Source organism: Nannobrachium achirus (genome assembly GCF_963921795.1).
Source record: "Nannobrachium achirus genome assembly, chromosome: 11".
Classification (NCBI taxonomy): domain Eukaryota; kingdom Metazoa; phylum Chordata; class Actinopteri; order Myctophiformes; family Myctophidae; genus Nannobrachium; species Nannobrachium achirus.
In genome coordinates this window covers 24,490,546-24,618,723 of record NC_137820.1, presented here as the reverse complement: position 1 = coordinate 24,618,723, position 128,178 = coordinate 24,490,546, and the positions used below count along the sequence as shown (strand labels likewise).

General features: G+C 42.0%; 4 protein-coding genes across 7 annotated transcripts in view; 3 read left to right on the top strand and 1 right to left on the bottom strand.

Annotated features, from left to right (window-relative positions):
* Positions 1 to 11,518, bottom strand: part of nudt4a (nudix (nucleoside diphosphate linked moiety X)-type motif 4a) — a gene marked incomplete at its 3' end in the record, with an annotated part of 20,755 nt that extends 9,237 nt beyond the window's left edge. Inside the window, exons 1-2 of the mRNA XM_080736723.1 lie at positions 11,417 to 11,518; positions 2,429 to 2,539 (exon numbers count right to left, since the gene is read on the bottom strand). Coding sequence (XP_080592849.1) covers positions 2,429 to 2,539; positions 11,417 to 11,515 — 210 coding nt within the window. The 5' untranslated portion in view covers positions 11,516 to 11,518. The remainder of the gene's footprint in view (positions 1 to 2,428; positions 2,540 to 11,416) is intronic.
* An 8,711-nt stretch (positions 11,519 to 20,229) lies between these two features.
* LOC308294769 (cocaine esterase-like) lies at positions 20,230 to 72,535 on the top strand. Of its 4 annotated transcripts, none has more exons than XM_080737615.1 (25): positions 20,230 to 20,507; positions 21,977 to 22,166; positions 22,285 to 22,423; positions 22,632 to 22,765; positions 22,850 to 22,997; positions 24,617 to 24,721; positions 25,176 to 25,277; positions 25,928 to 26,071; positions 26,319 to 26,399; positions 27,909 to 27,927; positions 28,184 to 28,333; positions 28,411 to 28,483; positions 29,193 to 29,366; positions 29,456 to 29,656; positions 29,772 to 29,919; positions 30,006 to 30,139; positions 30,219 to 30,372; positions 30,497 to 30,604; positions 30,698 to 30,796; positions 30,963 to 31,106; positions 31,668 to 31,745; positions 31,974 to 32,121; positions 32,231 to 32,380; positions 32,490 to 32,562; positions 32,946 to 33,427. In XM_080737615.1, exons 1-25 carry the CDS (start codon positions 20,429 to 20,431, stop codon positions 33,127 to 33,129), a joined length of 3,159 nt encoding a protein of 1,052 aa, XP_080593741.1. In that variant the 5' UTR covers positions 20,230 to 20,428; the 3' UTR covers positions 33,130 to 33,427. The 4 variants fall into 4 exon arrangements, 2 of the variants coding, with proteins under 2 accessions (XP_080593741.1, XP_080593740.1); XM_080737614.1 differs by having other exon boundaries at positions 27,780 to 27,927; XR_013962537.1 differs by lacking the exons at positions 32,231 to 32,380; positions 32,490 to 32,562; positions 32,946 to 33,427 and adding an exon at positions 72,454 to 72,535 and having other exon boundaries at positions 27,780 to 27,927; positions 30,963 to 31,110.
* Positions 47,199 to 71,918, top strand: LOC308294237 (cocaine esterase-like; the record flags this gene model as incomplete). The annotated part of the gene is made up of 18 exons (XM_080736964.1): positions 47,199 to 47,297; positions 57,248 to 57,389; positions 62,113 to 62,302; positions 62,424 to 62,562; positions 62,773 to 62,906; positions 62,997 to 63,150; positions 63,401 to 63,505; positions 63,727 to 63,828; positions 64,902 to 64,982; positions 66,328 to 66,475; positions 67,195 to 67,268; positions 68,110 to 68,201; positions 69,635 to 69,835; positions 69,929 to 70,076; positions 70,159 to 70,292; positions 70,372 to 70,525; positions 70,635 to 70,742; positions 71,883 to 71,918. The coding sequence occupies 18 exons, from the start codon at positions 47,199 to 47,201 to the stop codon at positions 71,916 to 71,918; spliced, it is 2,241 nt and encodes a 746-aa protein (XP_080593090.1).
* A 3,568-nt stretch (positions 72,536 to 76,103) lies between the features above and the next one.
* Positions 76,104 to 95,280, top strand: LOC308294236 (uncharacterized protein; the record flags this gene model as incomplete). The annotated part of the gene is made up of 31 exons (XM_080736963.1): positions 76,104 to 76,182; positions 77,572 to 77,761; positions 77,879 to 78,008; positions 79,125 to 79,258; positions 79,360 to 79,513; positions 79,687 to 79,791; positions 79,954 to 80,055; positions 80,177 to 80,320; positions 80,567 to 80,647; positions 81,485 to 81,632; positions 82,050 to 82,199; positions 82,296 to 82,368; positions 85,210 to 85,351; positions 87,098 to 87,196; positions 89,185 to 89,283; positions 90,173 to 90,311; positions 90,680 to 90,829; positions 90,940 to 91,012; positions 91,794 to 91,973; positions 92,074 to 92,274; positions 92,358 to 92,505; positions 92,594 to 92,727; positions 92,834 to 92,987; positions 93,078 to 93,182; positions 93,512 to 93,613; positions 93,793 to 93,939; positions 94,109 to 94,186; positions 94,281 to 94,428; positions 94,529 to 94,678; positions 94,843 to 94,915; positions 95,037 to 95,280. 31 exons carry the CDS (start codon positions 76,104 to 76,106, stop codon positions 95,218 to 95,220), a joined length of 3,996 nt encoding a protein of 1,331 aa, XP_080593089.1. The 3' UTR covers positions 95,221 to 95,280.
* Positions 95,281 to 128,178: the final 32,898 nt, after the last annotated feature.

The window sequence follows — 128,178 nt, the reverse complement described above, 5'->3', positions numbered from 1 at the left end:
CATGAACACTGCATGTGATATTTTGCACGCACATTCCAACTAGACAGGGGAAGAAAAGCCACTTGTTTTTTTTTCCCTTCAAATCAGCCTCATGGTGGCACAGACGGATTCGTGTTTTTACCTATAACTCCACCGATCAGTGTAAAACTTAGTAAGCGCACTCCCTAGAAGCCAAGGAGAAACCCTTGCCCTGCATTTTTCACATCTGACTTTTATAGTGCCACCAGAGGGCGACTTATGTAAAACAGATTTTTTGATATTACTCCATCAGATTTTATCCAAATTTCACACGAACCGGTACACATGATCTCTATAGTCATGTGATCAAGATTCAAGATGGATCTGTTTGATTTTTCATATTCCATCCTGATTGGCTAAGATTGACACTGAAGTTTGCAGGAGTGGCCCATTTGCAAATCATGAACGCAGCGTCCAATTTGCAGGCACATTCACACTACACTGAGGAACAAATGACACCCTTTTAAAATGTCCCTATTATAGCACCACCAGGAGGCAATTTTTGCATATTTATTTTTTATATTACTCCCACAAAATGTGTCAAAACATCACGCAAATTGGTCAGAGGATCACCTTTTCTAGTTCAGTCATATTTTCTAAAGCAGGTATTTCTTTTTTTACAGTTACAAAATTAGACGTGAATAGGTCACATTATGTTATCATGTTGCTACGGTAACATTCCATTCACTATTTATTTCTCTCTCTCTCTCAACGCAGACATGAATACCTCCTATCCTTAAAAGGCCTTGATCAAGAATCAAGAGGGTTTTATAATTGTCACTCACTAATACAGGTACCGTACAAGCAGTGACATGTTGGTGCGGCATGTCTGCAAGACAACAATTAGTATATAATATACCCAAGATAATATTGTATTTTAATTAAACAAAAAGAACAAGATAAGTTATTAAAACAAAAACATACAGGCACGACGCACACTATAAACCTTCTGTAAAAAGAAACTTTGCAGCAGGGGGAATGTGCAGTAGGGAATGTTTAGTGGGGATAATTTAGTGTCAGATATATAGAATTTCCAATAGATAATATACATTTACATCATCAGCATTAGCAGCAAAATACAACAACACCTTAGTATAAATGGATTGGGGGGGGGGGGGCTGTACAATGGGGAAATGTTCAGAATTAGGAGGGTAATTTTGTATCAGATATAAAGATTGTGCAGTTAAGGCATGTACATCTATTATTCAGCATTTGGTGTTTGGTTTGTAGTCTGTGTAATGCAGTGCACACGACTGACGTGAATTCCCTCGGGAGTCGTGAAATAAAAGGGACAGCCGTAGGTACTCCATAATATCAGCCTAAAACAAATGCATGAAACGAAACATTTCCCAAAAAGGGCGAGCTCCAAAAGTGGCATTTGTCATGTGCCACGGCTTGTGCCGTTCCGCGGCGGCATGTGATTTTATGAAAGCACACACCACTCCTCTTTTTTATTTTGGTTTCGCCACCAGCCTGTCAATATGAGAACATAGAGGACTGATTTGGCTTTGGTGGTTTCCAGGTCCATCTTGGTAGAAGTTAGTCTCATGTCTCGGTCAGATAAGATTACAATCTCTCAATCTGGGACCGGCTTCGTATTTCATCACCCTCAACTTAGTAGCAATGGTTCCTTTTAATCTTCGGTTGGACACTGATTGGGTTGGGAATGGGGATCAATTTGGTTTTGACGTAAGCCATTGTTACTTGTCCGTTCTCGTATTTCTCTAGGTGAGTCCGACATAATTCTATATTGATTGTGTTCTACAGTAATAATATATAATCATTAATCGATGCTGAAATGCTTAACAAAAGAAGGTATAACAACTAAACCAGTAAGACTGCCTAATTGGGAGATAAGCGACCATCACGTCGCATACCCAAACTTTAGAAGGCAGCCAATCAGGAGGGAATATGGGAAATGGGACATATCCATGATGACATGACTTTAGGGATACTGTGTACCGCTTTGCGTGATTTTAGGGCAAAATCTGTAGGAGCAGTGCCCAAAAATGTGTTTTGCAAAAATCTGCCTGATGGTGGCGCTAGAAGAGGGCCATGTGAGAAATCAGGGGCGGAGGTTGTGATTTGCCATCCAAGGAGTGTGTGTGCAAAGTGTGGCATTGATAGAGCCAACAGTGGCAGAGATAAGAGTAGGGGCAAAAGTGTGACGTGATGTGACGGACAGATTGACTGACTGACTGACAGACACACAGCCGGTGGAGCTTTTCATAGTATCTTGCGACCTGACGATCGCAATAAAAAGCAGCAGAGGCATTGTGCAATTTCCCATAAGAGAATTGTTAGTATATGTGTGTGTGTGTGTGTGTGTGTGCGTGCGTGCGTGCGTGCGTGCGTGCGTGCGTTAGTGATTCTCTCAGATATTTCTCCTGTGGATGGATAAGAAGCTCACCTCCTCATACACCTCCCTTACAGCAGCACTACAGGGCTCCTCCTCTGGCTCCATTCCTCCGCCTGGCACAATCCACTGGTCAGGGTGTCGACTGCTGCTTACCAGCAGCACCTGCCAGACAGACAGCACAAAGATCTGTTGCCAGCGGGAGTACCTCACCACCACCACCATCAGCACCCCATCCCATCCCATCCCCTTCTCCCTCTCCCTCCGGTGCTTAGGGGTGCCAGAAGCATGCCCGAGTTCAGAATCCTGGAATGGCTGAGTAGAGTATGTCACTATTCATCCAGCATGCTAGATAGATACTCTAGTACAGTGTTTCTCAAACACTGTGCCTGGGGACCTTTGGTGTGCCCCCGAGAAGGGTCAAGTGTGCCCCTTGAAACTGCTTGAAAGCCAGTATTGTATTTATCATTTTAAAAATGATTTAAAATGATTTAAAACAGCCGATCTACAAGCACACAACGCCTCGCGGTGCGAGGCGTTGTGTGCTTGTAGATCTGCTGTTTTCACTACTGTTGTGCGACAGCCTTGTATGATGAAGCAGGGCTTTACTTTGCGAAGAAACCTACACATTTGAAACTTGGAGATACAAGGTTTCTTCCTGACAGTGACGATATTTACACCTCCGTATTATGTTGGTGTGCCCATGGTTTCTTGGGACATGAAAAGTGTGCCCATGCAAAAAAAGGTAGATCTGAAGGTCTGCACACAATCATCAGCACCTAATTTCTGTATTCCAACATGAACAGCGGTGGAAGAAGTACTCCTACCTCCAGTAAAAAGTAACAATACCATTGTAATGAAACTAGAGGGTTGCGGTCCTTCGGGCCGCTCCCATCTAGTTACAAAAAAAAAAAAAAAAAAGTTAAAAAAAAAAAAAAGTTTAAAAAAAAAAGTAAAAAAAAAAAAAAAAAAAAAGTAAAAAAAAAAAATAATTGTGGCGGAACTATTGTGCCGCAGCGCACGTTTCCGGTCGGACATATTTGACCGCCGGACGCACTGGAGAGAAGTGACTGTTATGCCTCTGCTATTTCTCTGCACTCACAGTGTGGAGGCAGCAGCAGCAGCACGCACATGCAAACACAGTGGTGTCAAATTTCACTCTCTCTCTCTCTCTCTCGCTTGCCCGCCCCCCCTCCCCTGTTGCCTCCTCTCTCTCGTGCTTAGCGAATGAGCGGACGGCATAGAGGTGGGCGGTATTATTCCCTACGTCCTTCTCCCTACCGTTGAGTTGAAGTAGAGTTGGAGTGGATGCAGAGTGGGCGTGCCATGGGCTTGGAAGTGGGATGCGGCTTTAAGCCAATTGTAAATATAAGATACTCTGTATTGTCTCCATATAAAGTAAAGTTCCTGCATTATAAATGTCTACATAAGTATTCAGATCAAACTAGCTGTAGGCACTCAAGCTGAAAGCAGAATGGCCCTTTTCAGAATAATAAATATAAATTTATTGAATTATAGTTATTAATTTATTTAATGTGAATTTGTGCATGAATTTGGCAGCTGATCAGCTCAGTAGCCTTGTGATTAGACTCTAACCGTTAGAGTGTCCCCCCTGAGGTCAGGGGTTCAATCCCTGGCAGAGCCATACCAAAGGCTATATAAAAACTCATTGCCTCCCTGCTTGGCACTCAGCATCAAGGGTTGGATTGGGGGTCCTGGGTTCGATTCCCGCTGGGGACGCTGTGGGCGCTGAGGGCTTTTTCTCTCCCTCGCGTCATTTAGTGCCCAGAGTTTGCATGTTCTCCCCGTATCTCCTAGGGTAGGTATCCTCACAAAAAACATGCAGTAATCATGGTCTCTATACTGTCTCCCCCTGACCTGATGGAGGGGAAAGGAACTGGTTGGAATAACGTGTTCCATCCACGCACTACCTGTACGTCCAGCCGGGGAATCTCTCCCCTGTCAGGTGAAAAGAAGCGGCTTGGACTACTCATGCATAGAAGGAAGCATGAGGTCAGTCCGTTGCTCTCTCCAGGTTGGCAGAGGGAGTGTAGCGCCCAGGATTACATTAGATAATTGGCACTGGGAAATGAAAAATGTGTTGCAAAATCATGGGATAAAAAACATCAATGTCTGTCGCTGTACCCCAACCCCTGATCCTTTCAAAACCCAAAAGATATTGATACACACCAGCCAGGGATGCTCAGGTGGCGCAGTGGTAAAGTGCCTGCCTACCACCGCGGAGGACACAACTGGCCCATGTTTGAAGAAGGGAAGCACATGGTCCTGCGTGCTGCGGCGGCACAGCAGTGAAAGCACACAAATGTGTGTGGAATCATTTGGCAAAATAACTACTAAATTGGGGAGAAAAGGGTGGCGGCTAGGGCTGTCTTCGACACAGGATTTATGAAGTCGATTCGAGTCGCGGGGGTTAATCCGACGCGTCGACGAATCGTTTTATAGTCTACTTTGTGTAAAAAAAAAAAAAAAGAAAAAGTGTTGCTTTAAACCACGTCAACATAATAGAATAATACATTAAGAGATGAATTGAATACACAGTGTTTTCGGTGATATCGGTGCGCGAGCACAAATGTTATCTGCATAGCAGTGTACAATCATAGAGTTATAACACACCGTTAAAACAAATAAAACATCTCCGCTGTTTCAACTCTGCCCCGTCTCTCTGCACTGTCTGCAGCGTGCAGTAGAGATGAGACATTCGCGAACGATTCCGCTCTCTTGAACGGCTCTTTTAAATGAACGATGGGATCCAGTCCGCAGTCGCGGGACACAGAGCACTGACAGAGTAATGAGTCAGTGTCGAGAACGGATTCCTTTCAGAAACTGATCATAAAAAGGTGGAGGCACAGCTCCCGCTTGAGCCAGGAGTGTGGACATGTCATGGACGCAAACACAGCGAAACACAATCATTCATCATGGATTACAACACTGGAACAATTCAGAAGCACTTTAATTAGAAAATGTAACTTGTAGCCTACACTTGTGTATGTTAATTTGACTTCAGAAGATTGTTTACTACTTCGTGGACGCGCGTTTGTGCTGTGGCAGGTTATTTAATATGGGATTTTGACAGCGTGCTTCCTCCTCTTAACGGAACACTGTCCCGGCTCTGAATGTTTTAACGAAGCGGCGGTTCTGAACCGTTCTGGCCGTTCCGTCTCACTTTCAACCCGACGCTGGTGCGAGACAATAAATAACTGTTCGCCAATTGCTGCTTCTCATTGGAAGTACATGACACCACACCAGTCCAGCAGTGCACCGCAGTACTGGCAGTAGTAGGCTATAACTGGTGATATAAAAAAATATATATTTTCGCTTCGACTCAAACAATTGGCGTCGATTCCCGGGGCTTAAAACGACGCGTCGATTCGTCGATTTTTAGAAGACACCCCTAGTGGCGGCACCTGTCAGCAGCAAAAATGTTAGGCGGGAGGAGTAGAAGGCTCTGGGGATCATCAGTAGGATACAGCGTGAAAACACACAATCGTGTGTGGGGAGGAATCAATTGGCTTAACAACTAAATTGGGGTCTCCCCAATTTAGTTGTTATGCCAATAACAACTATGCCAAATGAGGTAAAAAGCACAAAAGAAGACAAAAACCAGTCTGAAGTGAGCTGTGCATACTGCATAGGGAATATTAGGGATGGGTAGTTATAGTGCTCAGTGTGAATGGCCCTGTAGGCTGCTCAAAAGCACCACTTGAAGGTACCGTAGTTCACCCAGCGAGCGGCATTGCAGCTGTTGGTACTGCATACATAGGGACATAGCGACGTAGGGACCTACACACACACTCAGTCAAACGTGGTAGAGGTTTGCACCGCTCAAAAAAAATAGACACATCAGCCAAAATCTGATTGATTAAAGCAGCAGCCAGAGTCTATGTTTAACTGACCTGAAACAAGAAGTTTGGGCTTTCAGGGCAGTATGCCCCTATGGAGTTGCAGTCACTTCACCTTAAAGGCTGTTGGGTGTCACATTGACCCACATTAAGGCCACGTGTAGGTAAAACATTTACAAATACCCTTCTTGTCTGATGACAGCTTCCTGTTCTCAACTTTTGCTGAACAGAATTGCAGACTCTGTTGCATTCAAAGATTGTGGCAGCGATAGTCTGGCTTGAGAGACTAGATTGAACCCTCTTTTGACATCGAGAGTTGATTAAAGAGGCAGCCTTTATTATATTCTACTGTACATTACAGACTCAGGGAGTAACATAACCCACAGTCACCCTTGCACAGTTTTCAATTAGCATAATGTCCCTGGCCCTGCAGGAAAGAACAGTGAAGCTTGACAGATCTATGAATCCGTAATCCGATCTGTAATGAAAATGTCTCCTTGACCACCGGTAAAGATAGACAACTCTCTGTTGCCGCAAAAGTATATTGTGTGGTGAGTCTGAACTTTCTTTGAAACTTCACGCCTCTCCTGATAGCCTGTAACTCATTCACTAATCAGGTCAGGAGGAATATTCATAATCCAGCTACATTCTAATAGTTGTATTGGTTTACAGAGTGCACTGCAATTCATACCATTAAGTAATGAAATCAACTTCACTCTCAGAATTAGCTGGGGTTATCAAGTCTGAAAATAGGCCTGGAAAAGAATTAGCAAACTATTAAATTACAACTAAGAGGATCACAAAAACGTTCCTGTTTACTGCTTTGGATAACTGAAAAACATTCTTAGCATGCATGAGGGTGAGTGTGTGTGACACACCTTTGAGTACTGGCACACATTTGGCATCTAAAGCCTGAGTTATAGTTGTGTGCGGGAGTCGTGAACCAAAAATAACCGAATTACAAGCTAACAAGATTCTTCTGGCTATTTGCAGTGTGCAACACCCGCGTGCAACTAAGTATAAATCAGCCTTAACCCACTACTACTCAATTGACCCAGGCAGGTTACTATACTGTACAAGAATGAGCAGAAATAGGGAAAGAAGGGGGGGTCACCTATACTTTCTTTTACCTACCTATTCAAAATGTACACTCCAGCAGCTCAGAAGACTGGTGAACAACAGGCAATGAACGTTAATAACTCAGTCAATATTTGGGTAAGAATAACAGACCAAATAAAATCCTTATTGCGACCGTAGGTCGCACTTACTACAGAAAGCTCCACCAGGTGTCCGTGCGTCCGTCAGTCAGTCCGTCACACGTCACACGTCACACTTTTGCCCTGCTCATATCTCCGCAACCGTTGCCCCGATCCATGCCAGATTTTGCACACACACTCCTTGCCTGCCAAACTACAACCTCCAAGGACCCCCGGAGCCCCAGGGACCCCCAGGTCCCTGGGGGACCCCCAGATGTAAAAAATGACCAAATATACAAAAATGACCAAATGACCACCCCAACGGGGCTGCTCACGGGGAATTCCCGGGGACCACCGACTCCTTGTGCTCCAGAACGGATGCAAAAGTGGTGGCGCCCCCAGTGGAGGACCCCCTGCCACTGCAGCGCACATAAAATGCCCTAACTTGGCCTAGGAGCCACCGGGAGAGCCGGGGCCGGTACCTATTCGTCCGCCTCGGCGGCGCGGAGACCCCACCCCTCATTTCTCACATGGCCCTCTTCTAGCGCCACCATGAGGCCGATTCTTGCAAAACACATTTTTGGACACTGCTCCTCCAATTTTTGCCCTAAAATCACTCAACTCGGTACACAGTATGTCTACACTCATGTCATCAACATGGATCCGTCCACATTTTTTGGGGACACTGCTCCCTACTCTTTGTGTATACATGTGACCTACGGTCGCTTATCTCCCGATTAGGGAGTCTTACTGGTCACATGATGTTTAATCTGTGCTACATGTTCAGAAGAGTGATTCTGTTATATCCATGCATACTGGCAATGACAACCCAGTTAACTAAAGTTAACCGTGCAATGTTAAATTAGGCAGACCTACACAGAACCCATTCACAGATAAACAAAGGACTATTGACAGATTCAGTGTCTATGGCCTGATTATGAATCATTGACATGACCATTGACTAAACTAACAAACTCAATTAAAACAGTCGTTCAGGAAAATGTAGCCAACTGATTTGAAATGTATACCTGTAAAGGTCACCATGCAGCCAGTCATGTCGCCCCTTCCCATTTTTCATCTTGAGTAAATCAACCGAGTAGGTGGAAAAGCTTAAAATACAAACCTAACTCAGAATAACAATTCTCAAACTGGAGTTTAGTCTAGCATAGGTGAATGGCACTGCATGTAATGTGAACATGGTGCATGTGCCCATGGCAATGAGTGCAAGGGGTTAGTAAATAAAAGCATTAGGAGGTGGGGATAATTTTAGCCTCTGTCCCACAGAATGGGTCTGTGTGGAGAGCCCTGAGGTTACAGAAACACTGGCGACAATTGTACACACATATGCATTCATGCATGGACACACACATAATGTGTAACACACACACTCTCACGGAGCGACGTGCGCACAGCCACATACACTCACAGCCTGAGCCAAGCAGGCTTTACAAAAAGCACTGGTTCAGCAGTTGCCATTCTGAATGAAACCAAAACAGCTTAGTAGAGCAGGCCAAAGCATGATTTATACTTCATTGTAGGACGGACTCCACCATGCATTGTGACAACACTGTCGCACAACAGAGTATAAATCAGGATTTCATGTTCCCAGTAGACACCGACACTTTCTCAGGAAGAGCTGTGAGGGGGGGCCTGACTAAATATTTCTCTATGACTATGGCCTTTTACCATGTGTAACATTAGAATGATACCACCACATCACTCACAGGAAGAACAATCCCCAATAGTTAAAGGGGATGTCCCAGTACCAGTACTGGTATTGAATATTGTGACAGACATAACCAGACCAGAATTGGGTATTATTATGCTAAGATGTGAGTAAAATATGTTGCGTTTAACTTTGCTAAAAAGCAAATAAAATGTCATCCTTTTATATACAAGGAACATATTATAAATAAGGTGATGATTTGAAAATAAAACAAAAGATCAATAAAGCTGCTCTTTCAGCGGAAGAAGGAAATAGCCACTATTGAGAAGCAATGTCCTATTTTCACATCTCCTCTCACAGTGCTGTTATTGTGTTGTTGTAAGCTTACGAGAGCTTCAGCCACATAAAATGTGTCATCCTGCCAACTGGCAAATGCCCCCCCCCCCTTTCATAGTGTTGTAAAGGGAAAAGGGACAGAATTAGATGGCTCCGTACTGTTGTTTCTGAGTGGAAATAACAGTAACTTCCTCGTCCTGTCCAGCATGTATCTGCAGACCTGTTCCTGTCCACCTGGCCACCACAGCGCCGGTCTACGAAGTTAACTGGCATGTTGGAGAAGTAATTGTACACTGGACACGTGGTGGACTGATAGTCTATTACAGCATGTGTGAAACATGGACTCCTAAAGCCACCAAGACTCTTGAATGAAACTCAAGAGTAAAAGTAGTACGCCATGCATGCCCAAGAGGCTTGATATCCATAATTACACATTTTGTAATGAGAGAGGTTTCCGGGTATGTGAGTAGCATTCAATCACAGTCCTATTGAGACTAGGATTTAGACTCAAGGCTACTAATGAAGTGGTTAGAACAGTGAAGACAAAGTGAGAGTGGTGGTAAGGAAGGAGGGTTGGAGCAAGAGCGGGATGGGAATCTGTCAGGGGATAGCTAGTGCCTGCACCTTGTTTCTATAAATTGCAGCTAATAGGTCACTTGTGTGTGTGTGTGTGTGTGTGTGTGTGTGTGTGTGTGTGTGTGTGTGTGTGTGTGTGTGTGTGTGTGTGTGTGTGTGTGTGTGTGTGTGTGTGGCAGGCACATAGTGTAGGCAAGTGGTGAGAAATGAGACATTTGCTGGGACCCAAACTAGTGAAAACAGCAGATCTACAAGCACAAAACACTTCACTCTTTTGTGCTTCGAGCTTGTATATCGAGTTGTTTTCACTACTTCTTAAACACTTGTTTTTAATTTATGGAATTTCTTTGATTTTTTTTTTTTTATTCATAAAAGAAAAACCTTTTTTGGGGAATGTTTTTGAAAATGTTTTGAAATAGGCCAAATAATTAAAAACAAAATGTTGGAAACCAAAAATGTAGGGACCCATAAAAATGTGTCCACAACCCACAAATGTGTCCCGACCCAGTGTTTGGTAAACCATCCCCTGTAGATAGTTTACATTCTGGTTGAGCTTCACTGGCATGGTGCCAGTCATTTTGTTGTCATCAAGTTTGATTAAGTTAATGGGGTTATTTATTAGCATAATAACCCCATTATACTAATAAAAAGATAACTTAATATGTGTCTAATTTCACTACAACACCCATATAGTTGTTGTGATATGCAACATTTCATAATAATGTCCACTTTGCAGGCTTACCTAACTTGTCATAAGGGGATCACTAAAGGTAGCCAAGCTCTACAAATGTAATTTATGTTTATTTTATGTATAATTTTCAGTGCACTGGGTCTCTTCTCATTCATTCACTGACTGTCGAATGACATGCACTGAAAGTCCTGTCTTACGAACTGGTATACAGTTTGTAGACACTTCATTCGGTCTGTAGCCTATCTTGATTCTTGAGCAAAAATAGAGGGGATTTATACTACTAGAAAAATTCTGTATTAAAAGACTGAGGGTTGTGGAACTTGTGGTCTTGTGCTCGATCGGTTACCGTGCCAACAAAACGGTTCGTGTTTTAATAGGTCAAATAATTGGCCCTTATAAGAAGATAGTTTTCGCCAAGAAGGCACAGTCAGACATCATGGGATAGAGATGCAAGAAGAGAGAGACAGACAGAGTGACAGACAAAAAGCATAGTTTGGTACAATTCTCCTTCCATGCCACCGAGCGGAATAACTGAATATCGCAATGCCTAAAAAGTCTTGGCTATGGGTCAATGGTGTTCCTTTCTAAAACGGCATGTGAGCAAAACAAGTTTAAATGTATACCTTTTGTAGCCTAGAATTTCCAATTTAGCACACATACTGCCGGGTCAGGTTGTAAATTCGACTTGGATGCATGCACTTTCTACAGACAACCTACCTCGTCCTCTTTTTCATTCTTGAAGCATAAACACGCCGCTCGTCTCTTGAAGCCTTCCCCGTCATAAGTCCGTATCTGGTTGGGCTTAAACTTCATCATATATTCCAAATCTTCGAGGACCAGCCCAGGGATGCGTCAAAGGTGATTTCTACTTGGTAGAAATCAAATCAGGATCCTACCCGAACAGATCGACGTGCCTTTTGCCTGTGCCTGCCCTGCCCTGTCCCAAGTGTAGGACAGCACTGGATGGATCCCAGTCCCTACAATAAATATCCACAAGCACTTCTTCAGACAATCTCCGCGGTTTAAATGTGCTCTCTCTTTATTCATTCCTGGTCGTAAATAACACTACTAGACTGTGTTAGATCGCAAATCATATTCTAGTAGCCTACACCTACCTACCATGCCCATGCTTAGTGCCGCTGTCAACATTGAGCAGTCCCACTCCCAACGCTGTCACATGTGGTCAAATGAGCGAAGCAGCAACATGCAACCAGCTGACCTTAGAGCCAGGGGCGTCACAAGGGGGGGGGGACTGAGTTGGAGGGGCCTGTCGAAAAATTGCAGATATACAAGCTCACACAGCTTGTAGATCTGCTATTTTTGAAAAGTCGTGAAAATGTGTGCAAATCTTTGAATATAATTATGTACTTTTTAAGCAAACTTTTGTAACTCAAATTTTGCTTCTGGGGGGTCCCTGGAACTAAATATTTTGAGATGGGGGTCCGTGGCCAAATACATATAATTTTGGGGGTCCTTCACATGAAAACGTTTGAGCATCACTGACAGGTTTTTCAAAAAACCTCAGAAACCTCAGAAACCTCAAAAATAGCAGATCTATCAGCGCGGCACTCGGTGCTGCGCTGTGAGCTTGTAAATCTGCTATTTTTCAATAGTTAACGCACAAAATAATGCGTAATAATGCGTTCCCAACTTCCCAGTCTAAATGGGTTAAACCCCCTTCCCCTATGAAGAACATTCATGGGGGGCCCGCAGTGAATCCTTGTACCCAGGGCCCAGAATTTGGTGCGACACCCCTGCTCAGAGCTGTGTGTGTGTGTGTGTGTGTGTGTGTGTGTGTGTGTGTGTGTGTGTGTGTGTGTGTGTGTGTGTGAGAGAGAGAGAGAGAGAGAGAGAGTGTGTGTGTGTGTGTGTGTGTGTGTGTGTGTGTGTGTGTGTGTGTGTGTGTGTGTGTGTGTGTGTGTGTGCGCGCAGACCACCGCCTCAACACCACTAGCCAACTGCAGCTCCGCTCCACGATGCGAGTATACGGTAAACTGTTCAGGCGAGGCGTTTCCCGGGCCAATCCAAGTAAGCACTCAACACGGCCGTAGGCGGCGCTCTTGTTCGAATGTAGGCTAGGCCTACAAAGGTTATTATTTCTCTCTCGGAATGACCAACTCGTTTGGGGAAATTAAGGTAATAACAGGAAATAAACAAGCTAGACTATGTCTTTTTGGAGCTGTGTGCAGCTCCCTATAGGTGGCTGTGTGGGTCTGTCTGTGTGTCTGTCTGTCTGTGTGTCTGTCTGTCTGTGTGTGTGTATGTGGGTCAGTGACGTGACGCCCCAAAAAATGTGTTTTTAAAAAAACTTTAAATTGCAGGCATAAAAGTTATTTACTTTTGTTCTACTCACTCTCAACCTTATGGAAATACATTTTGTTTTTAGATATTTTATTGGAATCAGACTTTATTCAGCAGTTTGTTGTACTTGTGCCTAAAATCGTCATATGGTGTGACATGAAAATAATTGTTCATAAAATGAAAATGGAGTACATCTTTCTTAAGTTACTCACTTTATCAAAGTCCTTTATCATAACTAACCAGTGATCCACTATAGTTTTTTGAAAATTAATTATATCTGTATATTTTTTTCATAATCGACACTCTGTGTGAGGCCCATGTTCATGATCTTACAACATATTTTAAATGTATTCTGTCAAAACTTTCTCTAAAATTACACAAATATTTGTGACTCTTCCTGATAATATTCTCTATGTAATCCATAAACATTTTTTTGGTTTAATCATTAATAAAGGTATGATTTCTCACTATTTGGAATGTCACACCAAATGATTTAGTGTCACACCGTATGATCATATCTTCATGTGTCAAAGCAAACTGTGTTTTAACCTACCTATTAGTGAGTACTGAACTTTACTGATTGATTAAACAATTACCCAGGATAACATGGCCTTAATATTTCTGAACAGGATATTATTGTAGGGCTTTAACATGGGATAAGAAAGAATTGTAGTAGTAGATGGATGATGAGGATGTGCACAGGAATGCTACGCACACCTAAGTCTTCTGCCGGCCCACGGCAGAAGGATCCTAAAGGGACAATAAGGCGCATAGCCACACTTGGAGCCAAGGCATTGAAGGCAACATTTTATTAACACCAATTAGTGGAAACAGAACTCAGCATTCAGGTAAATTGCTTTTTTCCGAAGTCTCCTGAACTTGAACACAGCATTCTTTTGTGTTGAACAAATGTAATTAGGAATCATGACATTACACCACATCTCCACTAGCTAAAGAGTGCTGGGTTGCGCAACTCCGAAAATAGCTGATCTACAAGCTCTCGCAGCACAACGTGTTGAGAGCTTGTAGATCAGCTATTTTCGCTAGTTTTGTCTCGGGTCCTACCTTAACACTGTCCACTGTCCAGTCCAGTGAGTGAAAGTACAAAAGTATTAGATCAGATTAGATTATACATTTAGACTGTATTGTACATCAGCCAGTCGTATTTGGTGAGGGTAGCAAACCGGCTGCCTTGTTGCGGTTCTGCTATGCCACAGACAACCTCCTGCTCTTCGTAGAAAATGCAGTCTCGCCCCTTTGGCTCCTCTCTCCTTGCTGGGTCATTGTTTAGTTTCTCCCTGTACTTTCTCGTTCTCTCAGCACTTGTCATTTTCCAGCTGACAAAAGAAAATGGAATGTATAGTTTAAGACAAAGAGAAAATATTGTTTAGATTGAAACAATATGTTAAGGTTTCTGTGAAGGGGTTTCTGCTCTGTCTGATGAATTTGAAGTATCACTGAATGAAGCTAAATTACATTTTATGTAAAAATGTTTAAAACAAATGTTTAAATGTACAAAAGAAACATGGAACTTTGTTATTTGTTGTTATATCTGTAGTTAAATACAGTATAAATCATATGGTGTGACAGTCAAGTCATATGGTGTGACAAGCAGACATGTCACACCATATGATTAAGTGTCACACCATATTACTGTTTTCTCCATTTAGGTTTACCTTGAGGCTACTATGTACACATTAGCATGCTAACAGCATGCTAGCTATAACAAAGCAGCCTAGATCTACATGGAAATATGACCAAAACTTCAAATAACTTAAGCTTTTTTTAAAGAAAAGGTGTCACACCAAAAGACATCCAGAATGGTGAGTTTGTCAACGTTTCAACAAGATGGCATTTCATGAAAATGTTAAAATCATAACTCACCTCAGACACCTGTCTTGCAGTTGTGCTGGGAGTGCTGAATAGCCTTACAGAAGAAGGACCTCTCTAGCCAATAGGTGTCCAAATAATTGCCTGTTTAATTTTTCCAAACTAGTGTCACACCAAATGATTTTGGGTTGGGGGACAAAATGTTTTTGATCAGAAATGACTGAAAACATTATGCTTTGACTTTGAAAAGATATAGGCTCAAAATAGACATTTATTTTAGCCTAAATTCATTTTCAAATGATTTTTAGCAATTCTTTTTCTTAGTTTTATTCAAGTTCCCACTTTGAGAAACAAGGTCAGGACAGTCACACCATATGAGTTTTGCCATGTTTGGTTGAAGATTCTGAAGAAATGAGGAATGAAATGTTTTAATCTTGAGTAAGTTCACATAAAGCTTAAGGTCCTGCACAATATTCAGAAGGTTTTTGACAAATATATTTTTTATTTATACATGTTTGACACCGAGGACAGCAAAAACGTTACGTCACGTCACCCACCCATGTATGTAGCCTGAACTTCCTAAACTTCGGCACGCCACTTGTCCCACAGTTTTGCCACCACACACTCGCGCCATATGTCAAATCGACCGGCTTACTCGGGAATCGTGGGCTATTACTTTTCTAAGAGAAAGGTTCTATAGTTTAATTGATATTAATTTATTAGTGAATTAATTTTCTCCATTGACTTATAATGGGAATCGCAAAAACTCACATTCAATTATTTGTCTCTCGCAAACCATAGGGGCTAGAGTTTCAAGACATGGAGAGGAGGTTCATAATGATTTCAAGGATTAAATAAAAAATAATTGTGTCATTTGGCCGCATGGTGGCGCCATAACACCCCACTTTACGTTTTGGCCTGTAACTCTTGAACCGTAGGTCGGAAAATTAAAAATATTTTTTCCCTGGATTCCTTGGGTCATGACGCATCTCCCCATATAGGCCACGCCCATTTGCGCCATGATAGATTTTCCGCCATCTTGAATTTTCTCCAAAACACACTTTTTGCTCCTTTTCCTACATATTTTCTCCAAATGTCACAAAAATCGGTACACATGATCTATGGACTCATGCGATAAACATATTCAAACGATATTTTGATAGTCCATACCGTTCTTCCGTGACAAGCTTCCAAAGTTAGCGGGAGGAACCCATTTTATAAGAAGTAGCCATAAATCACAAACGAAACATCCAGTCAACACAAAATTTTAAACACAAGTGGCGGGCGCTATACTGAACATATACCCAAAAGCATTTCCACTTCGACCCATAGGGGGCGCCACAAACGCGCAAAACGTAACCGTTTCATGCCAAAACGTGTTTTTCAGGGGGAACGACCCTCTCAAAACGAAACACAAACGATCTCTGGAGCGACGCGACAACGTAATCGCCTTGCGGAACTTGTGGGAGGAGCCTATTTCTTAAAAACAAGAAACCATATCCTTACTTCAGGAACGCAGGAAACGCAAAACACACTTTTTGCTCCTTTTCCTACATATTTTCTTCAAATGTCACAAAAATCGATACACATGATCTACACACACACACACACACACACACACACACACACACACACACACACACACACACACACACACACAGCTCCACTTCACACGGGTGTGATTTTTTATCTACTGTAGGCCTATAAATAATAGGTAGGCCTATTGTTTGCACTGTTATTTAGTTTTTCTTTTTTCTGACAATATCTACTGCATAGTAGTCTACTGTGTTCTATCCGTCTGTCATTCAATATGAGATTCTTAAGGTTTCCTAAGCAAATAAGATGAAACGTTAGGATCTCCTTTTAGTTGACCTTGTACCAGTGAACTGTACCGTCATGAAACTGTACCTTTTCCTAAGCAAACTTCTAACAAAGTCTTCAATCAATCAATAATATAGCCTAATAGCCTAAATAAGATGGAACAAATCACGCCCGTGTGAAGTGAGGGGTACGAGTCCGACGACGATGATGATGATGATGATGATGATTATAGACCCATATAGGCCTACAGTGTGCTTGTAACATAGTCATAGCAGTAATCATCATAGCTTTTAGCAGAGTTTTGTCCTTACACCAGTAGAGGGAGTGCTACTGTTGCACAATGCATCCTGCTTGCATGGGGTCCCATTGGCCAAGCTATGCAAGAGGACTCTCACTTCCTCTCTAGTAGTGTAGATCATCAGGCTGATGATAATGGAGTAGGCTAAATGGAGTTTGAGATGTGCATACAGTTGTGAGTGAGCACACATCCTTGGGGGATTACTAATTAAGTGTCAGTGAAGATGAGGAGCTGGTGCCAGTTTGCACCACCTGGGGTCTGTCTGTCTGTCTGGAAGTCCAGGATCCAGTTTAACAGCCAGGGTGGTGTTTTAGTGCTAGGTGTCTGAGCTTGGTGATGAGCTAGAGGGAACAATGGTGTTCAATGCTGAAATGTGTTCCTCAGTTCCCGTCCCCATGATTCTAACATTTACTGATGTAAAACTAGAAACGTGCTCCTCGGAGCATAGGTCTCTGTCAGGTCAGGTAGGTTATTGTTTTGTTGCGGCCAAGCCAACAGTGTTGTAGATTAACTGGTCACACACACACACACACACACACACACACACACACACACACACACACACACACACACACACACACACACACACACACACACACACACAGACTGACTGACGGACAGGGTGCAAAACATATTCTGCCACGCCTTCAGCCTGTCGAAGACAATTATTATATCCGTGCCATACTCTGTAGTGCTTTGCCACCAATGAATGAGTCAGATTGAGACTTTCTGCACAGGATGCAGCGAGCACACAAAGCCCTGCCTATAGAGTCTTCCTACAATGTGAGTGAGGAGAAGGGGGGAAAAAAGAAAAGATACACATTTTCATTAAACATTATTTATAATATCATGCTTGATACGATGTTTGGGGCCAATGACTAAGAACTTGAAGGCACGGCACGGACCTTCTCCACTGTGACTCTTCCTTGTCCTCCTGCTGTCCACCATCAGCTCATGGTCTTGTTGATGCTGAGAGTGAGGTTGCTCTCCTGACACCTATTGTTTCAACGTCATCACTGACGATGATCAGACAGGACCATCACCGTTGTTTTGTCAGCATACATGCATACAATGACAATATCGGAGTTGAGCGTGGTGCATGTACAGAGGACTCATCATGTAGCCCGGAGGGGCTCCTGTGTTGAGGGTCTGATGTAATGTTGGTTGTTGTTGGTTCAACTGGTCTCTCTGGTTTCAGCAACAAATTCACTTCAGTCCCAGCTGCACCTGTGAAGCTTCTCTGGAAGCTGGCCAACTTCAAAAACTGTATTATGAGTTCTATGGACAGCTGAAATAGATTGTGGGTACAGGGCTGTAGACAGACCTTTGTGTGAAAATCCCCTTAAATTTGATTTATTTCACTCACTTTTGACCGGGCTCAAGTTAATAATAAAGTTGTGTGTTGAACTACTTACGGCTTGGTCATTTTGTAGCTTCGTAGCTGCCAGTGTGAATGCACCATTACAAATATGGATGGTAGTAGTAATTAAAATGTTAACACATTAAACAGCCTATCAACAGTTAGCAAGTTCATGCCATGCAAGGGATAGACATACAGACAGTATACCTCATATCTAAAACCTGACCGATCAGGAAACAACTGCCAACAAAGGCCCATAGTGTACTCTTGAGAGAAATGATAACATTGGGCAAAAAAAGGTCAAGGCAAACAGGTGATCAGGCACTGTTATGCTGCAGAATGAACATGCACATGCCACAAAAACACCATGGACCTGATCCAGAGCTAAACTGAGGAGTTGTTTTCAACTTAACTAAGACATATCTTTGTTTTGAACAAAGGACCCACGTTTGTGCCTACTACTATGTTTTCATGATCTGTTTAGTTTTTCTGAAGTATTAGATTCAATTATTATTGTAATTATTTTCAAAATATAAAAAGTCAAAATATAATTTGGACATATATATTTTCTTATTTCCAAAGGACTTATTTTAACCTTCATTTGCAAACTTCAACCTTCACCTTTATTTAAAGATTTTGAAGAAATATATGATGTTGGAAGAGATACTGTATCTGGATAAATGATTTTGTATGTTCAGAGGCAACATTGAAGAACTAAATTAATTGTACAGATTACTTAAAATTCACTGCTTGCTTCTGATAGAATACGTTTGGGAGATTATTTGTGACAGTACTGTCCAGTCCACAGATCTTCTGTAAGAATCCTACAACTTGTAATACATTCTAGAGAGGATGATTTTTAGAGTGTTCTTTGAAGGGATTACAAAGAAAAAGTCACTGACTATGTGCCTGGATTCCAAGGCTATACTGACCATGCTATTAAAAAATAGAGCTCATTCAAGTTGTTTTTCTTTTCTTTTTTACAATTTGTTTTTGGCCTTTATTGTGAGGACATTAGACTGACCGGAAATGGGGGGAGAGATGGGAAGTGACATGCGGCAAAGGTCGTCCGGATCGGGAATCGAATCGGCGACGCCAACAGGCCTCTATGCCAATGTGGCAACGCCTAAGTGGTATGCGCCTGGACCAGTAGGCCAGCAGGCGCCCCAGCCCATTCAAGTTTATTTAAAAGGAACACACGAACACTGATATATTTTAGAATCTGACCCCACACTTCAATGACCTTGCTTAACTGTTTAGGGAAACTGAGAGGAAACTGAGGAATCATCTAGCCAAATCATATCAGTTAATTAATTATTTTGGCATATATTTAACCATGTCCCCAACATCACAGCAGATATTCTCTAAAAGGGTGAAAACATATTTTTAATGTGGTCTTTCTAATGTCTGTGTAAGCCAATTATTAAAAAAAAAAACCTTTTAGATCGATAGATACCTTTATTATCCCAAGCGGGAAAATCAGTCTCCCAGAGGCAGCACAGTAGTTAAGGTTACAAGTTACAGAGAAGTATGAAAAGAAAAAAGTACAGCGAAAAAAAAAGAAGACGAAAGATAAAAATAAAGTGTCACAAAAATTCAATGCTACCTACCGGTAAGTGTCACGTCATAACACAAATGGTAATACTTAAAGTAAAACTTGCAGTGCCAAAACAAGAAAAAGTCTCCTTAGCCCAAAAAGATTCCATAACAATGCTACATAATCTAACCGTTATGACAAACACAGGTCCTACTACTACTTTTTTAATAATAGTGCAGAGCCAAACAGAAGTGTCCAAAGGTCAGTGCAATAGTGCAGAGCCAAACAAAAAGTGTCCAATGGTCAGTGCAAAAGTGACACAGCAAAAAAGCTGCACAGGGAAGGAAACCCTCCCTTTTCATATTAGCTTTATAAATTGTGTATGAAATGTAGACCACAGTCGGCATGACTCCACACACCTAGCCCAACCCATATCATTCGGGAGAACTAAATTTAGGAACAAAGGATGGCTTCTTTACTGTTCAAAGCTGCAACACCTGTGAGCAGTTCACTGCTCCCATCATTTGAGTCGGCTCTCTCTGTCTGGTCAGCCGGGTGTCACAGTAGACCTAGAAGTGAAGCATGAGGTCTCCTGCAAAGGCAGCGCTGCTCCTCTTGACAACATGCACATGGTTACTGTGTGTCACTGCAGACCTGGAAGGTAAGTGGACAATATTAATATTTTTTGCTGTGATTTTCTTTGAAACCTTGAACGTTTGAGCCATCACTTTATTAATCACTTAAACCCTGTATTAAAACTAACCTGAGTTACAACTGCACTTTTCCTGCAGATCTCTTTGCCACAAATAGCCCATCTACAAGTTCACAACACATCCGATGTTTGTAGATCTCCTTCTTTTGCCAAATTTGCCCCCAGAAGGATTATGGGGTTCAAGTGGTTGACCTAACCCACTGTTGCCTATCACATTACTTAACTATTAGTTCTGGTAACCTTCTTATCTCTTAGGAGAAAAACCTGGAAAATAACTACAGCCCAGAAGTAGGGTGGTATTTAAGTTGTACAGTATATGTAGGCCAACTTCCCCCAGAAGCACAACAGGTAAAAACAGATCTGCACTGCATGAACATGATTTCAACATGGACGGTACTTCCTGTACTTCCACGTAAAGACACTTTACAGTAGAAGTTTTTGTCCAGCCTCTAGTTCTGCAGGGTTGCTGGTTTGAGTTCACAATGCGATCATTCAACCACATTTACGACCCTTTACCTCAATAGCAGAACTCATAGCCTATATGTTTTCTAAGGGCCAGAGATTAGATTGTTGTTGAAGAGTAGGGCTATAATAACATTAATTATACAACTGCTACTTTCAACTGTGAATTATGGTCAAGACAAGAGGCATTCGGAGCCATGCCAATAATCACAAACAGTTCCCCCAGGAGGAAACCTTTGAGTGTACACTGTATTGATCGTGTAGTACCTACATGTAGAAAGTATATAGTAATTGTTTTGTTTCTGAAAAGCAGAAGTCGTAGAGAATGTTATAAATGCTGAATATACATTTATTATCAAAACAAAAGACGCTTGAATTAACCGACAATTAACAAACAATTACAGCATACAGCAGCCCTTCATAAACATATCAATAAATGTCAGTTATGCCCTCATTATCACATAAAAGAAAAACATGTATGCTAGTCTGGTTCTCTTTCACCTAGAAAATACCAACTTGTTCATTTTCTTGCCCCTGACCTTGTGTTATTCTTATTCTCCCTGCAGCTCACTGTAGTAGCCTACAGGCCCCCTGGTGGCCATAATCTGGATCAATGATGGGCTGTTTATGCAGCTGCAGACATCAGTGATATCACTAACCCCTGGGGAGCCTGGGTTCGAACCAGAACCCTTCCAATTGCCAAGTTATACCTTCCCGAGCCCCCACGGCCCCAGTCAAATTTGTGCCTGTTTGTGCACTTGTATTGTACTGACATTTACCCGTACATCAGTCTGTCCTTACCTACATTAGGTAATAGTGACTAAGTAATGTCTTATAATGACTAAAGAAGAGATGGAAAATGCAAGTAGGGATATAAAAACATAATACATAATACAGTATATAAGTGTCTGAACTCTTTGTCCTGTTCTCACATGTTTCTAAATGTGTGCTAATAGCTCCAGTAGTCCACACAAAACTAGGGAGTGTGAGAGGCACATATGTGGGCGTGAAGGGGAAAGATACACAAGTCCATGCCTACCTGGGAGTACCCTTTGCAAAGCCTCCTGTTGGACCTCTGAGACTGACCCCACCCCAGCCTGCAGAGAGATGGGAAGGAGTGAGGGATGCCACCCAACAACCATTCATGTAAGAGGCAAAACATGGATGTAAATTACACTTTGTCTGTTTGAGCTGTGTGTAAAGAAAAAAATCAATGTGGCATTAAGAACTCATCCTTAATTGAACATAAATGCATATATTACAGGTGTGTTCAAGTCACTGATTCTTTAAATATGATGGCGGTCAATCTATCCATGGAAGTCAAATTCCCGAACATATCAGAGGATTGCCTTTATCTCAACATTTACACCCCTTCCAAACCATCTGAGAATCGAAAACTGCCTGTAAGTATATTCACAACTCAGATGAAGAAACATTTGTTTTTAAGTTTATATTGCCATTACCATACAGATTGTTTTACAAAAAGAAGAAGCTTTAATGCTTGCAAACCAGTAGTGCTTATATCCTTATCAGGTTTCATCTAGGATGTGTATGGACTTGTTGTGTGAAATGTTATACGTTTTACATTATGTTATTCTTTCTGTCATCAAGGTCATGGTGTGGATCCATGGAGGAGGATTTATCATGGGTTCTGCATCAGGATACGATGGTTCTGCTCTGGCTGCTTACCAGGATGTGGTCGTTGTTCTGATACAATATCGCATTGGAATACTGGGGTTCATTAGGTAATACTGGGTCCTCCCCTGAACCATGAAATACTGTGTCAAACGGGATGTATTTATGTTTGGCAAATGTCTCTGTTCACAAAGCACAGGAGACGAACATGTACCAGGAAACTATGGATTCCTGGACGAGGTTGAAGCCCTGCGATGGGTCCAAGATCACATCCACAACTTTGGTGGAGATCCAGGTTCTGTCACCATATCTGGGGATTCCTCTGGTGCAGTGAGCGTATTAGTAAGAACACACATACTGAGAACATGATGCTATCTAATCATTTATAAATAACTAGCCCTTACCCGTTCAAAGATATGAGCTCCGAAATGATGTGCAGTGTGTGGGTTATGGGATGTGCACTGTGCACACAGTATATGAGGGATGGAAAGTAACTTTAACTGGTGCTTGCATACTAATATGTAGGAGCATCAATGTAAGAAATACCCGTTCCATTTAACGGCTACAGAGATACTGTGTACCGATCTGCATGATTTTTGGACAACATCTGTAACAGGGCCAGAACCCCCCCCCCCCCCCCCGCCCGCCCGCCTGCCTGCACACCCCCCCCCCCCCCCCCCCCCCCCCCCCCGTGTGTGTGTGTGTGTGTGTGTGTGTGTGGGTTTGTGTGTGATTGTGCATGGCCTGAACAACAGCGCCCCTCCCTTAACATGTGTGGTCACAAAAGGTACTGTAGGCTAAATAGATATAGATACACCATAAAAATGCTAATATACAGCATACGATTTGTGAAAGTGACAAACGGGCTTCACAGTTATGTCAGGTGTGTTCATATGCTGATGGTGATGCGATTTCAGATCAATTGCTCCAGCCACTGAGGAGAAACGCTGTGACAGACAGACAGACAGACACTCACTCACTCACTCACTCACTCACTCACTCAGACATTTGCAAAATTATAGTATAGATGTGAATCTTCTTTCATTATGTAAAAACAGACATTCAACAGCTATGCATTTCAGACAACATGTAAAATGCCTGTTTATGATTTTATATGTTTGTTCATAAGATTGTCATGGGCCTTATTTTTGTCTCTGTTTTTCACTGATATCACTGGTAACATGCCATTAATGTTCAGCCCACAGCAAATAATACAAATCCAATGTGCCAATATCTTGACATAATATGTTGAATATATATATATATATATATATATATATATATATATATATATATATGTTACAGGGTAAATGGGTAACTCAGGGAGACCTCGGTAAGAGCGCTCGTTTTGTAGTTCACCACACACTAATCACCACCAGATGGCGACGTCAGCCACTGGATAAGAGAGTTACGTCACGCTTTGAACTCGCCGCAGACCGGAAGTGTTTACTCTTTATTTACTAGCCTAGCCTAGCCTAGCCTAGCCTAGCCTAGCCTAGCCATTAGCTCCATTGTAGTCACTTGGACAGGGCGTTTAACGTGCGCTTGCCCAGGCCTTACGGCCTGGGCATAAATATAACGATTGCATTCACCACGGCTTCGTAACTCGCGCGGCGCTCCGCCGGCCGCGCGGCCCTGGCCCGCTCTTCGCGGCCACTCGCGCCTGCGGCGCTCGGGGGCGAAGAGCAGGACCAAGGTCCGCTGGCCTTCGCGCCGCTTGGGGCTTCGTGGACCCAGGGGGGCCTCGTAACTCGTTTGGGCTTCGTGGATACAGGGGGGCTTCGGTAGCCGCTCGCAGTGTCGTGGACAATAGAGCGGCGCACCGCCTGGAGTACGTTGTATTGGCGACCGCTTGCTCCGCCCCGTGCCGCACCACGAGTGCTCCGCGTCTCGAATGCCCTGGTTCTCTTTAAAACCGTGACATATATATATATATATATATTCCTCTCTTTTATTGCCAGCTCCTGTCTCCATTGTCTGCTGGCTTGTTTCATGGTGCAATAGCACAGAGTGGCTCTGCAGCAAATTATCATCTATATTCCTTCAACCCTTTTCCTGTTGCCCAGGTTAGTTTTGCAATCTCAAACAGTTAGATGAGTGACATGATATCGTTTGCTATTTGTCATTTCTCTCTGTGGGTTTGACAAAATATTCAACCAACGAAAAGTATTAGAGCGTGTGACTAAATCTCATGACTCCATTAGATCCATTGGAACATGTTTTGTTTCCACTTGACAACGATTGATTGCTTGATTGCTTGATTGCTTGATTGATTGATTGAATACTTTATTAGACAGAAATGTAAACAGCAGGAGACACAGTCAGACATTTGAGCTAAAAGGATAACACAAAAAACTTCCTGGGGACTTGTTTCCATTGTGTTCCTATGTATTCAATTCATCAACATAGCATAAAATAACACCAAAATACAATATTGTCAACAAATATAAAACACTATTAATGTACAGTAGAACAATGATTTACAATATTCATAATGAGACTCATTATTGTGTTTGTTAGACTGTAGCAAACATTTCGGGCTGTGACAGTTCTACCACAGTGAAGGTTGCTAAATGTGTGAAGAAGCTAACCCTAGATGACATAGTGAAGATTCAGAAAGAGGTGAGATTTCCTGGATCTTGGGGATAATAAAAAAACGAAGAAGACCTTTTAATAAGTCATACAATGCAAACAAACAATATTTCTTCTCATAGAGTCTAGAGTCATAGAGTTTTTTTTTCTCTTTTTTTTTTAATTCTTTTTTTGCTAGTTGTTTTTATCGCTCTGACCTTTGGACACTGCACTATTAGGTTGTGTTAGTAGTTTTCTTTTAGTATTTCTGCTTGTGTTTGACATGATGTAGAGATACTTGTTGCACTAACTAGCATTGACTGTTATGGTCACTTTGATTTGGGCACTGTATTATATTTTGATAGTCGTGCTTTAAGACACTGTACTGTACTGTTACTGTACTCTGTACTCTGTTCTTGTTTTTTTCTTTTTATCTTTTTCATACTTCTCTGTAACTTTGTAAATAACCTTATACTGCTGTGCTGCCTCTGGGCAACACATTTTCCCCCTTGGGATAATAAAGGTATCTATCTATCTATCAAACCATTATTGATAATAACTGTATACTGTATCTATTCTAAACACATTACACAGATCAATGTATCTTGACATTTCATATGATGGGATGCACATGCCCCCCCCCCCCCCCCTGCATCTTACAAACAGTAATTTCTGCTCAATTTGCAATTTGTCTGTTACAGAACGAAATGCTACAATTTGGAATAACTGTTGATGGACAGTTTCTTCTCAAGTTTGGAATGGAGGCTTTACAAAATCATGAGATGCACAAAGTACCTCTCTTGACTGGGTTCAATAATAATGAAGGAGGTTGGCTCATCGCAAACGTAAGTTAATGTATAACCTAATAACAAATTTGGAAGAACACACACACACACACACACACACACACACACACACACACACACACACACACACACACACACACACACACAAACATGCGGCGCAGACAATGATTATCAATGTGATATACATTGATTATTAAATATTGCTCCATTTATCATCTATAAATCCACAGAGATAAAACCATTCTATATATCTATGTAATAGGCTGTGTGTTAATTGTCATCACAGATAATGGCTCCTGCAGGTTGGGTGGATGGAATGGACCGTCAAGTAGCTACAGGGATAATGAGCATGTTTACATCCCCCACTGTAAGTAATAACATGCCCAAATGTTCAGAAATGAGGAAAACAATTTTTTTTTACCTGCCCTATATTTGATCCCATAAGTTTGCAAAATACTTTCTTGTGGGCTACAGTATGAGGCATATGCCTTTCTATTCTTGAAGCCAGTTCTGTTATTGTACCAAACTATTATTAAAGGATAAGAAACTAATAACTTCACGCTGGAAAAACAACAAAAACACACAATCAGTTCATCAGCAGCGTTGCCAAATGTTGCGAGGGAAACAAGCAACCAGGTCTATGAAAACAAGCCCAAAAAGCAAGTGCTTAATAAGCAGACTTGGCAATGCTGCAAAACCAGGCCCTGGGAACGGACCAAACCATTGTACATGAGGGCACGATGGCGCAGTCGGTATCGCTGTCGTCTCACAGCTAGAAGGTCCTGGATTCGATTCCCGCTGGGGACACTGTGGGCGTTGGAGGCATGTTCTCTCCTCTCGGCGTCAGTGCCCATAGCCTATAGGTGGGGTTGGCAAAAGGGTCTTTCTGTGTGGAGTTTGCATGTTCTCTCTGTATCTCCTAGGTTAGGTACCCTCAAGAAAACATGCAGTAATCTTGGTCTCTATACTGCCTCCCCCTGGCCAGCCGGTGCGCCTGATGGAGGGGATAGGAACTGGTTGTATTAACGCGTGTTCCTTCCACGCTCTATGTATAGCTGGAGAAACTCCCCCTGTCAGGTGAAAAGAAGCAGCTTGGACTCCTCATGCATACTGTAGTAGAAGGAAGCATGAGGACAGTCCGTTGCTCTCCCCCGGTTAGCAGAGGGAGTGTAGCGCCCAGGATTACATTAGACAATTGTCACCGGGTGAAAAAAATGTGTTACAAAAATAGTGGGATCGCACCTGCAAATGCCAGATCACCTATGTCCCCCCCCCCAGGGATTGGCACGCCTGGTTATTTCCAATAATATAATGGCTGGTAGTTAGGTCAAACCTATAATGTAATGTTCTCAATTTACCATACAAAATCAAATATGTATCAAAATAAAATCATCAGATCACTTCTGTTGATGTGTTATGACAACTGGCATCACAGCTGTGCTGTTATCCACCTCTACTCCCTATCATCGTCTCTTGCATGAATATGCAGCCGTGTAGATTAGAAGGTGGAAAGTCCTGTATGGTAGCCTACTGTTTCTTCTACATAGCTAGGGGAAAACAGATGAGAGTTGGTCCGGAACAACTAAACGATGAAATGCTTGTGTGGCATACAGTGGATTAGTAGGAGGCTGGAAGTTCACCAAACCAGCCATACAGTGAGTGACTCAATTTGGACCACATCCTCCCCCATTCACCACTTCCAATGTGTCATGTCAAGGCCTTACTGAATGCTCTGTCTATGATCTAGCCTGAAGATCGGTGGATAACAGAGCTGTTGGCGGATGAGTACATGGGAACGTCAGGGGATCGTGTGAAAGTTAGAGATGGGTTTACTGAGGTGATTGGAGATGTGATGTTTAACATTCCTGCCATCAAGTCTGCAAACTTCCACAGAGGTAAGATTTCATGAATCATGGTGAGAATTATCAGCAGGCTGTCCAGATGACATGATTAACCTTTGGGTTGAAATGGTTAATGTCACTCCATCCCAAATGTTTTGAAATGTCATGGTATACCAGCCTGCTTTACGTTTTGTTCTCTTGAACCGTAGGTCTTACAATCAAGCACTAGGTCATTAAGAAGAAGAAGACACCAAAGACTAGATGTTGCATGACATGATTGAACCTCCCTTTTCTTTAATCCTCCAAACAGATGCAGGAGTTCCAGTGTACTTCTATGAGTTAGAGGAGACACCCAGCATGCTCAAGAAGAAGAGGCCCAGCTTTGTTGGCTCTGATCATGGGGATGAAGTTATTTTTGTTTTGGGAATGTGTTTCACACAAGATCAAGTCATATTGCAAGGTAAAACAAAACACGCTTTGCAGTTCATCATAATGTGGTCTATTAGACATTTGTGTCTATAATATTTTCTCTCCCAGAGTCATGTACAGAGGAAGATGAACAGCTAAGCCGAATTATGATGAAATACTGGAGCAACTTTGCTCGTACAAGGTAAGAGTTTACTCTGTTTTTATCAATCCTTTCTGTGTGGCTTCATATGCCGTAACTGTCAATATAACCTTCTTAATTTAACTTAATTAATTTTTCTGTTTGGTAATACATCAAGGAAACTGAACTGAATAATTGATTTTTGATTTTATCAGTGAATGAACATACAACACATTCAGCTTATTTCTCACCCAAAGGCAAAGCACATGCATGAATCAGTGACCAGTTGACTGTTGCAGTGAATATGAATCACACACTCTATTAGTATTATTTGAAAAATTGGGAGAAGGCATCTTTCTTTAATAATGTCTACATTTGTGTTCTAGTTTCAGTTACAGGTACTGTAAGTTTGACTGACAGTATTTCCAAGACAACCAAAATACAGTATGACCATGGCATGACTATGAGAGACACGTGTTGCAACTGGATGTAAACTCTAATCTATTTAATCTTCTCAGAAGGTTATTTGCAGTCAGATGTCCATCTTCTCTCCCAAATGATTTTAATTTAGATTCTTTTAGCTGCTTGACAATACGTTATCTTCCTTTGAAAACCTGTACTCTGTTCACTTGCCTTGCAACTGCTGTATCGTTAATATGTTTTATTGAAAGCTAGAAAATAGAAGATTTCCACCTGAGGAGAATGAAGAATTCTCAAGCTTCTGAGTTATATCACAACCCTTCCCTCCTGTACTGTTTGTGTGTGTTTGTAGGTCACCTAATGGAGCCGGCCTGGTACACTGGCCACAGTATGGAGCAGAGGGAGACTACCTCTCTATTGGGATGGAGCAGAAGCCTGGTCAGCACCTGAAGAAGGACCGTTACACCTTCATGACTGAAACCCTTCCTGAGAAGGTCAGACAACATATAGAAAAGATGGAGAACAGGTATGATCCCATTTACTTATACCTATAAAACTCTTGTTGTCTGGATAATACTATACATGTAGCATCACTGTATGATACTTGTGCCACAGACCAAAGACAGGGCCTGTAGTCCACACAAAACTGGGAAGTCTGAGAGGAGAGTATGTGAGCGTAAAGGGGAAGGATACAGGAGTCCATGCCTACCTGGGAGTGCCGTTTGCAAAGCCTCCTGTTGGTCCTTTGAGACTGACCCCACCCCAGCCTGCAGAGGGATGGGAAGGAGTGAGGGATGCCACACAACTACCATTCATGTAAGTCAGTCGTGCAGTCCAGTAGGCTTTATTAGATTGAGTTTTTCTCCATACCTACGGTATATCAGCTGTAAAAAGCTGTATTGTATATCAGCTTTTTGTTTTGTTTTCACAGCTGTGTCCAACATAAACCGTTTCTTCTGCATGTGATGAGTATGTTATTTAAGATGACTGATATCTCTGATATCCCTGACATCTCAGAAGACTGTCTTTACCTTAACATTTACACTCCAGCAATAGCAGCTCAAGATCTCAAACTCCCAGTAAGATCCCTGTTGTTCCTCATAGAATTGATGAGTGCAATTAGTCAACTTAAAAACATAAAAATAATCAATGTTCCACTTCCTAGGTCATGGTCTGGATCCATGGTGGAGGGCTAGAACATGGCTCAGCCTCATTTTATGATGGTTCTGCTCTGGCTGCTTACCAGGACGTAGTTGTGGTTCTGGTCCAGTATCGCTTAGGAGGACTGGGATTTCTCAGGTGAGGAAGGTGTAGTATGATGTGCACATGATGATGTTCGGACTTGTTTTAGCGATTCCTGATTGTGTTCTCTTTTCAGTACCGGAGATGAACAGATGTCAGGAAACTTTGGTTTACTGGACCAGGTGGCAGCTCTGCGATGGGTCCAGGAGCACATCCATAACTTTGGAGGAGATCCAGGTTCAGTCACCATATTTGGGGAGTCCGCTGGTGGAGTGAGCGTGTCCCTCCTGGTACAGTATCCTATAATCCACACAAAACATTTATCTGAAACTCAAAATGACTAAGAATGAATACGAATATTTTTTGAACTAATTTGAATACACATTGCATGTTTTGTGTTGCTTGATTTATCAGGCTCTGTCTCCATTGTCTGATGGCCTATTTCACCGTGGAATCGCTCAAAGTGGCACTGCTGCGATGGACTCGCTATACTTGCCGCAAGATCCTTTACCCATAGCACAGGTTATTTAATATATGTACTTTTGTGTAATAAATGAGCAAATACAAAATATGTAGTACATACATATGCCAACAATAGTTATTTTTTTCGACCAGCTTTTAGCCAATGTATCAGGCTGTGACATCGCAAGCACAAAAATGATTGCTGACTGCCTGAGATCCATGGACATTGGTGCAATGCTGACTATTGAAAAGGTTAGACATGTATAACTGATGTATTAGATATCATCTGATGATATGATATGACAAGTTGATCATATAGAACTTCTTTGATTAGATATCAGTGAAATATTTTGTTGTGCTGAATGTTTGACAATCATAATCATCTTTTATCATCATAATTCTATACTTTTCTCTCAAGGACAACAAGATAAGATATCCTGTCAATGTTGATGCACACTTCCTGACAAAACCTGTGGATGAACTGTACCAAAACCATGAACTTCTTAATATACCTTTCATAACAGGCATTAATAATCATGAAGGGGGCTGGCTACTCCCTTGGGTAAGTGAGGATGATATGGTTTCTTACGGTGTTGGTGTGTGAATGTGTGCATTAATGTGTGAAATTGTAAATGGTAAATGGTGCATTTATATAGCGCTTTTAATCCAAAGCGCTTTACATAGATTGTGCATTACATTCACCCATTCACACACACATTCATACACCGGTGGCGGAGGAAACCATGCAAGGCACCAACCAGCTCACCGGGAGCAATGTGGGGTTCAGAGTCTTGCCCAAGGACCCTTCGACATTAACTCAGGGGGAGCCCGGATTCGAACTGGGAACCCTTCGGGATTTATACCCTTTGTGCTCTAATACCAGTTTCTCTACCCCTGAGCTATGCTGCCCCAAATTGTGAATGTAATGCACGTTGTAAAGCGGTTTGGATAAAGGCACTACAGTATATGAAAGCAGCATTCACAATATCGCTGATATTGTTGCATCAGAACATTCACTGTATTCATTTGAATATTCTTACTTTACTCATCATTTATAAGATAGTGTTTTGTTTCTGTTGTTGTTCTACAAAACAAACCCAAACCTGATTGCTTTTCTCTATAGTTCTATGCTCCTCCAAACTGGGCAGAGGGAATGGACAGCGAACATGTCATGGATGTTCTAGCCATGTTCTATCCCAATGTAAGAGAAACAATTGTCTCGCATTCATTTCATGGCCTGATACTATATTTTGTTATGTATATCTGCTGCCTTAACCACTTAAATTCTACTTTGTTGGATAGTAGATCTACAAGCTCACAACACAACGCATTGGCGAGCTTGTAGATCTAATATTTTATTTTTTATTAATGACATGCCCAAAATAGGGATGTCAGGTTGGAAATGGTTAATGTTTTCTCTTTCCCCAAGCTGAAAGATGGCCCAGTGAAAGAGCTGGTTTCAGATGAATATCTCGGAACCTCTGGAGATCGAATGAAAATTAGAGATGGATTTACAGAGCTGCTTGGGGACATTCTATTTACCATTCCAGCCATTAAGACTGCAAATTCCCACAGAGGTAACTGTAAAATAATTTATGTAATCAATCTTATGAATGGTAATTCTTATCATTTTTTGTCTTAAACATTGGTGTTGAACATTATAAATCACATTTTGTCTTCAACCAGATGCAGGCGCCCCTGTATACCTGTATGAGTACCATCATCCACCCAAATTCCTGCAGGAGAGAAGACCAAGCTTTGTTAGAACTCACCATACTGATGAAATCTTCACTGTATTGGGATCCTGCTTCATCACTTCCCATGCCAAATTAGGGAGTAAGTGTTTATTCAAAAAATACAATAAATGTAACATCAGATAAATGCCTGTACACCTTTAAAGTGTACATCATACGCTTCACTAAACCATTTTTCTTCATCACTACAGTATCATGCACAGAAGAAGAGGAACAGCTTAGCAGAACCATGATGAGATATTGGGGCAACTTTGCTCGGACAGGGTAGGATTAAACTCAATACAGTATCTTATAGATGATGTGGGTGTAAAGGCTCATTCTCCTAACTTTTTTAGATGATGGGGTGAAGGGGTGGAAAGTAAAAGCAGGGAGATGTCTCTGGGTTTGCGGTGAAGCACTCTTCACCGCGGCTAATGACATAATGTACGGTAGTTTTCTGACTTTAGAAAACTACACCACGGTGAACTGCTCTTCACCTTCTCTGGAGTATGAATGAGCCTTAAGTCTCCATACTCTCATTAATCCATCCATCTTATTAATGTCTTTCATTAATCTTGATAATTAACCATTTAATTTTACTTATGACATACTGTACCCAAAATGTTCAAAGTGTAAAACAAATAACCCAACAACCACTGTGTATGTAGGTCCCCTAATGGAGCCGGCCTGGTACATTGGCACCAGTACGGTGCAGATGAACACTACCTGTCCATTGGGCTGGAACAGAAGTCTGCTCAGCACCTGAAGAAGGACCGCTACACCTTCCTGACTCAAACCGTTCCTGAGAAGATTCAGCAGAGTCAAGAGAATGTAGAGCACAATGAACTGTAGGATGGACAGCACTCCTCGCTCCCTTCCATTCGATACAAGCAAACTTGTATCTATAGAATCAGAATATGTGCACAGGTAGGGGTGGGCGATATGGTGATAATTATCGTTGAGACGATACAATGTCTCCACGATATGCCTTTTCAGAGGTATCGTGTATATCGTGATATAATTGAGGGAGACTTCTAAAAATCCTGTTTAATCGTTAATACAGAGATTCATTGCAGAATTCAATTTAAACCTGCATTTTGGTCTAAATCAGTAGTTCTCAAACTTTAAAATGTCAAGGTCTCCCCTTAACTCTGACAGTATACAAATGAAACCAAATGGACCCGTAAGGGTCCATTTGGTTTCATTTGTATACTGTCAGAGTTACATACTTGTAAAGTTCCATTTAGACCTCCCAAAAGGAACCCAGAGAGTCTAGTTTTTGTCAAGTAACTTGGGAACTAACCATAAAAACCAAAGTGAAAAAAGAATCGTGATAAAATTGTGTATCATGATTAGGGCTGTCACAATTATTACATAATCGTCTAATCGTAATTATTTGACATAATCGCAAATATTTGTTCATAATCGTCATAATCGTGAATGTTGAAAAATGTTCATACATTGATAAACATTTTCAGAAATAGTGAAATAGCAGATCTACAAGCTCACAACGCGTCGCGATGCTACGCGTTGTCGCGACGCGTTGTGAGCTTGTAGATCGGCTATTTCCACTACCAATGTTATTATTTAAGTCGAAAGTTGTCAAATATGTCAGTCATTTCTTTGTATATTTAGGTTATGTGTCATATCTGCCATGTGCAACTTCAAAGCCTAAAAGCTGAACAGAAATGTAATTATCAAAAATTACAAAAACACAATTAAATCTTTAATCGCAATTATTTGAGTGACAATTAATCGTCATGTAAAATGTCATATCGTGACAGCCCTAATCGTGATACAGCTTGGGAAAATATCATGATATTGTATTTTTCCATATCGCCCACCCCTATGCACAGGCTAAAGTTGTGCGCAAGCAGATGCAAACGCACACTGAACATAGAACATGAATGAACATAGCCCTTGGAGATGTAGTTATTATTCAGTATGTTAATCCAACTGATGAATAGGTTGCATTTATTTTTCAATGATGCTGGGTTTGCTGGATACATTTTAAAACTGAGAATATGTGTAATATTTCATTTGAAAAAGTATAACATTAACAAACCATTTTTAGAATGTAGAATGTAATGTATTCATTATTTACATCAACAGAGGGCAGATATTGAACAAAAAATACTGAATGAAGACTAAGGACAGTGATTTAGATGATCTATGGCGCAATGTGCCATATGGTGCCAACTGTAATTTACCTCTCTTCCCTCACATCTCTCCCCGTCTGAGCTGGCGCTGTGCATCTTTGCATGGAAACAACCTGTCTCTAGACGCAGAGCAGCGCGTAACAGCTGATAACAAAATATAGCTGTGACTCAGTAAGGGTTATCATGCCAAAATATTATCTACAGGCATAGATCTTTAATAAATGTAACCTTTGCCACCTTGAAGGCGGACATCGGGTCTGGCCCATGGTAAATCCTGGAGCATGCTCAGAGGAACCACGCTGGTTTCTGATGCCACAGTTTTCTGGAATACAGAATAACCAGTAAGACTCTAATCGGGAGATAAGTGACCGTCATATCAGGAGGGAATATGGGAAATGGGACAGATGTTGATGACATGACTTAAGAGATACTGTATACCGTTTTGGGTGATTTTAGGGCAAAATCTGTAGGAGCAGTGTCCAAAAATGTGTTTTGCAAGATTCGGCCTCATGGTGGCACTAGAAGAGGGCCATGTGAGAAATGAGGGATGGGGGTTGTGGTTTGGCAGCCATGGGGTGTGTGTGCAAAGTTTGGCATGGATGGGGCTGTTAAGTATGACATCATTTTGTAGGCAGAGGAGAATTTCTGCCCCCAGTTTCCGTGAACATTTTTACTATTTTTACTATTTACAAAATGTTCTTCTCTTTGTTGTTGAAAGGAAAGTGTTAGAATTATACTTTAGTCGTTATTTTTGTCTCGGATCTGTTGAAATAGCGAGGGACAGAAAATGCTCTGGGGGCAGAGTTCTCCGCCTACAAAATGATGTCACGGCTTAAAAGCCCCATAGGGGCAACGGTGGCGGAGATATGAGTAGAATAATAAAACAAATGTTGTGTCAGATAATACAATATGGCTTCTTCTCATTTGTCTTGTTCACATTGATTAAGTACAAAACCTTAATTAACCTAATAATCTATGTTATTATACTCTTTAAAGCAGTGCATAACAACAATAATCAAGCAGCTGGGTCTCGAGTCGACCCATGGGTGGGTCGCGATTATAGCATAGTAAATTGATTGATTGAATAATTTATTGGACAGAAATGCAACAGTCAAGTACATTGGTGTAGCCTACTTTATTATTCTTTGATATGCTAAAGACAACGAAAAGTGCACACAACTTAATATTGACTCTGTCAATTCTAGTTTTCTTTCTTTCTTTCTTTCTTTCTTTCTTTCTTTCCTAGTTACACACCTTCTCCAGCAGTGTCTCTGTCTCTGGCTCCATCTCCTTTACTACGCATGCGTGAAACACTTTAACCCGGCCGGAAGTGAGTGCGAGTGCAGCGTGCACAGCATACAGCATAGAGTTGCATGTATCAAAACAACATCACGCGAGTTATAAGAGAAGGTGCACACGCTGTAGCGTTATTTTTAATTTAGATATCAGGCTGCAGGGGTTACTGTTTTTTTTTTTTATTGTTATCAGCTTCTCTCATTTTCTATGGTAGTTTTTGTTCATGGCGGTGAGAAACTATACGTGTGGTGAAAACTCACAATGGCGTTTAGCCTATAAATCACTCTGTGCACAAAGGAGGTAAACTGCGTCAAGTGGACATGGAGTCCCTGCGGCGGTCGATAAATGAACACATGACGTCGGTGGGAGAGGAGATATTATGTGTTTTGGAAAAACGGCAGCATGGTGCTGATGTTTGTAGTGTGAAGCTTACTGTCAGAGTGTTTGTGTTGGAGCGCCTCAGTGAGGCCGCAGAGCTCATGTGCAACCTCTTCCAGAGAGAGATGGAGACACTAGAAACGCTGGTGGCGGCTAGACAGAACAAACTGCTGGATGTGATGCTGCTACAGCCACAAAACAAACGACATCGAACAGGTTTGTCCTGCATGCTTTTTTTTTTGGCTATTGTAACACTGATGTCACACCCTGGCAGTGGAACCTCAACCCCCACAGATTCGGATAGCACGAACTACAGAACTACAGATACGCATTCCCTAAACATAGGATCGGTTCTATTTCTATACTGGGATTCAATTCGACTGGTGGCGGGGATCTGTTTTGGAAAATCCAATCGGAGCATTTGTTTCCTGATGAACATTCAGTGTGTACGATTACAAATCAAGCGTTGCAGACTCTCAGTTGTGTGCTGATGCTACTTCTTCTCTTCTCCTGCTGTTAGAGGTTTATCCTGAACATGAAGATTGGAGCCCCAGTCTGGTCCCGGAGGAACCACAACCTCCAAAACATGAGGAGAGGAGCCCCAGTCTGGTTCAGGAGGAACCTCAACTGCCACAGATTAAAGAAGAACAAAAAGAGGAAGCAGTGGCAACATTGACATTACTACATAGGAGGACCAGGCGTGACACTCTCTCAGGTAAACAAACAAAAAAGCCAAATAACACCATTGCTGTTAATCTAAAAGTGTTTCTCCACCAAACAGACTACTTTAGACTACAGATTGGCAGTCGGGTCGACGTCGGATGTTGAATGCAAAAGTTCTGCACAAAACTGTCGGCCGACGACTAGGGATGGCCAAATGTAGACATTTTCTTAACCGGTAACCGTAAGGCCTTATTGGTTAAATAAGCGTTACCGTTAAAGAAATGTGTTAAAAAATTGCCATTTTACAGATTTAAAAAAAGGAAAATACACCTGTTTTCCCCCATAATAAAGTGCCATATTTACACATTAAAAACAATACAACTATGAGAAACAAGAATACAAATGTTTTCTATAAGAAATGTGTTTTTGCAATGGTAACGGTAAGATTAAAATAATCAGTCTGTATTGTGACGCGGCTGTGTAGCAGCAGCGATGGCTCGCACATTGCTTCAAGTAGCTTGACTCTTTACCCCCGCCTCCATCCCCGCTCCTCTGAGTTTGTTATGTAGAGCAATAACTTCTAATCATATGACTTTTGGAAAGGTTGAAACATCGGCTAAGAAACAAGGTGTCCATTTCATTCATTTTCTTCTCTCTTGCCTGTGTTTTGTGTGTGCTGATGAAGCGATCATTGCTACTCTGTGAGCTCTGTGTTATTTTTGCATAGCCTACTCTGTAACCAAGACGGCTGATTTAACGTTCATCAACATTAGAAAGTTGTGTTTTAAGCTCTGGAATTCAATTCGACGGGTGACAGAAGTCTGTTATGGAAAATCCAATCGGAGCATTTGTTTCCTGATGAACAAGTCGGAAGTGTCGCAGATTTGCAGTTGTGTGCTGATGCTACTTCTTCTCTTCTCCTGCTGTGGTTAAAGAGGTTTATCCTGAACATGAAGATTGGAGCCCCAGTCTGGTCCCGGAGGAACCACAACCTCCACAACATGAGGAGAAGAGCCCCAGTCTGGTCCAGGAGGAACCTCAACCCCCACAGATTAAAGAAGAACAAAAAGAGGAAGCAGTGGCAACATTGACATTACTACATAGGAGGACCAGGCGTGACACTCTCTCAGGTAAACAAACAAAAAAGCCAAATAACACCATTGCTACTAATCTAAAAGTGGCTCTCCACCAAACCGACTACTTTAGACTACAGATTGGCAGTCGGGTCGACGTTGGATGTTGAATGCAAAAGCTCTGCACAAAACTGTCGGCCGACGACTAGGGATGGCCAAATGGAGACGTTTTCTTAACCGATAACCGTAAGGCCTTATCGGTTAAATAAGCGTTACTGTTAAAGAAATGTGTTAAAAAATTTGCCATTTTACAGATTTAAGAAAATGAAAATTCACCTGTTTTTCCCCATAATAAAGTGCCATATTTACACATTAAAAACAATACAACTAGGAGAAACAAGAATACAAATGTTTTCTATAAGAAATGTGTTTTCGCAATGGTACGGTAAGATTAAAATAATCAGTCTGTAATGTGACGCGGCTGTGTGTGTAGCAGCAGCGATGGCTTGACATTGCTTCAAGTAGCTTGACTCTTTACCCCCGCCTCCATCCCCGCTCCTCTGAGTTTGTTGTGTGGAGCAATAACTTCTAATCGTATGACTTCTGGAAAGGTTGAAACATCGGCTAAGAAACAAGGTGTCCATTTCATTCATTTTCTTCTCTCTCGCCCGTGTTTTGTGTGTGCTGATGAAGCGATCATTGCTACTCTGTGAGCTCTGTGTTATTTTTGCATAGCCTACTCTGTAACCAAGACGGCTGATTTAACGTTCATCAACATTAGAAAGTTGTGTTTTAAGCTCTGGGATTCAATTCGATGGGTGACACGTGACAGAAGTCTGTTTTAGAAAATCCAATCAGAGCATTTGTTTCCTGATGAACAAGTCGGCATGCACGATTACAAATCAAGCGTCGCAGACTCGCAGTTGTGTGCTGATGCTACTTCTTCTCTTCTCCTGCTGTGGTTAAAGAGGTTTATCCTGAACATGAAGATTCGAGCCCCAGTCTGGTCCCGGAGGAACCACAACCTCCACAACATGAGGAGAGAAGCCCCAGTCTGGTCCCGGAGGAACCTCAACCTCCACAACATGAGGAGAGGAGCCCCAGTCTGGTCCAGGAGGAACCTCAACCCCCACAGATTAAAGAAGAACAAAAAGAGGGGGCAGTGGCAACATTGACATTACTACATAGGAGGACCAGGCGTGACACTTTCTCAGGTAGGGTCCATGCTCAAGTTCACTATGCCTAACCCTAACCCTAACCCAAACCCTAACCTTAACCCTTTCCAAGCCACGGGGAGCCCCTTAATATTAAAACCGGAATATACCGGACATCTGAGCAAGGGTGTCTCAGCCGCACCGTCTTTTACCGTACTGGGTCATTAAAAACGAAATCAATGATTTTATCCGAAAATCGGCGATCGTTTAACCTTCCCTAGTCACCACGCTTCCATCGATAGCGCATGGCTGCTCTGACATGAAGCAGAGGTGACGTCATGGCCTTTCCTTCTTCATACTTCCTTGGCTGCCGTCCGTTTACTGTTTGGAGGATAACATTAGCATAGCTGGAGTGCTAAGGGCTAAGCTAGCCAAAATGGTCACATCGACTGTTCAGTCATTCTTGGATTATATGCTTGGATTATTATGCGCACGGATCGCGCACGCGAAACGCACGGGGAGATCGATGCTCGGCCAAAACTACCACTCTATCCCAACGGAGATCCAGATAATCACGGTGAGCTAATGACCTGGGGGGGGGGGGGAAAAGAAAAAACAACGGTGCGGTCCAAGAAGGAGTGTTGGCGGGCTCATGTTTATAAACATAATATTATGTCTCAGATCACAATACAATAATAGAAATGTCACGGCTAATCTACCAACAACCATTCTATTTTGGCTGGCAAACTGTTAACCTCAGTGAGGGAACATAGGGTCGAGGGAACATAGGCATGACCTCCTCAGGTAAACAAACAAAAAAGCCAAATAACACCATTGCTATTAATCTAGAAGTGTCTCTCCACAAAACCGACTACTTTAGACTAGGGCATTCACCGAATATTCGAATATCAAAACACTATTCGATTACTGTAATCACTATTCGAAAATTTGCCGAAATTAATTTTAATATTATTTTCGTGTTTTTTTTTTTATTTTATTTTTTTAGCCGTGACAATATTTCTACAGCAGACATGCAGCTGTGAGCTCTGGTGTTAGTATTTCTCCTAATCCATTCATGTTTGATTGTTGTCAAATCCAACCACACTGTAGTGGCTAGCCTATGTGATTGATGTGCCGACTGCCGACATACACGGCTGGCCCGTCACTATAGATGACACAGTCACTCAGTGTAGGAGCCTAGGAGGGGAGGGGCGCTCTAGAACAAGCAAGCTCAATGCTCGTTGCTGACAATTGTGTAATACTTTAGGCTACTTTACTTTATTGCTGCGGAGTTTCGTTCCTCTGGCCGAGTATATCCAGTTTAGAGGACACCCTTCTCTTTACAGTAGCTCTTTCGGACCGCGCTTCACCGCAACCGCGTCATGCTTCATATTCAAATGTATCTCCTCTTTAAACCATAAAGGTACAAGCGTCCGGCGTTTTATTTATGATAACGGGTCGAGAGTTTCGCGACACGGATTGGAGTGGAATTGATGATCTTGTAAAGCTTGTGTTACATACTGTATACTTCTATACTATAGCATGCAATCATAACCCATCATAAGGCTGTTGTACTGACTCGAGACTCGAGTCACACCAGCCTTCATTAACATTGGAATGAATCTCGGTACATATTAATGGCCTGCTAAGTAGCGTGTTAACGACATGCGTGTGAAGTCATTAACATAGCGTGCATCCCATCAAACAATCACTATAATGCCTGAATCCCGAGGCTAAACAATTACAACACTGCTTGTAACGAACAAAGGATGGACAGTAGGCTATAAATGTGGTTGTTGTTGAACATAGATAGGATAGGCTTGTACAGTTATTTTCAGAGTTTTCAAGTTTCATCAGCATGTTTATGCTATGTTCAGTCGTAAGACAGTGCAGCGTGTCAAAAATAGCAGACCTACAAGCTCACAACGCGTCTATCCGCGACGCATTGTGCATTGTAGGTCTGTTCTCTCTCTGCTGCTTGAGGTCCGCATCCACCAGTGAAAACCTCTCACAGCCAATCGATGGCTGTTATTTCACGAACCACGCATTTTGTCCCGCCTACAAAGTTTAACCCGTAAATTGCTGGTTGTTTTTAAGGCTCGCAAAGGAGCGTTTTAATGATTTATTAGATTACAAAAATATGATATTTCACCCGTCGAATTCCGAATATTCGAATACTTTGAGGTCGAATAATTCGAATTCTAAAAATCACTATTCGTGAATGCCCTACTTTAGACTACATATTGGCAGTCGGGTCGACGTTGGATGTTGAAAGCAAAAGCTCTGCACAAAACTTTCGGGCGACGACTAGGGATGGCCAAATGGAGACGTTTTCTTAATCGGTAACCGGAAGGCCTTATCGGTTAAATAAGCGTTACCGTCAAAGAAATGTGTTAAAAAATGTGCCATTTTACAGATTTAAAAAAAGGAAAATACAACTGTTTTTCCCCATAATAAAGTGCCATATTAACACATTAAAAACAATACAACTAGGAGAAACAAGAATACAAATGTTTTCTATAAAATGTGTTTTTTGCAATGGTAACGGTAAGATTGAAATAATCAGTCTGTAATGTGACCCGGCTGTGCAGCAGCAGCGATGGCTCGCACATTGCTTCAAGTAGCTTGACTCTTTACCCCCGCCTCCATCCCCGCTCCTCTGAGTTTGTTGTGTAGAGCAATAACTTCTAATCGTATGACTTTTGGAAAGGTTGAAACATCGGCTAAGTCAGCGTGTACGATTCCAAATCAAGTGTCGCAGACTCGCAGTTGTATGCATGCATGGATGTTACACAGACATTGGTGTCCAGAGTTTACACAAAAATGTGTGACTGCAGTGTGTATAGTTGCATCGTTGATGTAACACATTTTGGCACATCCACATGTGCCAATTTCCCCCACAATGCACCTGGATTAGCTACTTCTGCATGCTTCAAAACGCCACTGAGCAACTTGCATTGAAATGAATAGCTGGGGGCGGGGCTATCCGCTCTCTATTACCGTATTTATACTCTATGGCTACAACGAGCGCTCAGCACAGCAGAAGCACAACAGATCAGCGTGAACACTGAAAGAAACCACTGAAGCAGCATGTCAGTTTTTTGTGTTCGCAAAGCCAGCAGACCCAACAGACTTGCAAAGACACGACCACACACTGTCTCTCGAGCCCAACAACCAACGTTTGAAAAGCGTGAAAGACTTTATCTGTAGCTTCATTCATGCAGAGTTAAGCCCTTTGCACACAGGCGCGTTTAACCGCATGGATAAAACGGACAATATAATTTTTTGAAAAGAAAACAATGATTCTCTATGACCTCATGCACACCGGCTCCGAATTAGCCGTGCGACGAGTGGCTGCCGCCGTGCGTTTTTTTCTCGATCGAACCCAGTTCGATTCGTGCGTCTTGTCGCATGCGGTAAAAAACTCATCACTCCTTTTATGACTCCTTTTTGGATCCGCAGCGCCGATTCCGCACAGCCTTGCACACCAAATCCAATGCGTTTTATTCATGCCGCAAACGAAAAAAAACGCAACTGTCCTGTGTGCAAAGGGCTTTAGTGTTAGCAGCTAGCTAGCCACCGACTAACTGGAGTGTTGTGTGTGTGTGTGTGTGTGTGTGTGTGTGTGTGTGTGTGTGCGTGTGCGAGCGTGCGTGCGTGCGTGCGTGCGTGCAGTCTGTGCTTAGCAGGGGGCAGAGAAAAAACAACATAAGGAAAAGGAAGCAGATTTGTTGTGCAAGGTGTTGTGGGCTTGTAGATCGGCTATTTTCATAAATGGAAAAACTAGTGGAAAAACGATTTAAAAATATCACTTGATCAATCCTTTTTTAACATTCCAGTCTACAAAATCTGAAATAAATAGTTAAGTTATAAAAGTGTGCTGCCTGCCAAAAGTAAAAGTTCTCAGTATACACAACAGTTTCCAAATGTATAGAAATCCTTTGAAAATAGCAGATCTACAAGCTCACAACACGTCGCTTTGTGAGCTTGTAGATCTTCTATTTTCAAATAGCTATCATGGCTGAAGTGGTTAATTTATACTTTCCAAAGTACCAATTGTCATATAAATGTAGTGGAGTAAAAGTATTTAAAATTGGCTTGTTTTCCTTTAAAGTTGCTTCTTGTTAATATTCATAGTTGCCGGTTGCTTTAGCTTGGCCTTGTTTCTGAAGTGTAGTTACTCTTGTTCTTTCAAGATTATTTTTGAAAACAGCTGTAATATATTGTAATAAATGGTAAAAGTGGTCACTTCTTTTGGGCTTCTTTTCATAGACCACAAACTGCTGGACGTGAAGCTACTACTACAGCCACAAATCAAACTACACCGAACAGGTTTGTTCTGCATGTTTGCTACACTGATGTCACATCGTGACATCATGTACATATACGTAAACCTGTGGATCGTTTTAAACTCTATACAGGAACTACATTTTGTATCCTTAGATCGACAACAAGGGTTTTCCACAACTACTCCCATCGACTACTTTGATGGTTTTTGGAACGAGGTTTAACAACAACATGAGTTCTCTCTCACACACGCGACCATAACAAAACCTTGCCAGCGCATGTATAATAAATCATTGATCGGATCGGTGAATTAACCGTTTGATCAGAAACACCAATATTATAAATTACACCCATATCGATCCGATCCAATCCAGGCTGATTATCGGCAGCATCTCTAATAGCTACCAACAATATAGTGGTATCGTTGTTGTCCTTGTGTGCCTTTTTATCAACGATAAATTGGTCTTAAACATGCAGATACCCTATTACATTTTTCAGAATAGATCAAATTATTATAATTTTTTAATACAGAATGAGATCATATTGACATCGGTTTATATCGGTTAACGGCAATTAATTATATCGGACAAAATGTATCATTGGTGCATCCCTAATTTGTTCAGTCCAGCGATCATTTATGGCACCGTTGCTGACAGAGACTGTTGTCCGTGTAAAGCCTGTAAATAAGAGGAGATATTTTACTAAACACACATTTTCTGGCAGGACATTCAAACGGATATTATGAAACTAGAGGACAATATTTGAATCCATGTCGCTCAGTACAAGTAATGACTAATTCATATACATGACTCTTTAGAAAAGTTTAGTGTGACAGAAATTTCAGGATTTCAACGGAATAAAGTCAACATAAAAAAACACTGGTGATCATGACGAAACAAATCAAAAAGTAGGAGAATAAATATCCACTGAGAATAGCATTTTGTGTTGATGCTACTTCTTCTCTTCTCGTTCGGTCTGTGTGTATAGAGTTTCATCCTGTACATGAGAGGAGTCCTAGTCTGGTCCAGCAGGAACCACAACCTCCACAACATGAGGAGAGGAGCCCCAGTCTGGTCCAGGAGGAACCACATCCTCCACAACATGAGGAGAGTTGCCCCAGTCTGGTCCAGGAGGAACCACATCCTCCACAGATTAAAGAACAACAAGAAGAGGCAGATACAACTTTGAGATTACCACATAGGAGGACCAGGTGTGACACTATCTCAGGTAAAAAAACAAACAAACAAATCAGACTAGAACAGACTGGCAGTGATGCCGAATGTAGAGATGTTCCGATTATGATTTTTGGGACTGATCAACTGGAATAAGCATCTGCCGATCCCGATATTCCCGATCACAGCGTCAAATCCATAAATTCTTCTATTTATTGTGTAACTGTAGCAGCATTTATATAATTAATGATTCCTCTTGCACAACATTGACATTAAAGGACGACTTTTGCCACTTTTCGACCTATCTTTATATAATAGATCCTCACTAATGTTCATAATAAAATAGCAAAAAAAAAATCTACTCGGTCCAAATCTCTTTGGAGAGCTCATCTTGTGACATCGTTTCACAGATCTTTTTTTTTTTATAATATCTTTGAAAATATTATTATTGCGAGAACAATGGCTTCCACTTTAACATTGCAACTTATCAGGAATAGAAAGCCTACATTTTCTATTGGCTTGGATTCCCCATTGATGATGTTACAAGATGATGGGTTTCTGAACTTCCCACAGCACTCCTCTGAGACACAGACCAAGTAGAAATTAGAAAATGTGCAATTTGTGAAATTGCTAGTGTGGTTGCCCGCCCGTCCCGGCGCGAGTCGCGGGGTTGTGCCGCCAAGACCCCGAGGAAAACGTTGGGGCCCGAGGGAGACGACGTCGGGACGGATACCATCGGACCATTTGAAAAGGTGCCGTTCGGATCCTGTGTTCGTGATGTAAGGATATGGTTTCTTGTTTTAAAAAAATAGGCTCCTCCCACAAGTTTCACCAGGCGATTATGTTGTCACGTCACTCCCGAGATCGTTTGTGTTTCGTTTTGAGAGGGTTGTTCCCCCTGAAAAACGCGATTTGGCACGAAACGGTTACGTTTTGCACGTTAGTGGTGCCCCCTATGGGGGTAAACAGAACACAGCCCATTTCTCAGTGAGAAATGCAATTCGGGGGTTTAACAGTAGGCTGCTGCGTCACTTGGAACTATAAATAGACCATTCATGAATAAATAAGTAACTTTGGAACGGTCAAAATTAGCGCCTTTGTCTGTGCTACATTTAGCCGCATTTTAGCTGTGAGGACTCTGAGAAGGGGTCGCGAGATCTCCGAAGAGGGGGGGCATCAATAACAGAAATCCACCAAACCAAGGCAAATTAAGGAGGGAATATGTTTTAGCTGGAATTGTCCTTTAATGTGTCACCATGGCATCAGGCACACATAAATCACTCTGCTCCATATGGCCATATTCTAATGACATCGGGGATCTCAAGTTATGCCCACAAAAGGGACAAAGCCTGATAGATACACATTTTTCCATATGGCCATATCAGTTGGATTGGTCATGCAACATAGTTGTGTGCGGCGCAATTTTGAAAGAAAGCAGTGTTACACATCCTTAAATTGATGTTGTCAGAGTATTCCATGTCTTGGTGGCAGTGCAGTAGAATGAGAACCTTTCCATGTTTGTTCTAACTTTGAGTTGTACCAGATCATGATATAGCCTAGATATATAGACTCACAATGCACTGCTTCATTCGTCAGTGTGAGCTTATTTATTTATTTGAAATTTCAATAGAGGATCAACCATTTAGTTGCAACAACTCGTTTTTGAGGGTGTCCTCAGCTTGCAGATTTTCATTCATTTTTGCTAGCAAGTCACATCATAGAGGCTTTAGCTGAGCTGCCACACAAATGCCACGCTGCAGCCATAAATTAATGCAGTATTTAACGTTATTAATCAGTTAAAGAGATTGAGACATTTAGAGTACAGTCTTTTGGAATAATATCACAGAACTGGCAGGACCTCAAACGCTTCGCCAAAGCGACAGGAGCCACCCTCTGTCCTTCACTGACCAACCTGGAGGGAGAGGAGACATTTGATTATTATTATTTGATTAGGACTGGCTTACACACTAGGGTGCATCAAAATGCAATGCAAAATATTTAATGTCAAAATTGAGAACTGTTACATGTTGCATTTTATTCCAATGTCTGAACAAATGATTTTAGTTTGGGGAAATTCATTTATATTTAGAGGTGGAATATTTAATGTCAAATTTAAGAAAGTGTCATTTCAGCTAAATGTGTTTATTAAAGAAAAAAATACTTTTCATTAAACTTTCATTTGAACTTTTCATTGAACAAAATGTTTGACAATTGAGTCCTAGTCCTCCACTTTGCAGGAACACAGATTGGGCTGTTAACAGTGGTCATGCTCAACTGCTTGCAGCACATTCTGCAGATATTGCTCACTTTTGGCACGCACATTCACCACACCTGCATGGAATGATGCACTAGTAGGCCAATCCTCTACATTGAGTGAAAGAAATGCTGGGTCGATGTGCAGCTGATGCATACCGAACCAGCAGTCTAGGTTGGCGAGGTCGGCCATCCTGGTGGTCCGTGAGAGGACTGGAAACTTTGGCTTTTCGAAACCTGTGCCAAATCGTTGATGTGGGGCTTGCATGGGAAGACTATCTGGTTTATGCTCCAAGATGCCATCCTCAAGCACATGCTGCTCAGCAGCTGGCACCTTGTTGCTGAGGAGTGCCAGGGGCAGCATCTTACCATTCAGGTACTAGAGGTGCCTCTCCTGCGCTTTCATGGCTGATGTTGCAATGCCCTCGTCAACAGACTTGTACTCCTACAGGTTGTGGTAGCCACTATGTTGCGTCGATGTGCATAATGAAGTTGGCAAATGCCTGTATCTTCGGCACCTGCTGCCGAGTGGTGATGGTGCCCTGGGGAAGCAAGATGTGCTGCTCCATCAAAGCCAGCTTGAGAGTGAGTAGAGGAGTTTGGCCATCCAGCGCGCCTTGTGCTCAATCCAGGCCGTTGGAAGTTTACTGGAGTCTGCATCATCTGCACCCAGATAGACAAGACACAGCTGCACAAACTCATGGTAGTCGGCAGCACACATGGGTGAGTTCAGCACGTGACTTGCCCAGGAACAGTTGTCCTGTAGACACCTAAACAACCAGGCCAGTGAAGATGTGGCTGAGGAGCACCTCACCAATGTGATGCCAGCACCCGGACCAGAGCAGTGGTCTATTAAGTAAGAGCTGGACAGCAATGCAGGCTGCTGTGAGATGGCCTGTGTTTGATGCAGTGGTGTCGAATACCATGTTGACAACCTGGTTGGCATTAGATCTGTGAGACCACCCACAGAGTTTGAGACCAGAAACTTGTTGGGAACTGGAGTTATGGCTGTTTAAAGCCCAGCCAATAGGAAGACAGAGGGGGCGGGGCTTATGCAATTACAGATCATTCCTATTGGCCGTCTAAGTACACACCTAGTTTCAAGACAGTACCTTGCTGCGAACTGGAGTTATAGCTGTTTAAAGCTCAGCCAATAGGAAGACAGTGTGGGGCTTAAGAGGGGGTGGGGCTTAAATAATAAGTCCTTATTGGTCGTCTATGTACACCCACCGAGTTTCGAGACGGTACCATGCTGTGAACTGGAGTTATTGCTGTTTAAAGCTCAGCCAATAGGAAGAGAGGAGGCAGGGCTTCAGTAATTACAGCTCATTCCTATTGGCTGTCTAAGTACTAAGTCCCTATTGGCCATTTAAGGCCAGACACCAAGTTTCAAGACGGTACCATGCTATGAACTGGAGTTATGGCAGTTTAACTCATTGACTGCCACCATTAAAAGTGAACTATCAAGCTAGGTTGCCAAGCATTTCTTGATTTCTTACCATGTTTACCATTTTTTTTTAAATTCTGTCTAATGATGACTATGTCATGCCATGGCCCAGATGAAAGAGGATAACTTCTAGTTTCCACAGAAAAAATAATTATGTTTTTATCATGTACACTTCTTTAGTTATAGCCATTTGAAAACCCTTGTTTCACCAAAACCAAGCCCTCTCAGAATAACAACTGGAGAAAAATACGTTTTTGTGAATGGTCTCTTTTCAAGCAAACAACTAATTTTTTTTACTCACAGCTCTTTATTTATTACATGAGATGCTTACTTTATGATCTGAAACAAAACAATATTTTCTTACAGTGTAATGGGCACATTGTCTGTCCGTCCGTCACACGTCACACTTTTGCACGTCACATCGTATCTCCGCAACCGTTGCCCAGATCCATGCCAAATTTTGCACACACACTCCTTGCCTGCCAAACTACAACCTCCACCCATCAATTCTCACATGCCCCTCTTCTAGCGCCACCTTGAGGCCGATTCTTGCAAAACACATTTTTGGACACTGCTCCTACAAATTTTGCCCTAAAATCACGCAAATCGGTACATACTTGCTCTACACTGATGTCATCAACATGGAGCTCTCATTTAGCGCCACCTTCAGGCCAATTTTTCAAAACACATTTTTGGACACTACTCCTACAGATTTTGCCCTAAAATCACGCAAATCGCTACACAGTATGTCTACACTCATGTCATCAAAATGGATCTGTCCCATATAGCGCCACCATCAGGCCGATTTTTTCAAACACATTTTTGGACAATGCTCCTACAGAATTTGCCCTAAAATCACGCAAATCGGTACACAGTATGTCTACACTCATGTCATCAAAATGTGTCTGTCTATCATCGACGTCGAGCACCGCTTGCATGCTCATAGTCAATCTCTGCGTGGTACCGTTCGAAACAAAGCCTCCTGTGCAAAGGCACAAGACACAGATGGCAGTAGAATGAGGTCTCACTCCTTTTCTTGTGTATTTTGCTGCAGATGTAGCAGACCCTTGTAGGGTTTCTCCTTCGTGGTCTGGGCGGTATCTTTTCAGGGACATGGGCTGACCTCCTCACAGTCCGAGAATCGGGCCAGAGGGGTTGGGTGGGTCGCGGGGTGCACCAGGCTTCGACAATGGCTTCGGTGAAGCTCAAGCCAACACAAACACATCAACAACACAGCAACACCTCCCAGATGAAAGCATTGACAAATCAACACTCAAAATGTTATAAAAGTTTCAACATGAACTTACCTCAGTGTGATGAGGAGAGCGTTGGTGTAACACACACACAGAGAGAGAGAGAGACAGATAATTCCAGTGCCGTTTAGTGTCAGTAGATCAGTAATCCTATAGTTTCATTCGTGTAGTTTTCTTTTTCTTTTTTCGTTGTTTGTGAGCGGGTTTCATGCCCTCACCGCGGAAGCCTAAGGCCCCGGCCGGGCACAGCAAGCGCCCGACGGCTAGCCATGGTTCACCGGTCGCCTCTAGTTCTGGTTCCCGTCGCGAACCAGCCCGATCCTGCCCTGGACGCGGGCGAGGTAGAGGGGCTAGAGGGCCTCCATCGAACCCCGGTCCTGGTCAGACCACCATGGATGCCTTTCTAATCGCCAATTTGCCCCGTCCGGAGACGGATACGGAGTACGAGACGGAGGAAGAAGAGGCGGCACCAAAATCAAATGATGTGTACAGGTCCGTGTCCGAGGACTTCTCCGATGTAATACAGTATCTGGCTTAAAGTCCTGTTCGCAATTTGGTGTTAGGGGAGTTTCTCACCTGAACTGAGTCAGTGGGTCCCTAGACATGAAAAATCACAGAGGTGCTCGTCCGCCATAGTGCCAGGAATGGCGCAATGGCCAAATCAAATATGGCTGCCATCGGCTATGATGAAAATCCAACTTTTCTGTTTCTGGGTGTATATGCACATGTAATACCTCTATTTGGACTAATTGTGGTGTGGGGAATTCATTTCTGATATTGTTTTGACCATTTTGGGCGATTTGGACCTCAAAAGGTCATGGTCAAGGTCATTTTGCTATTCCAAAGACCGTGGGCCATAACTTGGCCATTGTTAGGAGTAAAAACAGGTGCAGTAGGTCTAAATCAACTAATGCTGACATGTATAATTCATTTCTGACATTGTTTTGACCATTAAGGATCATCTTGTCTTTGAAATATCAATGTCAATGCCATTTTCTAAAAACGATTTTGTTCATTACTTGCACTTTTATAGTATTTTGTGTAAGTTTGTTACTATTTTATAGTAAGTTTGTTTTGTTTATAACAAAAGACATACTAGTGGGAAATACAACAAGTAAACATCCACATTTAACTTTAAAGGGGGGTTTTAAATGGGTGTTTAAATGAGCAAATAAGACTATTTACGAATAAAAGTGACAAATAAAATCACACAACAAAAGCACACACAAAATTAAATAACAATTTCCAAAGTGCACCATATTGGGATTGTGTGCATCCAAGTTAGTATGATGTGTTTTTACAGGATGTATTCAGCAAGGCAGCCATATCCTCGAGAGTCGAAGTGTTCCTTGCATCCGTCCATGTTCCATTGGTTCTAGTCTTTCCTCAGGTTCCTTGGCTGTTGCAAGCAGGTGGCAAGACATGCAGTGATGTTACTAGGTTTTCAATGTAATGGGTCCCGGGACCCACAGGTGGTCATTCAAATGGGTCCCAGAAAAGTTTTATGAGTCCTCAATACAATGTTTTCGAGCGCTGTGAGCTTGTAGATTGGCTATTTTCAAAATGTTTGCCTATTTCTTATATTTATTTTACAATTTGGCTAATGTTTGAACTTAGAACTACTAAAACTACTAAAACGTGTGCCCCTAATGAATTCGGGCTCGCAAAATGGCGTCGGACGTCGGTGGAATCAAAACATTGACGTTTCTATCGCCTGTTTAAGACTTTCTACGTGGATTTTATTTGTGTTAACGTAGGGTAAAGTAGGATGCTTTCACCCATGAACAATGGTGGTGTCTGTGGAATTTAAAAATGTTTTTCTTTTACCGCGACCCAGTAAATTATTTTAACATGGACTCCAATGGAGGCGCATCCCCGGGACCCCAGGACCATGACATGAATGAGTCCCTGGGCAACTTGAATGAGTTTTTGATGCGGGATGCGCACGTAATGACATCACTGGACATGCACTAGAAAGGTGCCTTGTTGGTCTCAGGCAGCAGTTGTACTTCTCTGCTACCAATACTGTCTTGTTCTGTCAAGGTCTTTGCCTCTCCAAAGTTTGTTAGATATTGTATTCGGTCAGAAGCCATAGCTGCATGCTTAGTCCCCACCTGGCCCATGCAGTCATCTCCAGTTTCCAAGGCATATGTCCCCTGATCACTGTCTTGGCTAGTGGTGCTCCAAGATGAGAGACTGCTTGATGCTGTAGAAGCATGTGCCGCTGCACACCTAGTGCCATACTGCTACCAGATCTACTTAATCCCCAGTGCTTGGAAGTATCACTACGACAACTCTCTGGGGTCCACTCATAATCCTGGCGACCCATTATTCCCTCCATTAGGTTAGGGTTATGGGTAGGTTTAGTTATAACTAGCCCTTACCCGTTCAAAGATATGAGCTCCAAAATGATGTGCAGTGTGTGGGTTATGGGATGTGCACTGTGCATACAGTATATGAGGGATGGAAAGTAACTTTAACTGGTGCTTGCATGATAATATGTAGGAGCATCAATGTAAGAAATACCCGTTTCGTTTAATGGCTAACCCCCCCCCCCCCCCCCCCGCCCGCCCGCCTGCCCGCCCGCCTGCCCGCCTGCACACACACACACACTCCCCCCCCCCCCCGTGTGTGTGTGTGTGTGTGTGTGTGTGTGGGTTTGTGTGTGATTGTGCATGGCCTGAACAACAGCGCCCCTCCCTTAACATGTGTGGTCACAAAAGGTACTGTAGGCTAAATAGATATAGATACACCATAAAAATGCGATTATACAGCATACGATTTGTGAAAGTGACAAACGGGCTTCACAGTTATGTCAGGTGTGTTCATATGCTGATGGTGATGCGATTTCAGATCAATTGCTCCAGCCACCGAGGAGAAACGCTGTTTCATACAAACAGACAGACAGACACTCACTCACTCACTCAGACAGACATTCGCAAAGTTATAGCATAGATAGGGCCAGTTGACTCCACATGTACCAGCAGCTTGGTGACAGCCTCCTCAATCTAGTTCAATCTTTGGGATCTCTTCACCTCCAGCCCCTTTTGCAGGGAGCCACTCATCATCATCAGAGATAACAGAGTCGATAGACGCACCCATCCCTCATCAACTTTACACATTCTGGGTGTCTGAGGTGAACAAACAGCTCTCCAGCTGTGTGTTCGGAATATGGTGGCCATTCAAGCTTGTGGCGATGTAGGTAGAACGGCTGCCTTGGAATCTGAAGGTTCCAGGGTCGATTTATGTCTCCTCCTGCTTATTTGTCGAAGTGTGCTTAAGCAAGACACTGAACCCCTAACTGCTCCCGATGAGCACCTTGCATGGTTTCTTGGTGTGAATGTATGTGTGAATGTGTGTGTTAATGGGTGAATGTGAAATACATTGTACAGCGCTTTGGAGAAGAGCGCTATATACTGTAAATGCAGTCCATTTACCATTATCAGCTCTGTTGTCTCTGTTGATGATGTCGCTAGTGGAGAAGAGATCCCAGACATCTTGAATAGGATTAAGGAGGCTGTCACCTGGTGCATGTACAGCCTCCATTATAACTAAGCCTATCCCTAACCTTCACTAACCTAATGGTCAGAATAATGGGATGTCGGAACTATGAGCGGACCCCAGAGAGTTGTTGTCTCCTTCACATTACTGCTATACTACACCCCATATTTCCAAGCACTGGGGATGAAGGAGATCTGGCAGCAGTATGGCACTGGTGAGACTCACTTGCACTGCATCAAGCAGTCTCATCTTGGAGCACCACTAGCCAAGACAGTGATCAAGGCACATATGCCTTGGAGACAGGAGATGACTGCATGGGCCAGGTGAGGATTAAACATGTAGTTATGGCTTCTGACCGAGTACAATGTCTAACAAACTTTGGAGAGGCAAAGACCTTGACAGAACAAGACACAGTATTGGTAGCAGAGAAGTACAACTGCTGAGACCAACAAGGCACCTTTCTAGCGCATTTCTTGCCACCTGCTTGAACAGCCAAGGAACCTGAGGAAAGACTAGAACCAATGGAACATGGAACAGGGCATGACATAAAGGCTTGTCCTGTTGTCCGGGACAAGTGCCCATACTATGGAGTGGAGGGAGCAAGGGGGGTCATTAGCCGTCCTTTTGTTATTATTTCAATGTATGAAATTTTTATCCGGACAAGTGACTTTTGTCTCCGGACAAGTGAATGGGAAATATACTTGTCCAAAGGACAACTGCCTCAAAAAGTCAATGTCAAGCTCTGATGGATGGAAGGAGCACTTTGACTTTAGTACACTCCTGCCATGTCTGAAGCAAGACACTCGACACTGATGGAGTTCTGTGCATCATATTTTGCCATGGAACAATGCCAAATCAATCCTGTAAAAACACCTCATACTAACTTGCATGCACACAATCCCAATATGGTGCACTTTGAGGGAAATTGTTATTTAATTGTGTGTGTGATTTTGTTGTGTAATTTTATTTGTCACTTTTATTCGTAAATAGTCTTATTTGCTCATTTAAACACCCATTTTAAACCCCAATTTAAAGTTAAATGTGGATGCTTACTTGTTGTATTTCTCACTAGTATGTATTTTATTATAAACAAAACAAACTTACTATAAAATAGTAACAAACTTACACAAAATACTATAAAAGTGCAAGTAATGAACAAAATCGTTTTTGAAAAATGGCATTGACATTGATATTTCAAAGACAAGATGATCCTTAATGGTCAAAACAATGTCAGAAATGAATTATACATGTCAGCATTAGTTGATTTAGACCTACTGCACCTGTTTTTACTCCTAACAATGGCCAAGTTATGGCCCACGGTCTTCGGAATAGCAAAATGACCTTGACCATGACCTTTTGAGGTCCAAATCGCCCAAAATGGTCAAAACAATATCAGAAATGAATTCCCCACACCACAATTAGTCCAAATAGAGGTATTACATGTGCATATACACCCAGAAACAGAAAAGTTGGATTTTCATCATAGCCGATGGCAGCCATATTTGATTTGGCCATTGCGCCATTCCTGGCACTATGGCGGACGAGCACCTCTGTGATTTTTAATGTCTAGGGACCCACTGACTCAGTTCAGGTGAGAAACTCCCCTAACACCAAATTGCGAACAGGACTTTAAGCCAGATACTGGATTAATGCAGATGATGTCATCGGCAGCACTGGTGATGGAAGTGCTTCCATCACCAGTGCTTCTCTGTCAGGCACTGGGACACAGAGACCTTCAAGCAAAGGAACAGGCAAAGGTAAGATAAAAATAATGATATTTTATATATATGTGTATATATATATATATATATATATATATATATATATATATATATACATATAATATATATATATATATATATATATATATATATATATATATATATACATATACACACATATATATATATATACACACATATATATATATAAAATATCATTATTTTTATCTTACCTTTGCCTGTTCCTTTGCTTGAAGGTCTCTGTGTCCCAGTGCCTGACAGAGAAGCACTTCCTTGATCAGCTTCTGAAAACGCATACCAAAATAAAATAAATGATTTACTCCTCAAATTGAATGAAAAGTTCTGTTTCCATGTGTGTGTGTGTGTGTGTGTGTGTGTGTGTGTGTGTGTGTGTGCACGCGCGCAATGTGTGCTGCATGTGCACAACTTACGCGCAAAGAAAGAGTCATCTTTGCTCTCCGGGGGGTGCCACTCAAAATCACCAGTGCTGCCGATGACATCATCTGCATCGGAGAGGAGAAGTCCTCGGACACGGACCTTGAATTTGATTGAGTGAATAATTTAGCGAAAGTTAGCTCAGGAAAGTAGGCTACGAAGTGATGCGCTGTGAACTTGCACTGACTGCTATCTGCTGTTTTTGAATGGATCAATGATATGGATTAGGATAATACATACATCTCACTCTGGGACTGGGAGAGATAGTGAGTCTCGATATTATCTCTCGGCGACATGGGCATGGCAGAGCGTTCTTCGCGTGGCCTCAATCCGGTGTTTGGGACGGCGAGCCACCGATTCCGGCGTGAGGAGTGCGGGCAGTGGAGCCGTGTCTGCCCGCGGTGTGTGTTGTTGGGACGGCGACGCCGCCTCTTCTTCCTCCGTCTCGTACTCCGTATCCGTCTCCGGACGGGGCAAATTGGCGATTAGAAAGGAATCCATGGTGGTCTGACCAGGACCGGGGTTCGATGGAGGCCCTCTAGCCCCTCTACCTCGCCCGCGTTCAGTGCAGGATCGGGCTGGTTCGCGACGGGAACCAGAACCAGAGGCGACCGGCGAACCATGGCTAGCCGTCGGGCGCTTGCTGCGCCCGGCCGGGGCCTTAGGCTTCCGCGGTGTGGGCATGAAACCCGCTCACAAACAACGAAAAAAGAAAACTACACGAATGAAACTATAGGATTACTGATCTACTGGACACTAAACGGCACTGGAATTATCTGTCTGTCTCTCTCTCTGTATGTGTGTGTTACACCAACGCTCTCCTCCTCACACTGAGGTAAGATCATGTTGAAACTTTTATAACATTTTGAGTGTTGATTTGTGAATGCTTTCATCGGGGAGGTGTTGCTGTGTTGTTGATGTGTTTGTGTTGGCTTGTTTTGGTATAGAGAGGCCTGAGAGGCCGGGCGGTTGCTACGAGGCTCTGATGTAGCCATTGTTGTCTTGCTGTTTTGGTAAACTTTTGTTGTAGAGACTTTGAACTTTTTTGCGTGTATATGGAGCTGTGTGTGGGTTAGGGTGACTCAGTGCAGCAGGTCACAGCTTTTCAAGTGAAAATGTTTTTGATTCATGCAGAATGGTCTGCTTGAAGATCTGCTTGTTTTGTTTTCATTGTCTGACACCACCACTGCTGCGGCCGCGCCGCACTGTGTCGGCGGAGCCGTGTCCTGATAAATGAGTTCACTTTGGGTTCATGGGGAGGTCGATTTCTCCTTTGTTTTCAAACAAGCTGACTTTGATGTGTGATTTTTAACCACCCTTTTATCATAGCAACATGACATTTTGTCACAGGCTAGGGGAAAGTGTACTTTTGCATAAACCTTGAAAACAGCCCCAACTCGTGAAACTCGGGCGTCGCAGCCTCAGACAATGGAAAAAACTCGGGGAACTCGTGGCGGCGCAGTCAATGAGTTAAAGTCCAGCCAATAGGAATACAGAGGGGGTGGGGCTTAATCAATTACAGCTCGTCCCTATTGGCCAGAAAAAGTCCAAAGTCGTGTGAGCGTTTTAAAGTTTAAATCACTTTGCTAGGCAAAATTATGCCAGAGTAATGTGGCACCAAGTTTCTTTTTTTTTTTCAAGTCAATGTTTTAGTTTTTTTGTGAATTACGTCGCAGTGGTAATGTGGATTGGGAAGAAATGTAATAGCACTCCATTCCCGGCCGAGGGTGGCGTAAATCGTGCAGCTGTTATTACGTGCCGAAATTTGCGGGAAGATGATAAGTATATAGTTAAGTATGGCGGATTACAATAAGTGTTTTGCCATTGCATGGCAGGTACACTTAAACTAAATTAAGGTAAAACATGCATATGTGTGCTGGTTACTCCCTTTAGCCAAAATAGCTGATGGATATTCCACCTCTAAATCACCATTTAATGCAAAAATATTTTGCATATCATATGTTGTAACAACATGAATCTTTAGTTCTCAATCGATCTCACAGGGACCGGGATGAAAACTACAACAATTCTCTGTCATTCTGCATGTTTTCTACATGCAGACGCAAAATCCGTGGACAGCCGAGAAATCTGTATTGTATTTTATTTTTGGAGTATCTGTACTTCACTCATGCTCTTCTTGTTTTATCTTTTCCCTAGACATCCAACAACTCTCTGTTTGTAAAGGGGTTTCCCATGAACTGCAGGAGAGGAGCCTCGGTCTGGTCCAGGAGGAACCAGGCTCTTCACAGATTAATGAGGAACAGGAGGAGCTACCTCAAAGACCAGAGGGGGCGGATGGGTCAACGTCATTACTAGCAGTAAAAACTAATAATGATGAAAACCCAAAGATAGAGCCTCTAGCCAGCACTTCAGCGGAACCCATGAAAACACTAGCTTCTGTAGAGGACTGTGGAACATCAAAATCAACTAGTGATGACCAGCTCCTCTATTCACACTGTTCTGAATCTGACACCGAAGACAGTGATGAGTTTGAGGAGACCAGGGACACCGAAGACAGTGATGAGTTTGAGGAGACCAGGGAAGATCAGTCGGCAACAATGAAATCGCACAAGACACAAAATGTGAAAGTACAGAGAAAATCATCAGAGCAAACTCACTCCACGAGGAGTCGCTCAGGAATGAAAAGGTTTAGTTGTACAGAGTGTGGCAAAATGTTTAATCTTAAAACAGATCTAAAAGGACACATGATGACTCATAGAGGGGAACAGCCCTTTACTTGTGAAGTGTGTGGCAAGAATTTTCATCACGCAAGTCATTTAAAAAGACACACAATGACTCATACAGAGGAAATGCCCTTTACTTGTGAAGTTTGTGGCAAAGGCTTTTGCCAAAAAAGTAATCTAAAAACACACATGAGGATTCATACAGGGGAAAGGCCATTTATTTGTAAAGTTTGCAGCAAAGTCTTTGTTAACTCAAATTCTCTAAACACACACATGGGCACTCATTCAGGTGAAAAGCCCTTTACCTGTACAGTTTGTGGCAAAGGATTGAGCAGGACGATCTGTCTAAAAAGACACATGATGACTCATACAGAGGAAATGCCCTTTACTTGTGAAGTTTGTGGCAAAGGCTGTCGCCAAAAGAGTAATCTAAAAACACACATGAGGACTCATACAGAGGAAAGGCCATTTATTTGTAAAGTTTGCGGCAAAGTTTTTGTTAACTCAAGTTCTCTAAATACACACATGGGCACTCATTCAGGTGAAAAGCCCTTTACCTGTACAGTTTGTGGCAAAGGATTGAGTAGCAGGAGGTGTCTAAAAAAACACATGCGGATTCATACAGGAGAAAACCTTGTTTCTTGTGAAGTATGTGGCAAGAATTGTCATGACGCGGGTCATTTAAAAATACACATGATGACTCATACAGGAGAAATGCCCTTTACTTGTGAAGTTTGTGGCAAAGGCTGTCGCGTAAAGAGTAGTCTAAAAATACACATGAGGACTCATACAGGGGAGAGGCCATTTATTTGTAAAGTTTGCAGCAAACGCTTTGTTATCTCAAGTGCTCTAAACACACACATGGGCACTCATTCAGGTGAAAGGCCCTCTACCTGTACAGTTTGTGGCAAAGGATTGAGCAGCACAAGTGCTCTAAAAATACACATGAGGATTCATACTGGAGAAAAGCCCTTTACTTGTAAAGTGTGTGCCAAAGGCTGTATTAGTAAGGGTCAACTAAACGAACATATTAGAACTCATACAGGTGAAAAGCCCTTTACTTGTACCGTTTGTGGCAAAGGCTGTAGTCGAAAGGGTTCTCTAATAGGACACATGAGGACTCATACAGGGGAGAGGCCTTTCGCTTGTACAGTTTGTGGTGAAGGCTATTCTCGGAAGAGTTATCTAGAAATACATATGCGGACTCATACAAGAGAAAAGCCCTTCACTTGTACAGTCTGTGGTAAAGGCTGTGGGCAAAAGAGTAATCTAAACAAACACATGAAGACTCATGAAGATATAAAGCCCCTTACCTGCACAGTTTGTGGCAAAGGATTGAGTAACACAAGTAGTCTAAAAACACATATGAGGACTCATACAGAGGAAAAGCCCTTTACTTGTACTATTTGAGGTAAAGAATATATGGACACATGCATTCTGAGCTGTCAGTTGGACAGTAACAAATATGTCTGAATTGACACATGATATCACACTCACAAGCAAATACATCCATGCTAATCCAGGAAGTCATACTAACGTAGTTATCGCACAACATCACATCTTCAACACCAACAAAGGACATTTAAATGAACGGAGCACTTCATACAATCCCCCAATATCTACGTCATTGGGGGAAGTATTGAAGAATGACTTCGCTTTACACAGTTAAAAGTACCATTGTAGAAGCAGAAGTAAAACTGCTGTATTCAAAATTTTACTAGATAAAGTACTAGTTAAAGAATTGGCATCACAAAATACTTGAGGTACCAAAATTAAAAGTACAAAAGAATTGGCATCACAAAAAACTTGAAGTACCAAAAGTAAAAGTACTCATTATGCAAAACATCCCAGTTCAGAATTTCCCACTTAAAAATATCAAGTCAAAATCTTTAGAAACGTAAAATCTACGAGCTCACACCACATTGTGACGTGTATAATGTTGTGACATAGATGTTTGTGAATAGATGACATTTAATTTGTTAATGTATACTTACACAAATGTAACTAATGTTTTCAAATAATTGAAAACATTAGTTACAAAAATTAAAAGTACAAAAGAATTGGCATCACAAAAAACTTGAAGTACCAAAAGTAAAAGTACTCATTATGCAAAACATCCCAGTTCAGAATTTCCCACTTAAAAATATCAAGTCAAAATCTTTAGAAACGTAAAATCTACGAGCTCACACCACATTGTGACGTGTATAATGTTGTGACATAGATGTTTGTGAATAGATGACATTTAATTTGTTAATGTATACTTACACAAATGTAACTAATGTTTTCAAATAATTGTAGAGGAGTAAAAGGCCTCTGGGATGTACCGGTAAAACTACTCAAGAACCAGAGCCTTAGTTGTGTCATCTTATAAAATAGTTTTTGTAAATGCAAGTATACATAATTCTGTACCTGGAAAAAATAAATAACTAGTTTACAGTCTGCATTCCTTGTATTTAAACTAATACTTAACAGCAGGGTTCCCACGGTCATGAAATTCCTGGAAATATTTTGAAATTTGAAAAATATTTTTCCAGTACTGGAAAAGTTTTGGAATTGATCAAGGGTCCTGGAAGGTCCTGGAAATATTAGCTGTGCATTGTCTTTGGTTATTGATTGTGTTAATACCTCTGAAATGACAAATTAAACATTGGCCAAATTGTCAAATATTAGAAATTAGCCGATCTACATGCTCATAACGCCTCGTGTTGCGAGGCGTTGTGAGCATGTAGATCTGCTATTTTCACAATAGAAACGTCTTATACAAAATTCCTCAACTCTTAGTGCTCGTCTGGGTGCCGGGTCCCCAGTTAGAATATGATTATTTGAGGGGTCACAGCCTGAAAAGGTTGAGAACCACAGGCATACACTACCTGTCTTTGGGCATTGCGCATAGGAGTAAGTGACTTGTTATTGAGCTGAATTATTGTTATATAGTTCTGGAAATTCGGTTAAATATTCTGGAAATGTTTTGGAAAGGTTTTGGAAATTAATTGGTAAAAATGTGTGGGAACCCTGTAACAGGGAACAGGATGGGAGTAACTTCATTTGTGTTTTGCTACTGTCGATGGATATAAATGCATGTGTTCTCCATGATTGATGAACAAATGCTTATGTTGATTTGATTTTTATTGCTTTTCATGTCTTACTCACTGTTACCTGGCCATCTGTTCACTGTGTTGAGATGTGTCGTGTTTGGATTGGAAAATTATCTGTATATTGTCTTAGTATCATCATAAAAAATAAACCTCATAAACAATCTTTACAGTCCAGATCTCCACAGTGCACACTATAATAAAACATGTTCCCCATGCCTGGGAGAGCACGCACGTGCCACTGCTGAAATCAGCCTGATCTGAAAACAACTGCCAACAAAGGGCCCATGGTGCAGTACTCCACACCTAGCCCTACCCATATCCTTCGGGAGAACTACGTTTACAGTACGACTACGAACAAAGGATAACTGTCCAAAGGTGAAACACCTGAGAGCAGTTCACTTCCGTCATTTCCACTCTCACAGTGAGCGGTATAGTTAGCGGGGTGTTGCAGACCCGCAGTACAAAAGTAAACAATGAAGTCACCTACAAATGCAGCCCTCCTCCTCTTGGCAACATGCAAATGGTTTCTATGTGCCACTGCAGACCTGGACGGTAAGTAGATATTTAATAGTTCTTTCTGTCATTTTGTTTGCAGACATGAAAGTCTAATTATCTACATAATTAATATCCCACTGCTTTGGCTACATAGGCTACATGGTCTCTATTAGGTCTGACATCAGTGCATGAAGAAAACCTCCATCCATCCATACAGTATGTGTGCACATGTGACATGGTTTCTGTTGTGTATGACATCAGTGCATGTTGATCTCCGTACATTTGATGAGGGCTATATGCAGATTTGACTCCATATGACGTTTCATGGCGGGATTTCACGTGATCTAGGGTTGTTAGATCGCCATGGTTGCTCAAGATGTTAGGAAGAATGCACTCCATATTCGGACATACTGGTCAACCAGGAATTCCTCCATATGGTCATGTGGTAGAGCTCCTATGGACACTATATAGCAATGAATTGACTACTAAGTGAATATAGAGCTATTTAACACATATTTTAACCAAGAAAATCACTTACTCTTCTTTTAATATAAAAGGATGTAAGATAATGTTTCTTTTATAATTTGTTTTCTAAGGACAAGAGAGATTGTTAACAAAAAAGGGCTACAAAAGTGCTGTAAAACATTATCAATTAAAAAGACTGAGCAGCTTGTATAAGTGAACTTTGGTGTAACCTCCTGTTTGTCTAGTCTCACATGCATCTTTATCTGTATCAATGTGTTAATAGCTCCAGTAGTCCACACTAAACTAGGGAGTGTGAGAGGCAAGTGTGTGGGCGTAAAGGGGAAAGACACACAAGTCCATGCCTACCTGGGTGTGCCTTTTGCCAAGCCACCTGTTGGACCTCTGAGACTGACTCCACCCCAGCCTGCAGAGAGATGGGAAGGAGTGAGGGATGCCACCCAACAACCATTCATGTAAGAGGCAAAACATTAAAAATGTACATTTAAACTGTTTAGAAAAAGATAATCAATGTGGCATTAAGAACTCATCCTTAATTATATGCAACCTAAATGCATATTACATACTGTATTACAGGTGTATTCAAGTCCACGATATTACAAATATGATGGCGGCCAATCTAGCCATGGAAGTCAAATTCCCAAACATATCAGAGGATTGCCTTTATCTCAACATTTACACCCCTTCCAAACCATCTGCCAATCGAAAACTGCCTGTAAGTATTGTACTCACAACATAACTCATGACATACGTACAGACAAAGCCAGGTGTAGGAGCGGTTAGCACCGCTCCAAAAGTTAGGATTTCTGCTTTAACTTTTGCAAACCAGTAGTGTTTATATCCTTATCCGGTTCCATAGGATGTGTATGGACTTCAGCAGATGAAATGTTATATTTACATTACAAAAATACATCCTGTCATCAAGGTCATGGTGTGGATCCATGGAGGAGGATTTATCATGGGTTCTGCATCAGGATACGATGGATCTGCTCTGGCTGCTTACCAGGATGTGGTCGTCGTTCTGATACAATATCGCATTGGAATACTGGGGTTCATTAGGTAATACTGGGTCCTCCCCTGAGCCATGCAATGCTGTGTCAAACCGGATGTACCAGTATTTATGTTTTGCAAATGTCTCTGTTCACAAAGCACAGGAGACAAACATGTACCAGGAAACTATGGATTACTGGACCAGGTGGAAGCTCTGCGATGGGTCCAGGAGCACATCCGCAACTTTGGAGGAGATCCAGGTTCTGTCACCATATTTGGGGAGTCTGCTGGTGGAGCGAGTGTATCTGCATTAGTAAGAACACATATACAGTACACAGAACCTGAACAAATGATATCTAATGATTTATAAATAAAATCTTTAAAAGTATTAGTAACACATAGTGTCTTCAGTTTTATGATTTTAATAATTTGTGTTGTTTGTTTTTGTACCTCTGTTTTCACCTCCTCTTATTGATTTGACAATTAATCCACAGCAAATATTGTTATCATCATGGGCCCAAGGTGCAAATATATTGAATTATTTCCCTCTCCTGTATTGGCAGCTTCTCTCTCCACTGTCTGCTGGCTTGTTTCATGGTGCAATAGCACAGAGTGGCTCTGCAGCAATGGATCTTCTCTATTCCTCCAATCCCCTGCCTCTAGCCCAGGTTAGTTTTGCTAAAGCAAACGGGTACAGTAGGAAGATGAATGAGTGAATATCGTCATGTATAAGAGCTTGTGAATACATCTCATAACGTCATTGGATACATTGGATACATATCTTTCTATTTCATGAAAATGTATGGTTTTGGACATACAAGGTCTCCTTACCAAACAATATACAAATGCTTGAAATGTCCATAATAAGACACATTATTGTGCTTGGTAGACTGTAGCAAACATGTCTGGCTGTGACAGTTCTACCACAGAGAAGGTTGCCAAATGTTTGATGAAGCTGACCATAGATGACATAGTGAAGATTCAGAAAGAGGTGAGATTTCTTGGATCTTGAGTGTAAAAGCAAATCGAGAAGGCCTTACTGTAGATCGTACAGTCATACTGTACGACAAGCAATATTTGTTCTCATACAGTTGTCACTAGTCATTAAACCGTTAATTGATAATGAGTGCAAACAGTATGTAAACAGATTACATGGATGAATCTATTTAGACATTCCATGATGGAATGCCACTGCATTACTTTAAAAAAAAAGTAAAGAAAGCATTGTGTTCTGCAAACAGTAATTACTGTTTCTAATTGTCTTTCTGTTTGCCTTTTAGTTGGCAGCATTATTTGAATCCTTCAAGAAGTAATCAATTTGTCTTTTATAGAATGAATTCCTACAATTTGGACAACTAATTGTTGATGGGCAGTTTCTTCTCAAGTGTGGAATGGAGGTTTTACAAAATCATGAGATGCACAATGTGCCTCTCATGATTGGGTTCAATAATGATGAAGGCGGTTGGCTCATGACAAACGTAAGTTTATATGACCTATCAAATTTGGAACACAGTAGTGTGAACAATAACAACAAGCCAAAGGCTTAGTGACCATATATGGGGAGACACCACACAAACCACACAGTACAGTAGGCAGAAGTACAAAATCTATTAGCTATTAGCATCATGACATCACGCGCACGCGAGCGCGCGCACACGCACGCACGCACGCACACACACACACACACACACACACACACACACACACACACACACACACACACTAATGATTAATTTGATGGATTCTCCTGGTTTAGGGTTCGTGAAGGAGTCCTGTTTGTGTTGTTGTAAATAACACGTTTATGCCTCCTCACTGCCACACATGACTGAATCTATACTGCTATTACACTACAGTATTACCCATGTTATCTCAAAGCAAGTGTAAATACAAGGCAACAAATCCTTTCAAATATTGGAAATTCTAATAATTAAAAAATGTGTGTGCTATAATTTGTAATTCTAAACGAACCAAACTTATGTTTTATATATTTGGGAAATCAGTGTTAAAACCATGTTCTATAATATACAGTGTATCTCTGTATGATTCTGTGTTTTGTCTTCACAGTTAATGGCTCCTACAGGTTGGGTGGATGGAATGGACAGGCAAGAAGCTAGAACCATAATGAGCATGTTTACATACCCCACTGTAAGTATGTTCAGAAATTAAAACATACCTGCCCGATGTTTGATTTAACATGTTCTTTTTTGTCTTTGATTATATCCGCCAGGCTGAAAGGCACACTCAGTGTGTGTGTGTGTGTGTGTGTGTGTGTGTGTGTGTGTGTGTGTGTGTGTGTGTGTGTGTGTGTGTGTGTGTGTGTGTGTGTGTGTGTGTGTGTCTATGTGTGCGGCTAATCTCATAAGCTGCTTGACTAAAGGGCCGTTTATAGTTACGTATGCTTGTTTTTGGGTGAGAGAGTACGTGCGGTAGATCCATCGAGATGCATAGTTCCTCTCTACGTTATTTACGTGCCGACCCGCTCTCCGCTCCAATTCTGTTCCCGTTGGGGCCGTGCCACATGGAGGTGGTTCTGCACAGCACACACGTGTAATTAACCGAAGCATTTTTAGCCAAAATATGTAGAACCACAGAATTTCTTGACCCGACGACCGACGTGATGTTTGGTAACAGTCTGGACTGGTTCTGCAGCTGCTGTCTGTCGGCAACGTTATCGTGGTAAATGCAACTCTGCGAGGGTACAGATTTAACCACCCGGACTGAGTAATAATAACAAAACACAGTGCACTGCACCCGTCTCGCTGTTGGAGGAGAGGCGGAGGAGTGTGTGTGTGCGCGCGTTTGTGTGTATGTTTTCTCATGCCAATAAAGCCGTTTCAGCCTGTGAGGAGTCGAGACATCCTCTTCACCAGTGGTTGCATTGACGTTCCTTTTTTCCCGTTTCTTGCTAAAATATATTTCTTGTTGGGACACATTGTTTCAGAACCACTGTCTTATAAGTAATTTTCCTCACTACTGCCACGGTTGACAAAAGTTCGACATGGGTAGTTCATGTGTACGTAAGTTTTTATTGGTTTTAATCCGTCGGGTTGAGTGTTGTCCGTAAGGTTTCGTACAGAGACAAAAACGGACAGACCTACGGAGCTAACGGATTAAATCACTCTCCCCTTCCGTTTCTAGTGTAGACTTGCGGTCCTTATGTATTAATATGCATGGTACTTAACTTGCGTCAAACATTTTGTGCACACTAGTTCACGGAAGACACTTCACCTGATCATTTTCAAATGGCGCTACCATAGGTTGTTCAGATTACAACACAACTACACATCTAACTATATTTTCCGTCTGTGGGGTAGGAATGTGTGGAGTTGACTTGATGCACAACAGGCGTGTAGTCACACAAGCTCCAATGAGTTTGGATTCAGGTTCACCAAACCAGCCAAACTGTAGCTACAGCTTCAGAAACAGTGAGCAGCATTGTCCATGATGTATGTATGTCAAGGCCTTACTGAATGTTCTGTTTATGATCTAGCCTGAAGACCGGTGGATAACCGAGCTGTTGGCAGATGAATACATGGGAACGTCAGGGGACCGTGTGAAAGTTAGAGATGGGTTTACTGAGTTGTTTGGAGACGTGATGTTTAACATTCCTGCCATTAAGGCTGCAAACTTCCACAGAGGTAAATCTGTAGGTCTTCATGTTAATCAATAGAATTTAAAGCTACAAACTGTAACTTCTATGTCCTGCCCGGGGTTCCAACAGCTGGTATCCCACACAAGCGCCAAGCTTTCTATTGCTGAGCAGAAGGTATTGCATGAAGAAGGCTTCATGCAATACCGCTTATCAATTGTATTATATTATATATTATATATATATTATATTAGTCAAAATAACATTTATTCACTAAAAAGTGTCATGGATTGCAGCTTTATAAAACAAATGAGTTTTATATGATAAATCATTAATTGTTCAAACTACAGATTGTTCAAAAATAAAATTGTGATTCTACAGTAGGATGCCATGGGGTCATTGGAAAATAATAGTCCTTTGTCTAGTGATGCATAAATGCAAGTGTCATGACAATCTTCCCATTACATTTTGACATTATTTCATCACTTCTGAAACAAGCTCTGCAGACACTTAATCCTGATGAGGATGGTACCATGTATGGTTGCCTCTACGTTGGTGTAGATAAATACGGGCCATTTAGGCATTTACCATGTTAGACCAATTATCTTATGTTGGCCATTATCAACTCTTGTCAATTGGCTACCCACTTGCCAAGCTTCCTGCCTGAATTCAACATTCAACTCGATGCCTTTGATAAACACAAGTAGAGACCAGATGTTGTATGACATGACATGAATGAACCTGACATTTCTTTCACCCTCCAAACAGATGCAGGAGTCCTAGTGTACTTCTATGAGTTTGAAGAGACACCCAGCATGCTCAAGAAGAAGAGGCCCAGCTTTGTTGGCTCTGATCATGGGGATGAAATCATTTTTGTTTTGGGAATATGTTTCACACAAGATCAAGTCATATTGCAAGGTAAAACAAGACCACGTTTTGCAGCTCATCATAATGTGGTCTATTAGACATTTGTGTCTATAATTCTTTCTCTCCCAGAGCCATGTACAGAGGAAGATGAACAGCTAAGCAGAATTCTGATGAAATACTGGAGCAACTTTGCTCGTACAAGGTACATTTTTAATGATTGATTCTGTGTGACCGTAACTCTTAACTGTCAATATCACCTTATTTGTTTGCTGTTTGGTGATACAATAAGGAATATCAACGGAGAAATCGTTTTTTCAAACAGTAAATGAACATATTCATTTTTTTCATTTCAGCCAAAATACATGCATGAATAAGGAGATCGGCTGTTGCAGTGCCTCATATGAAGCACATTATAAATAAATTCACAACCATTATTAGCCTATATATTTGAACAATTGGTAGAAGGCATATTTATTTAATACAGTTAAAATTCTGGTTCTAATCAGTTAGTTACAGATATGTTTGACATTTCTCACTAAATGAACATGCGGCATGACCATGAGTGACATGTGTTGCAAGTGGATGTAAGCTCTTAAATATTATTAAGGTTATTTGCCGTCAGAGCCCATCTTCTCTATCACTACGAAGAGTATTTTATCTTTGATTAGCTGTGAAAGTTCAGTTTTCAAAAATGAATGTCATCAGAGGAGAATGAAGAATTATTGAATTTTTTTTAGATCTCCTAATGGAGCCGGCCTGGTACACTGGCCACAGTATGGAGCAGAGGGAGACTATCTCTCAATTGGGATGGAGCAGGAACCTGGTCAGCACCTGAAGAAGGACCGTTACACCTTCATGACTGAAACCCTTCCTGAGAAGATCAGACATAGAGAGAAGATGGAGAACAGGTATGATCCTATACTTATACCTACCAGTAAGACTCCCTAATCGGGAGATAAGCGACCGTCAGGTCACATGTACCGGTATACACCGCTTTGAGTGATTTTAGGGAAAAATCTGTAGGAGCAGTGTCCAAAAATGTGTTTGAAAAAGACAACCTGATGGTGGCGCTAAGTGGGACAGATCCATGTTTATGACTGGAGTCTAGACATACTGTGTACCGCTTTGCGTGATTTTAGGGCAAAATCTGTAGCAGCCGTGTCCAAAAATGTGTTTTGCAAGAATCGGCCTCATGGTGGCGCTAGAAGAGGGATAATGAGGGGTGGAGGTTGTGGTTTGGCAGCCAAGGAGTGTGTGTGTGTGTGTGCAAAGTTTGGCATGGATAGGGGCAACGGTGGCGGAGATATGAGCAGGGGAAAAGTGTGACGTGTGACGTGACTGACAGACAGACTGACAGACAGACAGACTGACAGCCGGTGGAGGTTTTGATAGTAACTGCAGTCTAAGACAAGTTACTAAACACCAGTAAGACTCCCTAATCGGGAGATAAGCGACCGTAGGTGGCTTATCTCCACAAATAGGGCGAAAATTTGTTTTTCCAAAATCTTCCTGATCCATGTTGATGACATGAGTGTAGACATGCTGTGTAGTGATATTCGTGATTTTAGGGCAAAAACTGTAGGAGCAGTGTCCAAAAATGTGTTTTAAAAATCGGCCTGAAGGTGGCGCTACAATAGGGCCATGTGAGAAATGAGGGGTGGGGTCTCCGCGTTGCCTTGGCGGACGAATAGGTACCGGCCCCGGCTCTCCCGGACGCTCCTAGCCCGAGTTACGGCATTTTATGTGCGCTGCAGTGGCAGGGGGTCCTCCACTGGGGGTGCCACCACTTTTGCATCCGTTCTGGAGCACCAGGAGTCGGTGGTCCCCGGGAATTCCCCGTGAGCAGCCCCGTTGGGGTGGTCATTTGGTCATTTTTGCACATTTGGTCATTTTTTACATCTGGGGGTCCCCCAGGGACCTGGGGGTCCGGGTCCTTGGAGGTTGTAGTTTGGCAGGCAAGGAGTGTGTGTGTAAAATCTGGCATGGATCGGGTCAACGGGTGCGGAGATCTAAGCAGGGAAAAAGTGTGACGTGTGACGTGTGAGCACATTTGGTCATTTTTTACATCTGGGGGTCCCCCAGGGACCGCTCCGGGGGTCCTTGGAGGTTGTAGTTTGGCAGTCAAGGAGTGTGTGTGCAAAATTGGGCATGGATGGGGGCAACGGTTGTGGAGATATGAGCAGGGCAAAAGTGTGACTGACTGACTCACTGACTCAGCCACGGACAGCTGGTGGAGGTTTCTACAGTAAGTAGCTCCCTACGGTCGCAATAACTCTTTTAAAAACTAGGCTTTGTTTGGATAAAACTCACTACAGCATCACTGCATGATACTTGTCCACAGACCAAAGACAGGGCCTGTAGTCCACACAAAACTGGGAAGTCTGAGAGGAAAGCATGTGAGCATAGAGGGGAAGGATACAGGAGTCCATGTCTACCTGGGAGTGCCTTTTGCAAAGCCTCCTGTTGGACCTCTGAGACTGACCCCACCCCAGCCTGCAGAGAGATGGGAAGGAGTGAGGGATGCCACCCAACAACCATTCATGTAAGTCATTAATGCAGTCCAGTAGGTGTTTATTTATTGGATAGTTTTATATCACTATATCAGCTGTAATTCTTTTTTGGTTTGTTTTCACAGCTGTGTCCAAAATAAACCTTTTCTTCTGCATGTGATGAATATGTTATTCATGATGACTGATATCTCTGATATCCCTGACATCTCAGAAGACTGTCTTTACCTCAACATTTACACGCCAGCAATAGAGGCTCAAGATCTCAAACTCCCAGTAAAGATCCATATTTTCCCACATAGAATTGTGTGAGTACAATTACTAATAGATACAACATAATCTGTATTTTGTTTCCTAGGTCATGGTCTGGATCCATGGTGGAGGGCTAGAACATGGCTCAGCCTCATTTTATGATGGTTCTGCTCTGGCTGCTTACCAGGATGTAGTTGTGGTTCTGATCCAGTATCGCTTAGGAGGACTGGGATTTCTCAGGTGAGGAAGGTGTAGTGTGATGTGCACATGATGATGTTCTGACTTGTTTTAGCGATTCCTGATTGTGTTCTCTTTTCAGTACCGGAGATGAACAGATGTCAGGAAACTTTGGTTTACTGGACCAAGTGGCAGCTCTGCAATGGATCCAGGAGCACATCCATAACTTTGGAGGAGATCCAGGTTCAGTCACCATATTTGGGGAGTCCGCTGGTGGAGTGAGCGTGTCCCTCCTGGTACAGTACAATCCACACAAAAATATTCTCTGAAACTAAAAATTTAATATTTTAATCTTTTAATTAGTTTGAAGCTATATCCCGTGTTTTGTGTTGCTTGAATTATCAGGCTCTGTCTCCATTGTCTGATGGCCTATTTCACCGTGGAATCGCTCAAAGTGGCACTGCCGCGATGGATTCGCTATACTTGCCACAAGATCCTTTGCCCATAGCCCAGGTTATTTACCAGGATACTGTACTTATTTTTTGTATAAACAATTCGAAAATACACAATATATAGCACATTATGCCAACAAGAGTCTTATTCTTTCTTCTTTAAAATAATATATTTCTGTGATCTTTATTGCCAGCTAGTAGCCAATGTATCAGGCTGTGACATCACAAGCACAACAATGATTGCTGACTGCCTGAGATCCATAGAGATTGATGCAATGCTGACTATTGAAAAGGTTTGTACTGATGTATTAGATATAATCTGCTGACATGATACCAGGGGTGAGATGCCATGTATTCTGATTCTGATATAACTGATATATTTGATTAAGTCTGTGAAATATACATGTGTTTTTATTGAATTTTTATTTTATTTTCTCTCAAGGACAACAAGATAAGATATCCTGTCAATGTTGATGGACACTTCTTGACAAAACCTGTGGATGAACTGTACCAAAACCATGAACTTCTTAAAATACCTTTCATAACAGGCATTAATAATCATGAAGGGGGCTGGCTACTCCCTTGGGTAAGTACCAATTTGATGGACGGCAGTGGCTCAGGAGAAAGAGTGGCCATTTGTGTGGATGGGAAGATTCCGGGTCGACCTCCAGCTCCCCCTGGATTAATGTGTTGTAGTGTCCTTGACCAAGACACTGAACCCTTACCTGCTCTCGTTGAGCAGGATGATACCTTGCATGGTGTCCTCTGCTGTCGGTGTGTGAATGTGTGCGTTAATGTTTGAATTTAATGCATGTTGTAAAGCTTAAATGCACCATTTACATTATCGGTGATATTGTTGCATTAGAACATTCTATGTTTTCTTACTTTACTCATGATTTTAGTTTCTCTTCAGTCGTTTGTTTTCCAAAACAAATAAAAAGTAAACCTGATTGCTCTTCTCTATAGTTCTATGCTCCTCCAAACTGGGCAGAGGGAATGTGTGAATGTCTGAATTTAATGCATGTTGTAAAGCTTAAATGCACCATTTACGTTATCGCTGATATTGTTGCATTAGAACATTCTATGTTTTCTTACTTTACTCGTAATTTTAGTTTTTCTTCAGTCGTTTGTTTTCCAAAACAAATAAAAAGTAAACCCGATTGCTTTTCTCTATAGTTCTATGCTCCTCCAAACTGGGCAGAGGGAATGGACCGGGAACATGTCATGGATGTTCTAGCCTTGTTCTATCCCAATGTAAGAGAAACACTGCCTCGCATTCATTTCATGGTCTGATTCTGCCATAACCACTTTACCATAACCGCTACTGTATATACTTTGTTGTAAGAGAATAGCAAAAATAGCTGATCTACAAACTCACATTGAATCACAACACAATGCCTTTTGTGTGCTTATCTGAATAAAATAAACGTTTTTTTCGTATTTTTTCTTTTACCTACAGCATGATGTGGCAAAAATATTGATGCCAGGTTGAAAGTGGTTAATGATCTCTCTTTCCTTTCCTCCAGCTGAAAGATGGCCCATTGAAAGAGCTTGTGGCAGATGAATATCTTAAAACCTCTGGAGATCGACTGAAAATTAGAGACGGATTTACAGAACTGCTTGGGGACATTCTTTTTACCATTCCAGCCATTAAGACGGCAAATTCCCACAGAGGTAACTGTAGAATAAAATAATGTAATCTTGACTGATTTTCCTGTTTTGCCTCGCACATTGCAGTTTAAACGCACACACTTCATTTTGTCTTCAACCAGATGCAGGTGCCCCTGTATACCTGTATGAGTACCATCATCCACCCAAATTCCTGCAGGAGAGAAGACCAAGCTTTGTTAGAACTCACCATACTGATGAAATCGTCACTGTATTGGGATCCTGCTTCATCACTTCCCATGCCAAATTAGGAAGTAAATGTTAATTAATGGAACAGATAAATACCTGTATACCGTGAAAGTGTACATCAGAAGCTTCACTAAACCATGTTTCTTCCTCACTATACAGTATCATGTACAGAAGAAGAGGAACAGCTTAGCAGAACCATGATGAGCTATTGGGGAAACTTTGCTCGGACAGGGTAGGATTAATATCACAATACACAGTATCTTACATTTAGATGATGTGATGTTTAAGTCTATAGTGTCATTACTCTCATTACTGTTCTCAATTAACAACTTAAACCCACTTTTGTCAGAATGTTTGGTCCTGTTTCAAAGTGGTTAACTTATGTGCTGTAGGTCACCTAATGGAGCCGGCCTGGTACATTGGCACCAGTACGGTGCTGATGAACACTACCTGTCCATTGGGCTGGAACAGATGTCTGCTCAGCACCTGAAGAAGGACCGCTACACCTTCCTGACTCAAACCATTCAGGATGAGATTCACCAGGGGCAAGATAATATGGATCACAGTGAACTGTAGGATGGAAAAGCACTCGCTTGTAAAAAGCCCTATAGAATCGCAATAAACATGCTGCACAGACCCACACACACACACACACACACACACACACACACACACACACACACTGATCTAGGACATGAATGAACATATAAAACCCAATTGATGGAAAATCTGTTTTTCAATGATACTGGGTTTGCTGGACTTTAAAACTGAACACATGTTAATCTAGCTACCACATATGAAGAACGACCAAAACCAATTCCAGCGTCCTATTCCAGCACAACCATATGGCAGGCAACCGCACATTATGCAGAAATACATAGTGCATGCTATGCTGAACGTAATCCACTTAGTGTCATCTTTTAAAAATGCATATTTACCGTACAGTTTGTGTTTATATGCTTATTTCGCAATACCTATTGCGCAATCCTCTGTAGAGCAATGTGTCATTATCATCATCAGAGTCTCAGGTTACAAGAGGGAAGGGGGGGGCGCAGCTGCACAGGGGGAGAGAGAGAGAGAGAGAGAGAGAGAGAGAGAGAGAGAGAGAGAGAGAGAGATACAGTAGAGTAGAGTAGAGTACAGTACAGTACAGTACAGTACAGTAAGATACAGTAGAGTACAGTACAGTAAGATACAGTAGAGTACAGTACAGTGAGATACAGTACAGTACAGTACAGTAAGATACAGTACAGCAAGGTACAGCAAAGTACAGTACAATACGGTACAGTCAGTACAGTAAGATACAGTAGAGTACAGTACAGTAAGATACAGTAGAGTACAGTACAGTAAGATACAGTAGATTACAGTACAGTAAGATACAGTACAGCAAGGTACAGTAGAGTACAGCAAAGTACAGTACAATACGGTACAGTCAGGTACAGTAGAGTACAACAAAGTACAGTACAAAACGGTACAGTCAGGTACAGTAGAGTACAGCAAAGTACAGTAAGGTAAAGTAGAGTCCAGTAGAGTACAGCAAAGTACAGTAAGGTAAAGTAGAGTACAGTAGAGTACAGCAAAGTACAGTAAGGTAAAGTAGAGTACAGTAGAGTACATTAAAGTACAGTACAGTAAAGTATAGTAAGGTACAGTAGAGTACATTAAAGTACAGTACAGTAAGCTATAGTAAGGTACAGTAGAGTACAGCAAAGTACAGTAAGGTAAAGTAGAGTACAGTAGAGTACATTAAAGTACAGTACAGTAAGGTATAGTAAGGTACAGTAGAGTACATTAAAGTACAGTACAGTAAGGTATAGTAAGGTACAGTAGAGTACATTAAAGTACAGTATAGTAAGGTACTGTAGAGTACATTAACGTACAGTACAGTAAGTTACAGTAGAGTACATTAAAGTACAGTACTGTAAGGTACAGTAGAGTACAGTAAAGTACAGTACAGTAAGTGGATGGATGGATGGATGGATGCATGGATGGATGGATGTGGATGGATGGATGGATGGATGGATGGATGGATGGATGGATGCATGGATGTGGATGGATGGATGGATGGATGGATGGATGGATGGATGGATGGATGTGGATGGATGGATGGATGGATGGATGGATGGATGGATGGATGGATGTGAATGGATGGATGGATGGATGGATGGATGGATGGATGGATGGATGGATGGATGTGGATGGATGGATGGATGTGGATGGATGGATGGATGGATGGATGGATGGATGGATGTGGATGGATGGATGGATGGATGGGTGGATGGATGGATGTGGATGGATGGATGGATGTGGATGGATGGATGGATGGATGGATGGATGGATGGATGGATGTGGATGGATGGATGTGGATGGATGGATGTGGATGGATGTGGATGGATGGATGTGGATGGATGGATGGATGTGGATGGATGGATGGATGTGGATGGATGGATGTGGATGGATGGATGTGGATAGATGCATGTATGTGGATGGATGCATGGATGGATGGATGGATGTGGATGGATGGATGGATGTGGATAGATGTATGTATGTGGATGGATGCATGGATGGATGGATGGATGTGGATGGATGGATGGATGGATGGATGTGGATGGATGGATGGATGGATGGATGGATGGATGGATGTGGATGGATGAATGGATGGATGGATGTGGATGGATGGATGGATGGATGGATGTGGATGGATGGCTGGATGGATGCGTGGATGGATGGATGTGGATGGATGGATGGATGGATGGATGTGGATGGATGGATGGATGGATGGATGCGTGGATGGATGGATGTGGATGGATGGATGGATGGATGTGGATGGATGGATGGATGGATGTGGATGGATGGATGGATGGATGGATGTGGGTGGATCGCTGCTGCAACGTAGCTGTGAGCGCCTGCGAAGCAGGCGCGATCTCTAGATGTGAGCGGCCCGAAGGGCCGCGAACCTCTAGTATGTTCAAATGAAATAGTACGAAATTAACAGATCCTTTTACAAAATGTAGAATGATGTATTGTTGTATAAAATATGTATCAGAGAATCATCTTTATTGCATCATCACAAGTTAACAGCCAGGTGAAGTTACTTTACAACGTATCTAAATACACATAGCATTTCCATCGAAACATTTATGTACAAAATATATGTATTTGTTCCTAGCATTGGTCAACTAGAGGATAGATGTTGGACACAAATATAGTTACTGAAGACTAATGGCCCTTAGATGAAATACGGCGCAATGTGATAATGTGCCACATGGTTTAAAGTGCATGGGTCAAATGCCTTGGGTCGTGTCCAACTCCAATTTCTCTCACTCTACCCCCACAGCTCTCCTTGTCCCAGCTGTTGTTGCTATGCATCTTTGCATGGAGAAAAAGTGAAGGGGAGTGGCTAGCAGAACTCTTATCATTAGGGAGCACTAAAAAGTATTGCGTAATTCATGTACGTACAAAGGTGAAAGGCAGGTGAGCAGTTTGCCACTCCTGTGTCATTTGAGTCGGCTACGCTCAGCGTTGTGTTGCAGCAGACTCGCATTCGGCAGCACACAAGTGAAGCATGAGGTCTGCAGAGGCAGCAGCCCCACTCCTCTTAGCAGTTTGCACATGGTTTATATGTGCTGCTGCAGACTTGGATGGTAAGTAGACAATATTTAATATTTTTTCTGTTTCCTTTATAACCATGATAATTTGAGCCTTCACATTATTAATCCAAACCACCGTTGCCTATTAAGTTACTCAATGCCTATCCAACTAGTCCTGCAGGATTTCTGGTTTGAGTTCTCTGTGGGCTTGTTCAACAACATCTGTGACCTTTTACCTCAATAACATGCTTATATCTTGTTTTGTAAGGCCAGAGGTGAGACCGTTGTAGGGCGAGGCTAATACATTAATTATGTAAAGGCTAGTGCATGGTGATTGGCCAAGAGGCATTCAAAGCCTTACATCACCTGTAAAAGTATCTCTCCAGATAGTTGCTGAGCGACACCCTGTAGAGGGCGCTGCCGCCATTAGCTGCGGTGTAAACAGTAGTGTAAAGTAACTTGTAGCTTACATTTACTTAAGTACTGTACTTAAAGGATGACTTCACCACTTTTCAACCTGTCTTCATATAATTGGTCTTCACTAATGTTGCATTTTTTTCCTACTCAGTCTGGGTCTCATAGGAGAGCTGTGGGCCGTTCAGAAATCCATCCACCAGTGACATCATCGTTTGACAGATTTTTTTTAAACAATATTTTAGAAAAATATATTTCGATTTTTAGTATTGCGAGAACAATGAATTCCATTATAATATTGCATATTTTCAGGAATAGAAAGCCTGCAGTTTCTATTAGCTTGGATTCCCCTTTGATGATGTCACTGGTGGATGGATTTCTGACCCACCCACAGCTCTCCTGAGCCAGACCAAGTAGAAAAGAATTGTGCTATTTTATCATGAATATTAGTGAGGACCTATTATATGAAGACAGGTTGAAACGTGTTGAAATCGTCCTTTAAGTACAATTGTGAGTATTTGTACTTTACTGGAGTCTTTCCCATTTTCAATAATTTTACTTCTACTCCACCACTGGCTGCTGTTTACACCTCAGCAAAGGCGGCAGCGCTCTCTACGGTAGCCTCGTAAACCACCAACTTCCGTAAATCCAGAATGACAATGCGTTTTCCGGAAGCTGGTTTACAAGGCTATCTCTACAGGGAGCTCAGGAAAACAGTCTATAGCAACGGTAGACCGGCGGGATTAACTCAATTTAGTGGGCCTACCTACACTGAACCAATATTTGTCCAAAAAACTAATAACGACAGTGCAATGCTATTGCATCGCATGTGTCTTAATCTTGCGAACAACTCAAAACAATATCTGATGAAAATAGTTAATTTTGTAGTCCTGATAAGCCTGCCAGTGAGGGAGACTGGGCAATTCTAAAATCAGAAATTAGATCCATGAAACTCAATACGCACATGGTCTGTGAAAAAGTACCTGTGTGCGTGTGGACATTGCCTAAATCTGTCTCAATGTTCTATAGCTCCAGTAGTCCACACAAAACTAGGGAGTGTGAGAGGCAAGTATGTGGGCGTAAAGGGGAAAGACACACAAGTCCATGCCTACCTGGGAGTTCCATTTGCAAAGCCTCCTGTTGGACCTCTGAGACTGACCCCACCCCAGCCTGCAGAGAGATGGGAAGGAGTGAGGGATGCCACCCAACAACCATTCATGTAAGAGGCAAAACATGAATGTAAATGACCTTAGAACGTGTATAAGTATAGTAAGAGATAATCCATGCTGTAACACCTCACACTTAATTCCATGTAACTTAAATCCATATATTACAGGTGTGTTCAAACCGCCAGTTTGTCTACTATGCTTGCGGCCAATCTATCCTTGGAAGTCAAATTCCCAGACATATCTGAGGATTGCCTTCATCTCAACATTTACACCCCTTCCGAGAGTCGTAAACTGCCTGTGAGTATTGAACGCACAACTCGGATAAATGAGCGTTTATTTTAAGCATTAAAGACCAGGTAAAAATTAAAAAAAAATATGTCTTTGTTAAGTACACTAAAACATGTTTTTGAAAAGATTTTACTTGAAATATTGGCAATGCATTAACATGAACTTGAGCACTGTCTAGTTGCCTGCAGGACTTTAGATCCCTTAGCCAAAGGGGATGGGATGATTGAACCCCAACACTGTGATTGGCTTAGCCTTTTCAGCTATGGTCTTTAACAAGGGCGACTGAGCCTTTGAGGCCATAGCCCCAAAGCTCTGGAACGCCCTCCCCCTGGATCTAAAAACGGCCCCCTCAGAGGCCTCCTTTAAGAGGCATCTGAAAACATACATGTTCAGACAGGCCTTTGGTCACTTATAGGCATCCCTGATTTTACTGTTCTTTTGTATTCTCTGTTACTGTTGGGTGTTTTTAATTTATTGGTGTCTTCTCTGCAACTGTAGAGCTTATTTTTTATTATGTATCTTTGTGTCTCTGCAACTGTAAAGCTTACTTTTATATTGTGTATCTGTAAAGCACTCTGTGCATTCGTGCGGTGAAGAGGGGCTATATAAATAAAGTTCATTCATTCATTCATTTAACTCTTGTAGTGTTCATATCCTCATTTCAAATATGTTTTATTTTGAAGCATAGGATAAAGCAAACAAAAACAAACAGACATACACACACAAAATAAACAGGTACAATGAAATGAATACAAATACAAACGAATGTCAAAATGTTTATATGGGGTGAATTCCCATAAATGTTCACAAGAAAGTCTACCTTTATTTCCAAATTATGTACACTCAAACCCCAAACTATGTAATAGAGTTGCATCTGGTGAACCTATCACACTGGGGAGAGATGTCTGGAAATATGGAAATATATAACTTACTGATGTAAAATGTATAGCCTACTATTTAATGAACAATGTTGCGCATTAATCAAACAGTTAAGTGTAGTGTTCATATCCTTAGACAGGGTACATCTAGGAGTGTATGGACTTCAACAGATGAAATATTACAAGTAATCAAGTAATTAAATAGAAAAATAAAAGCATGTCTCATGTTTTTGATTCGGTCATTAAGGTCATGGTGTGGATCCATGGGGGAGGATTTGGCATGGGTTCTGCATCAGCATACGATGGTTCTGCACTGGCTGCTTACCAGGATGTGGTCGTTGTTCTGATACAATATCGTCTTGGAATACTGGGGTTCATTAGGTAAGTACTGTAAAGACTGCGTCCTCCCCTGGCTGAGCCATGTAATACTGTGTAAAACTGGATGTATATTTATGTTCTGCAAACGTCTCTGTTCACAAAAGCACAGGAGACGAACATGTACCAGGAAACTTTGGATTACTGGACCAGGTGGAAGCCCTGCGATGGGTCCAGGAGCACATCCACAACTTTGGAGGAGATCCAGGTTCTGTCACCATATTTGGGGAGTCTGCCGGTGGAGTGAGCGTATCTGCATTAGTAAGAATACCTGAACAGCGGTTAAGTTATGTAACCTGCCAATATATTAAGGACCAATATGTCCTATATCAGCATGCATTCCACCATATCAATGCCCCACCCCACCCCCATATCTGCCCCATCTCCCCATAGCAGTTCATGTAAGCTCTCTAAACTCTCTCTTTTATTGGCAGCTTCTCTCTCCATTGTCTGCTGGCTTGTTTCATGGTGCAATAGCACAGAGTGGCACTGCAATAATGGACCTTCTCTATTCCACCGACCCTCTGCCTGTTGCCCAGGTTAGTTCTGCTATTGTAGGCTCAGGGCCTACACCTATGCCTTGCAGCCTCAGACGCTACACTATTACAAACGGATGCATGCATGAAAGCCAAGGTATAATCTATAATGTATCAATGTATCAAATTTCCATTAAAAATCCCTTTATTGTGCTTTAATTGCAGTATGTAGCAAACATGTTTGGCTGTGACAGTTCTAACTCAGAAAAGGTTGCTGAATGTATGATGAAGCTGACCATAGATGACATAGTGAATTTTCAGAAAGAGGTGAGATTTCCAGGATCTTGGGTATAAAAGTCATCAGAAGTCATGTTCATTAAGTCATACAATACATACAAAAATATACAATATTATACAATAATGCAAAAAATACATTTGTCTGTTACAGAATCTAATGCTACAACTCGGATTGACTGTTGATGGGAAATTCCTGCTCAAGTCTGCAATGGAGGTTTTACAAAATCATGAGATGCACAATGTGCCTCTCATGATTGGGTTCAATAGTGATGAAGCAGGATGGCTCCTAACGAATGTAAGTTGATACAACGCACACACGCACGCAAGTTGATACAACGCACACACGCACGCACGTACGTACGTACGCACGCACGCACGCACACACACACACACACACACACACACACACACACACACACACACACACACACACACAGTTAAACACAAAGAGGAACATACAGGAAATTGTGAGGGGTACTTTCAATTATCAAAATAAGTCATGTTCTATATCTATGTATAATTCTGCGTTCTGTCATCACAGATCTTGGCTCCTCAAGGTTGGGTGGATGGAATGGACCGGCATGAAGTTCTACCGATTATGAGCACGTTAACATACCCCAATGTAAGTAATAACACCACCGTTCTTGCATCAATGGTATCTGGTAGATCTGGTATACAGAATGTTCAGAAATTAAAACATATACCTGCCCTATATTTGGTAGTGCCCAACATACTGCAAAATACTTAAGTCAACAGCATTGCTAGCCTAGGATGGCTCGGGTTATTGGGATTGGCTTTCAAAATAGTCAATGCAAGTATGCGACTCTGCCTTCAATGCCCCCAATACCTGCATATCTAACTAAATAGCCTACCTCCAAAAGATTTTCGACACCCACAGACACTGTTATTGGTGCTGCTTTACATGTTGATGAATTGAATACCTATGTACAGTAGGAACATGAGCATGCCCTGCTGTTCTTCCAGATATGTCTGGTGTTATGTAATTGCAAGAAGATCAGTAATTAATCAGACTCAGTTCACAGATTTACAATAATATGAACAGAATTGAGTCCCTGCTCAGATTGAGACAACATTAGCCTAAGACAACATAATACTGGCTTTGGTGGTTTTAGTAGCCCAAAGTAGATTCAACCAGTCTAAAGCGAGCAAACTGTTTAAGGCTAAGGGCCGATTCATACTCTACTTTTAGAGCAGAATTTATTTCGGTTCGGCTCTCTCCAAACTACAAAATGACGTCATTCAGAGTTTCGGGGAGCGGGTCCGTCATTAATTCGGCTGTTCGGTGCCACCAAACCAGCCATGTACGTACTACGTAGCTACCTGACATTGAGCAGCATTGTCCAGGATGGAGCATTAATGGCCACATCCTCCCCCGATTCAACACTTCCAAGGTGTTTTATATGTCAAGGCCTTACTGAATGTTCTGTCTATGATCTAGCCTGAAGACCAGTGGATAACAGAGCTGTTGGCGGATGAATACATGGGAACTACAGGGGATCGTGTGAAAGTTAGAGATGGGTTTACTGAGGTGGTTGGAGATGTGGTCTTTGCCATTCCTGCCATAAAGGTTGCAAACTTCCACAGAGGTAACTGACAAATGTTTTTCACCAAAATCCAGTTTTAATGAAATCGAGGACATATCAAACATGATTTGGGAGTGTGTTTTATGATTTGTATCTATTTATTTTGAATGTGATTTCCAGTGACAGCACAGACTTCAATCTCAGTTCTTCCTGGAGTACAATAGTTGACAATAGTCTGTGTTTCCTATATAGTTCCAGTCAGATCGATCTGTGTTAATGTAACACACATTATAAAGCACTAAATGCAGACCATTTACAACTTTATCTTGTTTGCTAATTTTTGGCTATTTTCAAACTCATTGACTGTCTCCCCACCTGCTCATCTTCCTACCTGACTTGAATATTCTAACTTGTTGCCTGGGAAAACACTAGAAGATATCAACGGTATAAATGAATGACTTTCCTAAATCCTCCAAACAGATGCAGGAGTTCCAGTGTACTTCTATGAGTTAGAGGAGACACCCAGCATGCTCAAGAAGATGCGGCCCAGCTTTGTTGGCTCTGATCATACGGATGATATTGGTTTTGTTTTTGGAATGTGTTACACACAAGATCAAGTCAGGTTAATAGGTAAAACAAGCAGTGTTTTGTAGTTCATCATTATTGTACCTGCCTATTAGTCATTGTGTTTTTTAAACACCATTTCTGTAATTCTTTCTCTTCCAGGGTCATGTACAGAGGAAGATGAGCAGATAAGCAGAATTATGATGAAATACTGGAGCAACTTTGCTCATAAAAGGTAAACGTCTACTCTTATACTGTATGTGCAGAAGTTTTTGTCAATCCATTCTGTGGCCTTCATAACTCTTTACTGTCAACATCATCTTCTTATTCTAACAATATAATGGTAATACAAAAAGTGAATAATGGGTTTTTCATAAAAGGCAACACATTCAGCTTTTATGCAAGTTTATTTAACTAAACTCACAGCGTTTTTGTATATGAAATACTTGACCAGTTTTGAGAATGAATCTTTAATAAATACAATTATTATTATTGTAATAGCACCGCTCAAGTGTGATTTATTTTTCTTTTAAGTTCCCTCTTCTGGTTTTCTTCCAACTGAAAACCAGAACATTGCTGCTTTAATGGGTTGCCCTGGACTACCAACAATAGGATGAAGAATTATCTTAATTAAAAAGATATAATATGATTTTAACAAGCTTCCCGATACAGCGCTGTTCTAAATCGTTCTAAATTGTATCACCACCCTTCCTTTTCTGTGTGTGTGTGTGTGTGTGTGTGTGTGTGTGTGTGTGTGTGTGTGTGTGTGTGTGTGTGTGTGTGTGTGTGTGTGTGTGTGTGTGTGTGTGTGTGTGTGTGTGTGTGTGTGTGTGTGTGTTTGTTTGTTTGTAGATCTCCTAATGGAGCCGGCCTGGTACACTGGCCACAGTATGGAGCAGAGGGAGACTACCTCTCTATTGGGATGGAGCAGGAACCTGGTCAGCACCCAAGAATGGACCGTTACACCTTCATGACTGAAACCCTTCCTGAGAAGATCAGACAACATAGAGAGAAGATGGAGAACAGTGAACTGTATGATCCTGTAATTTACAATTTACGCAATTAGCAGACACTCTTAATCCAGAGCAATTTACAGTAACCAATATAAGTAACCTATAAATATACCTATAAAAATAGGTTTTGTCCGGGTTCACTACAGCATCACTGTATGATACTTGTCTCACAGACCAAAGACAGGGCCTGTAGTCCACACAAAACTGGGGAGCTTAAGAGGCAAGTCTGTGGCCGTCAAAGGGACGGATACAGGAGTCCATGCCTACCTGGGAGTTCCATTTGCAAAGCCTCCTGTTGGACCTCTGAGACTGACCCCACCCCAGCCTGCTGAGAGATGGGAAGGAGTGAGGGATGCCACACAACAACCATTCATGTAAGAGCGAGGCAAAACATTTGTGTAAATTACATTTTGACAGTTTATAAGCTACATGTATAAAAAGTCCATGTGGAATACTGTAACACACTTCATTTCATGCAACTTAAATGCATTACAGGTGTGTTCAAGATAGCAGTATCTACGATAAGCTATATGCCAATCTATCCATGGAAATCAAATTCCCGGACATATCTGAGGATTGCCTTTATCTCAACATTTACACCCCTTCCGAGAGTCGTAAACTGCCTGTGAGTATTGAATTCAATACTCAGACGAATGAACATTTATATTTAAGCATTAAAGCAAGCTGAAATGTATTTTTCATCTCAATTACTTCGTGTGACACATCTGTGCACAAATTTTGCACAGATGTAGCCCAGGGCATGCTCTAATGATTTAGCTAGGGCGCCAGAGTCGGCCAAATCAAGTTGGGCTCCCATTGACTTTCTATACAATATCGTCGTTGTCGGGTGGAAACCTTGTATGTCCAAAACCGTTCGTTTTGTATGTATCATTTTAAAAACGATCTAAACTAGTGAAAATAGCCGATCTACAAACACAGATCTTGTGTGCTTGTAGATCTGATATTTTCACTACTAGCTTTGTGCGACAGTCTTGTATGATGAAGCAGGGCTTTACTTTGTGAAAAAGAACATACAAATTTGAAACTTGGAGATATGAGGTTTCTGCCCGACACTGACGGAAAGAAACTCTGCTTTAAAGGAGGATGAAACCCAGCCTCTAATTTGTTTTATCAGACTGACTCATTGATATAATATATATTTATAGAAAAAGTGATTTTGTGTTTCATGCTCCTTTAAGTAGCATGTGAGGGGTCTAACTAGGGCTTTGTCACGATTCTGAATCCATTGCAAGCATTTGTTTTGCACAGAAAACATTCCTTGGGATAAAAATGGCCCCAACCAAACTGTGAAAAGTGATGATCACAAAACCACAGTTTTGTGGGGTGGTTTTTTAGCCCAAGGAAAGTTTTTTGTGCAAAACAAATGCTTGCAATGGATTCAGGATCATGACAAACCCCTAGTTAGACCCCTCATATCCTACTTAAAGCAGATTTGTTTTCTTCCTGTAGTATAGTGTATAGAAAGTCGATGGGAGCCCAACTTGATTTGGCTGCTGTGTTGCGACCCTGAAGGTCGATGACTCGGGCGCCCTAGCTAAATCATTAGAGTATGCAGGCGCTTTTAGACTCATTAGCACGAAATGACCATTTTATCTCCCTAAGGCCCTCGACTATAGCATTCATGTCCTTAGTCAGGGTACATCTAGGATGTGTATGGACTTCAACAGATGACATATTGCAACTAATTAAGTATTTAGATGTACAATTTTTTTTTATCATGTCACATGTTTTTGATGCGATTATTAAGGTCATGGTGTGGATTCATGGAGGAGGATTTCAGTTGGGTTCTGCATCAGCATACGATGGTTCTGCTCTGGCTGCTTACCAGGATGTGGTCGTTGTTCTGATACAATATCGTGTTGGAATACTGGGACTCATTAGGTAAGACTGGGTCCTCCCCAGAACCATGGAGTGATGTGTCAAACTGGATGTATTTATGGACTACTAATCAAAAATAATACAAATCATAATACAATATTAATAATAATATGTACTGAATGAGTTCCCAGATTGATATTTTACAAATGTCTCTGTTTACAAAGCACAGGAGACAAGCATCTACCAGGGAACTATGGATTACTGGACCAGGTGGAAGCCCTGCGATGGGTCCAGGAGCACATCCACAACTTTGGAGGAGATCCAGATTCCGTCACCATATTTGGGGAGTCCGCCGGCGGATTTAGCGTATCTGCATTAGTAAGAACACACACCGTACACAAAATCTAATGACTTATTAACAATATTTTCTACTTAATTGAAGGAAACATTATGCACAAACATAAACGATTGCATTTGTACATATTAGTCCAAAGGATAAACAAACACAGACACAAAAAACTAACATCTGAGAGCCTATTTCCATTGCGGTTCTGTTGATCTAAACCAGGGATGGTCTACAGTAGCTGCATTATCCTCTTCCCTTGCTGCCACTGGTATTTCCCTCTCAGACAGGCACGTGCACAGCACATAGACATCAAAGGGGGCTTGAGCCCCTGCCCTTATACCCGTTTGTAAAAAGTGTCCTCTCCAGAATATGAATTCAGTTTTTACTATGGTGAAAGAAATGCAAATGCCCTTTCCATGCCATACCTGAAGGCAGCATTCAAGAGAAATGCCTTGTCCAAACTCTGTACATTACTGTACATTACTTAACTTGAATTGACCAATAAATGAAAAATAATTTACTAATTATTATTAGAAGAGAATTTAACTCCCTGGTGTTGCCAGGTTGATTAAGTGCAGTATGGAGATCGACTGTTAGCAATTACTCACCACAAGAAAAGGTTCCGCCCGACCTACCTGAAAGACCCCTCCATTATGGAAGTATGGTCTTTAACTGTTGCAAACCTGTAGCGTTCAAATCCTTAATAGTGAGGGTACAACTAGGATGTATGGACTTCAACAGATGAAATATTGCATGTAATTAAGTATTTAGATTTACGAAAAATTACATCATGTCACACAAACTCCCCCACCCCTATCTTCCAAGCAGTTCCCTTTGGGAACCCTCCGTGTTCTAAGGCGGCCACTCTGCCCCTGAGCCACTGCCGCCCCTATAGCCCCTTTTCGACTGCAACTTTAGCACCACGCCACACCACACTACACCACACCACACCGCACCACATACAATCTACATTTTCCATTAGACAAAAGTACCCCTATCGGTAAGAAACAAATTTACCCTTTTAACTGTGATTATAATACAATATGAATTTGTATTACAACTATCCTAAATTATAATACACTATGATGGATTATAACTGTGATTATAATACACAATAAAGTATTAATGTATTACTATAATAATTATAATACACTATAATATAATAGTGGTTATAACACAATAGAATCTATTATCATGTATTACAACTATATCCTGGTGGTCTAAATGAAAAGTCAGTGAGTGATCAGTCATTATGAAATGTTTGGCCCTGTTTTGCCTAGCTCAGACCCACTCTAGATTGGATACTTTTTAGTACCACGTTTAGTACCACTTTCACACCACTCTACCCAGGTCCTTGTAGTGGAAAACCTGGCACAAGTGGGCGGTGTGGTGTGGAGTGGTGTGGTGTTGGGCCTGTGGAAAAGGGGCTTATGTTCCTATGTGCCACAGTTCCTATGTGGAAGCCCCCCATACTACCAACGCCCCACCCCACCCCCAACTTCCCGCACTCCATCGTCCAAGCAGTTCATACCTGTAAGTTCACTACAACTCTATCTTCTTCCAGCTTCTCTCTCCATTGTCTGCTGGCTTGTTTCATGGTGCAATAGCACAGAGTGGCTCTGCAGCAATAGAAATGGCCTATTCCGCCAACCCTCTGCCTGTTGCCCAGGTTAGTTTTGCTATTACAAATAGATGAATCAATAAAAGGTATAATAAAGGTATGATAATAAAATGTTCATTAAATATCCCTTTATTGTGCTTTGTAGACTGTAGCAAACATGTCTAGTTGTGACAGTTCTACCACAGAGAAGGTTGCTGAATGTATGATGAAGCTGACCATAGATGACATAGTGAATATTCAGAAGGTGAGATTTCCTGGATCCTGGGCATAAAAGTAAACAGTCCTCTTTCTTCTACAAAACAATACAAACAAACAAACAATATTATAAAATAATACAAACAATACATTTGTCTGTTACAGAATGCAATGCTACAACTTGGATTGACTGTTGATGGGAAATTCCTGCTCAAGTCTGGAATGGAGGCTTTAGAAAATCATGAGATGCTCAATGTGCCTCTCATGGTTGGGATCAATAGTGACGAAGCAGGGTGGCTCCTAATGAACGTAAGTTGATATAGGGCAAGGGTATTTTCAATAATCATTATTGACTAGCCTATAGTTGCGACCGTCAGGGAGCAGTTTACTATGAAAACCTCCACCGGCCGTCCGTCCGTCCGTCCGTCCGTCCGTCCGTCACACCTTTGTGACCATCAACAAACGTCACACCTTTGTTGATGTTTAAATCGAAGAGTCTTGGTCAAATACTTCTGTTGGTTTCTGCACTGATCATTTATACAATTCAGCTGTGTTTGCTCGTGTCATCATGATGAGGTCATAAATCAGCCATGCCCAAATATAGATTTTACGGGTTTACATGCTTACTCAGTTATTCGTTATGTGAAAGTCCTATGACGTCTATGATATCTGACATCATCATACATACATTCCCTTTTATGCCCATAAATGGAGATCCCCTCTGTAGAACCAGCCACTGACATCACTGTAATGTCAGGGGAACCAAATCCCTTTTATGCCCATATATGGAGATCCCTGTGATGCCAGGGGAACCAAATCCCTTTTATGCCCATATATGGAGATATGGAGATCCCCGTGTTGCCAGGGTAACCAAATCCATTTTATGCCCATATATGGAGATCCCTGTGATGCCAGGGGAACCAAATCCCTTTTACGCCCATATATGGAGATCCCTTATGTCATCAATATTAAGCCCATATCTGTGAATATCTTTGGGTACCAGATGTCTCCATATATGGTTAAATGGTCCGATATACATCACTGGCCAGAAGACCAAGAAATGGTGCAACCACGCCCTTTGCTTTTCTCCCTATAGGCATCTTACTGGTAGGTAGTTTAATGAGGAATGCAGTATGGTGGTAGGTAGGTAGTTATGGCCTTTGATGTAAGATTTTCACTTTCTAGGATAACTATATTTGCTATTCCCAGATGATGCCCTTTTAGGGTACCCCTCATGCCCATATATGGAGATCCCCAGGCTTTACTAATTAACATAAGTTTTATGCCCATATATGGAGATCATTGTCCCAATGTCATCAGATATATGGGCATAAATGGACACAGGCAAACTAGATGGGCTGTATGGATATCCAGATGTGTGATGTAAGTGTTTTATTCCAAATGTGGCACCCCACAGACATATTTCCAGAAACAAAATCCCTTTCATGCCCATATATGGAGATTTCTGATGTCATCAATCCCAGGCCCTGTAAAAAACATGGTTGCTATGGTATGAGCAACTTATGTCTCCATATATGGAGATTCAACTTCAATGAGTAACCATGGCAAACTGTCAACTGCCCGTATGTCTTGATAATTGGTAAAACAAACTTTTGGCCTATTTGTGGAGATAAGCGACCAACGGTCGCTTATCTCCCGATTAGGGAGTCTTACTGGTATTTATCTTCTCCAGAGATAAAGCCTTGTTACTTGCGCAAGGAGAGCGCGCAAGTACTGCGATCGGCTGGGTATGTATGTATGTAGGTGTACCCCCTTGTTGAAGACCGTTGCCCACTCAGGGACTAGCATCTCTGGCAACGTCATCATTAACAGCCTGTGAGGGACCAGCATTCCTGGTGATGCCACTGGTGATGTCAGCAGGGTTAGGTATATAAGAGTTATATGGTTATGTCTTCATTAACAGCCAATGAAACCAGATGGGCACACATCATGTGCACAAGGCGCAAGTTGGCACCTCGACAGAGTGCAGTTCTAGTACTTACTGTATAATTATGTATTATATTATATACTGTATAATTCTGCATTCTGTCATCACAGTTCATGGCTCCTGAAGGTTGGGTGGATGGAATGGACCGGCATGAAGTTCTACAGATTATGACCGTGTTTTACCCCAATGTAAGAATAACACCACAGTTCTTGCATCAATGTCTGTTAATGTACCGTGCCAAAATTTTCCAAAACTAAAACATATTGGCCCTATATTTGATTTTACAGAAATGTTTTCAACATACCGCAAAAAGTCCAGAGCATGAGGCAACATGAGTATGCCCTGCTGTTCTTCCAGCAATTTCTGGTGTTATGCAATTGCAAGAAGACCATTAATCAGTTGTCAGTTGTTTAACATGATTTACAATAACATGAACAGAATAGTAAAATATTAATAGTTATTTTTTATACACAATTAAATCACAATTATTGAATTTCCCTCCCTGCTCAGATTGAGACAATACAATATTGACATAGGTGGTTTTAGCAGCCAAAGTGGATTCAACTAGAGTCTAAAGCGAGCAAACCGTATAAGGCTAACTAATTTAACTAACTAGCTCATTTTCAACCTCCACAAAATATAACGTAAGGTGCTAAAATGTGACATAGCTCTGTTAAACACAATGTTGTGTAGTGTGTATCCCCTCCAACTGTTATGTGTAATCTCCTTTGAGTTGAATTGAATTTAATTGAATTTAATTAAATTTAATTGCTCCAATCCTCACAAAACTGGGCACAAATGCTGTTCAGGGGTCTGCCATGACAATTGTGACAAAAAAAATAATAATAATAATTGACTGAGACCATGGAAAGCCTGTAATGATTAGCTGAAATGCTTGTGTGCCACTACAGTGGATTAGCAGGAGCCTGAAAGTTCACCAAACCAGCCATGTGGCTACCTGACAGTGAACAGCATTGTCCAGGATTGAGCATCAATTTGGATCACATCCTCCCCCCATTCACCACTTCCAATGTGTTTTATATGTCAAGGCCTTAACTGAATGTTCTGTCTGTTTAGCCTGAGGACCTGGAGCTGATGGCAGATGAATACATGGGAACTTCAGGGGATCGTGTGAAAGTTAGAGATGGGTTTACTGAGATGCTTGGAGATGTGATGTTTACCGTTCCTGCCATTAAGGTTGCAAACTTCCACAGAGGTAAGAGACTGATAAGGTGATGATGTTTATCAACAGAACCAATTTTTCACCAAATTTGGAAATTGAGGACATAATAAACACGATCTTGTTCTTTTTTTTTTTAAGAATTACGTTATTTCTAAATCTGTGACATCACAGACTTTAATCTCTGCAGTTTCAGTCAGACCGGTGTTAATGTAACACACATTATGAAGCACTAAACGCAGACCATTTACCACTTAATCCTATTTGCTAATTGTTGGCTATTTTCAAACTCACTGTCTCCCCAACTGCCCATCTTCCTATACTGACTTGAATATTAACTCAAACACTAGAAGAAGTAGAGAACAAAGGTATAAATGTATGACTTTCTTTAATCCTCCAAACAGATGCAGGAGTTCCAGTGTACTTCTATGAGTTAGAGGAGACACCCAGCATGCTCAAGAAGAAGAGGCCCAGCTTTGTTGGCTCTGATCATGGAGATGATCTCATTTTTGTTTTTGGAATGTGTTTCACACAAGATCAAGTCTTGTTAACAGGTAAAACCAGCAGTGTTTTGTAGTTCATCATAATTGAACATAATTACAGTAGTCATTGTGTTTTTTGAACACCATTTCTACATCATTTCTACATAATTCTTTCTCTTCAGAGTCATGTACGGAGGAAGATGAGAAGTTAAGCAGAATTATTATGAAATACTGGAGCAACTTTGCTCGTACAAGGTAAATGTCTACTCCTTAATGTGCAGATGTTTGTTGATCCATTCTGTGGCTGCCATACCTTTTTTACTCTCAATGTCAACTTCTTATTCTAACCGTATGGCGTTTATACAAGTTTATTTAACTAAACTTACTACAGCTTATATTGTATATGATATGGTTGACCAGTTTTGAGAAGGTATATTTATTTAGTAAATTAAGGTTCTCAGTTACAGGTATGCTTTACTGACAATATTTCCAAGACAACCAAATACAGTACAACCACAAAATGATCATGACATGAGCAGGAGTGTCATGTGTTGCAGCGGATATATGCTCATTTAGTTTAGTAAAAAATAAAATAGACATTTTGATACACAACTGGCGACATATTGATGTTACAAATTTTGCACTTAGAGGATACCACAGACAATGTAACAAATTATAACAATATATGTCTGCATAGAGTCAGGTGATTAAATGCCACCTACTGTGATGCCTCTGGATTGTTGGTTGGGCTCTGACAGCAATTGCAAGTGTTTTGATGGCAAGAGTTAATAACAGTGGAGAAAGAGGAAAACCTTGGTGTGTAGGATGATAAATTGACTATATTAAAAAATGTATAGGGTGGGCACTGGGTGAAAAATGTGTTACAAAATTGTGGGATAAAAGGAAAAAAAAAGAAAAGAAAAAAAGAACAATATATTTTTAACAAGCTTCTCAATGCAATGACTTAGTGTTCTTTACGCTGTTCAAATTGTATCACCACCCACCCCTTCTGTACTGTGTTTGTGTGTGTTTGTAGATCACCTAATGGAGCTGGCCTGGTACACTGGCCACAGTATGGAGCAGAGGGAGACTACCTCTCTATTGGAATGGAGCAGGAACCTGGTCAGCACCTGAAGAAGGACCGTTACACCTTCATGACTGAAACCCTTCCTGAGAAGATCAGACAACATAGCGAGAAGATGGAGAACAGTGAACTGTATGATCCTGTGTTTATACCTATAAATATATCTATAAAAAGCAGGTTTTGTCTGGGTTGAAACTCACTGCAGCATCTCTGTATGATACTTGTCTCACAGACCAAAGACAGGGCCTGTAATCCACACAAAACTGGGAAGTCTGAGAGGAGAGCATTTGAGCGTAAAGGGGAAGGATCCAGGGGTCCATGTCTACCTGGGAGTGCCGTTTGCAAAGCCTCCTGTTGGTCCTTTGAGACTGACCCCACCCCAGCCTGCAGAGAGATGGGAAGGAGTGAGGGATGCCACCCAACAACCATTCATGTAAGTCATTAGGCACAGTATATTTATTTGATAGTTTTATTCCGTACCGGTATATTAACTGAATTTTTGTTTTGTTTTCACAGGTGTGTCCAAAATAAACAGATTCTTCTGGATATGATAAATATGTTATTCTCAAAGACAAATATCCCTGACATCCCTGACATTTCAGAAGACTGTCTTTACCTCAACATTTACACTCCAGCCAAAGCTGCTCAAGATGCCAAACTCCCAGTAAGATCCCTGTTTGTCCTCATCGAAGTGAGTGAGTGCAATTAGTACAATTAAAAAGATAACAAATAATCACTGTTCTATTCCCTAGGTCATGGTCTGGATCCATGGTGGAGGGCTAACAATGGGCTCAGCCTCAGTATATGATGGTTCTGCTCTGGCTGCTTACCAGGACGTAGTTGTGGTTCTGGTCCAATATCGCTTAGGAGCACTGGGATTTCTCAGGTGAGGAAGATGAAGTATGATGAGCATAATGACGATGTCCTTTTAAGAAAGAACTATGCCTTGCTCTGAGTTGTTTTAGTGATATCTGATTGTGTGCTCTTTTCAGTACTGGAGATGAACAGATTTCAGGAAACTTTGGTTTACTGGACCAAGTGGCAGCTCTGCGATGGGTCCAGGAGCACATCCATAACTTTGGAGGAGATCCAGGTTCAGTCACCATATTTGGGGAGTCCGCTGGTGGAGTGAGCGTGTCCCTCCTGGTACAGTACAATCCACACAAAAATATTCTTTAAAACTCAATGACAGTGACAAAGAATTTATTCCATGTTTTGTATTTCTTGAATTATCAGGCTCTGTCTCCATTGTCTGATGGCCTGTTTCACCGTGGAATTGCTGAGAGTGGCACTGCTGCAATGAATGCAATATTCACACAAGATCCTTTGCCCGTAGCACAGGTTTTTAACCAGTTTACTTTATTTTCATTGCAAGCATTAAAGTGCAGAAGTCTCTGTGTGACCGTGGGTGATCTTGTAAACCGCTGGACACATCTGGCACTGACGCGGTTTACAAGATCAATTTTTGCCCACATATCTCTTCACTTTCCAGTAAGTCTTGTATTGGAAGTCAATGAGGCTCTGATTAGGCTGACATCTTGCCCAAATTAGTTGTTATACAGGCAAAAGATATGTCATAAATAACTAATGCCCAGGCTCTGCACATGAAGTCCAATATCCACATTGGAGCCTTCTTTAAAATTGTATGTTTCTCTGATCGTTATTGCCAGCTTTTAGCCAGCAATGTATCAGGCTGTGACATCACAAGCACAAAAATGATTGCTGACGGCCTGAGATCCATGGACATTGATGCTATGCTGACGTTTGAAAAGGTTAGACATGTACAAGAGATATATTAGATATCATCTGCTGACATAACAAGTTGATCATATAGAACATTACACAGATTTCAGTGTAATGTTTTTGTTGCTCTGAATGATTTTCATTTTAATAACTCTTCCCTGAGTTTTACACTCCCTAGTCTTACACATTCGTATGCTTTTCTCTCAAGGAGAACGTGATGATAAGATACCCTGTCACCGTTGATGGATATTTCTTGACAAAACTTGTGGATGAACACTACCAACACCATGAACTTCTTAAAATACCTTTCATAACAGGCATTAATAATCATGAAGGGGGCTGGCTACTCCCTATGGTAAGTATACCAATGTGACATTATCTTTGATATCATTGCATTCATTCAATGGATATTTTGAGTTTACTATACTCATACTATAGGTCTTTCTGAAATACTGTATATATCGTTTTGATTCTGTTTTTATTCTACAAAACTAAGAAATGAAAACATGTGCTTGCTCTTTTAGTTCTTTGCTCCTCCAAACTGGACAGAGGGAATGGACCGGGAACATGTCATGCCTATTCTATCCATGTTCTTTCCCGATGTAAGACAAACACTGTCTTGCATTCATTTCATGGTTCTGATTTTGCCATGTTTTTCTTTTATTATAGCCTTTATGATTTCTCTCTTTCCTCAAGCTGAAAGATGGCCCAGTGAAAGAGCTTGTGGCAGATGAATATCTAGGAACCTCTGGAGATCGACTGAAAATTAGAGATGGATTTACAGAGCTGCTTGGGGACATTCTTTTTACCATTCCAGCCATTAAGACTGCAAATTCCCACAGAGGTAACTGTAAGACAAAATAATGCAATCTTAAGAATGTTTTTTATTAGCAGTTTGCCTCGAATATTATTATACTCACATACCTCATTTTGTCTACAACCAGATGCAGGTGCTCCTGTATACCTGTATGAGTACCAGCATCCACCCACATTCCTGCAGGAGAGAAGACCAAGCTTTGTTGGATCAGACCATGGTGATGAACTCATCACTGTATTTGGATACTGCTTTGTCACTTCCTATGCTGAATTTGGGAGTAAGTGCAATATTATATAATTATATGATTTTATTATACTGTATATTATACAAAATAATGAAACATAATAAATATGAATTTGTCTCTGGTTTCAAAGAATGAATACCTTTTGAAAGTGTACATCAGAAGCTTCACGAAAACCATTTTTCTTAATCACTCTACAGTATCATGCACAGAAGAAGACGAACAGCTTAGCAAGACCATGATGAGCTATTGGGGCAACTTTGCTCGGACGGGGTAGGATTAAACTCACAATACACAGTAGGCCTACAGTATATCTTATAATTAGATAAGTGCTCTATCAACATACTCTCATTACTGTTTATACTTAAAAACAAACAAACCACTGTGTATGTAGGTCACCTAATGGAGCCGGCCTGGTACATTGGCACCAGTACGGTGTAGATGAACACTACCTGTCCATTGGGCTGGAACAGATGTCTGCTCAGCACCTGAAGAAGGACCGCTACACCTTCCTGACTCAAACCGTTCCTGAGAAGATTCAGCAGAGTCAAGAGAATGTAGAGCACAGTGAACTGTAGGATGGAGAGCACACCTCTCTCCATTCCACTCGCCTATAAAACGTCTTACAATCAACCACAACTACAGTATATCAGAGAGATTTGATTAATAACAAAAAGCTGGAAGAGAAAGTCACAGTAGTAAGACGCCTCAGGGCGACAAGCGACCTCGCCCTTTAGGGCGAGTTCGCTTGTCGCATGTCGCTTGTCGTATGTCTTGGCCATCTGGCCAGTGATGTATATCGGACCAGTAACCCATATATGGAGACCCCTGGTACCCATATATGGAGATCCAGCTACTGTATATGGAGATATGCTTTGAGACCCCAAACATGCTTACTCAGTTATTTGTTATGTGAAAATCTTGATGATGTCTATCATATCTGACATCATACATACAATCCCTTTTATGCCCATTTATGGAGATCCTTAATTGTCTGAACCAGCCACACAGATATGGCCTGCTGTCTCCCTCCATATATGGACATTCCCATATGAAGTCCTGTTGGATATGGGCTTAATATTGATGACATCAGGGATCTCCATATATGGGCATAAAAGGAATTCTGTTAGATTGGTTCCCATGACATCACAGTGATGTCAACGTGTCATGTCAGACGACAATGAACAATTATTAAATAATTATTAAAATAACAATTATTTTAAGAAAAGAAAAAAGCTAGAGGTTTCCCACCCAATAACGAAATAGTTCTGTTTATTTTTACTGAAGTTGAAGATCTCACACCGTAGTGGAATTTTCGGTCTATAAGAATAGCAGCGGATGTGTCCAGGTTGGTTTTGCAGTAATCAGCAGCTGATGGGAAATTGCCTGCACCTGGCGTGCCTGGCAGAGCGATCAACAGAACTTGCTAACGCTCTAGACCAGAGTGGCAGGGGTGGTGACTGTCCTTGATGATTCAGTGAGCTTTGACTATGCACCGCTTCTCGTGAAGCTCCTCGAGAGTAGCCACCACGCTATATAGGTCTTTCTGTTCACAAATGGTGCAGTTCCCATACCAGGCTATGATACAACTGACAGAACGGTTTCAATGTCGTGCTGTAGTATGGCCTGAGGATGCGGGGGGGGGGGGGGGGGGGGGGGACTTCTTCAGGCGACAAAAGCAGTAAAGTCTCTGCTGAGCCCATACATGGTGTCAGAGTGTGTGTGTGTGTGTGTGTGTGTGTGTGTGTGTGTGTGTGTGTGTCCCACTTGAGCTCCTCCTCAAAGTGCACGCCTAGGAACATGAACTCGCTGACGCTTTCCACTGCAACGCCATCGATGAAGAGAGGTGTGTGCTCTCTCCTCTGCTTCTTGGAGTCCATGATCAGCTTCTTTTCCTTGATGACGTTGAGGTCACACCCACAGTATTAGATTTGGAGAATCAAAGAACACCCACACCCACCTGCAGTGCAACCTGTACCTGGTTGTTGGGGTATTAATCTGGTATGTTGCTGGGTACAACATAAAGTATTAACCTGCATTCACACTGAGAAAAAACGCACACCGTCTAAGCACATATGAACGCAATTCACTCTGTCCCTGTCATTTCACACGGACACCTACACGCAGAGCAGCACTGCTTTCATTGGCTTCAAGAGCTCACGCACGCACAAGATTTGAATAATGTTGGTCGAGACGAACTTCATTCAAATGTCTCAGTCGGTCTGATGCGTGCACTCAGCGTGAAATTGGGTGTTTTTTGCCGTATCGCGCTAGACGGGCTGCATGCAATTCTCCATTGGAAATGAATGGGACAACACGCAACACACGCCCAGTGTGAATGAGCCTTTAAGGGAAGCACACACCGGCCACAGGCGGCTGTGCAGCGTCGCAGTATTGATTGACACACGTGAAGTGCCGTGCAAGAAGTGCCGTGCATAAACCTCAACTGAATGCGGTGTGCTGCCACGCGGCACATCCATTTCCCCTGGTGGGCATGGTGTCAGACCCACGCCTGCGCGCAAGCTTCTGGCAAGGTTCCAAATAGAGGATATGAGCTTGACATCATCATCATACCCGGAAGTTATGCGATAACGCCTACTGAGTGGCAAAAAGCTACTTTCTGGCGATAGCCCATATGCCTACATCCAAACAGAGAAGTCCTACCTGATTGCATTAAACACAACGTTAACAATGTCAAACTCACTTTGCCACTCGATTTGCCATTCAGTTAAAAAAGGCAAAAAATAAATAAAAATCTCTATTACTCCAGTAGTGTAGCCAGCCTTAAGGCGGACAGTCGGTCGCCTGCACAAGTGTGATCTGATCTCGCCTTAATTACAATATTTACAATAATTACTGACTTTAAAAAAATATATATATCCGCCCCGTTTCTGCAAGAATTTACTGTAGCATTATGTGTGGGATACGTCCAGAGAACAGCTGACATACAAGCTCACGTCGCGTTTGCAGAAGCAACCGTTGTGAGCTTGTAGATCACTCTCGGCAGCGTTGTTTTCATGGAGTGGCAGGGGAGAGGGGTTTGGGCCGTTACCTGTAGCGGTCCTACCGGTGGGAGGAGGGAGGGGGGCCGGCGGCGGCTTGCATTTCGCCTACCCTGTATCTAATTCCTGAAAACGCGCCTGTATTAGCCTACTCATTTCAAAGACACAGAACTGTCTTGTTCATTGCAAAATGTTATTGCTCAATTCCTTCAATAAAAATATGAAACATGAAAACATTACCTGTCTTGTCTTGTCTTATATTGTTTTTGTGACTCACACAAATGCTTTTCCATCTTTACATGACTCTACTTTAATGACTACATGTTTGCCATTTTGCCCTGTACGTGTCCCCTTTCGGAGTCCTCCCTATGTTCCCCAGGTTCTATGTTCCCCAGGTTTTATGTTCCCCACTCCCCCCCCAAAACGGTTCTATGTTCCCCAGGTTCTTTGTTCCCCACCCACCCTTCCCACAAAAAGGTTCTATGTTCCCTGCTCAACCAAAATAGGATCTACTGTATGTTGCACCAAAACTCAACTCAAATGCAGGAAATGGTGGGACATCTGGGCACTAAGAACATGTGGGCAATCCTAATTTAGGTGCCCAGTTGCCCAGGTGCCCACATGTCTCCACCCCTAAGTGCCCACTCGTCTAGGTGCCCACTTGTCCAAATGCCCACACATGTTCCTAATGCCCAGTCATAACAAAAGTATGGTGTCCAGATGTCCCTAGTGCCCCCTGTCCCACTAGTATTCGTAATTTCTCCCTGTTACTGTGTGTTTTGAGTTGTTATTAATAATTAGAAATGAATGTTTCCTGCATTTTTGGATGAGTGGGGAACATAGAACCTTTTTTGTGGGGGTAAATGGGGAACATAGAACCTGGGGAACAGAGAACCTGGGGAACATAGGTACCGTCCCCCTGCTTTCTAGCCCTCTTTCTCTAGTCCACAAGGCGCAAGCTGTTATAAAATATGTGTCATTTCTAGTTTTGTACTAAACGGTCAGGGGGGAAAAACTGTCAAATATATATGAAGGGGCGTCACAATTTAGGCACGCCCAGCCCATATTCTTCGGGAGGGGACCGTACCTATGTTCCCCAGGTTCTATGTTCCCCAGGTTCTATGTTCCCCATTTACCCCCTCAAAAAAGTTCTATGTTCCCCACTTACCCAAAAAAGGTCCTATCTTCCCCAGGTTCTATGTTCCCCACTTACCCCCACAAAAAAGGTTTCTATGTTTCCCGCTCAACTTAAAAAAGGTTATGTTCCCCACTCATCCAAAAATGCATGGGAAACATTCATTTCTAATTATTAATAACAACTCAAAACACACAATAATGGGGAGAAATTACGAAAACTAGTGGGACAGGGGGCACTAGGGACATCTGGACACCATATACTTTTGTTATGACTGGGCATCTGGGCGAGTGGGCACCTGGACATCTGGGCAATAGGGACATGTGGGCACTTAGGAGTGGAGACATCTGAGTACCTGGGCAACTGGGCACCTAAATTAGGATTGCCCACATCTTCTTAGTGCCCAGATGTCCCACCATTTCCTGCATTTGAGTTGGGAACATATACTTTTTTTGTAGGGACCATACAGTAGATCCTTTTTTTTTTTTTTGGTTGAGCGGGGAACATATAACCTTTTTGTGGGGAGGGTGGGTGGGGAACATGGAACCTGGGGAACATAGGGTGGACCCCCTTCAGGGGCGGTACTAAATTTAGCATCAATAAAGGCTGGTTGGTTGGTCGGTCAAGCAGGTGTTGCTGTTGCGCCAGACTCTCAAGTAAAATGTGATTTTGGAGCTATTTGTGGGCGGGACATTGTGGAATCGTGGGCAGGGTACACACACACGCATGCGCGCGCACGCGCAGTGGAGTAAAAGTACAATATTTGGAGTGGAGTTTTTTGTAGTGGAGTATAAGTAAAAGTGGGCCTACTGGAAATCGGAAATTCTAAAGTAAAGTAAAATACCTCAAAATTGTACTTAAAGGAGTAATTCGACGGTTTTCAACCAAGTCTGTGTTCTTTTAGTCAGCTACGTTCATGCTAAAATTGGTCCTTACAACCTTACTGTGTACAAAGACTTGCTCCACTATCATATTAACTATTTGTTGTAAGATTGTTTCTGATTAATATGCAAAAATCACAATACAGTAATATTAACTATATGATGGCAGAGCAAGCACTAGTCTGCATACTGTAGCAAGTATTTGTACAGAGTAACACTGCAATATAACTACCATGAATATACCCCTCTAGTTAATCATTTTGGGGATGTTTATGTTGTCATCTGCCCAGTTGTCAATTTGGTGAAAAGAAATTGGTTGAATAGAACTCATATTTTGGGACCATCGCTCCATTGTTCACAATGGTTTGTAATGCAGGCTGCTACCCCAGGAAGTCATGTGATCCAAGATGGCCGCGGTGTGAATATGGTCTATTGCAGCATCTTTGTTATATATTATAGTATAGAGGACAGATGTGCTTTGGGATTGTTAGTCTATATGCATTTGGATCAGCATGTCCCGTACTGTATACCAACTTTTACCTTACACTTTTGTTACTTATACTCCACTGCAATTGCATTTGGCAGCTTTAGTTACTTGTTACTTTGCAGATTTTATTATTAATACAAAACATACTGTAGATGAATCACTTAATACTTTGTCTAATTGTAAGAAGCTGATCTACAATGTGACGTTGCGACATGTTGTGATCTTGTAGATCTGCTGTTTTTAAAAAGCTTGTCAATATTAGGACCATCTGCGTACTATTACTTTGATGTGGTTTGCTGGTTTGCAAAGTGTGGTTCAGGGACCCCTGAGGATCCTTGAGGGGTTTCCAGGGGATCCATTGCTGGTTCCCAAAGTGTGGTTCGAGGACCCCTGAGGGACCGTGATGTGTTTCCAGGGGGTCCATTACTGGTTCACACACACACATACACACACACACACACACACACACACACACACACACACACACACACACACACACACACACACACACACACACACACACACACAACACACACGCACACACGGGTCCCCCCTCTTTCTTCCCGGGCTTTAAACAGCCATAACTTCAGTTCCCAACATGGTCTCAAACTTGTGTTGTGTGGTTTGTTTACCCGTCCACATTATGTTTTAATTTTATTTTGATTTAATTGTCCATAACGTTAAGTTAATGTAATAACACTGCTTGTCTACATTGTATTTCTATTACTATTTTACGTCAGTAAAATGAAAGAGAGCATTGCCTGGGACCTTGACACTTTTTACTATTATGTTTTTGGTTGGAAGCGAGCCCACACTGTTTCGAAGGAACAGTATTTCTAGTATTACTTTTGGTACTTGATTTTTTGCCAGTACTTTTACTAAAGTAGGTGTTGAATTCCAGACAGAGTATTTCTACATTACAGTATTGATACTTTTATTTAAGTAAAACAGTAAACTGACAAACACAACTGGACATCCTAGAGGTATTTTATCTTTGGGTGTCTGGTAGTGTGTTAGGATAGTTCAAGTTTGTTTTGGTGTTTTCAGCCCCCTCTTGTGGACCTATATTGCATGTTTGCGTTGCTCTGTCTCTCTCAACCAACCCTCTATGGTCTCTCTCAACTAATAATAACTCAGGTAAAAGTAAACAGATACTGTCATAAAGGCATGTCTGTTTGTATGAAATAAGACTAATGTGCTTAATTTATCACAGTGAAATCAACCAATAGCCTGTTTAACAACAACAACAACAACAAGAAAAGCTAGGCTTGACCAAGTCATGAAGGCGTAATTCAGTTTCATGTAGGCCTACCTGTAATAGGCCAAGCCAGGTTGAGGTGGTGCGAAGGTGGGTGTTAATGCAATAATGCACGATCTCAGGGCTTATTCAATAGACTTCAGGTCGACAACAGATTACTTCAACAGACCATGAGCTCGATCACAGATACTGATCCTGTCATGGAGGAGCTAGGAGCAAAAAAAGTTAACACAGAAACAGAGGGGAAATAATAATAATACCAATTTCGGACAATAGTCAATACTAGACTGGAAGTTCAAATAGCCCCAAAATGTGCTAAGCACTGCTGAATCTTTCAAATGAAACTGTTTAAAAATTATAAATACCCTGTACTTTTATCAGCCATCTCTAAATATAACATACTGGTTGCTAAACATGGACTATTGAATGACTGTGGTTTATAAATACATGATACATATTATAAACTTTTTTTATGTATGTATGTGTGTGTGTGTGTGTGTGTGTGTGTGTGTGTGTGTGTGTGTGTGTGTGTGTGTGTGTGTGCGCGTGCGTGCGTGCGTGCGTGCGTGCGTAAATACTAAAAACATTGAGGACTTAGAATTTTAATAAACCACTGAACAATATTTTCTTTCATTAGAAATATCAAAACCAGGACAACCAAGTTGATTTCAAATTCACATTTTATTCACATTTAATTCTTTGTAACTGTGGAAGATGATACTGGGTCTGTCAAGCAGCCACTTCAGGATAAATGTAACATAACAGCTATTGTATTGTGTGGACGAGTGAAGTTTTACTTCCACAGTTGACTGTAAAACTAGCAGAAAGAAAGACATGATCATAAGATGATGTTTCAGTGAATGTTCCCCTATGCGTCTGATGTCTTCAGGGAGTATAAAGTGGCTTAGGATTAGTTTAATGTGCAACATTGTTTTGCCTCCCTGCACATACTAGCCTCCCTGCACATACTAGCCTCCCTGCACATACTAGCGTCATGTCCAGCGGGTGTGTGTAAGCTGCCTCACGCTACAGAAACAGGAGGTGAGCTCCTGCCCTATGGGCCTCATGGCTCGGCAAGGCTTACTACGGCAAGGCAAATCATTGTGCTGATTATTATCAACGCACACTGACATTTGTCTTGCGACTCAGCAAAGTATTAGTGAATATAACATTTTCTACTGACTTGAATGGATGAATAGATGGGTTTCTGGTCCACGTTACACTGATAAGAACTAGATGCGTGCGCAGGGTCGGTACCAAAATTAGCCAATGAAACCAGCGCTCCCCAAAACAACAGGTTTGGGGATTGGACGGAATTGATTACATGATACAGTCACCTGTGCATTTAGTCTCAATGTTTGTAAACAAGAAACCCGTCTATAGGCCTACAAACATTTAATGTTTCCCAAATACGGAGATGTCTGACATCATAGATGTCTGATGTCATAGACCACATGAGACTGACATGGAAGCCAAATGGGAGAATGCAGATTCAACCAGTATGTCCTTATATGGGCATTCCTAGATATGGGCTTTGATGACATCAGGGATCTCCATGTATGGGCATGAAAGAGACAAGGACTACCACAGATTTCCGCCATTGACTTGAATGGGTAAAATTCAAATGGTAAGACGGAATTCGGTGTCAATTTAACACTGAAGGTGTAGTCATGGAACCAAGGGTCAGGATTACTAGAAGTTCAGGCATGTGAACTAGAAGTTCTCATATGTGCCCAACTGCCCATATATGGAGATCTAAATTTATGTATCTGTCAGTCCCTTTTATGGGCATATTGGTTGGATCAGCATGCAGTTCTACAAAGAAATGTTGTTTCGTACAACTGTACAAAAGTGCATATCAATATCTGTCGGTACTTTTCAAGTCCATGCGTGTCAGTGTAACGTAAATCGTATATGTGCCCATATGGAGATCCCTGATGAAATCAGCAGTCCATGCGGGTCAGTGTGACATAAATCGCACATGTGCCCATATATGGAGATCTCCCAGTCCTTGTCCCCTTTTATGGGCATATAGTCTCCAACCATGTCCCCACTGGGGTTTCCGTCACATTGAGCACAGCCAAAATTGAGTCATAATGCTTAGAACCTCATCCTGTCTCGTGGATGGGAAGAGAAACTGGTGACACGACTCAGAATGTTCCTGGTGTGATATTATTCAATTTAGCCTAAATACATTTAAATATCATGCAGTGAAATATGCATCACACACGTGTGGTTTGACTGTATGAGGTTCAGATTAAAGGGGAAAGACTAGTCCCAACTAGTCCTTTCCCTTTATCCTGGCAAGAACGTTTGTTATTAACAGAAATCTGGGCTAGAAAATGGCAGTGAATTTGGGTGTTGTCCAGGTCACATACACCCTTTTCCATTTCCTGATCCAGTATCGCTGGCAGTCGAGACACATGTCTTCTCTCAAGATTTAGCGTTGGGCAGATACAAGGGGTGTTACAAGGGGACTGCTATTTCGGAACCTCAGCTGAAGAGTGTGACTGTGGACCGGGCCTCCATTGAGCACGCCTGTGGATTTGCCTGTATCTCTCTGTGTCTCTCTTTTGCTCTCTCTTTCTGTCCCCCCGACTCGGTTGAGGCAGTACGGCCGCTCACCCCAGAGCCTGGATCTGTCATGACTATTCCTCCTGAGAGGGACCTGGGTGTTCTTTTGTTAGCACTGTCGCACAGGGGCCTTCTACCATCGGGTCTCTCTCTCTCCTCTCTCCCTCTCCCTCCCTCCACAAGTTGAAGTTTGAACAAAATTTGTAGCAAAAAAAAAGAGTCTAGTTTTAGGTGTCAAAAAATGTGGATGGGACAACTAGGCCTAAGTACAGTATACTCGCTAAAGCGAGCCCACCATTAACTGTGAAGTGACTTCACTCTGGGTGTGAGTTCTTTATAAACATACACATAAATACACCAGTAAGACTCCCTAATCGGGAGATAAGCGACCGTTGGTCGCTTATCTCCACAAATATCACAGCCTCCACCTCTCACGTCATACGGGCAGCCATAGTTACACCTGGAATGTTGAATCTCCATATATGGAGATAACCTACCCATCACACAAAGTCTGACCTCACCAGCCCATACCTGGGCATGGACGACTTATATCTCCATATACGGAGATGGCCATATATGGAGATACGATGACATCACAGAGTCCACAGCTGATGATGTGGCGTGATGTCATACAATACACAAACAAGCCCTATATAAAGGGGCAATTCTCACCAGGGAAGAGAGCATTCCCCACTAGCTGAGTATCTTAAGATGGTTGGATGTGATGATAAGCCACAAATAGGCCAAAAGTTTGTTTTACCAATTATCAAGACATACGGGCAGTTGACAGTTTGCCATTGTTACTCATTGAAGTTGAATCTCCATCTGAATCCCTTTTATGCCCATATATGGAGATCCCTGCTCTGAGTATCTGACATCACTAATCCCTTTTATGCCCATATACAGTATGGAGATCCCTAACAGAATCCATTTTATGCCAATATATGGAGATACCTGCTCTGAGTATCTGACATCACTGTGATGTCACCTGTTTATGCCTAAATATGGAGATCCCTGCTCTGAGTATCTGACATCACTGCGATCTCACCTGTGATGTCACAGTGACACATCACCTCAGTATCTGTGATGTCACAGTGACACATCACCTCAGTATCAGGCGTTACACGTATACATTGAGCAGGGCAAAGGTGTGACGTGTGTGACGGACGGACGGACGGACGGACGGCCGGTGGAGGTTTTCATACTAAACTGCGACCTTACGGTCGCAATCAGAAACGGTAGCGTTCCATGTTGATGCGTAACTCTTATGCTCTGCCTCTGGGGGGGTTTGTGATCTCATCTTCTGTGTAATGCTTGCACAGGTAATCTGTAGTATCACAGGAGTAGAGAAACACTGCCAACCGAATGGTTAATCCTGAGCTGAAGAGTACATGCTTTTCTGATTTGTGCTCTTCAGAGTCCTCCTCCTCTCCTGTATCTATTGTTGGGTGTGCGACAGTAACGGTCCAGGCACCAAGGCTCTGTGTAACCTGACGACGGTCAAGTCCCAAAGGCCTTTGCTGCATGACACTAGACATCTCTGCCCCCCTTTTCCTGTTGGTCAACTGTCTATCCCAATCAATAAAGGCATAAAAGATAAATCTTAAAAACTGCAGTGAAGTTGCAGTGAAATCACTTTGGGAAATGGACTGAACATCAGCAAAACATTTAACCAAAGATATTCTGCCGATGGAGTTAATCAGTGCTTGCTAAACCAGGAAGGGCAAGTTACTTTTAAGCCTTAAAAACAGTCAACAAGACTTCTTCCAAGTAGTGTTGCCATATCGACTTTGGACGTTTTTGAGCGGTGCAAACTGCTCCTACATTTCACTTTGTGTTTATTAGTACAGATCTCCATGTATGGAGCTCTGGGCTCATACACATAAAGTGACCGACGTCACGGACAGAACGGTCCATACAAGGAGATATGCACGTGTGTCGTGTTTGCACCACTCACTTCGCACAGGTGCAATTTCTCTATAAAACCACTTGTAAATATTGGTGGTTGCGATCCTTTGGGCTTCCTACTGTTGGTTAAATCAGTCGTTCTCAGACATTTTCATGTCAAATTAATGTATTTGTCCACGGATCCCCACCTGAAAATAATTTGTGCCAAGGACCCCCACAATTTTTTTTTTAAAATCCACTTATTACTATTATTTTTTATTTATTTTATTTTATTAGTATTTTTTTTCTTTGATTGTTTTTAGATTGTTTTTAGATTTAATTGCAAAATCTGGCAACTCTGCTTCCAAGGATTCTATCATACACATGGTCCTCCTGCTAGGCCTTGGGCCTGTCGCAGCTCCAAAGGTGCCCGTGGTGGACTATGCACGACAGAGACATTCTCTTCCCTGAGCCAGGACTAACCCTGACCACATACCAACCCTGACCACGTAGCAAAATGTGCAGGCGTGACGTGGAGCTGCCGACAGAGCCCCTAGATCCCATCTCCACTGGGTATGTCTTCACTCTCCATCTACATTCCCTGTTCTCCTGCACAGAGGTCACAGGATTGCTCTGTTGATGGATTGCTCCACTGATGGAGATTTCAAGTGCAATTGTGTTGCACTTTAATATGCACACTTGTATACCAGTAAGACTCCCTAATCGGGAGATAAGCGAACGTCAGGTGACATGTATACACAAAGAGGGCTGTAAGTGGCATTGGTTCCTGAGTGTAGGGGGACGTGTAGACATAGTGTGTACCGATTTGTGTGATTTTAGGGCAAAATCTGTAGGAGCAGTGTCCAAAAATGTGTTTTGCAAGAATCGGCCTCATGGTGGCGCTAGAAGAGGGGCATGTGAGAAATGATGGGTGGGGTCTCCGCGTTGCCTTGGCGGACGAATAGGTACCGGGCCCGGCTGTCCCGGACGCTCCTAGCCCGAGTTACGGCATTTTCTGTGAGCTGCAGTGGAGGGGGTCCTCCACTGGGGGCGCCACCACTTTTGCATCCGTTGTGGAGCAGCAGGAGTTGGTGGTCCCCGGGAATTTCCTGTGAGCAGCCCGGTTGGGGTGGTCATTTGGTCATTTTAGCACATTTTGGAATTTCTTTACATCTGGGGGGCCCCCAGGGACATGGGGGTCCCTGGAGCTCCGGGGGTCCTTGGAGGTTGTAGTTTGGCAGGCAAGGAAAGTGTGTGCAAAATTTGGCATGGATGGGGGCAACGGTTGCGGAGATATGAGCAGGGCAAGAGTGTGACGTGTGAGGTGTGACAGACAGACGGAGGGACGGACGGACGGACGGACGGACGGACGGACTGACTTACACTTTGTGGAGGTTTTGATAGTAAGTGCGACCTGACGGTCGCAACAATAGTGGGGGTTGTGTCTCTCATCTGAGGGGTCCTTGGTCTGATTTAAGTATTTAAGAGCTGCAGGTGAGAGTGGAGTCGGAGAATGGAAAATGAATGCCCCGATCAGCTGGTGTCCCATTATTAGCCACAAAGACCTTTGTTTTGACAGCTCCTGACAGGTCAACAGTGCTCAATTGTTCTTCAAGCACAGCAAACATTAAAACAACATTACATACAGCTCACAGCAATTATTAAGTCACAGCAAACACAACTCACACATGTGAAATTATATCCATCCCACTACATGAACACAGAGACATTATTCATTTTATGCCACTTGCTTCCAAATGCCAAAAAAGTCAAATGGCATTATTAATGGCGATGTATCATTGGCTATGTGTTACATCCCAGGGCTGTCCCTGGAATGTAATACATAGCCTAACTATGCCAGAATGCTAGTATAGCTAAAGTTCACATGGTTGTGTTTTGGCCTTGTACTTGTAGTACATATAGGCAAGCCCGGCAATGAGAACTGCACCAAGGGTTGAGGCAAGCAAGATAAACCACCATGACCGATACCATGGGTCACCAGATTCAATCACCGTCACCTCACAAGGCTCACATACAGGCCTTTTGTCCATCCACCCATCAGCGCCACAAGTTGTTTCTTCTGGACCTACCAAATGGTAACCAACGTTGCAAGCTGCCACAGCTTTGTCGCCAAACAGAGTTCCATTTGGATAATCTATAGTTCCACTCGGTAAGTAACCAAGAGAGCCACAATCTCTCCTATCGCACACGAGCGTGGCGGAACTCCAACTGCCAGCTGTGCAGGTGATTGTTCCACTGCCTCCATTAGATACAAAGCCAACATCACAGACAAGCGTAACCGAAGAGCCATGTTCAAACATTGGGTTTCCGATGTGGTCCTCATCCAAAACCATGTTTGGTGCTGTTGGTGGGCGACAGGAGAGAGACTCGTCCCCTGGGTCTTTGCAAAATGGGAGCGGGGGTGACCACTCACCATTAATGTCACAGGTGACCTTGGCCGAGCCAACCATAACTAAAGTCTTTTCACTGCACATAAACTTCAGCTGAACGCCGGGAGGAAAAGGGGGGTTCTTAGGACCGGATGCCTTAATGAGATTCCGAGCATCCATATCATGTTTTGTCAGGTGACAGGATCCTGGTTCTTTGCAAAATGGGAGCGGGGGTGACCACTCACCATTAATGTCACAGGTGACTTTGGCTGCGCCAACCATAACTAAAGTCTGTTTACTGCAAATAAATCGCAGATAAACGCCGGGAGGAAAAGGGGGGTTTCTTAGGACCGGATACCTTCCAGAGATTCTGAGCATCCACATCATGTTGTTTCAGGTGACAGGCTATGTTCTTAGGTGCTGGAGTTCCTCTTACAAGGCCAAAGTGACAGATCATGAACAACACTAAGTACAAGAGCATGCCCATGGACTTCATCATAGCATACAGCTTTGTGCTCTGGATACTTTGGACTCTGTGCTGTGTCACTTAATCATAGGCTCCCGCCTATTTTTTTTAAGTAGCCTATTGAACACTCCGGATGACTTTTCTCTGAGTTTATCTTCTCAATTCTCTATCCCTATCTCCGGTCTTACTTCTCCTTCAAAGAATAATAGCCAAATTCAGCAAATAGACATCTTGGTGGAATTTTAATAACTGCATGGTGCTGTGGTCTATCATCACTCACAACACACACCGTTGTCATAGATGCCTAACAATGCCGATTTTGCAGGTTTGCAGTTTGTCCATGGAAGTTCTCATCCTTCTTATCTATGAATGCACAGATACTGACCTCTGTGTAGCTCGAGAAGCACCCGACCAACTTCAAAGTATGAAGTCAGTCGGATCAGTGGTTGTCTCAAAAATATCAATAAATCCGCAAATCCCTGCCGTGGACTCCATACTTGGGCATGGCTGACACAGAACTCCATATATGGGCATAAAAGGGACAGACAGACAGAGAGAGAGACAGACAGACAGACAGACAGACAGACAGACAGACAGACAGATAGACAGACAGACAGACGGGTAGCCTATAACGGGCAGTCTGACAATGGGTACAGTGAATAAAATGAGGGCATAATTTCCTGAGTACCAGTCTCAGTGCCATTTAAGAGAGAATTGGCACTGATACAATTAATGCTACATCACTGAAACAGTAAAAGGTACAGTAAGCATGAGCCACCCACCATTGCATGCTACTGTTATGTTCTCCATAGCTTTGGACAGGAAACTGGGAGATGTTTTATGTTATGTTCAATAAGACCAGAGCTGGGCATTATGCGGCCCGGGGGCCGTATGCAGCCCTTTGGTTCACTCTGACCGTGTAGGGTTTAATGGCAAATTATAAAATAAACACATTTTCTCATTTTACCTCATGCATGGACTAAAGCTGCTTTTATTTTTGACGTTTTTTATTCACGTACATATGGACCCAATGCGTACATCAGCACGTGTGCGTGATCATTGGATGTTGTCTCAATAACAAGCAGGCCGTCAGACTGGTCACAAGTCAACCCTTACCTTACCCATCAAAGATGGCTAAAGTGGCTAAAAAAAGAAAAGTCGATGCCGAATGCCAGATTTTCAACAAATATTGGACTGCTAAGTATTTATTTACTGAAGTCGGAGGTAAAGCTGTGTGTTTAGTTTGCGGGGAGTACATCTGGGAGCACAGCCTTTTGGTCTGGTCCTCTGTTGTTCATGTAGCCCCAGGAAAAAAATTATTGCCCACCCCTGAATAAGACTCTTGCTGAGTTTTATTAATACTAAAAGCAACTTCATTAAAGGGTTCATAAAATACTGCTATATGCACATAGAGTATAGACACCCTGATATGTATTGCCATAATAACCTGATTGTCAAAAACATAACTTTTCATCTGCTTTAATAGTTCAATGCATGTTTGGTCACATCCTGATGCATTTTCCAGTCATTTCCCAGTCAACAACCAGAAGCCACCTTTGGATTATTTGGAAGTATAGCCTTCAAAAAAGAAAAAAAAAAGAAAAAAGAAACAACAAGTTTGGAACACATTAGTCTAGGTTTTCTCACAATATCATGTGTCTGCAAACGAATGGACCCTTCTCAGTATATTTTGATGGGTAAATGGAGCTGAAGGTAATAAAGTTAATTACCAGTGCTTCGTTTAGGTTTAGTGATAGTCCGCATTAGCATAATGGTCTGGTAGAAGAAAAAACGTGTTGTTTTCAGCACCTTGGACAGCGACGAGATTGAGGGCCACAGCAAATAATGTATTTCCTGCAGTTACAGACAGTAGCCTACATAACTCCATGTCCCAATAAGTCTCTCTCTCTCTCGCAAGCACACACACACACGCACGCACGCACGCACGCACGCACGCACGCGCACACACACACACACACACACACACACACACACACACACACACACACACACACACACACACTCACACACACACACACACAGTCCCATGTGACATCAAAAGGACATTAGTTTATATAGTTTCTTTTCTCATCTGACTCACCACTACCGGACGCCGTGGAATCAGACGTTCACACTCAGAGACTTCAGAGACTTCATTTTGGTTATCTGCAAGACAGCAAAGAAGACGCAAAAATAAGTACAGGTAATAGCATTTTTGTTTTCTTTTTTGTTTTATTATTATTAATCTGCTTTATGCTATAAATAATATGTTCCCATAGAACTATCGTCTACTTGATAGTGTAGACAGGGTGGACTTGATAGTGGATATAGGCTATTAGGAGCGGATCGAGGCCTATGTTTTAGTTTTGAACCATTGCTTTTAAAATGCTCTAATTCTGTGTTTAAGCAGTTCTCATTTAGTAGCCTATAGACTACAGGTGTTTCTTTGATCCGGTCCATCAATGAAAGTGTCTCTAGTCTCTACAAGGGGTGTTACAAGGGGACTGCTATTTCGGAACCTCAGCTGCAGACCAAGAGTGTGACTGTGGACCGGGCCTCCATTGAGCACGCCTGTGGATTTGCCTGTATCTCTCTGTGTCTCTCTTTTGCTCTCTCTTTCTGTCCCCCCGACTCGGTTGAGGCAGTACGGCCGCTCACCCCAGAGCCTGGATCTGTCATGACTATTCCTCCTGAGAGGGACCTGGGTGTTTTTTTGTTAGCACTGTCGCACAGGGGCCTTCTACCATCGGGTCTCTCTCTCTCCTCTCTCCCTCTCCCTCCCTCCACAAGTTGAAGTTTGAACAAAATTTGTAGCAAAAAAAAAAGAGTCTAGTTTTAGGTGTCAAAAAATGTGGATGGGACAACTAGGCCTAAGTACAGTATACTCGCTAAAGCGAGCCCACCATTAACTGTGAAGTGACTTCACTCTGGGTGTGAGTTCTTTATAAACATACACATAAATACATCAGAAATGGTAGCGTTCCATGTTGATGCGTAACTCTTATGCTCTGCCTCTGGGGGGGTTTGTGATCTCATCTTCTGTGTAATGCTTGCACAGGTAATCTGTAGTGTATCACAGGAGTAGAGAAACACTGCCAACCGAATGGTTAATCCTGAGCTGAAGAGTACATGCTTTTCTGATTTGTGCTCTTCAGAGTCCTCCTCCTCTCCTGTATCTATTGTTGGGTGTGCGACAGTAACGGTCCAGGCACCAAGGCTCTGTGACTGTGTAACCTGACAGTGTATCGCGGGGTCGAGTCCCCAAAGGCCTTTGCTGCATGACACTATCAGACCATTATTTACTGTGTTTTAATATGACTGTCTCCGATTTAGAAAGAAATAATAGAGAATATACTATAAAAAGGAGATTTTTCGGATCTTCTTCAGCAGAAGAGTTTGCTTGCCATTTTGCATGTTCACCCCCTCTTCCTGATATTAACTCAGTAAATGATATGGTTCACCGTTTTAATCTTAACTTAGAGTCAGCTCTGGATATAGTAGCTCCTATGAAAACTAAAAAGAAACTTAACTCCAAAGTGACACCCTGGATAAACGATCATATACGTTCACTCAAAAAACAATGCCGCAGAGCAGAGCGAGCTTGGAGAAAAAATAAACTAACTATCCACCTACAGACTTTTAAGTCTTCAACAGCCGCCTACAATAAAGCCATGCGTCTGGCTAGGCAGGCCTATTTTTCCGGAATCATTAATGACAATAAGAACAATGCTAGGGTCTTATTCTCTACCATTGAACGCCTTTTAAACCCTCCCCAGTCCTACAAGCAGTCACTCCTTGCCTCTAAAGCAAAGTGTAATGAGTTTGCATCCTTCTTTGACAACAAAATTGAGAACATTCGAGCTGGTATTCTGAATAATACTGTCACAAATGCAAATGCGGTTAATGGTGCCATGTGTAAAAGTGTCGATAAATCTAGGGGGAGCCTAGTATCATTTTGTGCAATTGATGAAGAGGAACTTCGTAAAACCATATCGCAAATGACATCATCTTCTTGCTCGCTGGATGCAATACCCACGCCGTTTCTCAAAGAGGTTGTAGACTGTGTTATTGAAGATATCCTAAAAATAGTAAATAGCTCTATACAATCAGGTGTCTTTCCAGACTCACTGAAAACGGCTGTAGTTAAACCCTTACTCAAGAAACCCAACCTTGACCCGTCCGTGCTGGGTAATTATAGACCCATCTCTAATTTACCTTTTCTAGGCAAGGTCCTTGAAAAAATTATCTTTCATCAATTGGATGTGTTTCTGCAGAACAATAAGGTGCACAACAAACTCCAATCCGGCTTCAGGAAAGGACACAGCACAGAAACTGCACTTGTAAAAGTTATTAATGATCTTAGGGTGGCTGCTGACAACAAAGATGTGTCCGTTCTCCTACTGCTGGACCTAACGGCGGCTTTTGACACAATCGACCATACAATTCTAATACAACGTCTCGAACACTGGGTAGGACTGTCTGGGACAGCTCTTTCCTGGTTTTACTCTTACCTAACAGGCAGAAGCTACTTTGTTAATCTAGCTGACTTTGAGTCAAACAAACACAAGATCTGCTCTGGTATTCCACAGGGCTCAATTCTTGGACCTTTATTATTCTCCCTCTATATACTGCCGCTGGGAGAACTTATTTCCGCTCACGGTGTGAATTTCCATTTCTATGCTGATGACACCCAGTTGTACCTTTCGGTGGCTCCGGATGACCCCTGTGCTCTAGACCCATTGCTGACGTGCGTGTCTAGCATAAAATGCTGGATGAGTGATAACTTTCTCAAGCTAAATGAGGACAAGACAGAAGTTCTCATAATTGGTTCTACTGCCCAAAGAGAATCAATAAAAAGTAGACTTGGTAACCTGGCTAAAGAAAGTAACACCTCTGTAAAGAACCTGTGGGTGATCATTGATGCTGAATTAAATTTTAATACACACATTAATCATGTCACGAAGATTGCCTTCTTTCACCTTAGAAATATTGCACGAATTAGAGCTTATCTGTCGCTGAACGATGCAAAAACGCTGATCCACGCTTTCGTTTTCTCTCGGCTGGATTACTGCAACGCACTTCTCTCTGGTCTGCCAAAGAAAACAACTGACAGACTACAACTTGTTCAAAATGCGGCAGCCAGAGTTTTAACTAAAACTAAGATAAGAGAACATATTACTCCAGTCTTAGCGTCGCTACACTGGCTCCCGGTTGTTTTTAGGATTGATTTTAAAATACTTTTACTTGTTTATAAAGCTCTAAATGGTCTGGCACCTTCGTACCTCTATGACTGCCTGCATAGATATGTTCCAACCCGCCCACTCAGGTCCTCTAGTGCAGACCTACTTGAGGCGCCAACAATGAAATATAAAAAATATGGTGAAGCAGCTTTCTGCTTCTACGGACTGACAGCTTGGAATAAACTCCCACTACACCTAAGACAGGCAGCCTCTGTGGATAGCTTTAAAGCACAGCTCAAGACCTATTTCTTTACTCTTGCTTTTAGCTAAATTTTTAAATCCCTGTGCTGCTAATTGACGTCCGCACTGTTCTGAAATTGTTATTTCTCTGCTTAATTGTAATATTTTTAATTATTTATTTTTATTCTGTATTTTTTATTTTATTTTACTGTTTCTCTGTTAAGCACTTGTGCTTCATTTTCTGCTCTGTAAAGCGCTTTGAGCTGCATTTCATGTCATGAAAGGTGCTATACAAATAAAGTTTTATTATTATTATTATTATTACTAGACATCTCTGCCCCCCTTTTCCTGTTGGTCAACTGTCTATCCCAATCAATAAAGGCATAAAAGATAAATCTTAAAAACTGCAGTGAAGTTGCAGTGTAATCACTTTGAAATGGACTGAACATCAGCAAAACATTTAACCAATGATATTCTGCCGATGGATGCCGATGGAGGGCAAGTTACTTTTAAGCCTTAAAAACAGTCAACAAGACTTCTTCCAAGTAATGTTGCCATATCGACTTTGGACGTTTTTGAGCGGTGCAAACTGCTCCTACATTTCACTTTGTGTTTATTAGTACAGATCTCCATGTATGGAGCTCTGGGCTCATACACATAAAGTTACCGACGTCACGGACAGAACGGTCCATACAAGGAGATATGCACGTGTGTCGTGTTTGCACCACTCACTTCGCACAGGTGCAATTTTTCTATAAAACCACTTGTAAATATTGGTGGTTGCGATCCTTTGGGCTTCCTACTGTTGGTTAAATCAGTCGTTCTCAGACATTTTCATGTCAAATGAATGTATTTGTCCACGGACCCCCACCTGAAAATAATGTGTGCCAGGGACCCCCACAAATTTCTTTTTTTTAAATCCACATATTACTATTATTTTTTGATTTTTATTTATTTATTTATTTATTTATTTATTTTTTTCTTTGATTGTTTTTAGATTTTATTGTAAAATCTGGCAACTCTGCTTCCAAGGATTCTATCATACACATGGTCCTCCTGCTAGGCCTTGGGCCTGTCGCAGCTCCAAAGGTGCCCGTGGTGGACTATGCACGACAGAGGCATTCTCTTCCCTGAGCTAGGGCTAACCCTGACCACATACCAACCCTGACCACGTAGCAAAATGTGCAGGCGTGACGTGGAGCTGCCGACAGAGCCTCTAGATCCCACCTCCACTGGGTATGTCTTCACTCTCCATCTACATTCCCTGTTCTCCTGCACAGAGGTCACAGGATTGCTCTGTTCCAAGCCACTGATGGAGATTTCAAGTGCAATTGTGTTGCACTTTAATATGCACACTTGTATACAATAGTGGGGGTCCCTTCTTTGTGTCTCTCATCTGTGGGGTCTATGGTCTGATTTAAGTATTTAAGAGCTGCAGGTGAGAGTGGAGTCGGAGAATGGAAAATGAATGCCCCGATCAGCTGGTGTCCCATTATTAGCCACAAAGACCTTTGTTTTGACAGCTCCGGACAGGTCAACAGTGCTGTTCAATCAATTGTTCTTCGAGCACAGCAAACATTAAAACAACATTACATACAGCTCACAGCAATTATTAAGTCACAGCAAACACAACTCACACATGTGAAATTATATCCATCCCAGTACATGAACACAGACATTATTCATTTTATGCCACTTGCTTCCAAATGCCAAAAAAGTCAAATGGCATTATTAATGGCGATGTATCATTGGCTATGTGTTACATCCCAGGGCTGTCCCTGGAATGTAATACATAGCCTAACTATGCCAGAATGCTATATAGTATAGCTAAAGTTCACATGGTTGTGTTTTGGCCTTGTACTTGTAGTACATATAGGCAAGCCCGGCAATGAGAACTGCACCAAGGGTTGAGGCAAGCAAGATAAACCACCATGACCGATACCATGGGTCACCAGATTCAATCACCGTCACCTCACAAGGCTCACATACAGGCCTTTTGTCCATCCACCCATCAGCGCCACAAGTTGTTTCTTCTGGACCTACCAAATGGTAACCAACGTTGCAAGCTGCCACAGCTTTGTCGCCAAACAGAGTTCCATTTGGATAATCTATAGTTCCACTCGGTAAGTAACCAAGAGAGCCACAATCTCTCCTATCGCACACGAGCGTGGCGGAACTCCAACTGCCAGCGGTGCAGGTGATTGTTCCACTGCCTCCATTAGATACAAAGCCAACATCACAGACAAGCGTAACTGAAGAGCCATGTTCAAACATTGGGTTTCCGATGTGGTCATCATCCAAAACCATGTTTGGTGCTGTTGGTGGGCGACAGGAGAGAGACTCGTCCCCTGGGTCTTTGCAAAATGGGAGCGGGGGTGACCACTCACCATTAATGTCACAGGTGACTTTGGCTGCGCCAACCATAACTAAAGTCCTTTTATTGCAAATAAATGTCATCCAAACGCCGGGAGGAAAAGGGGGCTTAGGACCGAATGTCTTAATGAGATTCCGAGCATCCATATCATGTTTTGTCAGGTGACAGGATCCTGGTTCTTTGCAAAATGGGAGCGGGGGTGACCACTCACCATTAATGTCACAGGTGACTTTGGCTGCGCCAACCATAACTAAAGTCCTTTTATTGCAAATAAATTTCATCCAAACGCCGGGAGGAAAATAAGGTGGCTTAGGACCGTCTGTCTTAATGAGTTTCCGAGCATCCACTTCATGTTTTGTCAGGTGACAGGATCCTGGTTCTTTGCAAAATGGGAGCGGGGGTGACCACTCACCATTAATGTCACAGGTGACTTTGGCTGCGCCAACCATAACTAAAGTCTGTTTACTGCAAATAAATCGCAGATAAACGCCGGGAGGAAAAGGGGGGTTCTTAGGACCGGATACCCTCCAGAGATTCCGAGCATCCACATCATGTTGTTTCAGGTGACAGGCTATGTTCTTAGGTGCTGGAGTTCCCCTTACAAGGCCAAAGTGACAGATCATGAACAACACTAAGTACAAGAGCATGCCCATGGACTTCATCATAGCATACAGCTTTGTGCTCTGGATACTTTGGACTCTGTGCTGTGTCACTTATAGGCTCCCGCCTATTTTCTATTGAACACTCCGGATGACTTTTCTCTGAGTTTATCTTCTCAATTTTCTATCCCTATCTCCGGTCTTACTTCTTCAAAGAATAATAGCCAAATTCAGCAAATAGACATCTTGGTGGAATTTTAATAACTGCATGGTGCTGTGGTCTATCATCACTCACAACACACACCGTTGTCATAGATGCCTAACAATGCCGATTTTGCAGGTTTGCAGTTTGTCCATGGAAGTTCTCATCCTTCTTATCTATGAATGCACAGATACTGACCTCTGTGTAGCTCGAGAAGCACCCGACCAACTTCAAAGTGTGAAGTCAGTCGGATCAGTGGTTGTCTTAAAAATATCAATAAATCCGCAAATCCCTGCCGTGGACTCCATACTTGGGCATGGCTGACACAGAACTCCATATATGGGCATAAAAGGGACAGACAGACAGACAGACAGACAGACAGACAGACAGACAGACAGACAGACAGACGGGTAGCCTATAACGGGCAGTCTGACAATGGGTACAGTGAATAAAATGTGTATTGCATAAGGGCATCATTTCCTGAGTACAGCACTGGCCCAGTCTCAGTGCCATTTAAGAGAGAATTGGCACTGATACAATTAATGTTACATCACTGAAACAGTAAAGGGTACAGTAAGCATGAGCCACCCACCATTGCATGCTACTGTTATGTTCTCCATAGCTTTGGACAGGAAACTGGGAGATGTTTTATGTTGTGTTCAATAAGACCAGAGCTGGGCATTGTGCGGCCCGGGGGCCGTATGCGGCCCTTTGGTTCACTCTGACCGTGTACTGTAGGGTCATGGCAAATTATAAAATAAACACATTTTCTCATTTTACCTCATGCATGGACTAAAGCTGCTTTTATTTTTGACGTTTTTTATTCACGTACATATGGACCCAATGCGTACATCAGCACGTGTGCGTGATCATTGGATGTTGTCTCAATAACAAGCAGGCCGTCAGACTGGTCACAAGTCAACCCTTACCTTACCCATCAAAGATGGCTAAAGTGGCTAAAAAAAGAAAAGTCGATGCCGAATGCCAGATTTTCAACAAATATTGGACTGCTAAGTATTTATTTACTGAAGTCGGAGGTAAAGCTGTGTGTTTAGTTTGCGGGGAGTACATCTGGGAGCACAGCCTTTTGGTCTGGTCCTCTGTTGTTCATGTAGCCCCAGGAAAAAAATTATTGCCCACCCCTGAATAAGACTCTTGCTGAGTTTTATTAATACTAAAAGCAACTTCATTAAAGGGTTCATAAAATACTGCTATATGCACATAGAGTATAGACACCCTGATATGTATTGCCATAATAACCTGATTGTCAAAAACATAACTTTTCATCTGCTTTAATAGTTCAATGCATGTTTGGTCACATCCTGATGCATTTTCCAGTCATTTCCCAGTCAACAACCAGAAGCCACCTTTGGATTATTTGGAAGTATAGCCTTCAAAAAAGAAAAAAAAAAGAAAAAAGAAACAACAAGTTTGGAACACATTAGTCTAGGTTTTCTCACAATATCATGTGTCTGCAAACGAATGGACCCTTCTCAGTATATTTTGATGGGTAAATGGAGCTGAAGGTAATAAAGTTAATTACCAGTGCTTCGTTTAGGTTTAGTGATAGTCCGCATTAGCATAATGGTCTGGTAGAAGAAAAAACGTGTTGTTTTCAGCACCTTGGACAGCGACGAGATTGAGGGCCACAGCAAATAATGTATTTCCTGCAGTTACAGACAGTAGCCTACATAACTCCATGTCCCAATAAGTCTCTCTCTCTCTCGCAAGCACACACACGCACGCACGCACGCACGCACGCACGCACGCACGCACGCGCACACACACACACACACACACACACACACACACACACACACACACACACACACACACACACACACACACACACACTCACACACACACACACACAGTCCCATGTGACATCAAAAGGACATTAGTTTATATAGTTTCTTTTCTCATCTGACTCACCACTACCGGACGCCGTGGAATCAGACGTTCACACTCAGAGACTTCAGAGACTTCATTTTGGTTATCTGCAAGACAGCAAAGAAGACGCAAAAATAAGTACAGGTAATAGCATTTTTGTTTTCTTTTTTGTTTTATTATTATTAATCTGCTTTATGCTATAAATAATATGTTCCCATAGAACTATCGTCTACTTGATAGTGTAGACAGGGTGGACTTGATAGTGGATATAGGCTATTAGGAGCGGATCGAGGCCTATGTTTTAGTTTTGAACCATTGCTTTTAAAATGCTCTAATTCTGTGTTTAAGCAGTTCTCATTTAGTAGCCTATAGACTACAGGTGTTTCTTTGATCCGGTCCATCAATGAAAGTGTCTCTAGTCTCTACAAGGGGTGTTACAAGGGGACTGCTATTTCGGAACCTCAGCTGCAGACCAAGAGTGTGACTGTGGACCGGGCCTCCATTGAGCACGCCTGTGGATTTGCCTGTATCTCTCTGTGTCTCTCTTTTGCTCTCTCTTTCTGTCCCCCCGACTCGGTTGAGGCAGTACGGCCGCTCACCCCAGAGCCTGGATCTGTCATGACTATTCCTCCTGAGAGGGACCTGGGTGTTTTTTTGTTAGCACTGTCGCACAGGGGCCTTCTACCATCGGGTCTCTCTCTCTCCTCTCTCCCTCTCCCTCCCTCCACAAGTTGAAGTTTGAACAAAATTTGTAGCAAAAAAAAAAGAGTCTAGTTTTAGGTGTCAAAAAATGTGGATGGGACAACTAGGCCTAAGTACAGTATACTCGCTAAAGCGAGCCCACCATTAACTGTGAAGTGACTTCACTCTGGGTGTGAGTTCTTTATAAACATACACATAAATACATCAGAAATGGTAGCGTTCCATGTTGATGCGTAACTCTTATGCTCTGCCTCTGGGGGGGTTTGTGATCTCATCTTCTGTGTAATGCTTGCACAGGTAATCTGTAGTGTATCACAGGAGTAGAGAAACACTGCCAACCGAATGGTTAATCCTGAGCTGAAGAGTACATGCTTTTCTGATTTGTGCTCTTCAGAGTCCTCCTCCTCTCCTGTATCTATTGTTGGGTGTGCGACAGTAACGGTCCAGGCACCAAGGCTCTGTGACTGTGTAACCTGACAGTGTATCGCGGGGTCGAGTCCCCAAAGGCCTTTGCTGCATGACACTATCAGACCATTATTTACTGTGTTTTAATATGACTGTCTCCGATTTAGAAAGAAATAATAGAGAATATACTATAAAAAGGAGATTTTTCGGATCTTCTTCAGCAGAAGAGTTTGCTTGCCATTTTGCATGTTCACCCCCTCTTCCTGATATTAACTCAGTAAATGATATGGTTCACCGTTTTAATCTTAACTTAGAGTCAGCTCTGGATATAGTAGCTCCTATGAAAACTAAAAAGAAACTTAACTCCAAAGTGACACCCTGGATAAACGATCATATACGTTCACTCAAAAAACAATGCCGCAGAGCAGAGCGAGCTTGGAGAAAAAATAAACTAACTATCCACCTACAGACTTTTAAGTCTTCAACAGCCGCCTACAATAAAGCCATGCGTCTGGCTAGGCAGGCCTATTTTTCCGGAATCATTAATGACAATAAGAACAATGCTAGGGTCTTATTCTCTACCATTGAACGCCTTTTAAACCCTCCCCAGTCCTACAAGCAGTCACTCCTTGCCTCTAAAGCAAAGTGTAATGAGTTTGCATCCTTCTTTGACAACAAAATTGAGAACATTCGAGCTGGTATTCTGAATAATACTGTCACAAATGCAAATGCGGTTAATGGTGCCATGTGTAAAAGTGTCGATAAATCTAGGGGGAGCCTAGTATCATTTTGTGCAATTGATGAAGAGGAACTTCGTAAAACCATATCGCAAATGACATCATCTTCTTGCTCGCTGGATGCAATACCCACGCCGTTTCTCAAAGAGGTTGTAGACTGTGTTATTGAAGATATCCTAAAAATAGTAAATAGCTCTATACAATCAGGTGTCTTTCCAGACTCACTGAAAACGGCTGTAGTTAAACCCTTACTCAAGAAACCCAACCTTGACCCGTCCGTGCTGGGTAATTATAGACCCATCTCTAATTTACCTTTTCTAGGCAAGGTCCTTGAAAAAATTATCTTTCATCAATTGGATGTGTTTCTGCAGAACAATAAGGTGCACAACAAACTCCAATCCGGCTTCAGGAAAGGACACAGCACAGAAACTGCACTTGTAAAAGTTATTAATGATCTTAGGGTGGCTGCTGACAACAAAGATGTGTCCGTTCTCCTACTGCTGGACCTAACGGCGGCTTTTGACACAATCGACCATACAATTCTAATACAACGTCTCGAACACTGGGTAGGACTGTCTGGGACAGCTCTTTCCTGGTTTTACTCTTACCTAACAGGCAGAAGCTACTTTGTTAATCTAGCTGACTTTGAGTCAAACAAACACAAGATCTGCTCTGGTATTCCACAGGGCTCAATTCTTGGACCTTTATTATTCTCCCTCTATATACTGCCGCTGGGAGAACTTATTTCCGCTCACGGTGTGAATTTCCATTTCTATGCTGATGACACCCAGTTGTACCTTTCGGTGGCTCCGGATGACCCCTGTGCTCTAGACCCATTGCTGACGTGCGTGTCTAGCATAAAATGCTGGATGAGTGATAACTTTCTCAAGCTAAATGAGGACAAGACAGAAGTTCTCATAATTGGTTCTACTGCCCAAAGAGAATCAATAAAAAGTAGACTTGGTAACCTGGCTAAAGAAAGTAACACCTCTGTAAAGAACCTGTGGGTGATCATTGATGCTGAATTAAATTTTAATACACACATTAATCATGTCACGAAGATTGCCTTCTTTCACCTTAGAAATATTGCACGAATTAGAGCTTATCTGTCGCTGAACGATGCAAAAACGCTGATCCACGCTTTCGTTTTCTCTCGGCTGGATTACTGCAACGCACTTCTCTCTGGTCTGCCAAAGAAAACAACTGACAGACTACAACTTGTTCAAAATGCGGCAGCCAGAGTTTTAACTAAAACTAAGATAAGAGAACATATTACTCCAGTCTTAGCGTCGCTACACTGGCTCCCGGTTGTTTTTAGGATTGATTTTAAAATACTTTTACTTGTTTATAAAGCTCTAAATGGTCTGGCACCTTCGTACCTCTATGACTGCCTGCATAGATATGTTCCAACCCGCCCACTCAGGTCCTCTAGTGCAGACCTACTTGAGGCGCCAACAATGAAATATAAAAAATATGGTGAAGCAGCTTTCTGCTTCTACGGACTGACAGCTTGGAATAAACTCCCACTACACCTAAGACAGGCAGCCTCTGTGGATAGCTTTAAAGCACAGCTCAAGACCTATTTCTTTACTCTTGCTTTTAGCTAAATTTTTAAATCCCTGTGCTGCTAATTGACGTCCGCACTGTTCTGAAATTGTTATTTCTCTGCTTAATTGTAATATTTTTAATTATTTATTTTTATTCTGTATTTTTTATTTTATTTTACTGTTTCTCTGTTAAGCACTTGTGCTTCATTTTCTGCTCTGTAAAGCGCTTTGAGCTGCATTTCATGTCATGAAAGGTGCTATACAAATAAAGTTTTATTATTATTATTATTATTACTAGACATCTCTGCCCCCCTTTTCCTGTTGGTCAACTGTCTATCCCAATCAATAAAGGCATAAAAGATAAATCTTAAAAACTGCAGTGAAGTTGCAGTGTAATCACTTTGAAATGGACTGAACATCAGCAAAACATTTAACCAATGATATTCTGCCGATGGATGCCGATGGAGGGCAAGTTACTTTTAAGCCTTAAAAACAGTCAACAAGACTTCTTCCAAGTAATGTTGCCATATCGACTTTGGACGTTTTTGAGCGGTGCAAACTGCTCCTACATTTCACTTTGTGTTTATTAGTACAGATCTCCATGTATGGAGCTCTGGGCTCATACACATAAAGTTACCGACGTCACGGACAGAACGGTCCATACAAGGAGATATGCACGTGTGTCGTGTTTGCACCACTCACTTCGCACAGGTGCAATTTTTCTATAAAACCACTTGTAAATATTGGTGGTTGCGATCCTTTGGGCTTCCTACTGTTGGTTAAATCAGTCGTTCTCAGACATTTTCATGTCAAATGAATGTATTTGTCCACGGACCCCCACCTGAAAATAATGTGTGCCAGGGACCCCCACAAATTTCTTTTTTTTAAATCCACATATTACTATTATTTTTTGATTTTTATTTATTTATTTATTTATTTATTTATTTTTTTCTTTGATTGTTTTTAGATTTTATTGTAAAATCTGGCAACTCTGCTTCCAAGGATTCTATCATACACATGGTCCTCCTGCTAGGCCTTGGGCCTGTCGCAGCTCCAAAGGTGCCCGTGGTGGACTATGCACGACAGAGGCATTCTCTTCCCTGAGCTAGGGCTAACCCTGACCACATACCAACCCTGACCACGTAGCAAAATGTGCAGGCGTGACGTGGAGCTGCCGACAGAGCCTCTAGATCCCACCTCCACTGGGTATGTCTTCACTCTCCATCTACATTCCCTGTTCTCCTGCACAGAGGTCACAGGATTGCTCTGTTCCAAGCCACTGATGGAGATTTCAAGTGCAATTGTGTTGCACTTTAATATGCACACTTGTATACAATAGTGGGGGTCCCTTCTTTGTGTCTCTCATCTGTGGGGTCTATGGTCTGATTTAAGTATTTAAGAGCTGCAGGTGAGAGTGGAGTCGGAGAATGGAAAATGAATGCCCCGATCAGCTGGTGTCCCATTATTAGCCACAAAGACCTTTGTTTTGACAGCTCCGGACAGGTCAACAGTGCTGTTCAATCAATTGTTCTTCGAGCACAGCAAACATTAAAACAACATTACATACAGCTCACAGCAATTATTAAGTCACAGCAAACACAACTCACACATGTGAAATTATATCCATCCCAGTACATGAACACAGACATTATTCATTTTATGCCACTTGCTTCCAAATGCCAAAAAAGTCAAATGGCATTATTAATGGCGATGTATCATTGGCTATGTGTTACATCCCAGGGCTGTCCCTGGAATGTAATACATAGCCTAACTATGCCAGAATGCTATATAGTATAGCTAAAGTTCACATGGTTGTGTTTTGGCCTTGTACTTGTAGTACATATAGGCAAGCCCGGCAATGAGAACTGCACCAAGGGTTGAGGCAAGCAAGATAAACCACCATGACCGATAGCATGGGTCACCAGATTCAATCACCGTCACCTCACAAGGCTCACATACAGGCCTTTTGTCCATCCACCCATCAGCGCCACAAGTTGTTTCTTCTGGACCTACCAAATGGTAACCAACGTTGCAAGCTGCCACAGCTTTGTCGCCAAACAGAGTTCCATTTGGATAATCTATAGTTCCACTCGGTAAGTAACCAAGAGAGCCACAATCTCTCCTATCGCACACGAGCGTGGCGGAACTCCAACTGCCAGCGGTGCAGGTGATTGTTCCACTGCCTCCATTAGATACAAAGCCAACATCACAGACAAGCGTAACTGAAGAGCCATGTTCAAACATTGGGTTTCCGATGTGGTCATCATCCAAAACCATGTTTGGTGCTGTTGGTGGGCGACAGGAGAGAGACTCGTCCCCTGGGTCTTTGCAAAATGGGAGCGGGGGTGACCACTCACCATTAATGTCACAGGTGACTTTGGCTGCGCCAACCATAACTAAAGTCCTTTTATTGCAAATAAATGTCATCCAAACGCCGGGAGGAAAAGGGGGCTTAGGACCGAATGTCTTAATGAGATTCCGAGCATCCATATCATGTTTTGTCAGGTGACAGGATCCTGGTTCTTTGCAAAATGGGAGCGGGGGTGACCACTCACCATTAATGTCACAGGTGACTTTGGCTGCGCCAACCATAACTAAAGTCCTTTTATTGCAAATAAATTTCATCCAAACGCCGGGAGGAAAATAAGGTGGCTTAGGACCGTCTGTCTTAATGAGTTTCCGAGCATCCACTTCATGTTTTGTCAGGTGACAGGATCCTGGTTCTTTGCAAAATGGGAGCGGGGGTGACCACTCACCATTAATGTCACAGGTGACTTTGGCTGCGCCAACCATAACTAAAGTCTGTTTACTGCAAATAAATCGCAGATAAACGCCGGGAGGAAAAGGGGGGTTCTTAGGACCGGATACCCTCCAGAGATTCCGAGCATCCACATCATGTTGTTTCAGGTGACAGGCTATGTTCTTAGGTGCTGGAGTTCCCCTTACAAGGCCAAAGTGACAGATCATGAACAACACTAAGTACAAGAGCATGCCCATGGACTTCATCATAGCATACAGCTTTGTGCTCTGGATACTTTGGACTCTGTGCTGTGTCACTTATAGGCTCCCGCCTATTTTCTATTGAACACTCCGGATGACTTTTCTCTGAGTTTATCTTCTCAATTTTCTATCCCTATCTCCGGTCTTACTTCTTCAAAGAATAATAGCCAAATTCAGCAAATAGACATCTTGGTGGAATTTTAATAACTGCATGGTGCTGTGGTCTATCATCACTCACAACACACACCGTTGTCATAGATGCCTAACAATGCCGATTTTGCAGGTTTGCAGTTTGTCCATGGAAGTTCTCATCCTTCTTATCTATGAATGCACAGATACTGACCTCTGTGTAGCTCGAGAAGCACCCGACCAACTTCAAAGTGTGAAGTCAGTCGGATCAGTGGTTGTCTCAAAAATATCAATAAATCCGCAAATCCCTGCCGTGGACTCCATACTTGGGCATGGCTGACACAGAACTCCATATATGGGCATAAAAGGGACAGACAGACAGACAGACAGACAGACAGACAGACAGACAGACAGACAGACAGACGGGTAGCCTATAACGGGCAGTCTGACAATGGGTACAGTGAATAAAATGTGTATTGCATAAGGGCATCATTTCCTGAGTACAGCACTGGCCCAGTCTCAGTGCCATTTAAGAGAGAATTGGCACTGATACAATTAATGTTACATCACTGAAACAGTAAAGGGTACAGTAAGCATGAGCCACCCACCATTGCATGCTACTGTTATGTTCTCCATAGCTTTGGACAGGAAACTGGGAGATGTTTTATGTTGTGTTCAATAAGACCAGAGCTGGGCATTGTGCGGCCCGGGGGCCGTATGCGGCCCTTTGGTTCACTCTGACCGTGTACTGTAGGGTCATGGCAAATTATAAAATAAACACATTTTCTCATTTTACCTCATGCATGGACTAAAGCTGCTTTTATTTTTGACGTTTTTTATTCACGTACATATGGACCCAATGCGTACATCAGCACGTGTGCGTGATCATTGGATGTTGTCTCAATAACAAGCAGGCCGTCAGACTGGTCACAAGTCAACCCTTACCTTACCCATCAAAGATGGCTAAAGTGGCTAAAAAAAGAAAAGTCGATGCCGAATGCCAGATTTTCAACAAATATTGGACTGCTAAGTATTTATTTACTGAAGTCGGAGGTAAAGCTGTGTGTTTAGTTTGCGGGGAGTACATCTGGGAGCACAGCCTTTTGGTCTGGTCCTCTGTTGTTCATGTAGCCCCAGGAAAAAAAATATTGCCCACCCCTGAATAAGACTCTTGCTGAGTTTTATTAATACTAAAAGCAACTTCATTAAAGGGTTCATAAAATACTGCTATATGCACATAGAGTATAGACACCCTGATATGTATTGCCATAATAACCTGATTGTCAAAAACATAACTTTTCATCTGCTTTAATAGTTCAATGCATGTTTGGTCACATCCTGATGCATTTTCCAGTCATTTCCCAGTCAACAACCAGAAGCCACCTTTGGATTATTTGGAAGTATAGCCTTCAAAAAAGAAAAAAAAAAAAAAAAAGAAACAACAAGTTTGGAACACATTAGTCTAGGTTTTCTCACAATATCATGTGTCTGCAAACGAATGGACCCTTCTCAGTATATTTTGATGGGTAAATGGAGCTGAAGGTAATAAAGTTAATTACCAGTGCTTCGTTTAGGTTTAGATAGTCCGCATTAGCATAATGGTCTGGTAGAAGAAAAAACGTGTTGTTTTCAGCACCTTGGACAGCGACGAGATAGAGGGCCACAGCAAATAATGTATTTCCTGCAGTTACAGACAGTAGCCTACATAACTCCATGTCCCAATAAGTCTCTCTCTCTCTCTCGCAAGCACACACACACACACGCACACACACACACACACACACACACACACACACACACACACACACACACACACACACACACACACACACACACACACACACACACACACAGTCCCATGTGACATCAAAAGGACATTAGTTTATATTGTTTCTTTTCTCATCTGACTCACCACTACCGGACGCCGTGGAATCAGACGTTCACACTCAGAGACTTCAGAGACTTCATTTTGGTTCTCTGCAAGCCAGCAAAGAAGACGCAAAAATAAGTACAGGTAATAGCATTTTTGTTTTCTTTTTTTTTAATTATTATTAATCTGCTTTATGCTATAAATAATATGTTCCCAATTCCCATGCATAGAACTATCGTCTACTTCATAGTGTAGACAGGGTGGACTTGATAGTGCAAGTGGATATAGGCTATTAGGAGCGGATCGAGGCCTATGTTTTAGTTTTGAACCATTGCTTTTAAAATGCTCTAATTCTGTGTTTAAGCAGTTCTCATTTAGTAATAGACTACAGGTGTTTCTTTGATCCGGTCCATCAATGAAAGTGTCTCAGACTCAGGCTATATAATGAATATGCACGTGATGTTAAGTTGTGCTTTTTCAGTTGCTTGACGCTTGTGTCCACTTTGTCATGAAAGGGTCTCCAAATATTTTTTAACAAGTATTATTATTATTAGGCCTATATATCGTTATTATTTGCGTTC

Excerpts from the sequence above, each read along its gene's own strand:
- LOC308294769 (XM_080737614.1), top strand. The coding sequence starts at position 20,429 with ATGAGGTCTCCTGCAAAGGCAGCGCTGCTCCTCTTGACAACATGCACA. Across the intron at positions 25,278-25,927 it reads TAGTGAAGATTCAGAAAGAG|AACGAAATGCTACAATTTGG; the intron begins GTGAGATTTCCT and ends TGTCTGTTACAG. Across the intron at positions 30,605-30,697 it reads ATCCTTTACCCATAGCACAG|CTTTTAGCCAATGTATCAGG; the intron begins GTTATTTAATAT and ends TTTTTCGACCAG.